The 144,179-nt window shown below is 45.4% G+C and overlaps 1 protein-coding gene across 1 annotated transcript; it reads right to left on the bottom strand.

The window, feature by feature from the left end:
* Nucleotides 1-25,726: 25,726 nt before the first annotated feature.
* NICOL1 (NELL2 interacting cell ontogeny regulator 1) lies at nucleotides 25,727-86,563 on the bottom strand. The gene is made up of 4 exons (XM_078678607.1): nucleotides 86,429-86,563; nucleotides 86,153-86,304; nucleotides 46,690-46,778; nucleotides 25,727-27,171 (listed from the first exon to the last, which is right to left on the bottom strand). The coding sequence occupies exons 2-4, from the start codon at nucleotides 86,274-86,276 to the stop codon at nucleotides 27,106-27,108; spliced, it is 279 nt and encodes a 92-aa protein (XP_078534733.1). The 5' UTR covers nucleotides 86,277-86,304; nucleotides 86,429-86,563; the 3' UTR covers nucleotides 25,727-27,105.
* Between the last annotated feature and the right edge of the window lie 57,616 nt (nucleotides 86,564-144,179).

The following is a 144,179-nucleotide window of genomic DNA, read 5'->3' on the forward strand; positions in this document are numbered from 1 at the left end:
CTCGCAATTTGCGAGCCTATTGGGAATGCCAGCCCTCCTAGGTATGGTGCCTGCTGGGGTCTGCTTTTAAATAAAGCAGTTTTAAAAAAAATGCAGCCCATTTACCATGCATTTCAAAAAAAAAGAAAATGAAACGTTTTCGTTTCATTTTCTAAGGGCAGGCAGAGGTCCCTGGGACCACTGCCTGCCCTTAAATAATAATTTTGCATGCATTTCCCTTGGGACCCCTTCCCATTTGCAAATGCATTACCATCTACTTGAAGTAAGTGGTAATTGCGAGTGTTTTGCGATTGCAAAACATTTGTACATGGTTTTAAGACTCGCTATTTGGAAAGGAATGCCCCTTCCAAATAGCAAGTTGCAAAACCTATTTAGCGAGTTGCAAACAAATTGTGAGTCGCGAAATAGGCAATGTACATGGCCCAATACGTTTTTGCATGTGAAAGCGGGTTCACAAACCCGTTCACGCATATAAAAACGGATCGTACATCTGGCCCTTAGTATTTTATATTGAAGTAATAGCCCCTCTGTCACATGTATTTCATTTGTTTTATAGCATCTCTCATACCATTGTAGGATGTCAGAGCACTTTACATCACACACATATAGAGACATTGAATCGTACATGTAAATCAGTGTGTATATAAAATGTTTAATGAGTGCTTGGTCTGAAAAAGCACAAACTCAGGATTCAGAACATAACACAGTGGCTGGCACTGACTTTAACATTAAAAATGTATATCCACCCAAATAAATCTTTTTAGCAGCATCAGGATAATGAATAACTGGGAAAAACCAAAAGTTACTAACTGGTACCATGCAGTTTGCAAGCAGCTCTTTGATGACAGTTTATAGGTCCCTCTGCTACATTACGATTGTCACTTATGAAGTGCACAGTAACAAAAGAATCTCTGTGACAAAAGCAGTAACCACGAACCTATGCATATAAAATGCTGCTTTTTAAAATGCATGTTACACGTTCTTTGCAGCAGGCACATTAACCCTCTGTGCTACATTAGTTAAGTCAAAGCTGCCACTAAACAAAACTCTCCTCACGCTCCAGCAGGTACATTAATCACTGGCTTTATCTTGACACTTTTATTGCTGCTGGCAATCTGCTAATTATACAAGAAACTTTTCTGTGCTTTTAAAACTGTTGCCTGCGGACCCCCTGGGAATGTGTCACGGACCCCTGGGGGTCCGCGGACCACAGTTTGGGAAACACTGGTGTAGAGGATTGAAAAGGTGGATACATCCAAGTCACACTATTCCAATACCTACACCTGAAAACTCTGATGAGGAGAGCGATACGACAGATGATTCAGATTCTGAAGAGGAGGTAGAAGGAAATCCAGATATTGAAGATCGACAGAGTGGTCGACATCTGGAGAAACCATCTGTGAATGGAGATTTGATTGGGAAAGACTTGAAGATTATTGAAATAGATTCTGGAGATGAAAATAATCTACTAGATAAAGAATCAACAGAAGAAACAGAAAAGGAAACACGTGAAGAGAGAGAACCTGATAAAGAATCAAGAAAAGAAAAAGAAACAACAGAAGAGTCTGATCAAGTTCAGAAGAAAGACCAGGAGGGTATCGAAAGGCAGGTAACGAGCTCTGAAAACAGGAACAAGAAATCCGGATCTGGGAAGTTAAAGGTGATTGAAGAATTGGAGGAAGACGAATTACCGAGTACCAATGATGGGAGAAGGAGTGCTGTTCCTAACGGAGTAAGACTGCCGATTAGAAAAGATCCTGGGATAACGATTGAAATTTCTGACAGTGACTCTGGAGAAAGTGATGCAGAATGTCAGAAAGGAGGAGTGAAGAAAAGATCATGGAAAACAGAATCTAATGAGTCTGAGCCGAAATGAAAAATCTTGAGGAAAGGAGAGACCTGGCCATCTGAAAACGGAGGGTTGAGAGTCAGGATAGTGAAAAGATCGAAGGAGCAGGTGAATGAGATCACTAGTCAGGGGGATCCTGAAAAGAAAGCTGAAAAAGGAAAGAAAATAGAAGTGATTTCTAGAAAGACAAAGAGAGTTTTGAGACCGAATCAGAAATATAAGTCTCCTGAATGGGCTTATATAATAATACCACCTGTAATTGAAATAAATAGCAGTAGTCAGGAAGAAGAAGTGGAGGAAATTAGTGACAATGATTGAAGTACTAACATGTTAGAATTTAGGATTAAATTTAGGTTCCTGTTTTTGGCGTAAGGCTGAAGAAATTGTGTTAGGTGACACGAGGTCGAAGAAATTGTATTTAGTTGGAGAATAACTTGTGACGCAAGGTCGAAGAAAATTTGTCAGAGGGTTTTAAAAAAAAAAAAAACATTTAAAAGGGGGGTGTGAGGTTTTAGAAAAATTTTGAAACATTTTGTTTTTTCTTTTTTGTAAAAAAAAAAAAAAAAAAAGATGCCTTATGTGATGGCGCGAGGTACTTCAAAATGTTCAATTTTCAAGAAGTGCTGTAAGATGACTCTGGTGTGTGTGCTCATATTAATTCTGCTCTGGTTAGTTTTAGCTGTCATCTTTCCTTTCGGGATCGATAAGGAGAGGTACAAAGCCAATATGACAAGCAAAGCTTCAGTTAGTCAAGACAAACATAGTGCAACACACAAAGCTAACAAGGTTATTGATCACAGACCAGATGTTCATCAGGACAGGTCTGTTGGTGATTTTTCTAGCAATACATTTTCGAGGCTTTTGGGAGAGTACGTTAAAGTCATGGGTGTCAAAGATTGCTATATTTGTGTGAAGTTGCCTGCTTCTGTTTCTGAGGGAGTAACATACAATATGCTTCCTCTTACTTATGGCATAACATGCAGTGTGATAGCTAGCTTATTTTACCAGACTGGTCGGTTGGAGTATTATTATTCCAACTATGATGAGATCTTTGCTAACCTGAAGATAGAGAATGCTTTAAATAAACATAAGCAAGCTAAACAGATGAGGGATTTCTTCTTAGTAACTAATGAGCTCACTTATGAGTACGCATACAGAAATAACTTAACTTGCAAATTGAGAGCTGAGGAAAAATCTTTCCTGAATCTTGTTGAGGAGAGAAGAGCAATTTATAAAAGAAATGAGATGGTCAAACAGACCAAATCTAAATTCTGGCAAAAGGAGGATGCTAAGCTTAATGGCAAATCTTTTGACAATGTTGCAATTCACATAGACAAACCAATTAGTGGCAAGCTTTGCATTAGGAGAGATAAAACTCTGTTTGATAATTATTTTGTAGGAGCTAGCAATTGTGAGGACACTTACCAAATCATGGGGGGTTGGGGATTCAAAGGTGGCAAAGATCCAATTTTCCCTGGGATCTATTTTGTTTGTGGAGATAAAGCTTATTATAATCTCCCAGACCATTGGTATGGGACATGTTTTGTTGGTCTTGTGTCCCCCAGATTTTTCATGTTGACAGAAATGCAGAAGGTTCTTTTGAAATCAGTAGCCATGCAAACAGGTATAGGAGAGAAAGTTTCTCAGAAATTGTAGGAGACATCTTTGAGGCAGTGATACCTTCAGTAGGTATAACCCTGAATGCAGGAAGAATCAGAAAATTGTCCACAATTGTTGACAGATTGTCCACTGACACAGCAGGTGGTTTTCAGTTAGTGGATGTGGAGGTCATTGCGGTCAGATCAATGGCGATGCAAAATCGCCTTGCTTTAGACATACTCCTGGCAAAAGAGGGAGGAGTCTGTGGCATTTTACATGTACAGCATTGCTGTACTTACATTCCAGATGAGAGTAAGAATATTGAAATGTACATTAGAAACATCACAGAGATGCATTCAGAAATAGTCCCCTTAGAAGAAGATGATTTTTCAGAACGTCTTTCAAAAAGATTCCAAGCAATCAAAACCTGGTTTCAAGAGATTGGTGGATCAGTTCTTGGCAAGATTCTAACACCTTTGTTTGTGATAATTTTTGTGATAGTTTTGACAAAGATCAGTTGTATGTTACACAAGAGAAAGAAGCACATGAGGGAAAAGAGAAGAATTTACAAAATCAAAAAGGAGCAAGAGAAAGAGATAGAGCTTGAGGAGTTGCGCAGAGCTCAATACGAGAGTTGTAAAGATTTTGCTGAAACTAGTCTTTAGAAAATACTAACAGAATGAAATCGAACCATTTTCTTTGAGATAAAAATTTTACCAAATTTTTGGGTGTGGTGTGGTGATTGGTTAATCACCAGATGAGGGAGTTGATAGAGCGAGATTCAGAAATGTTTTTCATTTCAACTCGTGAAGTCACACTTCCATAAACAAAATAATAAAAATAACAGTTGTGCTGTGTATGTATTAATTCAACCTAGTTTAAGTCGCATCTACACCTGACAAACGCGGGATACTAACATCTGTGCTCATAAATGTGCATTATGTTGCATTTCCTTGTTTGTGGAAAATAATAAATTAATCGTGTCTATTGTCATGTCAAAATTTAACTGCAGCTGTTTAGAATAAATGGCATGTGCTTATTTTGCTTCCCTGTCTATGTGGTGTCATTCTATTCTCTATAGGTGCATAAAGGACATTGGTGGATAATAAGAAGAATGGTAGATATAAAATGCTGCTTTATTTGTTTGCTTCTGCTAGGTAACTTAGACTAATGGGTTAATTATTAGCAATAAAGGGTGGCAACAGAACAAATTATTTTTCTCGCATTAATTATTTTCTTGTGTTTGTTTATGCATTAGTTAATAAAAAGGCTTTGGGCCTAGTGAAAACTTTCCGTGCTTGCAAAAATCTGCTTGGAGCCAGAATGAGTCTATGATGGCTACAGTTTTCTCCGTCTGAAAAGTTTGTTATGCTGAGATGACATTCTCTTAGCCGAACAAGGCCAAGGCCAGGAACCGGCGAAAGGCTTATGACATTCACGCATCCGAGGAAGCTAAAAACTTCATTTTGTTGCAAATGTTGCGAACTGGAGGAAACTGCGTTTTTCGAAAACCAGAGACAATGGTCTCTAAGAATGATGACGGAACTGTAATTCTGAAATCTGGTGACATGTCGCTTGTCACTTTTGGACCAATGAGGGTTTTATTTCAGCAGTGAAAATTACTTTTTCTTAGATTAGCTTAGCGTAGAAAGGTATAAAAACTCTTGCCCCGTGGAAGAGTTATGCTTCTCCTTGCAGACCTTTGCTGTTGGACTTCTCTTGGAACACGTAAGAGCTCTCAAAGACTTTACTCTTTAATTTTCCTTATAGCTAGCATTAGTTAGGGACTTAGGTTTTGAAAAATGCCAAACTGATAATTCTCATTTGCAATAATAATTTTGATTCATAATAAAATTGTCATAACTATTTACAATGATTCAAATAAAAATGCTTTAATAAAATCTCTAATACATTTTCCAAATGAGTAGCTAATAAAAATCTTACTTTGGAAATCAAGCTGGTCTTGTTATTTTCATATGTATAGGTTATTCATAGCTAGATCTTATCGCCACAGTGGCTTAATTAGCTTGTAGGTTTGTGAAATACGATGAATTCATTTACCATGGTTGTATATAAATGTATATAAATTGTGAATAGGTTAATTAGGTCACATGATCCAGTTGGTTATAATATGTCATGTTAGATTTATGGGCCTTATGAGAGTTTATTGATTGATGGTGTATATAGTAGAGTTGGGTAGCGTTGCTTATGACATATTTCCAAAAGCCCGCTGGATCACTACCACACCCTTTTACACCTATTTTCTCTCTACCCTCTTGTTTTTCTCTTTTTTCGCCCCCTTCTTTATCTCAAACACATATTTTCATATGTATATCTACCTCTTACTTTTAGCTCCCTTTCCACTCCAAGGACAAGAATGTTTGCCACCCTTCAATGAGGTGAATTTTCTAGTAGAACCCCTCTAGTAACAGTGCCACACTTGCTAATTGCCTTGGTAATATGATATTCCCTACAGGAGAACCTTTATGAATCCATCTGTTATTCTCTTTCCCGGAAAGTGCCCCCCTTTCCCCTCTAACTCACACATCATCCTGTTTCCCACACCTCCTACCTCTTGAACTTACAAACACACAGCCTCCTTACTCCTCTTACACACAGGTGCATCACACCCTCATCTTGCTCGCTCCCCTCATTCCCTTTGTCTGTCATAAATATCCTACACTAACCACCCTATCCAATGATTTTGTCACACACCCAATCTTCTAACACCTTGACCTCTCTTCCTCCGTCACCCTTTCCACTAGCTCATTGCATACATACACCACTCTCTTCTACACACTCCACATCCTTATAATTTTCTCTTAACCTCCTTTTCCCCATCTCACACCCTTTTGAGAGCCCCTTTTCTGGCGCACATTGGTATTGGAAACCTGCAATCTGTCTCACACACAAACACACGGACATCTACTTTCTCACAACTACAGCTCAATTAAACTTCCCCTGGCTCTCATAAACATTCACTCACAGCCTTCCTTCTTTCAAAACCACCTTTACCCCTAAGCCATCCTTATATAAACCTCTATCTCTTGTCTCACAGGCCATAACCGCCCTCAAATACAACCTTTTCTTTTTCGATGTCATTCTTTTTGACTTTTTCTTTCCTACTGTTTCTCATACACTTTCACTTTCTCTATGAAACGCGCACTTTCCTTAATGGCTCTGTTTCTTATGCTGTCTCCAGTGCTTAATTTGTAAAATATCAAGTGCCAGGGCTCTGACCAGGAGGCCACTGCAGCTTGCACCACCCATCGCCCTTGTCTTCGCTGCCAAAACAACTACTAACCATCTCTCTCGCATGTAAATGCGGCAGTTTAGATTATTCCATGTCCCCAAAGCTGAAGGAATGGCTGGGGAGGCAAGTATTAGCTATTTTAATGTATAATGTGTTCCTAAACTACTACTGTTCTGCTCATCTTTAAATTAGATGAGCAGCGCCACCATGTGGTGGACTGTTCCAAGTATGGTCATGACAATTAGGTGCCGGTGCCGAGCACTGGAAGCCAATTAAGTGCAGGTGCTTAGCACCGGAAAGCCCAGGCTCATTTAAGCACTGTCTATTGAAGGGTTGCATGATCATTTTACAAACAGCAGAGGCGAAAAATCTGTACTTATCAATAGGCTAGTCGATTTAGATGCTTTGATGTTAACGTCAGTTCAGCAAATCTTTTGCAGGGCGTAACACTTAACTTAACGCAGTGATTATTTCAAGGTGAAACAATTAGTTGTAGAAAAAAAAAGAAGCAAAAAAAAATGTTTGCAGCCTTTTTAAAAAAGCTTGACTTCTGTCGCCCATGGGTCAGTGTTATTTGGAGCAGCCCAACCCCCTCTTACTCAATTCCCTAAGTCAGGCAAATACCTGCACATTTCTTCAAAACGGTTTCGAATGCAGTTGTGCTGGAACAATTTTCAGAGTGTGGGTGCTGCTATCTCTGAAGCCAATGGGGTTGTTAAAAATGCAATCATCACAAAAAGAAGAAGTAGAGGAGCCACACACATTCCGCAGGAGTGTGGTATGGGTGTGGTATGTAGCTGGTAGTACATATTGGAGCACGCTGTTGCAAAATATTTCTGAAGCATGGTATGTTTGTTGACTGTCATTTACAGATAGTACATTTTCCATTGAAATGCGCACCAAATTTGCACAGACATGTTGTTTTACTGATAAAACGATACACTAACAAATGATAATGTGTGGAAATTGAGTTTTCATTGAATATTTATCATTTGCGCATCACCAACTAAAGTGTCTAGATTTGTTTTGATCCTATTAAAATGTTTGTTTAAATCCTAATTCAGCATTACAAAAGAAAGTGTTTCATTTGTGCTTTCTCAACTGCTTATATATTTTGAAATATTTCTACAGTTCTGGTTTTCCTTTCCTTTCCCACTCAGCAAGATTGTCACATAGTTCGCATTACAAAATACACCCTCCTTGCAGTCAGAGAAAGGACCTGAAAAGATTGTGACATCACTTCCTGTGGTGTCAGGTGATATAATTGCACTTTGATTATGCTATTTAGTCCCCCCACTATCTTTTTTATGACTTACACTCTGGTGCGGACGCATCTTTCCCCAGAATTGCAAAAAACACAGTTGATGGACAGAATGTAGAACAATGTCATACATTCATCCCAGTACAAGGATCTGGGCCTAAATCCATGGTTTTTTTGCACTCCGCACCACCCTGGGTTAGACACTGCCTATATGCAAATCAGTTCTGACCCTGTGCCTGATAGGAACAGTCCAGTCCGAACTACCAAGCCATGTCTTTCCCAGACCGGAATCAAGCATCCAAGGACCGGTTTCTGGCTATCAGCCTTCATTCAGCCTGGATAGCTTGACTCCAGTGGTGTGGAGAGCCTAGGACTCACGTCTGAGCATACCCAGCCCACTCGGGGTGAAAATTGCAAAAAACACAGTTGATGGACAGAATGTAGAACAATGTCATACATTCACCCCAGTACAAGGATCTGGGCCTAAATCCATCGTTTTTTTGCACTCTACACCACCCTGGGTTAGACACTGCCTATATGCAAATCAGCTCTGACCCTGTGCCTGATGGGAACAGTCCAGTCCGAACTACCAAGCCATGTCTTTCCCAGACCGGAATCAAGCATCCAAGGACCGGTTTCTGGCTATCAGCCTTCATTCAGCCTGGATAGCTTGACTCCAGTGGTGTGGAGAGCCTGGGACTCACGTCTTAGCATACCCAGCCCACTCGGGGTGAAAATTGCAAAAAACACAGTTGATGGACAGAATGTAGAACAATGTCATACATTCACCCCAGTACAAGGATCTGGGCCTAAATCCATCGTTTTTTTGCACTCCACACCACCCTGGGTTAGACACTGGCTATATGCAAATCAGCTCCGACCCTGTGCCTCATGGGAACAGTCCAGTCCGAACTACCAAGCCATGTCTTTCCCAGACCGGAATCAAGCATCTAAGGACCGGTTTCTGGCTATCAGCCTTCATTCATTCATTCATGAACTGGGGTGGCAGAGTGGGCTAAAGAACGGCGATGGATTAAACCCAGATCAGTTGACTGGGGGTGAGTGCTTGTATTGTCAACGCTCCGTCCATCATTTCCTTTGGTTTTTCTTTGTTCGCCCTAAGTTGGCAGGGTATGCTCAGACGTGAGTCCCTTGCTCACTTTGCCACTGGATTCAAGCAAGCCGGGCTGAAGAAGGCTGAAATGCCAGAAACCGGTCCTCTGTAGCTTGTTTCCGGTCCAGGGAAGGCATGGCTTGGTAGTTCGGGCTGGACTGTTCCCATGAGGCACAGGGTCAGACTGATTTGCATATGGCCATGTCTGAACTGGGGTGGCAGAGTGGGCTAAAGAACGGTGATGGATTAAACCCAGATCAGTTGACTGGGGGTGAGTGCTTGTATTCTCAACGCTCCATCCATCATTTCCTTTGGTTTTTCTTTGTTCGCCCTAAGTTGGCAGGGTATGCTCAGACTTGAGTCCCTTGCTCACTTTGCCACTTGATTCAAGCAAGCCGGGCTGAAGAAGGCTGAAATGCCAGAAACCGGTTCTCGGTAGCTTGTTTCCAGTCCAGGGAAGGCATGGCTTGGCAGTTCGGGCTGGACTGTTCCCATGAGGCACAGGGTCAGACTGATTTGCATATGGCCATGTCTGAACTGGGGTGGCAGAGTGGGCTAAAGAACGGTGATGGATTAAACCCAGATCAGTTGACTGGGGGTGAGTGCTTGTATTGTCAACGCTCCGTCCATCATTTCCTTTGGTTTTTCTTTGTTCGCCCTAAGTTGGCAGGGTATGCTCAGACGTGAGTCCCTTGCTCACTTTACCACTTGATTCAAGCAAGCCGGGCTGAAGAAGGCTGAAATGCCAGAAACCGGTCCTCGGTAGCTTGTTTCCGGTCCAGGGAAGGCATGGCTTGGCAGTTCGGGCTGGACTGTTCCCATGAGGCACAGGGTCAGACTGATTTGCATATGGCCATGTCTGAACTGGGGTGGCAGAGTGGGCTAAAGAACGGTGATGGATTAAACCCAGATCAGTTGACTGGGGGTGAGTGCTTGTATTGTCAACGCTCCGTCCATCATTTCCTTTGGTTTTTCTTTGTTCGCCCTAAGTTGGCAGGGTATGCTCAGACGTGAGTCCCTTGCTCACTTTGCCACTGGATTCAAGCAAGCTGGCTGAAGAAGGCTGAAATGCCAGAAACCGGTCCTCGGTAGCTTGTTTCCGGTCCAGGGAAGGCATGGCTTGGCAGTTCGGGCTGGACTGTTCCCATGAGGCACAGGGTCAGACTGATTTGCATATGGCCATGTCTGAACTGGGGTGGCAGAGTGGGCTAAAGAACGGTGATGGATTAAACCCAGATCAGTTGACTGGGGGTGAGTGCTTGTATTGTCAACGCTCCGTCCATCATTTCCTTTAGTTTTTCTTTGTTCTCCCTAAGTTGGCAGGGTAGGCTCAGACGTGAGTCCCTTGCTCACTTTGCCACTGGATTCAAGCAAGCCGGGCTGATGAAGGCTGAAATGCCAGAAACCGGTCCTCGGTAGCTTGTTTCCGGTCCAGGGAAGGCATGGCTTGGCAGTTCGGGCTGGACTGTTCCCATGAGGCACAGGGTCAGACTGATTTGCATATGGCCATGTCTGAACTGGGGTGGCAGAGTGGGCTAAAGAACGGTGATGGATTAAACCCAGATCAGTTGACTGGGGGTGAGTGCTTGTATTGTCAACGCTCCGTCCATCATTTCCTTTGGTTTTTCTTTGTTCGCCCTAAGTTGGCAGGGTATGCTCAGACGTGAGACCCTTGCTCACTTTGCCACTGGATTCAAGCAAGCTGAAGGCTGAAATGCCAGAAACCGGTCCTTGGTAGCTTGTTTCCGGTCCAGGGAAGGCATGGCTTGGCAGTTCGGGCTGGACTGTTCCCATGAGGCACAGGGTCAGGCTGATTTGCATATGGCCATGTCTGAACTGGGGTGGCAGAGTGGGCCAAAGAACGGTGATGGATTAAACCCAGATCAGTTGACTGGGGGTGAGTGCTTGTATTGTCAACGCTCCGTCCATCATTTCCTTTGGCATCTTTCCCCAGAGCAAGGAAAGAATAAGATGCTGTATGTTGATCCTTTTGCTATGGTATTGACCACTGGTCTGCCTACTTTGCCGATGGCAACAGTGTAATATTTTCTGGCGGATTCTCATTTGTAACTAATATGGTAGCATTTTTTTTTTAGTTTAAAAATGCTTTATTGAAAATGTTTCGATGGAAATACAGCTAAGTGTATAGAGAAACTTAATATTACGATATGCCACAGAGAAATTTGTATCAGTAATGGTAGCATTCTTGAACAACGAGTTTTGTAGTTATATGGCACAGATAAGTGCACACATTCTGAAACTGCAGCACCCTTTTCAGTAAAAAATAAAAGTGTGCTTTCTTCTTCAGACTTTGCCATTGGCCCTTTTGCAAAGAAACTTTTGAAAGCGATGAACAAGAGAATGGAGCTCTGTTCTCGAAACACCAGAGTGAAAGGAATGCAGGAAGGCTTTCAAGAAACTAAATGTTCCTTGAGGGTCCTGAAAGTGTTTTGTGCATACAAATGCCAGTGCACATTCAGTATCTGAATCTGTAGCATACTAATGCCAGTATCTGCTGTGGAACCGCTAGTTTTCATTTTAGAGTTTTTAAGCTCCTTCAGAATTTGAAGCACTTTGTGCAGAATCCTTCCAACATGCCTAAGAAGACTGTAATTATACAGCATACAGTACACTGCAATTATACATTGCAGGGGTGATGAATTTACTTAACTGAGAAATAGAATTTTGAGTATCCTGCTTTGAGTTATCCCTTGGCAACTGAGATGCCCACACGAGTGCAGTCAGGGACATCTATTCTGTTCTATTCATTCTTTTAAAGCATCTATTAAATCTAAATAAATGCTTTTCTGGTGAGTGCCCTCTCTTTTTTTTAAATTGATCTTTATTTATTTCCACAGAGAAACCCCTAAGGAAATATACAAGATACAGCAGATTACAACATCATGTATATACCAATGTTTCACAAAAAGGCGTTCCAAAACAAATATTGGATCACAAATCATCAGAAGTACATCATAATCGAGAACTCTTGGTATAGATCAACCATGGCAGCATTAGCAAAGATCTAAACATCATTGAGCAAGAAGGATCCCTACCCTACAAAGGAAAACTACCCACTGTGATCCAGCTGCCACCAAAACACAGACTCAAGTCCATCTGTGCTGGGGTCACTGGTGTATGTTCCCTCGATTGTGCCCATTGGCCTAGACCAAACAAGACCCAACTAGTGTATTACGATTGCCTGCAATGCAGAAAGGATACATCCACTGTCATCTTACATTTTAGGGAGGTCTTTTGGATAAGGAGGCATATTGTCTATTTTGGGGCATATAGTCTGCAGTAATGACTCCCAACGTAATGCCGTCTTTGCTCTTGGCCCCCACTTATCTTGTGAGCAAGTACATTCATCTCCGCTTGGCAAATCTGCCCAGATCTGCTTTCCACCTACCAAGGTTCAGAGGCAGCGAAGATCTCCAGTTCACAGAAATATGTCTCTTTGCAAGGATCAACAGGAGGTCTATAACCTTATAACCTGATTTATCAGGTTTAGGCCGTAAAATGAACCCTAGGAGGTGCTCTTTGGATGTATTTATGTCACCTTTGACAGTCCAATTCATGACCTCTGTCCACCACTGCTTAATAGCTACACAGAACTGCACCATATGCCAAAAGCTTCTCCCTCTGCTGTACATCTGAGGCAGGCGAGAGACATATTCAGGTACATGACCTGTAAACCTGACAGAGTTAAGTATTTCCTGTGAATATAGGTGCATTGCAAAAGCTTCAACTGGGCATTTTGTGAAAGCTGGCACACATACTGCAGGGCACGAGCCCATTCAGTCTGTTAAATCTTCCCACAAGTCCTCATTCCATTTCGTTCAAAGAGCATCTAGGTTTTTTGCCTTGGTTGTCCTAATGGCCTTGAAAACTGCAGTAATAAAATGCCGCCCTCGCCCACATATGAAGAAAATGTGTGTCATTGTGTCTTCTTCTGGCCCATGTGTTTTGATATTTCCTTGGATAATGTTGCATGTATCAAGAACTGCCCTACAGGCACTCCAGAAGCAGCATTTATCTCCTTGAATACCAGGAGGGTGCCTAAGCCATACAGCATGACTATTGAGATCACTGCGGTTCTTGCTCAAGCAGACTGAGCCACAAGCTTTGCAATTGGACTAAAAGTCTGCAGCGCCAAAAGTAAAAATCATGGGGCGTAAAGGGTCCTTCCCACCATACACTTCAGATAGTGGTTTCAGTTATATTTCACTGCCTTATCTCGGGATTCAAAATGCAATCCCAGATGTCAAGGGGATCTATTCCTCATGCACATAGTCGCATTCCAGAGATGATCCAAGATCAAACCAGCCTGGAACACGCTGGAGCTGGTCCACCAGGTAGTACGATCAGGATACCGTGTGCCCCCTCATCTAGGGGAAGATACATTTCCAATGCGACTCATCTCCTATTTTCTCCTCAAATCAGTTCCATCAGAAGAGGAGATAACTCCTGAAAGAAGGGTCTCTTGAGTTGCAGGGGTATAACTGCAAAACAGTAAAGCAATCTGGATAGCATTACTGTTTTAGAAAGAGCCACCCTCCTCATCACCGACAGCGGTAACTTACACTAAAATGCTATTGAGGATCTAGCTGCATATCATCACCTGACCCAGATTACTCTGCAGTGTTGTTCGGATCTCAGTATATTCTAATTCCCAAGTATTTAATTGTGTGGGATGCTAGTAACCCATTAACTGACAAACAAGGTAAATCTATAGTTTTTCCCTCACTTAGTAGAATGAGACATGATTTGGCCATGTTAATTTGAATACCTGATTGCTTGCCAAATCTGTCAAATTCATCCAGCACTAATGGGAGACCCTTCGCACAGTCCTGCATGTGTAACTGGATGTCATTGGCATACACCGAAATGACATGCCTGTATCCATTGATTTGTATGCCTACTTTATGTCTGCCTCACCTCCAATGGCAAGCTAGTGGTTCCATTGCTAGTGCAAAGAGTAGCGGTGACAGGGTATAGACTTACCGTTGTCCCACGCCGCACCAGCAAAGCATTCAGCACACTTCCCATTATGATCCACGACTTGAGCGAAGACGAAAAAAGCTGAATGAATCCATTTGATGACATTGGCTACAAAACCCATGCTCTGGAGGACCTACCACATAAATTCCCAATTTGAGGAGTCAAATGCATTCTCAAGATCATTATAGCCCCTCATGCTCTATTCTATTCAGAGTGGATGCTACTACGTATATGAGTCAATTTGCGCATATTTCGGATCATGCTCCTATTCGGGATGAGCCCAATCTGGTCCTGATGTGCTAAGTGTGTCAAGACTGGTAATAGCCTATTGGCCGGTATCTTCTTCAATATTTTACAATGAAGATTTAGTGACGAGAGACGACATTATGATCCGAAAGCTATGACAGTCTCCCTTGTGGTCAGAGGATGCTCACCACTTTCAAATGCTCGGCTAAATGCGCCAGTGAAAGTCTGTCACTTCAAAGGGTGTTGCCTGTGGATAACTGTCATAGCCAGTTTAGTTTCGTTCAGCGAAATCTCGGCATCTAAGCCCTCCACCTTTCCTGGGGTCATCTGCGACAATGCAGCAATCCATATGTAGTGCTCTGTTATCTCCTTCTATTGCTCTGTACATTGTGTATAGAGTTCCTGACTCAATTCATTCACTCTAGGATTGTGTTACCTGCCCAGAAAAGCTGTAATATCAGAGTGTGGGGTTTCAGCCCTAACTATTCTTGCCAGGAGGCACCCTGTTCTATCACCCTCAGAATGTCTTTGGGCCAGATACTCCTTGTAGTTAGAGAGGCAGAGCTTATCACACAGCTCCCTGTGGGAGCATTGCTTCACAACCAACCCCGACAGAACACCGGCTAGGTAGATATATTATGTTCTAGAACTATTATAACATTCTCGAGCTCCTTGAGCTGATCATGGAGTACTTTCTTATCACATCTAAATTTTTGATGCATATCCCCCTTATGTATGCCTTAAATGTGTCCCATATCACCAGATGTTTATCAATTAGTCGTACATTTGTGATGAAGTGAATGATCTCTTTGAAGGTATGTCTGAATGCACCTTCGTGCATCAACGCTTGCAGCTGCCAGGTGGGTATCTTCACAGGAACACTCCCCCCACTGCATGGTCATTAACAACCTTAAGTATAAAGCCTTTTAATGGCGCTGTGACTAAGAACATGTCATTTAGTGCAGCAGCGCATGCAATGGGGAATAATAAGAGTACTCCTCTCTAATGGAATAAAAGGACCTAGCCCCAAACCAAAGTAACACATTTTTCAGTCATTCTCTTTGCCGTAGCCGACTAGCGCCGTGGATGGTTTTGGTACACATCTGCATCGTGTGAAGATAAAACCACCTCCAGTCACATATGGGTCTTGAGGGGGACAAGCTAACAATTTATTAATATGTTATAAATAAGCCATTTGACTAACATTAGGAGAATACAAATTAACGAAATGTAGGGCTCTTCCAATCCCGGCAACCATACACACATATGCACTGTCCTTCCTTGTCCACTTTGCAAACAGTCACCTAATTCTGCACTCCTTAGCATGTCCATATTAGGACCCCACTTGCATAAGATTGCTACGTGCATCCCCTGCATTTCAAGTAGGCGTCTATCTGCTGTATTGTGGTAGATTTGCCCTATCACTGGACATTCCAGGTAAGTATAGTACATTCATTGCAACCTACCATTAGGTGTCATTACGGCATGGGCACTTATAGCTCCTCTCTGTTCCAACCTTCATGTTTAGGCCCACAACTTCCACAATTTCCTTGGGTGGAAATGCGGTGGACTGCATAGTCCCATACACCTTCCCCCCTTATACCATGCATTGGTAGCTGGATGAATGGTAAAAAAAAAACAATCTCTAAACATGACCCCTTTACAGAGCCAGGCATTAAACTATCCTGTGCCTTGTGAAAACGTGCCTGGACATGGAGAACTAGGCTCCAGGTCAAATCTTATTCTTCCAGCAAAGAATAGAACCATTGTGACAGAGTGCCGGTTAATGGGTGCTACACCAAACCAGTAGTCCATCAAATCCCCTTCAATGTGTGGTGCCTCAACTCCCTTACAAAACTGAGCTGACTAATGCCTGAAGGAGTAAAGATTGTACCTCATAACTGCATCGAAGCGCAGGTTACACACAAGAACCCAGCTACAAGTCATCTGCAAGTCTGGGTGTTACCTGAGGAATTTCATAGTAGGATCCTCCTGCTTCATCCTCCAACATTATGGCTCGTCCATTGGCTGCTTCATTTTCTGTGTCGTGCCTTGAATGCCCAGGCAATTTCCATAAGGCCGCAGCTGTTGCCACAAACTTCTATCGTCCTGCCGATACATGAAGAGGAGTAGTACAGCTCCATGAATTTCTCGCCGATCTGTCTTGTCCTGGGGGACATCACAAGTGTGAATCTGGGCAGGTGGAGGGCCGAAGTACTACCTTTCTAACCTCCGCCCTTGCCCACCACACCTCTTTTGAGTCTTCGAAGTACACTGCTTACGTGTCAACAATGATTTTAATTTTCACTGAGAACAGAAGCATGTGTTGTAGCCACATTTTCCTCAATTTCACCTTTGTATCTCAAAAGGAGCTTTAAATAGTTTGTATAGCGCTAGCTAGACCAGTAGGTATCAGAGCGCTTCACATACACATTGTGAAACGTAGAAGGGCCTTGCATTACCCAGAAGGCTGAGAATCAGTAAGCAAACCACGGATAAAGAATACAGCATGAACAATAAATAACTGTGCAAAAAACAAGATAAAGAATACAGCATGAACAGTAAATAACTGCAAAAAACAAGGTGAATAGCATAGTCCGTTCACCAACAATCCTTGAACGGGAGTCAATTCGGAATATTGAGGTCTATGTTAGTTGACGTTGTTCTGGAAAGTATTGTTAAGGAGTTGGAGTTTGAGGTCCCTTTTGAAACAGGAGAAGGAGGGGTTGCATCTGAGGACTCTAGGGAGAGCGTTCCATATCCTGGGAGCGTTGCCAGAAAACGATCGGAATTGGGTGGTTTTCTTTTTCATTTTTGGTGGAATGAGAAGGAGTGAGTTGGAGCTTCTCAGGGTTCTGGTTTGACCTGCTCTTACCAGTTGTTTGTTCAGGTAGTTGGGGGCCGGAGAGTGGAGGGTTTTGTGTGTGATGCAGGCCAGTTTGTAAATACATCTCCCTTCCATGGGAAGCCATTTGAGGGAGTTGAGAGCTGGAGTGATGTGATCAAATCTTTTTACTCCAGATACAAGCCTAGCGGCCATGTTCAGCACTGCCCTTAGAGGAGCTAGGTGAGCTTTTGGAGTCCCTGTAAGGATGGCGTTACCGTAGTAGATTTTAGAGAGAACCAGGGATTGAACTACTGTCTTAAGGTCCTCATGTGGCAGAAAAGGTTTTAATTTCTTGAGGTGTTTTAGAGAGAAAAGAGCACTTTTTGCAGAGTTTTTGATGTGGGCCTCCATTGATAGGTTCTTGTCAAGGGTGATGTCTAGAGACTTTACTGAGTCGGATAGAACGAGGGGGCAGTTTAGGGCAACCAGATTCTTGAGCCACTCTTGGATAGAACGATGGTTGCTTTTTGGAGAGAATAGGATCAGTTCCGTTTTTTCTGGGTTGAGCTTTAAGTGGTTGACGTTGAATCAAGTTTGGATCTCCGTTAGAGTGGTATTGAGGTGTTGGATGTCATCGGGGGACTTGATTTTGAAACAGATTTGGGTGTCATCCGCGTAAAGGTGGTAACTCACTCCAGATTTTTTCAAGATGATTGTGAGGGGCTCCATGAAGAGATTGAAGAGGGACGGGGAGAGGATCGAGCCTTGTGGTACCCGAAGTGTGACCTTTGTTGGCTTCAAGAGACAGAAGTTGATTTTAATTTGTTGCGAGCGATGCTGGAGGAAAGAGGTGAACCATTTTAGAACAGTGCCATTTATGCCGAAGCGCGTCAACAAGGTCTCCAGAAGAGCTGGATGATTAACCGTGTTGAATGCCGCAGATAGGTCAATAAGGATGAGTCGGCAGGCATCACCATCATTTAAGGCTTTGCGAATGTCGTCCGAGATGTTGAGTATGGCTGTTTCAGTGCTACAACCTTTCCTGAATCCCGATTGAAAGGTGTCGAGGAGGTTGAACTCATCAATGTGTTTATTGAGTTGGTGGAGAACACATGACTCCAATGTTTTTGCCAGGAATGGGAGGTTTGAGATAGGTCTGAGGTTGTTAAGATCCTTTTGGTTGGCTCCTGGTTTCTTGAGAATGGGCGTGATTTGTCCTAGTTTAAGGGAGTCTGGGACACGGGCTGAGGTGAGAGAGGTGTTTATGATTTTTGTCCAGAAAGGGGAAATGGTGTGGTTGAGTTCTTTTATGATTGTGGAAGGGAATGGGTCCATGGTGTGGGAGACAGGTTTAAGCTGAGAAATTATCTTGAAGACCTCTTTTTCCGCCATTAGCTCAAAGTCGGACCAGTGCGCATTGTTTTTTAGCTGGAGGCCGGTCAGATTGTCCTAATACAGCACTCTTTCTGCGTGGTCAGGATGAAGTAGAAGGGCGGCAGGTTATGAGGGAAGGAGTGTTAGCAGCTTGAATGAAGGATTGATCAATTTTAGAGACTTTATTAGTGTAGAAGGAGGCAATTTCTTCACATCGCTCATTTGTGGCTTTGATATCTTGAGAGGGGGTTCCGTTAGTTTGGCTTTTGACAATGCTGAAGAGTTCTCTCGGTCTGTTTTTCGCCAGATCTAGTTGGCTGCGGAAAAAGGACGCCTTTTCACTGAAAATTTGTTTTTTGTATGCCTGTCGAGCAGATATAAGTTGTGTTAGGTGTAAGGTCGAGGGGTTAAGCCTCCAAGCCCTTTCCGTTTGTGTGAGTTGACGCCGTTCATCGTTTAACTCCACGTTAAACAAGGGTTTCGATTTGTTTTGCCTCTGTTGTTTGAGTTTGAGTGGAGCTACTTGGTCTAAAACCTGTCATTTTAGAGTTAAAGTGTGTAGTGAGGTCATCAGCTGTCCATGATGAGGGATGGAGTTGAAGATGGGGATGAATCATAGAATCAGGTTTGGATAAAGGGACTTTTTTGATGTTTCTGGTGAAGAGTTTAGGTTTGACGTCATGAATAGGTTGGTGGCTGACCAGTGTGTCAATCCTGACCAGAATGAGGTGGTGGTCGGACCAGTCAAGGGGAGAAATCGCTCTCAGAGAGACCAGTTCGTTGTTGGTAATGATCGCATCTAGTGTTGCACCTTTGATGTGAGTTGAATTATTGCAGAGTTGTTTGAGGTTATGTATTCCCAGAAGGTTGGATAGGTTCAGGACAGTGGAGTCTTTTGGGTCGTTCCAGTGGATATTGAGGTCAACCAGAAACACGTCTTTAGTATCTGTCAAGGAGAACCTTGTTATTAGGTCTGTTAGTTCTTCGGGAAAAAGAGTACGTTCTCCAGGCAGATGGTAGATGGTGTGGAATTTGATGGATGAGGTGCCCTTAGTGGTGAGTTCGACACCCAGGTATTCAAACGATAGGTATTCTGCAGGTTTGAGATTGGTAATCTGTATTCCAGCTTTGTGGATGATGGCTAGTGTCCCCCCCCCGTTTTGATCGGCCTGTTTTGTCTGATTATGTTGTACCCTGGAGGGTGAGAATGTCAAGGATGGGGGTAGAGTAGACATTGAGCCAGGATTCAGTGAGGAAAGTGATGTCAATTTCTTCAGCGAGAAGAACTTCAGCAATGTCAGAAGCATGTTGTACTGCTGATCTGAAGTTTAGGAGCATACAAGCGAGAGGGCGGGGGCCTAGAAGATGGGGGGAATTAGGTGGATAGAGATGTATTGAGCAGGGGGTCTAGGCGAGTGGACAGTATTAGGGATTCTGTTTGTGCCAGTAATAACAGGGTGTGGAAAGGGGCAGACTTCTGTTTGGAAGTGAGGTAAGAGTCATTGATCTCATCTGGTTTCGGTCCCAAAAAGGGCTGGCTAGCCCAGTTGGGACTAAGTGTCTGACTCGCTGCTGGACTGGGGGGGTCGAGGGCTGCTCTGGGGGGTCAAGAGGGGTGTATTGAGTGGGGCCATGGGAGGTGTATTGAGTGGGGTAGGGGCAGAAGTACCCAGGGGGAGGGAGCACGGTGGCTTGGCTCTGTTGAGGAGGTTTTGCTGTAAGTGAAGGAAATCAGCAGTAAGGGAGTTCATTTTCATCTCCATTCTGTTCAGCTGCTGTGTTATTGAACTGAAAAGGTTTGGCGTTTTAGGCAGGGGTCTAGGCTGACTTGGGTCTAAGGAGGGAGATTTAACAGGGGACAGGGATGGGATGTAGTCCCAGGGATTAGGAGGGGGAGAGGTTGTACACAGGGAGCTGGATTAGTTAAGTTCCCATTTGAGTAGTTCAGAGGAGGAGAAGTGGGACTAGAGTCCAGGTGAGGAGGGAGAGAAATTCTAGGCTGGGCGTATGAGTTCTGGGTCATGTCTGAGAGATTAGCGGTGGAGGTAGGTTGAGTATGAGGGAGTGCAACAGTGGAATGGTTGTGTGCAGAGGAGGGAGGGGGGAGAGAGACCATAGGATTGGAACTGGCGTTAGACCCGGGGGGAGTCAGGGGACATGGACTGTGTAGGGGGTCGGGGAAGATTGTGAGGGAGGGTTCAGATTATCAGGGGTGGGGAGGGGAGTGTCTGAGGGGATTTCAGTCGCAGGAGGGCTTAGGTTAGAGTCCAAACTGTCAAGATCAGCCTTGTGGGGATTGTTAGTTGTGAGTTTGTCATTCCTGGTGTGCTCAGTTGATGTGATCGTGGTGGGTACGGAGAGTAATGATAGGGGCAGTGTGATTGTAGTGAGTGATGGAGGATGTCCATGAGTTGAGGAGAGGGCCTTCAGGGCAGGGAGATTGGATCAGTTCCACGTTATTAGTGAGGGTGGTGAGGGTTTGGGGAGATGGCTCAGTTGAGTTAACAAGGAGAGAAGAGTGAGGAAGTGGTGGTTAAAAGTGGTGAGGTGCGGGTCGGTTGCTTGAATGAGAATGGTTCCAGTTCTGTTGATGGAAATGGTGAGTTCCCCTTTGAAGGTCGGGGATATGGTAGTGGAGATTTTTTCACCATATGGAATGATTACTGACTTTGGGACTTGAAGGTGAAGAGAGAAGGTGTTTTTCCATTTAGCCGGGCGTTGGTCTAAAAAATGAAGTTAGTTTTCGTGCTGCCGTTGGGCGCTGAGTGGTAGTTATCAACAATGAGTGTTTCCGGGTGTTGTTTTAGAGTACTGTGTTTGAAGTTCTTTTTAGCATTACTGGTCATTTTGTTAGGGTAGTTAATGGACCAGGAGTTGGGTCCGTAACGCACGAGCGTAGAGTTTCGGGTGGGGTTAGGCGGGCGCATGATTGAAAGGTAGAAAAGTCGAGACGTAGTAGGTAAAAACCTAATGAGCATAAAAGCACATCTATAAGCATAAATCAAGGTGCATAAAACATACTACAAACATAAAATTTCCTAGCACCTATAAGAAGCACTCTAGGGCCTTGCACCCTACAAATGTAATAGACCCCTGGGTCAACTGGCCATCTCTAAGGGGCTCAAATGCCTAAGACAGGGCACGCAGCCAATGCAGCAACACTCACGGGGGGGCCCTTGGCACAAGCCTAAACGTGGCAGCTGCCCACTACTTGCTGGGCATCTTAAATGAGGGGCCTAAACGTTGCAGCAGGCACTAAGTGCTGCGCAGTTGTGCGGGCCAAGGAAAGGGCGAAGGAGTGCGTCTCACTCCTAGATTAAGTCCATGTCCCCTAAAAGTGAAGAACCTAAACGGTGCAGCTGCCCACTACTTGCTGGACAGCTGTGGAATAGGGGAAAAAATGTGGCATGGGCTCTCAGGGGCCCTTTAAACAAATTGCGTCCAAGGTTGGAGCCATATGGCTCTAAAATTGAACAGGGTGGAGCCAGCCTTAACACCTTCATTGCTTCCTGCTATCATATTTCCTGCTAGATATTTGCTGGTGGCTTAAGTCTGTCCGGTTATTAGAAAGACTGGTATCTTGCACTCGCTAAAATCAGTCGAGCTGAGTCCTAACCAATGAGTTCCTGGTTCCTTTATCTAAACCTGTTTATTTAGCTTACAAGGGCTGATTTCAGATACTAGATTAGTCTCATATCTGAGAGGTGTAAGAAATAAAGATTAACCAATCTAAGATGGCGGCTGTGATAGCTCCGAGCTAGAAAGTAGTCCTATGAACTCTTTCACTGCGTCAGGCTTCTATGGGAGGTAGTTCTCTGTCACTTTCCATGACCTGCAGGGCATAGAGGCCAAGGAAGGGAGGAACCCCTCTTCAGTTTCAGTCGTAAGTGGGCAGCATGGATGCTAAACAACAGCATCAGAGCAAAGCAAACAAAATGGGCGACGTCAGTGATAACAGTTTCAAACTGCCTATCAGTATCACCACTCCAGTCAGGTTACATTGTCAGACTCCACCCGACATTCAGAGCTGGGATCGCAGATGGTTAACATCTTCCACTTCCTTCATTGCGCGAAGGCGATTTCAGCTGGTGATTGGGCTCTGCCACATCAACTGAGGCACCTTCACTTTCTCCTCAGTGCTGTGATATGATTTTTATGCGGCAAAGGCAGCTCGAGTAATATGAATAGCACCATATGTCCCCAATAACGTACGGCACTCTCAGCGCGTGCATTCACTGCCCAGCAGTCACCCGCGGGTGCAGTCCAGACTTCTCACAACTCCCTTGGGGCTCGGGTCACTCTCCGCACATCTGACTTTTCATAGCATCGGGCAGAGGGGGGGGGGGTGCTCTCCCTGTTATGCCTATGGATCACCGCCACCATAAGGGGAGATTCGAGTTGGCCGGCATGAGAGAGACTTACCCTACGGCTGACTCGGTGTCCGCTCCTGCCGAGCTCCAGCTCCAATCCCCTCACAAGTCGTAAGTGGTCCACAGGAGTACCGACATCCCCGACGGTAATCAGGTATATTCTACGACCAAAACTCTTCTTTGTATGAAGATCGTCATGTTGGATAAGTAGTTCTGTATTCAGGTGTGTCGATTCCAAGGAAGGAAGGCGGGCATGCACTGGAATAGTCACAAAAATGTGATCACCTGATCTCGATGTGCTGTATAACTTCAGCGCGTCGCTCAGGCTCCGGAAGACACTCTAGGTCTTTCAGCTAGCTCAGGACTTGCAAGCTGCAGCACAGCGGGACTGCTTCCCCTCCAGGGCGAGGCTCCGGACAATCAGGCACCGCCCTCAACATCCACCAACAGAGCTGTGCTCCCAGGAAGCAATCAAACAATCCCTCCAGGGCTCCGCATCCATAATGTGCTCTGAGAGCAGTGTGGCAGCAACTTAAAGCGGATCGGCCCTAGAGCGCCAAGACGTGTGCGGCGCCTCAGTTTCAATACTACAACCAGAGAGGGGATAGGGAACACTCACACCTTAGAATTATCCACTGACAGTCGACCCAAAGACCTGCCGTTCTCCAAAATTGCATCCCTATCCCAGAAATGTAGCACTTTGGCTATGAGAGATCTGGGAGTCTCCCCGGATTTGAGGGGGTCTGGTGGGGATTCTCTAAACCTTTCACTTGCAAAAACGTTGGTCAGTCTATCTGAACCCAGGGTTGCTTTGATCCATTCCTCCAGGATAGCCTCTGGATGCTTACCTTCCTAGTCTTCAGGAAAACCCACAAACTGTAGTTTGCTGTGACAGACTCTGCCCTCAGCGTCTTGTGCTTTGTACTCGAGGTACTGCACCCTCTCTATCATGTCTGCCAGGCTCGCTTTCAGCTCCAAAACCATTAGAGTGAGCTCTTCAATGAAGTTCTTAGTGCCCTCTTCAGCCAGTGCCCCAGACTCTGCTCTCGGCAAAGCAAGAGTTGATTTTCATTTCTAGAACAATTTTCATGTCAATCTCTGTAACTTTTTGAGTAAACATATGTCTTGCCAACCTAGGCAACCCATGTATTGGAATTCACTTCAAATGTCGAATAGACCCATACAGAGAAGAACTGGACTTCCATCAATGTCAGATGTAGATCATGTATTCTCATTTGGTCATCCACGTAGGAATGGTGTTGTCCCATGATCATTGAGACTAGTCCATACCCTCTATTTATCTGGGTCACATCTCCAGATGTAGTGAAGACCATGCGAGCTGAGATTGTATGGAATCCGGTGCAGTGCAAAAAAATATATGTATGTTCATGTGTGTTCATATGTGTTCACCGTAGAGATCAACAAGGACAGGATTTCCTTTTTGGATCTCTCTATCTATGCCGCCGAGCCAGGGCTACAAAGCGAGCTATTTAGGAAACCAATGGCCAGGAATTCTCTCTTGTTATATCAGAGCCAACATCCCAAAGCCCTCAGAGATAACTTGCCCTTCGGGCAGTTTCTCCGAGTGAGACACAATTGCTCAGAGAGGGATACTTTTTCCGAACACACCACTGAACTTTGTCAGCAATTAACAGACATTCATGTTATATATTTCTGTATTTTTCTTGATTTCTTTGTGAACAGATACAACCGACACTGCTTGATACAGAGGACTAAGAGAAACATGTATGACACAGTTGTATCCTTTGATTGATTTAGTTACGTTTTTCACTTTTTATGCAGTAGCAAACGTTAAGGACTGTGGCCCTGAAGAAAGCCGTGGGATTTGCCCCCCTAGAGGCTGAAACATGTTGGCCGTATATATGCAGTTATATGGTTAGACCGCATCTTTGCACTGTTCCTGTTTTTAGTAAGGGAGCGATCAAGTTATATTAAAGTTTGGTACTGATCTTCTATCCTTTTTTAACCTCACTACACTACATATATTTTTTTGCACTGCACCGGATTCCATCACGATCTCAGCTCGCATGGTCTTCACTACATCCGGAGATGTGACCCAGATAAATAGAGGGTATGGACTAGTCTCAATGATCATGGGACAACACCATTCCTACGTGGATGACCAAATGAGAATACATGATCTACATCTGACGTTGATGGACATCCAGTTCTTCTCTGTATGGGTCTATTCGACATTTGAAGTGAATTCCAATACATGGATTGCCTAGGTTGGCAGTTTATGAGTTAGCTAAATGGTATACAGCCTCAGCAAGACCCACTGACATGGTTAGCGGTGTGTTTTGATTTTTTTGGAGCATGTTAGGCCCAGATATAGACCCCCATTGTGTGTTTTTTGTTAGTGAATTGATTGAATAGGGGATTCCACCCTGGGCAGGTCTTTAAATATTTTTCCCTCCGAACCTTCCTCCTCTGGTTTGTTTATTAAACATATGTCTTGACATCAACAATATGTGCATGGTTTCGTCCATAGCCTCTGGGCAGTGTGGTGTTGTATATTACACTTAGCTGCATCCATTCAAAGATCAATTTACTGGTTGAAAGACCCACATTTACATCTTCAAAGCACTTTGGACCATTAATCTTCATATTTATGTATTAATTTGCATGAATTGCAAATGACGCATTGAAAATGTTGAAAAATATGTTTGAAAGAAATTGGAATTTGATGTAATATAGTGCATCTATTGCTTTGATATATGACAGGACTTGTTTTAATGTATTTATGCTTATATTTGACAGTATACACAGTAATAAATGGCATAAATGCATGCAATAAAGCAACTGATGAGGTACCGTCAGTGTATTTTATTACATCTTATTAATAACATCAAAAAACGAATTAAGGACCAAAAACTGAAAATATTTTGGCAAGGCCAAGTAAACCAAAAAAATGTATGTTGAAACACATTTCGGATGAAAGCAAATGAAATCTATTAGCTATTGATACGTTTTGTGATCGGACACTCTCAGTGTATGTTGTGGTTAGCATTAAAGAAGTCCTTGAAAGGTTTTATTTGAGGGTGTTAAACAATGGTCTTGATGACATTTCTAGCTCACTAGGCTTTAGCAGAATACTTTCCATAGGAGTTTTAAATTCCATATTCAACTTGACGGAAGTAGTTGTTTTTAAATCATAATTGTATGCGCACATCACGATTTCATGCAGGAATATTTGATCCTATAAATGCTATACCTTGAATTCTGGACAACTGAATTAAGGTTTTTTGATCTATTCCTGATAAACAATCCAATGTGAATGTACCGGTAGCCGACAACTTAATTTTAGGAAAAATAAATATGTTTGACTACAACTGATGAATATCAAAGCTTGAGTTAAGTACAAAGGGATGATAAAATCATAAAATCCAGTCCAATGTGCATTACCATCAATCATTAAGTCAGTGGAAACTTGAGATTAGGTGACAGACAATATGTCTACCAAATATGAATGGATTTAAAATCTGAAAAAGGCTATAACTGAACATTTCAAGTCTGAAATACTTAGGGCCTGAGTCACAAAGTGAGATATTTTGTTTAAGCTTAGACCAAACATCTAAGTTTTCGTCTTTGTGAATTCATAAAGGGCATTTAAGAGTAGCATTTTTATGTCCACGCTCGGGCGGATCTTTGCTCTGAGTGCGGACATAAAGATACTACTCGTAAATGCCCTTTGTGAATTCCCAAAATCGTAAACTTAGACGTTTGGTCTAAATTTAGTTCAAACGTCTAAGTTTACCTTTATGAATCGGGCCCTTAATGTTTATTTTCTGTCAATCGATTCTATACAGCACAGCATAATAAATGTAAATGTTGCCCTTCACAATTGAGGGTAAGTATATAATAATGTAACACTTGTTCGGATCTTTCAATAGATATGTAGCGCAGCAGATGAAAATTATGAATAAATTAATGGAATTGAAGATGCAGAAAGTGAAGTCATTGCCACATAGTTGTTTTTTGAGTGTTATTTCCCCGATTCCTACAGATAGTAAAATACAAGCTCACAGAATGGTACATATCTGCAGCTGTGTCGCTGTGGAAACCACAAGTATTCTTTACATTGTGACACATGCATGTTCATGACGAACGCAAGTTGAATCCGATGGTCAGCAAATTGTGGAACAGTCTTAAAAGTGAAGGGCGTCTGCAGACCATTTCTCTAAGTCCTTTCAATTGATTGATGGGAGGCAGTCACACAGGCCTCTCTTCTCTGCTCGCAGGAGAAGTGTCTCTGTCTGTAAAATAGTTTTATCATAGTAATTAGTACAATTAAAACACACAGCAAAGGATAGTTTATGAAAGGGGAGAATAGTTTGAGACTTAAGACATTCTAGATTGTGCATGACAACAAATGCATTAATTTATGTATTTATTCATTTTATTGATCTTTATGCATCAGAGTCCAAATTACACTATACAGGATAATGATTTCTTTTTTCAGTCATAAGTGGGCAGCATGGACCTTAAACAACAGCATCAGAGCAAAGCAAACAAAATGGGCGACGTCAGTGATAACAGTTTCAAACTGCCTATCAGAATCACCACTCCAGTCAGGTTAGATTGTCAGACTCCACCCGACATTCGCCGAATACTCTCATGATCTCCAGGACTCGAGGCCCCGACCTATTCACATCCGTAAGGAAGAACAGGACGTCATCCGCATACAATGCGATTCTGTCCGATGGACCCGCATCCCATTCAAAGCCCCTTAGTTGTGCGTCCACTCGGACCCACGCAGCCAGCGGCTCCATAGCGAGAGCAAACAGGTACGGTGAGAGGGGGCATCCCTGTCGGGTGCCCTGCCCTATGGAGAAGGCCGCAGACGTGGTCCCCGCCACCCTCACCAAGGCCGTCAAATCAGTATACAATAGCTTCATGTAGGACATAAAGTGTGGCCCAAAGTTAAGGTGTGAGAGGAGTGCAAAGAGGTAGACCCAGCTCAGGGAGTCAAAGGCCCTGTCAATATCAGCCAGTAACAGCGCCGCCTGGGCCCCGGTGCCCCCAATCGCCTCTACCGCTACATGCGCGCGTCTGATGTTGTGTCTTGTTGCCCTACGGGGCATGAACCCGGCCTGGTCCGGGTGGATCAGTTCCATTATAAGGGGGAGGAGCCGGTTCGCGAGTGCCTTGGCCAGTATCTTGGCCTCGATATTTAGAAGGGAGATCGGTCGATATAACTCGTGTATGGCCGGGGGTCGTCCGGGCTTGCAGAACACTACAATCTCAGCATGCCTCCAATCTGCCGGCAGGAGTCTGTGCTCTCTCGCCGCCTCTAAGGCTTTCTTATAGTGTAACCCTAATTGGAGATGGTATTTCTTGAAGAACTCGCTCGGAAACCCATTAGGCCCAGGGGCCTTGCCAGTATTAAGTTCCCCTAAGGTCGTGCCCAGTTCCTCGGCCGACAGCGGAAGTTCGAGGCGCTCTCGCACGTCCTCTGGGAGTGCGCGTGGTGGGAGATCTGCAATAAATCTATCTATTTCCAGCGCAGATAGACACTCCTGTGGGGCATACTGGGCCGCAAAATACTGAGCGAAGCTGTCCGCCAGCTTCTTTGGGGCCGAGATCGAGGCCCCAGCTTTATCTCCAAGGCCCGGCAGCACCTGCGCCCGGAATGTGTTTTGGCAGAGTCTATGCAACATTGTACTCGATTTGTCGCCCGATTGATAAATTCTACTCTGTGTCGCCAACCACATTTGCCGGGCCTCGTCGAGCAGCAGGAACTCATAAGACTGCTGTGCCAAGAGTAACTGCCCCACCTCCCTACCGTCCCGGGCCGCACCGCATTGAGTCTCCAGCAACTCCACCGTTGCTGCGGCCTTCACCAACTCTTCCTTACGCTTTCTACGAGCCACCAAGCAATGTCCACTCCACGGAGCGTGGGCTTTAGAGCTTCCCAGAGTGTCACTACATCCATCACTGAGCCTAGATTATCCTCCCAGTAATGAGCTATGGCCTCCCCATACGGTTCTGATAATCCTCCTGCTGTAGGTTCCACGCTGATAGGCGCCATCGAAATGGTTGTCTCACCCTGTCTAGAGTAATGTCCACCGTGACTGGAGAATGGTCAGTCAGCCGAGTCAACTCTCTCTATCACTGCAGTGGGGACAAAGATGTAGTCAAGTCTAGAAAATTATTTATGGACCGCTGAAACATATGTATACTCCGGCTATGTGTGTGCAGATAACGCCACGCGTCTACCCATCCCATTCCCTGCACCATATTTCCCAGTTTAGTGGGTGTGTCTGCAACTTGTCCACCCCCGGGCCTACATCGATCCACTCGACAATGCATAACATCATTCCAATCGCCCCCAACCACAGCCAGTCCTTCCGGAATCTCCGCCCACACTGTAAACAGCTTCTCCACTAGTGACCACTGTAAAGGGGGCGGGCATATACACTCCCGACCACTATGGATTTCGCACCAATCATCCCCCGTATAAACACATGTTGGCCCTGTGGGTCAATCCACTGTGTCGAGTGGACATAGGACAGTCTATGATGGACCAAAATGGCCACCCCTCGAGACCCCCTCACAAACCCAGCATGGTAAACCTGATCATAGCCGTATCTCTTCAGGCTAAGCGTTTTGTTGCCCAACAGATGCGTCTCCTGCAACGAGGGAATGTCCGCTCTCTCCCTTTTCCCCAACCTCAGAACTGCGCCTCTCAATTTTATCTAGCATCCCCCGCACATTCCAGCTCAACACTCGCATAGAGGCCTTAGGTGTCTTCAGTCCGAGACTCTCAACCGCCATCCAATCGCAAGCACATCACAGGGCCTAGCAACGGGCATAGTGGGCAAGTACACCTCAAGAATAAAGATCTCAACGACATTGTGCAGAGCAACCCCATCCCCCCCAACTCCCATCCTGCCCCCCACCCTTTCCCCTCCCCCAAACTCCAAGTCCCATGCAACCCCCCCAAACTCCCCCTCAACCCCCCAGCCTCCCCCCATACCTCAGCAACGGTGAAGTATCTGTCGCGGCATAGGTTATCGCCGACCCCCAACGGGAGGCCGGAGACCATCTACCCCAATGGATCCCCATGAACTTCCCACCCAATCCCCAACCTACCCCCTTAAGGAATGAACAACTCTGAACTCGGGGAATGCGTCCGCCCTCCATTCTGCACCCCCCCACCCTCACACATCCAATGTCAGCAAACCCATAGTCGTCCAAACATGTCTGGCGATGATTCCCGAAGTCTTCGTCAATCCTCAGCTAGGAATCTCGTGACTTCTCACGCTTCTCACATGTATCTGTGCGCCAAAATTCTGATCAGTACAAATCGAGCCTTCACTGATCCGACTACTGAGTGTCAGGAGCATCAACTGTCTCTGCCACCACCTCCTTGGAGGGAGATCGTTTCTGAGGTCGGGATCTCCAGTTGCTCCTGCTCCGTGATCGTCGGGGGGTCCGCGGCGGCGCCGCCGTAGAGGATGAGTTAGAGTCTCAATCTGGCGGAGTGTGCACCCTGATTCGGACAGTTTCATCGGTCCAAGTGAACACCTTCTCTGGAGTGGTAAAGAAGAGGGTACGGGACTGAAATTCCACTCGCAGGCGGGCCGGGTAAAGCAAGGTGTAAGGGATCTTAAGGTCTCGCAAGCGTGCCTTGGCCGCTGTAAAGGATTGCCGTTGTTGCTGCACCAGCTTGGTGTAGTCCGGGAATATCAGGATTTTCTGATTGTCGCACATAAGGGGCTCCTTTGCTCGCGCTTGTCGCAGGATAGTGTCCCGATCATGTTAATTTAGCAGCTTGGCTATCACCGGTCGGGGGCGAGCGCCGACAGGCGGCTTCTTGATAAGCGTTCTATGCGCTCGTTCAATTATGAAGCAGCGTGAGAGGGATTCCGGCGGGAGCCATCCCTCCAGCCACTGAGTCTGGAAGGTCTCCATGTTGCCCTTTTCGCAGCCCTCCAGTAAACCAACAAATCTCAGGTTGTTTCGCCGAGCCCGTCTTTCCGCGTCTTCCGCTCGGAGTGCAAGGCCCTTCTGAATCCCCTCCATGCTAGCCACCTTCTTCTTCAAGATCGCCACATCGTCCTCCACTCTCGATATTCTGGTCTCATCTTCTGTTATACGGGCCACGCCTTTCCGCAGGTCTTGGCGTAGTAGCGTAACGTCCGCCCCAACCGCCCCAATCTTCGCATCCAGCATATCTCTAGATTGTGTAAGTGCCGCCATGAGAGCTGCGTTGTCCGGCCCCGGCGCTTGCTGGCTTCCTGAGGCACTTGCACCCCCACTTGGGCCTGTGAACTTGTCTATGGGCCCCTGCTTCGAGGCTCCTCCACCACTCCCGCCTCTGGTCATAATTGATCGCGGCTGGGGTCCCCACTCCGGGCCCCGCTGTGCGTATCCCCAGGTTCTTGTTACCGTACCGCCGGAGAGGGGCCACTCACCAATGCTTCACTCGGTCTCCAAGGCCCAGTGGACCCGCCAGCCGCACTACCAATGCTGCACTCAGTGTCTCACCACCCCGCTTTACCGCTCTTGTCCTCGGCTGCAATTGCCCACGGTGCCACTCAGGTCCCCTCCCAGCATTTTCCACAGGTTCAGCTCCAACTAAGGATCCGCCCCGGGGACCGTCCAGCGGTCCTATCCGCCCTCAACAGTCCGTGGTCAGGGGCCTACACTTCACTGCCCCTCGTCGCTCCGGGACTCGGGCCCCCTCCACCTGGGCCCCTCTGCAGTCCACCAAGCGACTCCCGGCGTGGGCCCTTGTTCCCTGCAGGCCCCCCTGGCGGGCAGATTCCTCCGGTGCGCACGGGACCAATGGCGAATAGGGCAGATCACCGCCCGGGTCTTGAAGCGTGCTGCACCTCAATAGTCTGTCATAACGGGGTTAGGCCCCAGTCCAAGCACCTCATTTAGCGTAGGCCCACAGCCGCTCCGACCCTCCACACTACGCCCCGCGGCCCGAATTGGCCGCCGAGTAATCTAGCGTCGGCCCGACAGGCCGCCGCACTACCGGGGGACCACACCTCCTCACCTCCGCCCCACAGGGCCAGGCACCGCCAGGCACCGCCAGGGAAGGTCGCTGCAGGGACCGGCGAGCGGATCACCGTAAATTCGGTCCCCGGCTCCGATTCGTCGCGTAGGCCTCACTGCGATGCGTGACCCCAGGGCCGTCAGATGACCATGTCACGAAACTCGAGGTCCCGGCTGCGCGGCGTGATGTAGGCCTCTCCGCCTCGGGACTCGTGCACCGGCCGTCTGAGCACTGCAGCGCCCCAAAACCACCTGCCAGGCTCGCCGCTTGTTTCCGCTGCCAGAGCGCCCCACTGGGTTAGTGCTGGGTGGGAGAGGGATAGGATAAATCAGGGGATCAATAGCCGGCGGGACGGAGCTCGTCCAGGCTGCGTACGCCATGCTGGCTTTCTTGGGCACACCCCAGCATAATGATTTCTCAACACAGACCCTGGTGCTGGACAGTCTGGTGGTCAGTTTTTAATGGAAAGATAATATCTATATTAAGGTGTTTTGAATGCTTTACTGAAGGCGGGCATTTTGAGTCATAACAGAAGGAAGCATTCTGAAGTAGTTGTCTGCAAAGTGTGGGGGAATCCAGCTATTATGACACTCGTGCAATGTAGTTTTGAGTGTCACGATGAATGGTCCAGTAGTTTAGCAATGTATCTTAAGGCTGTAGAGGACTTCAACCAAAAACAGTGGTGAGACATCATGATTGTGCTGATCTGGGCAATGAGGATACTTGCAATACATCGAGTTTATTTGTGGCACTATATTTTAATCATAGACAGAATTCCAGCTACAAAAATATTGTATGTAGGTTTGCACAGTGGTTTATTTGTAAAAGAAAATAAGTGCAGGGGCTCTCATCGGGAGGCTGCTTGCACTAGCACATGTCTCCTGCTCGCGCTGCCTAAAACAGAACCAACTACTAATCATGAAAGTGGGGAGAGGATGTGGCGCAATGGCCAGAGCTGTAAACTTCTGAGCTGGGGAACCAGGTTTGAGTCTCTGCGTCGGCTCAACATCCTGGGATTCAAGGCAAATCACTTATTCTCCACGTAAATAAATGTGTCCTTAACTAGTCTCCAAGAAAAGCGCTATTATTGGCGATTAAGCGCTGGTGCTCAGCACCAGAAGCAACTGGCTCAAATTAAGAACTGGGTCTGCATATATAGATAGCTATAGCTTACCTATATGTATCTTAAAAGTTCCGCTGCTATATGCTTAGCCCGCCCTTGGCCTACATCAGGTATGATGTGGAGTACTGTGCAGCACAGGAGTAGTTACTCTGTGTTGGTTGTATGTGTACCTGGGAAGGGTACTGTGCAAGGATGGAGCAGTATTGTGAAGTGCATGTGTGGTTAATACATTTACTGGGTGCATGTATGTATGAGGAGAGTACATTGAATGAGAGATGTAGTACTGTCTATTGCATGCACAATGAAAGCATGTGCTGGATGTATGTGTGCTTGCAGGAAGTACAATTCATGAAAAGTGAAGTGTTGTGTAGCGCGCATAGTGAGTGTTTGTGCTGGCAGTGTGTGTCTGTAAATAGCATACTCTGGTTAAATATGGAAAAGCTTCAGTGCTGAACAGTGCCCTGAGAGAGTGTGTGTACTGAATTCACAGACAGAGGGTGTGTGTTGAATGCATGTGTACATATAAGGGTACAGTGCATGGAGGGGAGGGACAGTGCTGGTCAGAGAGTGTGCTGTGAATGTGCACTGAGTAAGTGTGCCTGCAATGGTACATTATTTTGAGGACACTGGGTTCCATTTTAGGAAGGCCACGTCCGCCTGGTGAAGACATGAGGAAGAGAGGAATACCCCCACACATATTTGTGTATTGCTGCTTTCCTATGAGCTGGGTATGGACATGCTGTAAGGAAAATTGAAAGACTCCCTTTACACTTCCAGTAACTGCTCTTTGATAAAGTGATAGATCACAAGTGAGGGGCCAGGCCAGTTCTCAGAAAGGGGAGATGGTGTTGATAATGGAATCATAAAGAGCAGTGACAGGGGTCTGGGATCTGCACTTGTCACTGTAACTGACATCCATGTGGGAACTGTGGTCGCTCCAATTAATTGTGTTCACTGAACTGTACCTACAGTCGTCCCCCCCCCCCCCCCCCCCAGGGAGCCTTGACTGCGAGACCACTGCTACCACTGAGAGTCAAGTGCAGAAGGGTTACTTGGCCCAGTTTAGCAGGATACATAGTAGGTCAGGCACGGGTCCTTTAGGAGTGAAAGGCCTCAACCAAGACTGTTGGGCCCAGTAACACTACGTGCCCGGTAGCCATCTGAAAGGAGTTCTGACATGTCTACATTAAAAAAGACAGTTCTGCACTTATATTTTAGCTCCTTAAGAAGCCGGCAAGGACTGGGTGGAAAACACTATATCAGATCGTCTCATTTCTTTTCAGCTTTGGATAGAATTATTGATCAAGAGTTGGTCCAAAGGTGAACTAATATAGCATTTTACTTGCAGGAACAAGAGGAGGAATCGGTAACCAAGTAGTTGGATAAAATTGAGGGTATCCCTTTTCTAAATTGAAGAGAGTCCTGCAGCGAGGCAAACTCTGTGGGACTTTCTTGAGACTGGATTATAGATGACCGCAAACCAGTACATATATCCTTATATATTTAATGTTATCATTTGTAAGACCATATGTACCCAGGAACTTCAGCTGTGAAAGCGGTGCACCTCTCGCAGGGAAATGTATGGTTCCCAAGGATTACGATGCTGAATGCAGTACCCATAAAAAGAGGAAAAAAACTAGGAGACATAAAGATATTTCTCTTCGTTATGCCTTACCTGGGAGGCGTAGCATTTTGACGCCTTGCCAGGTCTACCAGTAATGGTAAATCTGAAAATGCACTAAAATCAATGGGTGGATGCGTGGGAACTTACACGCTCCACCCATGGCACGCCTCCCTGGGGCAGAGAAAAGCAAGGTAGCGATTTGCGCTGCCTTGCATTACTCCAAATTTATCAAGTGATGCAGGGCACAAAAGATGGCCTTGAGTGGCTTGATAAATCTCACTTAGATTTTGCATGGTGCAAGGGCAGCACAAAACCTTGATAAATCTGACCTTTAATTTACATGTATTGTAGCTTCTAAAGTCGAGGACCTACTTACTTGTGTGAAGTGAATCTTTCACTATACCCCCGCAGAGTTTTGAGGACTGCCTCATCCCTGTTCTTTCAGATTGCTAAATAACCCTTGGTTAAAGCTGGAGGTGGTTCCTTCTCTGTGTTGGCGAGCAGGGCTTGAAACAACACCTTGATTGAAATGCCATAAAAGCACTATAGGAGTACCACGTTATTTCTTCACGTGAGCCGCAAAATGGTATGTTATGATCCTAACCTGAATGATTACAATGCACACAAAAAAAAATTAGGTTTAGTCCCTTGTTAGGTTTAAATTGATGTCTCATTCAAGCACGCATTCAAAGTCCTACCCGACTAAAGTCCCGCCCTGATGAAGACCTTCGTCTGAAATTTTACACTGGGTCCTATCAACTGAAGGTCGAAACGCGTTGGCTTGCTAAAAAGAGAGGCTCAGAGCTACCATATTCGAAGACACCGTTCCATACCAGGCAGACATGAGCTGAACTGTAGATGCTCTGTATTATAGTTTGTAAATAAGTCCCTGACCTCTCTAGAACCTGAATAAGGATATAATTGAGGACTGAGTAAAACGAAGTCCCAATTACATGATAATGAAGTAGGACGGATCATTGTTGTTATAGGAAATGTGCAAAAGTATTGTTCTAAATTGAAGCATATATGTTTGTATTTTTTTTGTTTAAGTATTGGGCCATATTAATGTTTATAATACAAACAGTGGCTATGTGTTATGCATGAGTGTTTATGTGTTATACATCTGTGTTAAAATAGTGTTTGTTTCCAAGCAGAAGGGGTTATATGTCATAAAACAGAATGTGTTGGCAACCTCTCTTTTTCATTTAAAATAAATCCGGAAAGAATCCATAAATAAATGGTAGCCCAGGGTTAATTTAGGTAACCATTATGGCAGAATGGATAATTGATTGATGGTGTCAGAGGTATCTTTTCGTGTATATTGATATAAACTTTTAGAAACTTGGCATTTTCATGTTCTAACCATTCGGTGCCTTTAGACTGTGTCCTTGGTCACATAACTGAATAGCTTGGCAGTTTGCTTTTGGGGTTTTTTTTCCAGACAGTGAGACAAAGCGGGACTAGGTGTTGGTAGGCTGGGTGGGTTGGAGCTGACACTAGTCTTTTGTCAAGCAAGACTACTTGAAGTCTTGGCAGAAGAAGGGAAGAACTTTGCAGAACAAGATGTGGGGGTAGCGAGGATGTCACCCCCACTTCAAAGGCTGGCACCAGATATAAATATTGGACCGTCTCATCCACCTCTTCAGTACACACTGGACTAGTGGACATTACAGAGGAAGGACTGTCTTGTTCCACAGAGGACTGCCTTGCTGCTTGAGACCTGCCTTGTTCCTCAGAAGACAGCCCTACTGTTTGGGGCCTGCCTCGCTCTTCAAAAGACTGCCCTGCTGCTTGTGAAGGTAGACTGGACCAGCTCCCTTCATCCCAGGCTCCCTGAGTGACTCCAAGGGTCAGTTGACTGAAGCAACAAGGTCCAGAAGCATTCCTGCAACTACCCAGTTGCAACTGGACCTGCCTGAGCCCTGCTCACCTCTGGTAGAATGAGTACCTGAACCCCAAGAGGAACCTCCCGATGTCCTGGACTCTTGGCTGGCATCCGAGTGCACTCATCTGCAAGAAAAAGAGAAATCCTGAAATTTCGGCTCTTCCTGGCTGTGAACAGGCCTGTTTTCGCCAAGGCTCTGCCACCTGTGTCAACCATCAGTGCGAAGCTCTGGTTAGCCAACTTTTCATGTTAGAGAGAGCACCAATGACGACCGGCAACGCAAGATGTACACTTCACGCTACAGCAAGGACAGCCTGCGGTGACTGCAAAGCAATGCTCCAGCAACAACCATCCGCAATGCCCAGCTGGATCTTCGTGCTACAGCAACAACCGTTAGTGACGCCAGGCCTGGTCTTCATGCTACAGCTAGGACCCAACTGAATGCATTCATTGCTCTTCCCTGCTCTGAGAGGTCTCCTGCTGCACAGCTACAACCATCTGCGATGATCTCCCTGCTTCTCGCTGCCACCTTCACCCCAAACTCGATTCTTCACGTTTGACATTCAGAAGGTGAAAAAGGTCCCTGTATCTGGCCCATGCTCCACCGCGGTTGGCCTGAATTTGTGACTTTACCCTGGTCTAGCAGGACCAGATGACCACATGAAGCTTTAAAACTGCACATCTCCGATTCTACTTTTTGGATTTTTGTTGTTTGAGTCTCATTTTATTTATTAAAATGTACTCTATTTTTCTGAATTCATTTGAAATTTTTCTTGCGTTGTGTTTTCACGTTTCTGTGCTGCATACACATTGCCCCTAAGTTGAGCCTGACTGCTTTTGTGGTTAGTTTAGTGACTTTTGTGGTTCACTCTGACAACAATTGCAGCTGTTGCCAGAGCGGGGATTATACCCCTCCAACCAATACCCCAGTTTCTTACATAATTGATCTGTGAAAAATTGATAGACGTTATACTGCTTTTGTCCTTTCAGACAAGACTCCCGTGACCAACACCTGTATGACTGCAGTAGCCTCGTAGATTAGGTCTAACTGCCTCAAGCTCAACATGGACAAAACCAAAGTGATGATCTCCTGAAGCAAAACGTCTTTGTGGGACTCCACGTGGTGGCCAATGAACCTCAGACCCCTGCCACCCCGTACCACTCACTCCATAAACCTGGAATCATCCTGGATGAAAAGTGGACATGACAGCATAAATCACAACAGTTACCTCCACTTCCTTCCACCTGCTTAAGATGCTACAAAATATCTTCAAGGGGCTACCAGAAAACACCAGGAAAACAGTCACACAAGTCCTCAAAATAAGCAGACTGGACTATGTCAATGCACTCTACCCCGAATTGCGCTACTTCAAGACCATCATCTGGCACAATTCTGCCCGGCCACCCGCGCGCCGTCTCTCTCAACTGCGCCCATGATATCACCACCTCATCACTTCCCAGCGCGGCACAATTGTAAATAAGTATCCCCCGTCTTCTGATCAGCTGTTAATTTGCCATTGTAATTCAGGATACGAACACAGATGATATTTGCATGTGTTGTATCCTTTATTTTAACTACAAAATATATGAATAAAGAAATTTTAAAAGGCGGGCATGCTCTGTTTCTCGAAGGAGAGAGTTGGTCTCCTGAGAACTAGGCAATTACGTTGTAAACCCGGTGCCCGCTCATAAGCATGGCATCCTAAAACACACACAAGTTCCCTCCTCACAGCTTTCTATTGAGGACCAAAAGACATGATTCCTGCAGTGGGGTACTCTTACGACGCACACTTAAGCCACCAACACAAAATAACTTCCCACAGAAGCCACAGCAACCACTTCTTCCACTCAATGGTGTTAGTGGCGGTATTTTGGCAAGAACACACAATGCTTTATCCCTTACAAATTATGCAGGATATGTTTAATATGTTGTTCACTTCAAAGAACTTTGGAACTGCTTTGCCATCAATTCTTTCTGTAGGACCAACAACGCTGTCCCTGCTCGAGTGTTGAAGAAGTCCGCCCGCTGGCCTGGGAGAACCGTACTCAGCAAAAGCAGTATGCCCCATTAGAGCAGCAGCGGTGCGTCCATTGGGGCGTAGGGGCGTAGCCCCACCAGCCCATGGACCCGCCGCGGCTGCAAGTATATTAATAATTGTCAAAACAGAAAGAACTGAACTCAGTCGTGTATTTTTTTAATTATTTTACAGCGATTATCCGGCCCGGGCAGCACCCGACTGAAACGGGATGCGCAGGGGGCTGGGCCGGGCGGCGGGGCTGGTCTGTGAGTGACAGTCCAGACCAGGTCTACGTCAGAGTCAGGGCTTGCAGGCATACCTAATGCGCATATGCTGCGGTAGGGCTGAAACTTGCCCGCGCATGCGCAATGATAGTTCCCCCATGAAATTAGTGACAGGGGGGTGCTGGTTAAACCAGGCAGGAGCCCCGGCGTTTACGCTGGCGACAGGGCGAGCAGCTAGTGTGCCCCCCCGAGCCAATCCTGGCGAATCCTGGCGCCAGGATTGGCTGGTCACCGTGCAGCAGGGCAGGGCAATCCATTATTGGATGCCGCGCTGCTGACGTAGAATCCGGTTCTGGGCCCTCCTCGTGGTGGTGTGTGGAGTCACCTGAGTCAGTGGTCGTGTGAGCATCACCAGCCTCTCTGTGCGAGCAGTCGTCCCTGGCCTGGAGGGGCTGCGAGAGGAGCAGCAGGAGCCGCTGGCAGACGTCGTGGGAAAAGTTTCCAAGATGCCGATTCCTGATTGCCGAAGAAAGACGGTGAGCATAGCTGCCAAGGTTTCAGATTGCCATGTGTGAGGTTTTCATAATTTCAGTGTAATGAGTGCCCCATTAGGCCGAATACGGCACCCCGTCAACAAGAGGTGAGTGATGACCTCTTCCACCTGGGTTTGTTCACAGTCCGGGCTGCCCCAAAGTTGCCCTGAGAGGCCAACAGCCTGCCCTACGGAAACTGCGCAATGCAGGCGAATGTGTCCCAGTTGGGCTGGCACGCTGTCACCAGCCCCTGCTTGGCCTAAACCGCCCTCCCTTCCTTGTTGTTGGAGCCAGGCTGCAGGGGCGGAGTTTCCGCTTTCTGAGTAAAGTGAGGCTCCCTCGCTTCACTGCCTTGTGGTACCGGGCCCTGCCAGTGAGGGTCACGGCAGAGCCGGCTGCCTTTTCCGTCTGCTAGTCTGGTTGCTCCAAATCGTCACATTTAAAAAGAAAAAAATAACTGCAGCAAAGCACAGCAGTGCAGCATGGCCACAAGAAACGGCAATCTTCGCCTATAATGAACAGATTATTATCTGGAAGCAGGTGCGTGGTGTGCCTATAATGATCAGCTGTGAAACTGTCAGGTGCGTAATTTAAAGAGGAATATATTGTGCCACACAAGCTTGCGTGCTCACACATTCGACGGTAAAATTCTAAAATCTTGTACCTGGGCTATGCTGGCCACTTCCTGCGTCGAGGGCCGGCCTCCAGCAACCCAACTCAGACCCGCTCGCAGAATTGAACAAGGCCGGCCGCGGGGGGGGGCATGAGGTTGCGGCTCAGTGCCCTCGGCCTGATATGCATTACTCAAAATCAAAATATTGCCCACAGCCCTGCTCGCTGCCAGCACACACAGTCATGATACCGCCCTAGGACACGAAAGTGTGGAAAAAAAGGTTATGCTCTTCTTGGGGTACGTATGTGTGAAGGGGAAGCAGGAACCTGCAACTACTGAAAGGAGAATAATTGCCAACAACGAAAAATTAACCCTTATGTACTAAAAACGTTGCACATCCCTATACATAGTCGCCCCGTAGCTCCATACATTTTCCTCAAGAACCTAACACAAGTGTGCGACAATTGACTAGGCCACACACCAATCGAGCCTTTTTAGCATGAATTGCACCACATAATTGATTTTGAATTATTAATTACTTGCGCTTCAGTCATGATTTTGCATAATTCCCTCTTTGCTACAGTACGGATTCCCCAAGGTTTACAAAAAACAAAAAAACAGGTGGCATTATTGGTACTTTAAAGGACAAAATACATTTTAAGCAGTTCTTTGATCAGCTGTGGTACAGTTTAATTAACTTCCAGCTTCTTTGTGTGTGTTTTTTTCTTTCTCTGCTGCTTGTTCTGCGTTGCAATTTATTGTATGGAAAGCTGGGCCGCCTCGGTCACGTTATTTAGTGAGGGACGGGCGTTTGTGGGAGCGGCGGCTACAGTTTAATCTCTGCTCGGGCAGCATTTCTTGACATAAATCTATTTTCAATATAACATCGAGCATGCATGCAGAAGCATTAATGGACATATAAATACTCCAAGCAGACCTTGGATGGGAGGTGGTGCATGAATCCTGTAAATCCATGCGCAGAGGCTGGCATTCAAAGCGTACTGTAATGTGGTGCAAAGGGCACAGAAGTCTAGGCATCACTTCTGTATTCCTAGTGGATACATATGACTCTATTCCAGGGCCCAGGCTGCTGTTTTATGTGATAGTACCACTCCCAATGAATACCAATACTGCATGTTGTGGTACTTACCAAGTGCATCTATGATTGCCCGTTCCAAGTTCTTCTCTGTACTTTATCATGATTGATGTGAAACCGTTTGTTCGTTTTTCTCTAGTTTTGGAAAGAAACTGTATATTTGGTTGGCATAGTGCCTGAAGTGTGCAGTTTGCTGCAGACCTCACAATTGTATGAATCAGCTTGGAATCTGATCGTCTGTCCAGAGATGTACATTTTGCATGCCTGACATCTTTTATGCTGCAAAGTTTGCAAACATCGATCTGTGAATAATGCTCATGGAGGAAAGGAGGGGCACCGAAGCATGGCATGAAGCTGACAGGTTTGGTCTTTCAAATACATGGGCATCAGAACCTGCATCTCTCCATATCTGGCAGAGAAATTAATTACCTCAAGTGGACAGTACCACAGCAGAATCCAAGACATCACTAGACATGCCTTTTCACTTATGCTCCCAGGACCTGGAAAAACAACCCCATCAGCATCAGAACTGTTCCAGCTCTTATGCAATTCAGAAACGAGAAGACGACCCTCCCTACAGAGATTATTGCGTCTTCACATAATTCAATTCAACATCCACAAACTTCCTGGGGTTGATTGTAAGCACTGCTTTGCATTACTTAGCACCAAGGGGGAATTCCCTTGCAACCATGCATGCCTTTAGATGCAATACATGGGCATCAGAACCTGCATCTCTCCATATCTGGCAGAGAAATTAATTACCTCAAGACATCACTAGACATGCCTTTTCACTTATGCTCCCAGGACCTGGAAAAACAACCCCATCAGCATCAGAACTGCTCCAGCTCTTATGCAATTCAGAAACGAGAAGACGACCCTCCCTACAGAGATTATTGCACCTTCACATAATTCAATTCAACATCCACAAACTTCCTGGGGTTGATTGTAAGCACTGCTTTGCATTACTTGGCACCAAGGGGTTATTACGTGGGTGGGACATGGGAATTCCCTTGCAACCTTTAGATGCAAAACCCTATAACAAAGAATTGTAGACAGGGACTATGTTGGACATATCCCCTTTGAAATCATGGCAGTGTAAAACTGAATGTTTCCCCACACTTTTATGAGGTCGACAGAAAGTGCACACTTTGTAGCTTGTCAGCGTTACAAAGCATTGCATCAAGCATTCTTTGCAGAACAATTTTCCCACAAAAGCTTTTTTGCAAGCAACTTTTTCCACTAAATGTGAGACTTTGTGGGAGTTGTTTCCCATGAACCTACTTTCTGTAAAACATATCTTTACAGTCTTCTTCAAAGTCAGACAACTAGCAAAGCTTTAATAAAACGTAATGACAGTTGTGGAGAAATACCTTGCAGCTTTGTTTATCTGTGACGTGGAATCTTTCATATGTTTTTCTCTTTTTTAAGCTCTTGTTAAACAGTCTATAGTTTGGGACCAGTCCAACATCACCTTTTTCTTTTAATAAATCGGATGTAAAATTGATCATCGCCATAATACAGGGACTGTTTGAGTTTCAAATGCACTGCTATAGAGTGTGAGAGGGTAGGAACCCATTAATCAACATTAGACTTGAAGAGGGCGGTGGGGAGGCCATTGGGGCCTGGTGAACTGTCTGGTCTTGAAGTTTTTAGAATATAATGTGAACCATGGCTACAAGATAATTCAGCATCTACCAGAGGTAGCTGTTCGCGCTCTATAAGCATCTGTAATATTATTATTATTTATCTGTGGGGAAGCCTAATCTCCTGGTGATGCGGGCAATCCAGTTTATACCAGAGATTGAGTTACCTGGTTCCTTTTAATGCTGGCAATTAAGGTTATTTATAAATTGCCAGAATGCCTTTGAGCACCCCTGGCGGCACATTTGAATTTGACGTACTTGCATTCAATAGTGACTTCTTCGTGTGGCCCAAGAACCTGTTTAGCTCTATTTTCTGCTGTTCCAATTTTTGCATGTACCATATTTTACTGGTAAGAGGTCTACGCATAGGTACATTTCAGGCTATGTTGGGGCCTAGTGTTAACATGAACTTTGTAAGATCAGGACAAACAGTGTCACAAGTTGTTTGCGGAAGCCACTCTTCTAGAAGATGTGTAATTTCAAATGAATCAACAATCTCAAAGAACCCTGCTGGGAGAAAAGTATAGTCAAACACCGCATTTCGATAATGTGCCAAAAAATGTGTCTGTTTCAGCGGCCTGTTGCCAGGGAACCTTCCATTCAGAGAAGGAAAATTTAATGAAGGTAATGTCTTGAGAAGTCTAAGACCCCTGGGTTCATGCCTTTGAGGTGCAACTATTGTCCTGGGAATACCCCAGAAATTGTCAGTGCATGTAAGACATGGATGATCCATCAAATTGTATTTCAAGTTAAGGTTAAAATCCCCTGTTAGGACTGGTCAGTCATCTCTCTCCCTGTTGAGTAGTGAGCGAAGTGTTCTTTCAAGGCGCGCTGTAGTATGTGCTTTAATAGTACTGTCAGACTGGAGATAAATACTTATCGGTAGGAGTCTGGAGAGAATAGACTGCTTTCCCTGTGATATGCCCAAATAGGCCTGTGATATTGCATGGCCTTTGTTAGATAGATATTCAGATCCCCACTGGCTCTACCCTTACTTAAAGGTTTAATAGCATTAACACAGAAACTCGGGAAGCACAAGGCAGAAGTGGGGTCACAGCACCATGGTTCAATTGATGTTAGCAATGCCAGATGTATGATGTTAAAATACCTTAATTTAGTTAGGTGTCATAAAAGGCATGAGAGAAAAGACGCCTCTTAAACGCACCCCATTGTGATTTTCTGTGTAATCTGTAATGACTTCTATTCAAAATCGAAACAGCTGTGTGGGCTGTGTGGGCTGAGAGAGCTGTGTGGGCTGAGAGCTGTGTGGGCTGAGAGAGCTGTGTGGGCTGAGAGAGCTGTGTGGGCTGAGAGAGCTGTGTGGGCTGTGAGGGCTGTGTGGGCTGAGAGAGCGGTGTGGGCTGAGAGAGCTGTGTGGGCTGAGAGAGCTGTGTGGGCTGTGTGGGCTGAGAGAGCTGTGTGGGCTGAGAGAGCTGTGTGGGCTGAGAGAGCTGTGTGGGCTGAGAGAGCTGTGTGGGCTGAGAGAGCTGTGTGGGCTGAGAGCTGTGTGGGCTGAGAGAGCTGGGTGGGCTGAGAGAGCTGGGTGGGCTGTGAGAGCAGTGTGGGCTGTGAGAGCAGTGTGGGCTGTGAGAGCAGTGTGGGCTGAGAGAGCTGTGTGGGCTGAGAGAGCTGTGTGGGCTGAGAGAGCTGTGTGGGCTGAGAGAGCTGTGTGGGCTGAGAGAGCTGTGTGGGCTGTGAGAGCTGTGTGGGCTGTGTGGGCTGTGGGCTGTGAGAGCTGTGAGAGCTGTGTGGGCTGAGAGAGCTGTGTGGGCTGAGAGAGCTGTGTGGGCTGAGAGAGCTGTGTGGGCTGAGAGAGCTGTGTGGGCTGAGAGAGCTGTGTGGGCTGAGAGAGCTGTGTGGGCTGTGAGAGCTGTGTGGGCTGTGAGAGCTGTGTGGGCTGTGAGAGCTGTGCGGGCTGTGAGAGCTGTGTGGGCTGTGGTTCCCAATGCTTTGTGAAGGCTGTTTCCCAACTGCTGTGCAACTTCTTCTACTCTTAGAGCTGAGATTTTCATGAAAGTCTTATAGTCTGAATTGAGCACCTGAGCGTAATAGGACGAAATGTATGAAGCTCTGTGGTTATACTGAATAAGCAGCTACCTATGTTATGCCATCTATTAATGTAATAACTGCACTTTCACAATTGCTTTATTAACCTTCCTGCTTTCTCAAATTTGCTTGAAAATGCACGATTTTTCTTCTTTTTTTCCAAAGTTTTCTTGGGGGGGGTTATCCCCCCAAACCCCCCAATAGGGGTTCGGGCTCGCTCGCTCCGCTCGCTCGCTCAAGGTGCTGTATGCAAATCACTTTGCGGCCCACCACTTTTAAATGTCACCCACCGCCCCTGCATTAGAGATCCACTTACTGAAGCGGTACTTCTTTCTCGTCCGAGTACCGATCATATCAAGCGGCATAAAATTAGTGGAACCCTTCTGTTGCCTTCTTCTGTAAGTGTATCATGTGCCCTTTAATTACTCCTGTACAAGTGTGACGAACACGATAATATTAAGCCATGCTATTTACAGTTCATACAAGCAGCAAAACTGTGTTCGAACTGTATTTGCTTTATATGTAAAAAACAACAAGCACTCATATACAAGAGGGGGTGCTGCACTATGCGTGCAATATGCAGCACTTTGGTCCTCACGTAGTGTTTCAGTACAGAGCTGCCGACATATGGTTTAAGTACAGAGCTGCCGACTTTGGGACACGGGAACCGGGTTGGAGTCTTTGCATGGTGTGACAAAAAATGTCGATCTGAACTAATAAAATTCAATAAACAACGGTGTGCAGATTGAAATTAATAAAATAAATAAACAATGCAAATTATAATGAAATTAAAAATGAGGATGGATACAAAGAAACAACCACATTAATGAATGAGCAGTAGGAAATAAAAGAAGTAGTCTCCCAGAGTAATGAAACTGTAGTTGGCCGGTGCTCCTGAAGGAAAAATGTAAGTGAGGTATCGGGAGCACCAACCAATAAGGAGCCACCAAAGAAGACCAACGCAGAATAGAACCAATGGTATGCAGCTGGCAGAATTTCCCTATGTAGAGTGATTACAGCAGGTCTTGCACACAAAGCATGCACGCTGTCAAGGCTCAACCTAAAAATGGGAGTGATCAGAACAAAAAGGATGCCTTTCACACTCAGCATATGTTTAACTATTGCAAACCGCTGCAATAACATGCCCAAAACCTTCACATTTCTCTAAAATATTCTCAAACGCACCTGCATGTTTCTGAAAGTCATGGTCAGCAGTTACCCTGCTATTAATCATATCAGATTCCAATTATAAATGTCCCAGAGTGCATAGGAGACAGTAGCAAAGATTAAATGGTACACATGTGAATGATACATAATACTTTTAGGTAAAGTAATGAGGAACTGGGGTATCAATGAGACATATCACCATTGGAAATCTGTGGAAAGCTGGTGAGGGTAGGCACAAAAATATGATGTGAAAGAGAGAAGAGATTCTCAGCAATAAGATGATTTAATTCTGGAGCCTCTCTGCATAGACAGAAAGTAAATGTTTACTTGGTCATTCATTCTAGAATTTCTGTAACTCCAGCCCTCTAATGTATATGTTGTGTGCGGTATGTATTCCATAGAGATGTGGGGCTTCCTTTGACATAATGTCAACAATTTAATGGTAGCTTTGTAGCAGGCTCTTCGGGGAGTGTATGGAGCTCTCTTAAAGAGGCGGTGATGTGGTGGAATGTCCATTGACTGGCTATCAAGATAGCGTGGCATGGAGCCTAGATGGTGTTCTCTATAATGTCCTGGAGACTAAGCATTGCCACCACTGATGTAGAACTGGGCATTGGGCTTGGACAATAGAGAGAAAGTAGCCCAAAGTTTGACTCTACAGACACATTTCAGGCATGTGTTCTGGGCTTTCTAATTCAAAATGTCCTTGTAAGAAACGGTATCTCTGTACTGGTTTATGTAATGTATTAATCCAGTATGTGAAGCCTATAATTTTCACAAAGTACTACTTACCCGTGCATCAAGGTTATATGCCGTCTTTTTCAAATCCTGCAAAGCCCTCTGCATGAACTCAAACGCATGGCAGTCAACACAGGGGCGACCTAAAGGGAGAAGATAAAAAAATGCAATCTTATACACGAATCATATCTGCCTTACAGCTATAACTAACACTTTAGACAGGGAAATTGAAACTCTGCGTACAAGTTCACGAGGAGGAAGGTATAATTCTAATGATTGTGTTATGTTCATATTTGCTTCATGTGTACAAACATACATCAGGATAATATACTCAACATCTGTACAAGATCGGTGTAAAATGTAATGTAAATGTAAATCCAGTACTTGTATAGCGCACGTATCACCGCTGAAGGGGTATCTCGGCACTGGGGGCTGTTGGGAAGATTAAGCGGGCTATTGCCCAGAGTCGCATGGTGTTAGGCAGACCCCTCCATCCGTAGCCGGGGTTCGAACCATGATCCGCAGCGTCCAGCGTCAGTCGCCCTGGCCGCGGCGCCACACCTCTAAGTGGTTACCAATGTGTCATATTAGCCATTGCATTGCTCAACATAACAACGTGGTTTTAGATCACCCATTGTAAACAGTCTTTGGTTTTACCATGTCTGCCTCTCTCACTAATCACCCAGTGGGTACCGATATCGTCATCATATGATAAGAACACGTTTGCGTTTTCAGGGCTAGTTTTAAATGCTAGCCTGTGGGCATTCACATTTCCGGGACCCTCTGCATTACTATATGCAAATATTGTTGGTATTAATTGTATGTTCAAATCCACAGACCACCCATGGAAAGAGAACAGTAGCAGCAGGCTCTCCCCCGCACTCTTGGCCAATGTATATTGAGCACATTGAAGAGGGGAATATTTGCATGCACATCCTGAGTCTCTTGGGTGAAGTAGCCAGAGAGAATGTGGCAATCACTAACAAAACATGATGGCCTATTTTGTGTATAGGTTACACTGATCACCTGCCCACCAGAACAGCCAAGGTTGCCTTTTAAGATGTGTGCTAATGAAGCCCAAAACAAAGAACACATCACCAAGGTGGTATCTGGAAAAGATATTGCGATGTTAAATAAGAGAAACAAAGTAGTTTGTCCCCCATGGCGTTCCATTATATAGTTGCTTCCAGGGCTTGAGTTGGGGGCACACGAGGGTGGACGGCGTCCCCCTACTCTTTTCACAGGGTGGACGCCGTCCCCCCTGCCAAGAAGCTGGGCGTCACAGAAATAATCTGAACGTGTCCCAGTGTAAATTTTAGACACCGGGACACGTTCAGCACGTGACGTCATAAGGTCATTTGCATATTGACAGTCCCCCCACTTCTTTTTATAGGACTTGTGCCCTGATGGTTTCATTCCCAATACACACTTTTGGTGCAATGTGTCTGTAATGGTGCTTATTATGTTGGTTCTACACAGATCATTTCGTTTTTATACTTTCACATACATGTCATTTTTGAAAGTAGTGTTAAGACAGATTCACAATGAAGTATACCGAATTGTGAATAATGATGTATAATATTGTCTTGTAGTGCCCGAAAACGGAACTGAAGCGCGAATCACCTGAATACAGATTGCATATTAAAGATTTGTTGTGTTATAAAAGTTATAAAAGTTACAGTCCCCTGAAGAAGGGTCGTACATGACCCGAAATGCATTGGGAAATGATATTTTTTTCATTTGTATATTTATGTTGAATTTGAAAATGTCTATACATGAACAGAGTATAATGTATTAGGACTAATCATTCATCTTTTGACTGAATTGTGCAATGTATAAAATGTTTGGAGTGAACCAGTAAACACTGTGAGCATTTCTCATATTAGGAGTATCATTGTTTATTTGAATTCTAAAACTGGGACTATAGCGTAACAATATTTGAATATTAATGTGAAACCCGAGGGACATGGGGAGAGCTCCCAGACAGACCTGGTTGGTTCCAGGTCTCTACAGGGTTCATTCCCACTAACCCATGGAGTCTTAATGCTAAACGATAGGTACAATTCCGACAGGGTCTGATGATTAGTCTTTCAATATCGACAGTATTTATGCATTTTGAAAATTTAAATAAATCTCCATGATCTAGGATGGATCGATGTACCAGGCCACTCCTGGTAAACATCTCAAATACTGTGCGCAGCATATGGTGGTTATTATTTACTCCACCCATGGCAAGGACTGTCCAGCCATGCAAATGGTTTGTTCACCACTTCTTTTGTCAGTGCTCAGGCATTATTTGACTACTCTTGTGAGCTTTGACGATTGGGAATAACCAAATAGATGATTCAACAGGCTAAATGCCACTTTGCACATCTGAACCACTACTTCAGTCAGTTCTCCTCTGATACTCAATATTATATGTTTAACTATTGCAAACCCCGTCTTTGACTCGAATAACATACCGAAAATCTTTACGTTCCTCTAATATGTTCTGAAAGACACAGGAATGTTTCTGAAAGACATGGTCATTAGTTACTCTGCTATGAATCCTATCAGGTACCAATTATTATTATATGAGAGTGGAAAGTAGACTGTTGCATATCACAAATAGTACACATATGAAAAAACAATACTTTCAGGAAGGAAGATAAGGGACTGGGGGACTCAAGGCGACATGTCGCATTGGAACTCAGTGGAAGGCTGGTGGAGCAGGCACATAGATTCATTCTGTTTGTGGCAAACATATGATGTGAAAGAGGGAAGACAAGAGTCTCAGGGAGAGGATGATTTCATTCCAGGGCCTCTCTGCACAGACAAAAAGAAAGTGTTTACCTGGTCAATCATTCTAGAATTTCTCTAACTCTAGCCCTGAAAGGTATTTGTTGCATGTTGTATGTACTCCATAGGGATGGGGGGCTTGCTTTTCTGTGACATATTGTCAACAATTTAACTGGGAGCTTTGTATATCATACAGTATGACGTTTATTTGATGCAGACTCTTTGGGGAGTGCATGGAGCTGTCTTAAAGGAGGAGTTCAGGTTCAGTTCTCCCTTCTATGCAATGGGTTGCCACCGTGTGGGTGCTGATGTCCCTCCTTTTGGTAAATTCAAGTTTTAGAAAAAGAAAAGAACCATATGGACTCTGCCGGACAACGGAGAAACCGCGGCCCTCATCCTCCTGGACCTTTCGGCCACCTTCAACACTGTCTGCCACTACACTCTACGCACACGCCTCCACAACGCAGGGATCTGCGACAAAGCTCTGAACTGGACCACCTCCTTCCTCACCTGCAGAACTCAGAGTGTCCGCCTCCCTCCATTCCGATCTAAAGACACCAAGATCATCTGCGGCGTACCACAAGGATCATCCCTCAGCCCGACACTCTTCAACGTCTACATGGCACCGCTCGTCCACAAAGCCCAATCGCACAACCTCAACATCATCTCATACACTGACAACATCCAGCTGATCCTCTCACTCACCAAGTCCCCCACCACCTCCAACACCAACCTCCACAAAGGGATGAAGGCCGTCGCCGAATGGATGAAGAACAGCGACCTGAAACTGAACTCAGACAAGACAGAGGTCCTTATCCTCGGCTCCAGCCCCTCCGCCTGGGACGATTCCTGGTGGCCCGCCACACTGGGAGCAGCACCAACGCCCACCGACCACGCACGGAATCTGGGGTTCATACTGGACTCAACCCTGTCAATGACCCAGCAAGTCAACGCCGTCTCCTCCTCCTGCTTCAACACCCTCCGCATGCTCCGCAAGATCTACAGATGGATCCCCACCAGAACCAAAAGAACTGTCACCTAGGCCCTCGTCAGCAGCAGACTGGACTACAGCAACGCCCTCTACGCGGGAACCTCGGCCAAACTCCAGAAACGACTACAATGCATACAGAACGCCTCTGCCCGCCTCATCCTCGACATCCCCTGCCACAGCCACATCTCATCCCACCTGAGAGACCAGCACTGGCTCACCGTCAACAAGAGGATCACCTTCAAGCTCCTCACCCACGCTCACAAAGCACTCCACAACACCGAACCAGCATACCTCAACAAACGACTCACCTTCTACACCCTGAACCGCCAGCTCTGCTCTGCTGACCTCGCCACCTTCCCCACATCCGAAGAGCGACCGCCGACGGCAGATCATTGTCCCACCTCGCCACCAAGACATGGAACACCCTCCCCATCCACCTGCGGCAGACCCAGGACCTGCTGACCTTCAGAAGACTTCTCAAGACCTGGCTGTTCGAGCAGTAGCAGCACCCCCTCCCCACCCCCACCCCCACAGCACCGTGAGACCCTCAGGGGGGAGTAGTGTGCTTTACAAATGATTGATTGAATGATATGTTCACTTGTTTAATAGGAGCAGAGTCAAATTGGTCTAAGGAAAATAGCAAATAGTTCCTTCCCCTACCCCCTTGTCAACTTTCAGTGATCAAAATGACAGTCCCTTTTGGGCACACTGATCCCATGTTCGATTTCCTGGGAAGGGGAACCTATTCGGCCGATCCACAAAAAATGTATGAGTACATGAAGTAGTACTCTTACAGGCCTTTGGGAATTAGCTCCGAAGGTCCAACTGCAAAGAGGACACAGGGCCAGTGAACATGCAGTGATTTGTGGAGGATGCTGCACGAGGCGGCGATGTAGTGATTTTGTAGCCAATTATTAATGCCAGGAAGCAACCTACATGAGGAGATGAAGAGGACACAATCAGTGAAGGCTGCTTCATGAAAGAGCTGGCCCACAAAACAGATGAAAAATCATCAAGTGCTGTTCATGTCCAGTGACTAAGGTCTTCTAAGAGCACGTATGTGTAATTACTTTTTTCGTTCCAGAACATAGAAAAATATGTTTATCTGTTTTTTATGCTCTCGTTGTGAGGTCTGCTGGTATTTTTGGCTTGGAATATTTGACTGGGTAGCATATACGGAGCATAGGCTGATGTTTAGTACCGCATCTCTGCGTGCGCATGTTATGGTTTCTTTTGCATATTGTTTATTTATGTTTGTCTTTAGCAGTGCAGAATAAAGGGAAATATTGCTTACAATAGGATATTAGAGAAGAAACAGCGATGTTTAATGTAGGATGAGTTCATTAATTGGGAACTTTCATTGACACTGATTCGTGGCAGGAATGACCACTCAAGGGATGACCATGCATAAGGCTTAAAGAATAACCACTCTAGGGCTGACCATGCATAAGGCTTAAGCAATGACCACTCAAGGGCTGGCCATGCATAAGGCTTAAAGAATTACAAGTCAAGTCAAGTCAAAAAGGCTTTATTTCGATAAAAATTATCATAAAAGCTTCACATAAAATTCAATGGAACATTCAAAAAGGCAAAATAAACAAAGTACAAAGAATTTATGTGCAAACAGTTTTAAAAAAGATTTCAATATTTTAAAAAAGATCATTTCATAGGTTATTTAAGAAAGAATTAAACAATTGATTTAAGCCTTTTAGATCTAATGGACCAAGCCCATGATAAAAATTTAGCGAGAGCACAAGCATAAGTAGTGCGACTATCAGACATTAGTATGCGTATTGCCTCCGCATAACGCCTAGTGCCCAGCTGGCGGCATAAATGTTTGAGCCATATCTTCCTGGGTAAGGTATACTCTCCACATTCAAACATGAAATGCGCCACTGTCTCTGGTCTATCTAAGCATACTGGGCAGAACTCTGTAGTTTGTGCAGGCAGTTTCCACCCTGATGAAAAAGCACACAAAGGGAGAGTTCCTGCTCTGAATGTAAAATAAAGGGCCCTGTCAAAAGGTTTTTCAATAACATCTAAGTATAGTTCCCGTATTGGTAGGTCCTTAAACTTCAGAAAATCTTCAGTGAGTCTGCCCAAGGAAACATTAGTATTCCGTTGTAGCGCAATCCAATTCCAGTAAAGTTTCTTGAGGGTTGCCTTTGGGGGAGAAGATCTGTTTGTCCACGCTTCGTTTAGACCCAAGTTGAGTAGCAAGGTTTTCATGTCGCTCAGCCATTTAATTTTATGCCACCCTGGTAGTGACATAATTTCTGAGAGACCTTGCGCATATTTGCCAAGTTCCTGCACTCGCCACAGGCGTGCCCACAATAAAAGTGGCCGAAGTTTTGCTAAATCGTCAATAGGGCGACATCCTAGATCCAACATTAGTGGGACCATAGGAGTGCCCTGTGGGAGTGACATGATCGCCCTACAAAACTTCCTCTCAGATCTTGGCAAGTCGTTAGTGACAGATGAACCCCATAGCTCCGCCCCATAAAGAGCAGAACTAACCCCTTTGGCTGTGTAAATTTCGAGGACAGCAGCTATCGGTCTAATTATACAGGAGCGCTGTTCTTTCAAAAGGGCTCCTGTTATCCTCTTGTGGGTTAATAGCATTTTATCAAGATGTGGGGTCCATTGCATTTTGTGGGATAAACGAATGCCAAGGTAGTCAAATACTTCTACCCTCTCCAATGGTTCTGCATTCAAAGTAGGGGAGCGTACTGGCTTTTTTGGGGGGTTCAAAACAAGATATTTCGTCTTACCCGTATTAATTACCAGGGCCCCGTTCAGAACAAAAAGATTGGAAACTGTTCAGGAGCCTTTGAAGGCCTATTGGGGTTTTCGATATTAAGAGCGTATCATCCGCGAAGAGAAGGGTAGGTGTTCTCCAGTTCTCCAGCCAGGGATGGTTCGTCTGAAGGATGTTCCCGAAGGTGCTCAACCACCCCGTTGATATAAAGGGAAAAAAGGGTGGGAGCTAGCACACATCCCTGGCGGACCCCTCTCTCGACCGGGATACTGCTAGTTTTTTCCCCTCCTGAACCCCACCTTATCTGAGCAAAACTGTTTTCATGAAGCCTGACAAGTAATGAAAGTATATAATGTGGCAAACCCATGTCGGCCAAAACTCTCCACAGGGTCTCCCTTGGTACAAGGTCAAAGGCAGTCTTTAAATCGATAAACGAGAGATAAAGACTGCTTTTGCCTATAACCACGACCTTCCAATACACCATCATCAGCCTAAAAGCTTGTTCAATTGTGCCAGTACCCACTCTAAAACCTGCCTGGTAGTCCGAAAGGATTTTATTTTCGTCTATCCAGTTCAGTATTCTGACCAGTAGAACCTTGCCGACTACTTTTTGACTAATGTCTAGCAGACTAATAGGTCTATAGTTGGACGGGTCTTCTCTGGCATAAAGAATTACCACTCAAGGGCTGACCATGCATAAGGCTTAAGGAATGACCACTCAAGGGCTGACCATGCCTAAGGCTTAAAGAATGACCACTCAAGGGCTGACCATGCATAAGGCTTAAGGAATGACCACTCAAGGGCTGACCATGCATAAGGCTTAAAGAATGACTACTCAAGGGCTGACCATGCATAAGGCTTAAGGAATGACCACTCAAGGGCTGACCATGCATAAGGCTTAAAGAATGACCACTCAAGGGCTGACCATGCCTAAGGCTTAAAGACTGACCACTCAAGGGCTGACCATGCATAAGGCTTAAAGAATGACCACTCAAGGGCTGACCATGCCTAAGGCTTAAAGTCTTCACTACGCATGCACTGGCAGTTCACCCTTCTCCTCTGAGGATTTTGTAACACGTTTCGGAGATAAATGCTCTATGTCTGGGGTCTGCTGCTTTTTTGGCCTTGTCAGAGTTGCATATTTCAAACATAGGCTAATGATTGTGCTAATGAGCTCTTTCTATTGCCCTACTGGTGCATTTACTCCTGTGGTTACCATGAGTAAAAGGAAATAGTAAAAGAAACGTGTTGTCAATGATCCTGCATCGATTAGTTCCTTTTTTGGAATGACTGAATTATATTCTACATGAAAAGTGAGCAGTGAGTATTTGCAGACAAGTGCAATTGCATCGGAGGGGTTGGTTTTCATTCAGACTGATCAAACACCAGTGAGCAGGTAAGTGCTGCACTGGAGAGCATGCTTACATTAGCAAGCTTCTTTTTCAGCAGTAAAGTCGTGTTTATTTTTGTTTCTTCATAGGTCCCTTTTGGAGCTGGTATAGCCAGAGATTTGGCCATAAAACCTCATGAACAAAGTTACACACTGGCAAAGCCTCTAGGTCATGCCTTCTAAAAGTGAAAGTGCTTGGTAAGCGATGGGCAGGTTTATCTTTGCTTGCGTGGGCTATTACAAATGGGTGAAAACTCAATTCGGAGTTTATGTGAATGGGTGAATGAATGTGTGGGTATATGAATGGTAGAGTGACTGGGTTCAAGTATAAATGAATGAGTGAGCACATGGGTGAGTACACAGCAGAAGCAGGGGTGGAGAACATCCTACAGCCACCCACATGATTGTAGGCATCCATTCACTCATGCATCGACTTGCTCATTCATCCACCGTTGCACTCATCCATTTATCCTTCCATAAATTCATCTGCTCATCAGTCATATATTCACTGACCCATTTATCTATCCATGCACTCACCCATTCATATGTACACTTAGTTGCACATCCATGCCCCATTACTCAGCCATCCATTCTTCTACCCGTACATATGTTTTCATTCACACACTCTAGAATTCTTAATAACCACACAAACAATACCGCCAATCGATAAAAAAAACACTTCATTAATATAAAAGCCAGATCTATTGTTGTTGCGAGTGCTTGCAGTAGAGTGGTACAATATTTTTCCGGAAATTAGGAAAGTAGACTTTTTGCTCAAGCATTGTGGGTTTACACTAGAGTTTTTAACAATCACTGCCTGCCCTGCAACATTCTGGAGCCAGGACATTAGGCACGGGAGCCGTGTTGTTTAGTGAAAGGATGGCTTCCCTTAGGGTTTGTATAGTAAACCAGTCAGCCGTTCCTTTATTCACTATGGGCTCATCATGTGTGTCACTATCGCTAAAGGCGGTTGCACAATGCTTACCAAAACAGGAAGAGATCTATATACCTGCCCCATAGTCTAGCTTCCTATCAGGCGCAAATACTGAACAGGGTATAAGCGAACACATAATCATCCTTTATAGCAAATATATTGTCCAACATATTAACATGTGTGGTATCTATTCAATGTTTATCTTGTGTTTGTGACATCAGCCACATTTAGGATTGTAAGATCAGCCCACACGTGTTTTGCTCTGGATAGCTTAGCCCTAAAGCTTTTTGTATTATGTTATATTTATTTATACTGCACATGAATCTTTGCCTTCTTGCCACTGGCAAAACACATAAGGATTAAACTTGGTAGAAGAGAGAGAGAGTGAGTGTCATACATTTTTAAAAAGCTAGATATGTGAACCACCTGAAGGAAATCACATTTGGCTTGGCGCAGAGGTTAAAAGGCAAGAGGTACCAAAGTTTTGCTGCTGCTAAGGAAAAGGAATATTCCTTGAAAGGGGTCATTCTTACTCTAGGACCTATCAGTAAAATGAGGCTGGCAGAACGTAGAGATTAGGTGGAGCAGAAGGGAGTGGATCTGGAAGCCAGAAAGGCTGGAGATTTCTCATATGGCTTTGTCGAGTTTAGTAAATACTTTTCAAACAACTCTGGACCGATGGACAATCTATGAAGACATTTTTGCACAGGATTATGTGCTCTCCTTAAGGTGCCAGTGACAACGCGAGCAGCTATGTTTTGAAGAATCTGTAGTGAATTAAGGAGGTTTTCTGGAAAAGCCAGGTGAAAGGAACTAGCATAATTGAGTTTAGATTGGATTATGGTATTTGTCACCATAATGTAAAAGTTGGAAATACTGAAAAGATATTTTTAGGAATGTGCAGTTGGGTGAAAAACGTGCAGGTAACTCTTCTATCGTGGGCATTGAAGGTCAGGTTTTTGGCCTAGCAAAACCTGTAGGATACTCTCCGCCTCAGAGGGCATAGGTTGTGGGCCCTTGATATCTTAGCACATGGACTTGTCCCACTCTACATTGTATGAAGATGTAAGCAAGATCTCTGTAGTTGCTGGGTTTAGCCTTAAGAGGTTAGTGACCATCCACCACCAGGCGATGGATAGAACTTCAGACAAGGTGCCTGTGCCTTGTTGGGCAATTTTGACATGGGTGCTGCAGACCAAACTAAGCACTGTCATCTGTATACATTTAAAAGCAACCCCTCTGCTTACTGGAGTAGTAGAGAAATGTAGAAGGAGCTACAGACTATGTGTTTCAAGATAAAGTATTTTATCCAGTCAAAAACTGGGCCGAGAATCCAAACTCCACCAAAGTATTAGATAGGATGTTATAATCAACGGTATCAAAAGCAGACAGAAATTCTAATAAAAGCATCAGTCCAAAAACACTGTCATTTCCAATAAGCTACCGAAGGTTGTCAAGGAATCATTAGACCCATCAGGCTGGTGCTATGTCCACGACAGAACTTAGCTTGGTGACCAGCATTGAGCTGCAATTTTTTTCAATTGTGTCACCGCCAATTTTTCCAGCGGCTTGTCCAGATTAAGGGACGTCTTCTGTAACAGTGGCCTACGCACCGTAGATTTCCAGAGATCTGAGAAAATACCATGCCTGGCTGAGATGTTGAAGAGAGAGACCACCTCTCTGCTGGTCAAGATATGTGGCTTCAACAATTGAGCAGGTAAGAGATCTCTGGCAAAGTCAGACGAGCGACTGCAGTTGATGTGGTAGTGGCAAGTGCTGCGGTCAGAGCATCACTGAGATAATTTCGGAAATCACTGGAGTTACTGTCTGTGGAGGTGATCAGAATGTGCCATGAAGTCCGCTAATGCTGAAGTCACATTTCCTGTTTCTTTTTTTTTCCAGTTACGCTCAAGGGAGGTTGATGGAAATCTTTGAGCCTATGGATGATTTGGTACTTTGACATTAAATGGAAGCTAATATTGGTTGGTCCAAACACATTAAATGGGATTATTAACAGACATGAAGTAACTTAAGAATACAATAGGGTAACACATGACCCACTATGAGTGTTGGCTGATGGGCCATCAATTTCAGGTTTAATACAGTCAGATCATTTAAGACCATTCAGCAAAGAGCCCTTGGGTGTCTCCAACTAGAGGTTATCCACTAATCCACCGCAGCGCGCACGCTCGCACACTTTGCTTATTAAGCTTTTAATACTGTACTTTGTACCATCGCGCTGCTGTTTTATCTTACAGGCGCTCACTTTTTATTTTAGCCTACTTGGGGGTGATAATTAGTTCCAGCTCTTACCTCGCACTATAATGGTTGCTCACCCCGCATTTGGCGGGATTTAGGGCGATTTAGGTCCCGATTTTCACCGCGTCGCGGCGTTTGAGGCCGCCATCTTGGGTGGGGGTAATCAGGTGTTGCCGATTTGGGGGCGACATCTTTGTTGTGGGCCTAGTGGTTTCCCTTGCAGGACTCCAGCATCTGGAGGAGCCTTCATAAGCTGAATCTCTCATCGCTGGCAGGTAGACTTATCCACCGCAGCGCGCACGCTCGCACACTTTGCTTATTAAGCTTTTAATACTGTACTTTGTACCATCGCGCTGCTGTTTTATCTTACAGGCGCTCGCTTTTTATTTTAGCCTACTTGGGGGTGATAATTAGTTCCAGCTCTTACCTCGCACTATAATCGTTGCTCACCCCGCATTTGGCGGGATTTAGGGCGATTTAGGTCCCGATTTTCACCGCGTCGAGGCGTTTGAGGCCGCCATCTTGGGTGGGGGTAATCAGGTGTTGCCGATTTTGGGGCGACATCTTTGTTGTGGGCCTAGTGGTTTCCCTCGCAGGACTCCCGCGCTCACGGCTTTTTAGATTACCAGCAGTCAAGCGCGCAGCGCCGGCGCGCAGCGGAAGCGCGCTGGAGGTGCGCCAGAGGTAAGCCCGTTTGCGCCCGTTCGCGCTAAGGTCGCGCCGGGCGCGGAAAATGCTGCCTCTTTGACTCCTACCCCTTTAGTTTATTCTAGAGAGGAGCTTTCAAGTCTGAATCCTCGCTTCAATGCGAGTCGTCCGACGTATACCATCGCCAGTCAGTTACAGACGTTGTCCTGTGGTTTGCTTAACGTTAGATCTCTTAGTAAGCACCATGTGGAAATTGCACTCCTCATTGAGTCGTTCAAACTAGATGTGCTTTTCCTGACTGAGACGTGGACTTGAGCTGATAGTATGGTGGAACTGGACTTAGCCTGTCCCTCGGGCTATAAAATCAGGCACAACCCTCGTATAGGGAATAGAGGAGGCGGCATAGGCTTCATTTTTAGGGAAGAATTGGACATTTCTCAGTTGAAGATTAAGGAAGTCCCAGGCTGTGAACTAATGGGCTTTTCCTTAAAAGGACAGGGAGGTGTTCTGCATTCCGGATTGCTGTGCTACAGACCCCCGGCTAACGCATTGTCTGCCATACCTGAGTTGGTGGATCTTATCTACGACCTTTCTAATTCTCACACCAGGTTCATGGTCCTGGGAGACTTTAACTCATGGCCGAATGGGCCTGCAGATACAGCTTATACAGACTTGGTCCAGGCCTGCTGCAATATCCATCTGCAGCAGTTGGTGCTCTCTCAGACTCACTCAAAGGGCCATGTCTTAGACCTGATTTTTGCGGATGGTAACCAGGTCGCGATCCGGAATATCATCCCCCAATGCTGGACGGATCATGCTCTCGTCCTCTTCTCACTCTTTCTCCCTGCTGACATCTCGAGGAGTGGCAGCGTACGAGCTACTACCAAACTCAGCAGGCAATGGTCCAGGCTCTTGAAACACTCGAGCCTGCCTACTCTGCTTTCAGAGGGATTCACCTTAGGGGGAAGCGTAGAAGAGAGCTATGAGATCCTTAGTCGGAAAATCATAGATTCTTTGGATCAAATGGCCCCTTTGCGAAAATCTAGGGATAGGTCCAAAACTGCCATGCCTTGGTACTCGAAAGATCTTCTCCAGTTGAAACTCCGGTGTAATCAGGCGGAACGAGTCTGGAGGAAAAAGTACCTTGAGTCAGACAAAGTCCTTTTTAAACAGACCTTGCTGGATTATAAAACACAGATTAAGCGTACAAAAGCCAGGTTTCTCGAGGAGACGCTGCTACAAGCAGCGAACAAATCTCACACCCTGTTTAAAAACATTAAGGATCTCTCCCGTCCTGCCTGTGCTACCAATGACATCCTAGCCTCTCAATCTTTATGCGACTCTCTGGCAAAGGCCTTTGAGGACAAGATTGCCACTATTATGAGCAACCTTTGTGCTCCGGCCACCCCTTGTCTACAGAGTCTGCCCGAACCAGCACCTGTATCCATCTCCGAGACTTCTGGGGAAACTGGAAGGCAGGCACGGCTGGATAACTTCCCCCTTCCGTCCTTCATTGAGTTTTGCTCTTTGGCCAACGGTGTGTCGTCTGGCTCTCCCCTGGACCCGCTACCTCATAAAATTTGGAAAATGTTTCAGGAAGAGCTTTTTCCCCCTCTCTACACTATCTGCTGCCAGTCCCTCAGCACCGCCAGAGTCCCTGAATGATGGAAACTGGCTGTGGTTTCTCCTCTTTTAAAGAAGGCAACGCTGGATTCCACCTGTGCGGCGAATTATAGGCCTATTTCGTTGCTTCCTTTTCCTATTAAAATCTTGGAGAAACTGGTCACTAAACATCTGTCCAGCTTCATGGAAACTAATACCTGCTTAGATGTGGCTCAGTTTGGCTTTAGGCCAGCCCATGGCACTGAGTCTGCGTTGGTGGTTGCTTTGGACGACCTACGTTCGCGTGTCTGGCTCGGGACTGGCTGGTCTCCTACCTTGGTGACAGACATCAGGTGGTAGCCTTGCCGCCCTACAGATCCGCCGTCAAGAAAGTAGGGCAGGGTGTACCCCAAGGGTCGTCCATCAGCCCTTTCCTATTTAATCTTTATCTTCGTCCTTTGGTTAGGCTGATTAAGTCCTTTGGTATTGCAGTCATCAATTATGCTGATGACACGCAGCTTATCTTCTCTTTGGAGGGTAGTGATGCTGTGTCTCTGGAGACCTTCCACTGCTGCATGACGGCTACTGCAGAATGGCTGCGTCAGAACTCCTTGCAATTCAATAGCTCAAAAACCGAGGTATTGCACTGTTCCATGGACCGCACCCCACGGCCCCTGCCGACGGACTTCTGGCCTACCTCCTCCCAGGGTACTGCCGTGACGGCAGATTCTGTTCGGAATCTGGGGGTCATGTTCGGATCAAACCTACAACTGGATGCGTTCGTGAATAAAACAGTGGTTTCTTGTATGATGCTGCTTCACATGTTACGCAAGATCCTTCCTATGCTTCCGGCCCTTGCCCGACCAGAGGTAGTGGGTAGTATCATCCTAAGCAGGCTTGATTACTGCAGCGCACTACTTCTGGGTGCACCAGATACCCTGATTGGTAAGCTGCAGCGAATTCAGAATATGGCTGCTAAGCTAGCTCTGTCTCTGCAACGATCTGACTCCTCCTCCTTGGCGCTCATGGACCTTCATTGGTTGCCGATCCACCAGCGCATCCACTTCAAAGCACTGTGCCTAGTTTTTAAGGCCCTCCATGGTCAGGGGCCTGTTCCGTTGCAGGAGTTGTTCTCCTGGTATACGCCAGCCAGGCCTCTGCGCTCCTCGTAGGCATACCTGGTGGTAGTTCCTAAAATTCTGAGGATCCGGATGGGTGGACGCTCCTTTGGATTCACTGCAGCCAAACAGTGGAATTCTTTACCTTTGTTTCTTAGAAGTGCTAGGGAATTTCCCTCTTTTAAAAAAGGATTAAAAACGTATCTTTTTCCTAGGAAAATGTAAACACTGTGGCAGCGTAACATCGCGTATGGTTTTTTAAAGAGTCTCCGCGCCAGGATACCCTTCGGGTGACAGTTTAGAGCTATACAAATACGCGATACAATACAATACAATACAGGTTACCTAGAAGAACAAGGTCATGTTTGGTGAAGACTAATGCTGTAGCCTCTTCAGGCTGGATGTATGCCAGAATGAATGTAACGGTCAACGGAACAAATAATTACGGTTTCAGCTTCATCATCAAACTGTGTCTGTATTGTCTGAACTGTGGCAGATGGATGTGGGATGACCGTGATGACCGATAACCCACCCACTATCCTGTCTGCATTGTCCTACCTGTAGAACATATACATTTCAGGTGTTGGTGTCCAATAGTTATCCTTTAGTATTTCAGCTGCTGCTGCAGTGAAACAAACCTCTTGGCCTTGCTACCCATGCTGTGAATTGAACCTAAAAAAAGTTCAGGAAGACTTTGAAAGTCTGGCTGTTTTCACAAGCACCTTAGCAGTTTGGTGCTGGTTATCGATAGGTCCTATTGCAGATAGATGCATGAATGGTTATCAGCTACAGCCAAGATACCCTTCTTGGGTGAACGTTTGTGCTCTATAAATCTCATAATATAACCTTACCTGGATGTCGGGAGAAAGTAGCTCTACACAGAAAGCATAGGCTTTCTGTGTAGAGCTACTTTCTCCCGACATCCAGGCTTCAGCCTTAAACAGCAGGTGAATATCATGTAGGAAGAATAGGTTTATTATACGAAATCTATGTTATAATAGTTCAGGCCGGACATTACACAACATGGCTTTGAGACAGAATTCATTTGGCCTATTCCAGTACATGGAGGAGAATTATTTCTTAAAATTAATTGTGTGATAAAGTTTGTTAGATTTAAGGGCACAAGCAGTCACAGGCTGAAGTTTAGTCTTAGTGGGAAACAGAAAAAACTGTTTGGGGTCAAACGTTTTCCTCCTGGGTTTACCTGAGCTTGAGAAGGGAGCTGATGTAATTTGGACAGGAAGGCTGGCACCTAAAAGTGACCTGGGACCCACAAGCTTGCCTAAGGAGTTTTTTCTGTGTTTGTGTTGTGATATGAAGCCGCAGTCACGAGGTAGATTGTAATAGTAATGCATCAAGTGTCTGTGGGGCCAAAGAGGACCAGACATATTCGAGGGCGTTCCCAATGCATTTCGTGCACATTGTGCACTTCATCAGGGGAATATCTGCCGTCATAAAGTGAACTGGTAGTAATGATTTCTTCTGCGTGGTCCTGTCGGGAACGCCCTTGAAAATGAAAGTTGATACGAGTATAATGTTCAACAGTTTATACAGAAGACGAGAGATATAAGAAGTTCATGAATATAATTGCTTCTGAATAAAAAGAAAATACTCAATCCAAAGAAATCTTTCACTTGATGATTTTATTTGAAGAATTTAACGCTATACAGCGATTTCTGAGCTGTGCCCAGAGGGTCATCCCCTAACCAGGGGATGCTACAGTTTTTCTAGTTTTCAATACTCTAAGAAGTAGAGAGTGAAAACTCAAGAGCACGCCACAAAAGCACAACCGTTACACACCGGAGCCTGTGCGCCACCTACATGATTTTGTTCGCAATATAAAGTTGGCTAAAGGGTAATCCGGAACTCTAACTTTGCAAACCATTCATCAATTAGGGTGACCAACTGGCATGGGTGCAAATTCAGGATGGTAAGCGTAAAAATTCAGGACAAAAGGCCATAATTCAGGACAGAAGGTCAAAATTCAGGACAAAAATTAAGGACAAAAGGTAAGTTTTACATCAGAGAAGGTCACGCAATAGTATTTAAGTAAGTAAATAGACAACCAACATTAGTACAAATCTAAATAAGTTTCTATTGGGTTGAAACAATCGTGCACTTCACAGTTTTTCAGTATGCGCACAGCTTTGAGCAACTGTGCAGATCTTTTTGCGGTATTTCACGTGATCATAATCTATTTGTATGTTTACTGCACTGGGTTGTCCAGTCTGATATTTTGTTTACAGTTTATGGTCCTGGGCAGGCATGTTTGGTGAGAGAAGTGGTCAGAAAGATCTGCTTGGATGGACTTTGTTACGAGCATCTCATATCTGAGTGCCATTGCAAGATGTAAAGTAGCTTATATAGAATGTACCAATAAGAACCTGCAGTGCTGGACTAGAGTGCAGTCCTTTGCGTGGCCAGCTTTATGTGTCAGATTGCTTCAGGTATTCCATGTCTGTTCAGCTCGTATTTGTGACTGGTTTAGGGTACAGTCCTGAGTGATGGATACGACCCATACCAGACAGGTCTTGTGTTAGGGTAAGAGCATTAAGCAGGAAAAGGGAGTAATAAAACCAGTCTGCATGAGCTATAATTGGCTGCACGCTGCTGAGTGTTATGGTATTATTGTAGGTCAGAGCGGTTAGATAGGAGTTGGCATTACTATTTAATGCCCTGGCTAGCCATATATCAGCCCTCCCTATTTTACCTGTATATTGGAAATAATATACTGATTGGGCTGTTTCATTTTTGTGAGCTGTAAACTGCAGATTCTCATTGATGCACAGAAGTGTGCTACAGACTAGAAACTGTATATGCTGTTGAGGCGTTGTTGTAGGTCAGAAGCAGGCAGTGTCTTTTACATACACAAAGTTTTCCATTGAAATGGCAGCAAAATACTAACATGCAGACTTACTGAACAAGTGGCAAGAAGGCTACCAAAGGTTCTGAAACAATCTAAACCATGGGGATGAGGCTACCGCTAATATAAAATGCCCATTCACAATTTTAAATGGGGTATACACAGTGTCTAGAAGTGAGCCTATATGCTCAGATTTCCAACACTAGATTAAAACATTTCGCAGTGCATACAGTGAGATATTCCTTTTACTTCATTTTCTCTTGCTGGAAATGGAGTTCATTGTATTTTAATTTGTGTAACAACTACTGGCAAAGGTATAGCAGAGGAATTCAGTCTCTTTAGAATCCGGTCAACATCCCTGTATCCTTGAGGACAGTAGGATCTTTACAAAAGAACAAGGACGTCGAGAAGTTTAATTATGTATTTATTTGCAATTTTATATAGCATGAGCAAGACACACCAGAACAGCTGAGGAAATCCACATGTAGGTGGTACAAAGCAGCACCCTCAGATGTTGAGAGGATAGAAAGGCACTTAGCTCTTGCAGATTGTGATTAACATTGTGGCAGAACACTTTCTTCATTTTATGTACAGTGTTAAAGAGAAATAGAAAGGTGGGTGAGCCCCTCTGTCATGGACGTCAGTAAGGGGTCGCAGTTGCGGCCCTGGCATGCTCTCTGCTACCCCTGGCACTGCCTTTGCGACCCCTGACCTCAGAGGTGGCAAAGTCAGTGCTAGGAACACAGGGGCAGCTCGTCCTATTGGATGTTGGTTGAGGCAGTACTTTCCATATTTTCAGTCTGTTTTTTTATTACACTAATAGTGAATAATGTATTATCCGTCGTGAGACAGGTTAGTTTTACCCTTCTATTGATGATGTTTTGTTGCAATAGTGAATAATGTATTATTCACTATTAGTGTAGTAAAAACATGGAGTACAATTAGGTGGAATATGATCCTATTTTGCAACTGTGTTAAGATAAAAATGCTTTTGAATGTATGTTGTGTGCGTGCTTGCGGGTGAGGAGTCCATATGTAAGAGAGAGTGTATGTATGAGTGAATGTGTGTGCATGAGTAAGCATGTGTTTGAGTGAAAGTACAGGGCAAATGGCATGTGCTCTGACTTCCGCTAATCCTGACATTTTAATGAATTGACGTCCTTGCCCTCTGTGTATTTATATTATGTGTGAGTGCTTTAAAAAACAACAGTCTGACGAGACAGCTATCTCAACGGATAGATCTTAAAACAAAAAGAGTTGAAACAGCAACAAATTTCAAGGGACATGCAAAAAAGAAGTTGGTGTATGTATAATGAAGCAGATCGAGCAGGTTTCTTTGCCTGTCTGCACCCAAGCGTAACTCAATTTGGCCTTGTCTAAAATAATTGTCAGAGGCACGTGCAGATCTCAACCATCAAGCTTTTGAGTCCATTTTCGATGGAATTCATTTCAACTCAACAATGTGCTTCCAAAGAAATATCGACGCGTTTAATGTACCTACCAAGAAAACCGTGCATGTCTTCCGTGTGTGTGGGCCGCACAGGAACATTGCCCGGGCAGCGCGTCACAGGACGGCGCATACCGCAGAATTACCTTGCACTGTGCATCATCCCACCGCTCTGAAGCAAGCGAGAACCGGATGAGGGCGCTTGCACATATTAAAGAGCGCGTGGCACTACCTCAGATGCGCATCTGTCAGGCATGTATGCGCGGTTCAGATTATATAGAACCAACGTACAGTGTGTGCAATTCAAGGACACCATCGAATTACAATGGGGGTTTGCCATGAAGTACTATAAACAGACGATGAAAGCACTGTACAACTAATATGATTCCATGACTTGTAATTTAAATAATGCATGTTTTTACTTAAACACCTGGCTTGGGTTTTCTTCTTCCAAAAGAAAAGGCTTGCAGTAATCTTATAGCAGTGTTTTTTGCTGAACGTGCTTATTACCCAAGCCTTTCCTGCAATGATGCTTGCAGGGTTAGAGTAAGGTTAAAGGCAGCCAGACTACATTAACTGGGCACCTGCCAGAGACACAGGGAAAGATACGGTCCAGGCCACGAGACCTCATTTCTGCAGCCTCGAGCCAGTAAACTTAAGGCGCAAGGAGTGTTTCTTGTGATTTATGGTCCAATGTAAATTTTTATCTCTCGGCGCTACTACCGTCACCAGCCTACGTACCCAAGCCTACAACCACACTCGGATATACAACACACGCTGTTACTCTGCCCCACATAATGCACAGATAAGAGCAAATCGACCACCGGGAAGTAAAGGAGAAGGCTTAGTGACAGCCTGCTTTTCACAGGTAATTAAAGAAGTTTGTATGTCGCTCTATACACAGTGTCTTTGTGGGAAGCAGGTTTGTTTTTATTGACTGCTGCCTGCATACAAACTCAGTCTGGGCTGCCGAACCAGCCTCCTCACGCAGTTTACAGTTTGTTGTTCACTAAAGCATGGTGACGTCACTAGTGACCTGTAATAATTTATTACCAGCAACTATGAATTAGGGGGTCAATGGCAATACAGATGGAGGATGACAGAGAGGAGAGTCAAAGAAAAGACAAACGAAGGGTGAGAGGGAGGTGGTGGAAACACGGTAGAACGGTGGTAGGAACAAAGGACAACACGGAAAAGTGAAAGGGAGCAGGCAGCACCATGGATGGTGAAAGGTGGCAAACTACACGAGGAACGGGGTCGGGGAGGGCAAGCAACAATACAGAGAGGGAGGGGGGAGAAGGACATGCAAGCATATGCATTCTTATGGAGTGCTGGAGCTGGGCCGCAAAAAAAAATAAAAATGTTTAAACCGCGATTAGTGCGCACGCGCGCGTGCGTTGAAAAAGGTGCTGTGCACGTCGCACGCATGCTTGTAGGACATAGACGTGTGCGTGTGTGGCTACACGGGGCTGGAAAGGCGAAATTCGACGGGGAAAGGGGAGACACATGGGTGAACAAGTATTGGCGGCCGCACAGTGAAATAAAAAAAAGCGAGTGGTGACGCGCGTGGTTCGCACGCGCGTCACCGCAAAGTGCTACTTTGCTGGCAATCAGCTTGCTGTGACGCGCATTCGCGCGCGCACTCTTGTGCAGCAAAGTAGCATTTCCAGAGCACCTACTGAATGTCTCGGCCGATACCAGCGCATGTGCTGGGCTCGGCCGAGACCTAAAAAACAATATAGCACACAAACAATAATGTGTGGAAATGGGGTTTCATCAAATATGTAGAATTTAAACATCACCAAGCAGAGTGTCTTGACTGTTTTAATCCTATTAAAACTCTGTTTCCAATACACTTCTCAATTAGAAACAAGGGGTCCATTTGTGGTTCCTAACTTCTGATATGTTTCCCACCATTTGCCCAGTTCATTTACAGGTATTTAAAAGTTGTTGTGTGTTACAAAAAAAAACTGACGACTTACAGTCTTTGTTTTCACACACTCTTTACCACCACAACAAGACTGTCAACTAGTCTACTTTACTGTTCTGTCTTTGACTGCAAATTAGAAAACAGTCAGGTAGGCATTACATGGGTGGTGCATGGGCGTTCCCATGTCAATTTAAACCCATATTTACAAAGACTAGTTAACAAGGTTTATGCCAAAATGGTGTGCCTATCTGTGGTAGTGTAATGAGAAGAAATCTTTTTTTCCTCCTTGTTATTTCCTCTTTGCATGTGTGCAGCATTCTGCAGTGTGCATGCAAAGAGGAAATAGCCACAAAGGATAGGTTTTCCTTCCTGCCGAAAAAACGGACTTGACCACAATGTTTTGTCACTAGGCATCCACAAGTTCCCCAGTACTAGGAGAGAGCAGAACTACACCATATCTTTAAAAATACAAAGCTGTTATGCTGCTTCCGTTTCAGGCAACAGCGCAGAACTTTACTTGCTGTGTTGTGTTGTATGAAATGCTAGTAAATATACCCATTATAAACTTGACACAGGTTTACAGATTAAAATGTTGTCTTGGGCATTGTACAGCGCTCCGCTGCCTTTTTGGCTAGGGTCACACTATAGAAATAACGTATACATACATACAGATAGAAAAACAAGGTTTGTTAGGAAAATAGGCTAGCTTTCAAAGAATGAGGGAGAAATGTATCTATGGCTTCAGCTCTGAGCATTTGTCTGGAAGGTACAGTGTGGCACTAAACAATTTTGGGATTAGTGCACACCAGTTTTGGTAGGTTAGACATTTCTAATTGTGCTCTTCATTCTCCAGTCACTGGAAATGGTGAAATAAAAACCGTACAGAAACACAGGATATATAATAAAATCCCTCCGTTCATAGGCTAAGCCTTCCTATTGGTCCGTCCTACATCCAACTCCTGAAGTGCTTTTGCCGCAGGGTCTAAGGCTGCAGAAATTATAGCTGTGCCCCTGGCAGGGCCGGCTTTAGTGCTGGTGGCACCCGGTGCGACAATCATTGTTGGTGCGCTCTGGCATAACACAAAACTATGGGGGCCCACTGCAGAATGAGATGAGGGGCCCCTGAGTCTCCCATATCTTACAGATGTAGTTTGGCCTTGAGATGTATGTGGGCCTCCTGTGGGTTTGTGATACCCTTGAAGGCTTGCATCCCCTCACTTCAGGGGATGCAGAGGCCTTCATAACACCCCTTCACCAAAGACCTCTCTCTGCACAGATTCCCTCACTATCAACCCGCAATGGTGCACCTCATCCCTAAATAGACCCTCTCTCATGTGTATTTCATTTCTTTTATAGTGCTAATCAAGGTGTTGAGCGCTTTAGCTCACTCACATATTGTTCAGAGACAATGACTCATAAGTGTGTAAATCAATGTATAGGAAATGTTACTTAAGACAATGAGGGCTGCAAGGTGTAGGAGTCACATGTCATCCATACTGGTAGGTACTATATGATGGGCCACTGGAATTATGCAGCAGGGGAGGACCAGGTTATGCTGCAGAGTTGACTAAATTATTTTGCAAGAAAAGGGAACTTATGCAGCATACTGCGGCGAATTATGCAATAGTATTATGACATTATTTTCTTATTTGTACACTTTTTCACACTTTCTGGGCATATGCTGCACCTCATTAGAACCAGCTTAACACCCAAAAATGCAAAAGAAAGTTGACCAGTTAACCTTTATAAAGGGCCTTTGAAACACGTGCCACTGCATTTTTAGTTATTTTTTTAACCATTTGAGCTAGAAATGGTTTTTAAATTAGAATCTTCATATTATGCAGCTGATGATGGATAATGTGGCAAATGTGGCAATTCAGTAATCATGCAGAAAATGTTGCAACCGCACAATTGCTTAATTCCAGAGGCCCTGACTACATGTTAAGAGTGATTTGCCCTGAGAAATACAAACTCAGGATTTAAAACATAACATAGTGATTGGGGTTGACCCTACTAAAAAGTATTTATCAGTATCCAAAATAATTATTTGATGTGCACGTTACACTTTGTGCTTTGAAAGAGGTACATTATCTCTCTGTGCTTCTTTATGAAGAGTCAAAACTGGGATTAGTTTAAAATTAATCATGAGAGTTAAATAGATATTTTTTGTTATGGCCTGAATATTGCAGGCACGCCACTCAAAAGTCATGGGGCCTCGTTTATGAAAAGTGACGCATCGCTGCGTGAAAACAGCGAAGCATCACTTTTCACTGCGCTCTCCCTGCGACATGATTGATGCATCATATTTATAATATGACGCATCATGTCGCAAGGAGTTACAGATACGTCAGTATTTCTGACGTATCTGTAGGCGCAAAAGTGACGCATTGCTGGAGTGTGTCACAAAAGTGACGCAACTCCAGCAATGCTTCCTTTCACATGGGGAAAGCCCCATGTGAAAGGGCTTGCGTCAGTCTTACGCCTGCTGTGAGGCAGGCGCAAGATTTTGACGCAACAGCGTCCTAAAAGGGACGCAGTGCAATTTCATAGATTTCACTGCGTCACTATTACGAGGCTTTTTGCGGGTGAACGCCCCCTCTGCATACATTATACCTGACGCAGGTATAATGTAGCGCTGGGGTTTACAAAGTGACGCATCTGCTTAGATGCGTCACTTTGTAAATAGTGCGCATCAGGAGGCATGTTTTACGCCGCCGATGCATCACAAAAGGTGACGCATCGGAAGCGCAAAACTCACGCAAGGCCTCATAAATGAGGCCCATGGCCTTTCATCCTCCAGTATGGCTCCTCGACAGTAGCGGCTGGTGACTTTTAGAAGTGGTAAGGCGTAAAACTTTGATGTGAGTTAGACCAAGTGAGTGTGCAAACAAGCAAGCTGAACTGAAATAGGGGTGGTTAGAAGGGCTTCTCCCCCAATGAAAAGTTTGAAAAAGTAAGGGGAAATAATTCATTTTAAAGCAAATTTCACAAAAGAATGTTGTGAAAAAGCAATAAGGTTTATAAATTAATAGTGTGGGCTCCATGTGGAATAGTGTGGGATACAAACCTATTGCCTTAATGGGACACACTGCACTCAAATAGCACCATGGATCCAGAACAAATTAAGCCACAAATGCGTTAAACTACCATCATCGTATCATTAAACTGGGTACCAGTTCTCTACCCAAAAATAAAACTGATGGAAACATATAACACCTGTGCTGCTAGTTAAAGAAACTAACACATTCTGGCCCAGCCTCCTATATGGCATCAGCAACGCAGTTTTAATACTCTCCATGAAAAACAACCTTTACATGTGCCAGTCTCGCATATAATTAAACATCCTGCATGCAAGCTTGTATTGTAAATCTGGATTCCCTGCAAATATCAATAGAAGGTAACAGTGCTTTAAAAAGGTACAGTGCAGATTTGGATCAGCGCCATTAGAAAACAGAGCACTCCAAGCAACCCAAATGTAGTTGATTTACAAACGTAGTTTTGAAATGTCAGTGCCATTCACAGCCTCCTTGGGAAACAGCTGTATGCCAGCATGATGAGGAACAACAAAACGTGGAACACAAGGAGTCCCAGACAGCACATCACCCAAACTCCCACGGTGTGAAGCAGGCATGTTTCTCCCATCCTAGGGCATGTGTGATCCACAGCACAAAAAGTCAAACTAATTACGTGTGCACATATTATGCAGCCAGTCCTGTACTATACACTTGGAACCAAAGACAGCTCTGTCCCATTTTGCTACAGCACCCCATACTAAAAGGAATGAGTTAGTGAGTGAGTGCAGAGAGCCAACGTAACAACTTCAAGGAGAGTTTGGAAGAGTTCTATCCCCTAATGAATAAATAAATAATACAGGTTTTGACCTTGTGGCCTTTTTCTCATCTTCTTCCCCTCTTTCATCTGCTTTTTGCTCACTAATCTTTTCCTTGGCTCCCAATTATTCTTTCCTAACCATAATTATTGCAATGTCTTCCTCATCGCACCTTTATATTGCTCCGTTCTCCTTCACTCCTCAGTCTTACTCCATTATCCTCCTTCCCCTCCCTCTTCTCTACCCATCTTGTTTTCCTTGCTCCTCCTATTTCTACTCATTTCCTTCTCCATCCTCCCCTCCCCAGCTCATCTTTTTTCCTCCTTCTTAAATAAATGAAGTGCTAGGACCCACTGTAAATAATAGTTTACCACTATCTCTAACCCCTGCCATTGAGGTAACTGATCACTGTCATTTTCTCCATAATCACACTCACAAGCACTTCTGACTATACCAGTTATAGCACATTCTTTTATCTGTTCATCTTTTCTGTCACTTTGTGGCTTTGCCCGTCAATCCATTCTCCCCCACTTCACACACAAAAGGACGCACTGTTTTGAAATATGGCATGGGTAGGAAATCCATAATAAAACATTATTGCGGTGTGTATAAATGTCCTATTACATATGGTAATCTTCATTACTCCGGGTCCCGTAGTCCTCGACACCTTCATAATAAACAAGTGGAGATGTCCATCTCCCGACAGAAAAAAACAACAAGAGGCATGCTGGGACACTAATACTGCCCCTCCCCCCGGGAGTACATAAGCAGTACTTACCCAGCAGACCTCCTGTACTAACAAGCCCAGACAGGAAGGCCGGCCGCCCGGGAGGGAGGGAGGGGCGTATGAAGGTGTCGAGGACTACGGGACCCGGAGTAATGAAGATTACCATATGTAATAGGACATTACCCCCAGGTCCCTCCGTCCTCGACACCTTCATAATAAACAAGTGGAGAATACCAAAGCAGAAACCCGGCCTTCCGCACGCAGAAGCACACCCAGGAAACCACAACAAAGCAGTCACCCAAGGGAGCACCGAGAAGGAGGAAAGGAAGACCGCAGGCAACATCCGGCCCGCAACCCGAACAAGACAGCAGGTACAAGGACCGGGGAGAAAGAAACAAGGCCAGGGCTCCAAAGAAAAGGAGGCCGCCAACCCGAAAAACAGGCAACCGGTACCGGGACCAGGACCAGGACACCAAGACCAGCCAAAACAACCCACCGGAGAAGACCGCCCAGGCCAGAACCAGCAGGAAGGACACACAGGGCCAGGCAGAGCCACCAGGAAGACGAGACAACCCGGAAGAAGCCAAAGAAGGAACGGCCAACAGAGCGCAGGCACAAGCACCCAGCCCAAAAAGGAAGGAGAAGCACAGGCCAGAAACACGGCCAAACTCGCAAAAGAAAGGACACGAGCCCAAGAGAACCGAGGAGGAAACCCCCCCCCCGAGAAGGCCCAGGAGGCAACAAGCACCCAGGAGCCGAACAGGACCGAAAACCCGACCCAAAAGACAGGGACAGGACGGAACCCCAGAACCCAGCCGAAAGCCCACCAAACAAGGAGAGGCCAACAAGACCGGAAACCAGCAACAAAGACACAACCAGGTCGGGAACAGAGAAACCGACCACAAGCCCTGAAAACCCCAACCCCAAAGGGATGGAACACAAGGCAGGAGGGGAGCACAGAGCAACCGGGAAACCCCAGCAGCCGACCAACGAGGCACAGAGGGCAGCACAAAGAAGGCGCCCAAAAGACAAAGGACCGACCAGGAACCCCACACCCAGGCCAGCAGCAAGGGCAGGAGCAGCGGGAAAAAGAAAGCCCAGGGAGCACAGCACCCAGACCAACACCACAAGGCCCCAACCCAGCAACGCCGGAGAGGAGCCAAGCAAACCGCAAAAAATGAGGACAACAAACGCCAACAGAACCGGGAAGCCAGGACCAGAGTCAAGCCACCCGACCACGCAGGAGGAACAGCAGGCCCAAGCAAACCCCCGAAGGAGAGCAGAGGACCAAGCAGCAGGAAACCACAGACAACCCGCAGCCAGGAGGGAGGGACTCGCAGAGGCACGAGCACCACAGAACCGCACCCCAACCAAGGAGGGAGGGGCACCCAAACAGACCCATACCGGGAACAAAGCCCGTGAAACAGGGGAGGAAGAAGCGAGCCAGGACCACAGAACCAGGAAACAACCCGGAAAAGGGCGGCAAAAAACCCCCCGAGCAGGCCAAAAAGGGACAGCACATCCAGAAACCCAGGAGGCACAGCCCGAGGCCACACACAACCAGCAAGAATCCGGCAGAACCGGAGCCACAGAACCCCACACAGGCCCACAACACCGGGAAAACAAACCCGGGAAGAGAACCAACAGCAGGAGAAGGCCCAGAAGGAACCCCAAGGAAGCGGCCCCAACGCAGAACACCCCGCCAGGACCCAAAGGGAGACCAGCAAGGAGGCAGAGCCCAAAAAGGAGCCCAACAGGCCGGAGCGGAACGCCCCAGCAAAAAACCACATCCAGGCACCCACCAAGGGGACCAGACGAGAATAGAAAAATCCAGGGAGCAAACACCCCCGCGAGCAGAAGGACCAAGAAGCCAACAGTACCCAGCAGCCCCAGGAGGCCATGCAGGTACCAACCCGGCCCGACCAGGCACACCCACCGAGCAGACAGCGGAGCATGGGGACAGCACACCACACTGGAGAACAGGTGACACGACAGGACACGGCAGCAGCCAGGAACAAACCAGGCAGGCACCAACGTCCGAAACAGGAGGGGCGGCCAGGAAACACCAGAAGCAAACCAAAGGTAAGCACGGGGAGAGCCAGAGCAGAAGCAACCAGGCCAGGCACACAGTAGGCCCCAGGACAAACACCGAAAGCCCCAGGCCGGAGCAAAGGGAAGCCCAGAGCACCAGGAAGACCCAGACGGGCGCCCAAGCAGCCAGCAACCAGGCCAGACCCAGCAAAACTGCAGGGAACAGAGGAGGACAGGCGCAGGCAAGGCGGAACAGAACAGAACAGCCGAACCCAAGGCAGCACAAGCCAACCAAGCACAGGTAGAGGGGACAAAGCACCCCAGAGGGCCCCTGGCACCACACCGGCAAGCAACCAAGGACAGGAACCAGGAGCAGCCCAAAAGCCGACCAACCCCAAAGAAGCCAGGAAGGGAAGGCGAAGAACCAGGGCACCACTGGAGCAAGGCCACCACAGTCAGCCCGCCGAGGAGACAAAGCCCCCCACAGAGAAGGCAGATGTCGAAGAAGCGACCAAAACAGACGAGCAGCAGAGGGCAAGGCACAAGCAAGCAAGCAGGGAGCACCCAACAAACAGAGAAAACCCCAGGAGCAAGCAAAAAAAAAGGCAGATCAAGCAAAAGGAACCAGCCCCCACAGAGGCGACAGGAACCCCCGCCAACCCCGGAGGGGAAAAAACCCTCAAGCGCACAGTGGTCAAGAGCAGGGGCACCCCCAAACGAGAAGCCCCGTGACACACCCGCCCCCGAGAACAGACCAGAGCCGGGGAGGGCAGGTGGCAAGTCAGCAGGCCAGGAACAGAACGTGACCCCGCAGACAAAAAAAGAGGAGCACAGGAACCACAGCGCCCGACCGACCAGCACCCACCAGACACCCAAGCACCGCGGGAGGAGGGGGGGAGCACCAGAGAACACCAGCGCGACTGAGCATCACAAGCACACAGAAGCACCAGCCACTGAGAACACACAGGAAGCAAGCAGCGCGGGCACCGGTGGCAGCAGCATGACAACCCAAAAACGAAGAGGGGACGAAGCACAGCGCCAAACACAAGCCCCCCAAGCAGGAGGCCCTGGTACAAACCACGGTACCTCCAGGAGACAATGACGCCAGAATACGGCACACCCAGAAGGATAGCCAGCCACCACCTCCAGGACCAGCCCACGAGACTCACAGAAGAAGAAAAGGGGGCGAGTCAGCCAGAGCGGGGGCCAACAGCACAAGGCCGGCATCCGCACAGGGTCAAACATCACAGACCCAGAGAAGGGCGCAGGCAAAGCCAAAGCCCAGCACGAGCAGCCCAAGAGACCCCCGAACACCGACAGGCGAGGGACAGGGAAAGCAACTCAGCGCCCGAGACCCCCAGCCATAAGGCCATCCAGCAGCACGCAAAAAGAAAGCAACCCAGGGACGCCAACCCTCGAAACCCAACCGGCCAAGCACGGAAAGGCCAGGGCCAAACGGATGAGCCCCACAGGGACCCCAGCCAGGCATTCCCAGCGTAGTGGAGAATAAGCAAACCCTAGCTCAGAGTTGCAGAGAGGGACACCATCAAAGAAATAGGCACCGAGGCGAGAAGGACCAGGTCCGGTGAAGTATGAGCCCAAGACCGACCTAGGAGGGGAAGTGAACCCCGGCTAGACCTCTGCAACAGGGTCCGCCGCTCCAACCAGCGAGCCACACATCTCCACGAAGAAGAAAGAACTACCACGTGGGCGTCCGGAAGAGACATCGCATCGGTACCAGCACAAGAACGAACCGAGAAGGAGAAGAGGCCGAGAGGACCCGCAGGAACCCGAAAAGACCCACAGCCACCGAGACAGAAGCCCGGACTCCAAACAAACAGCCTCAGAAGAACGGGACATCCCAGCACACAGAAGAGAAAGCCACCAAAGCACCGGGCGCGCCACAGACAGAGGGGCAAACCGGAACCCAGCAGAAATAGCCACAGCCGAGGGGCAGCGCCAGCCCCGCACCCGAGACAGCCCGGGGGCAGTGCGGGGGCCGCAGAGGCACAGAGCCGGGCCGGCGACCGGAATGAACCCAAACTGGAAAGCGGCAGGAAGCAAAAATTAAAACTCGCAGTGCAGCAGCAGAAAGCACACGAGTGCGAGGAATGGAGAAATGCGGACAGGCAGCAGAAGGGAACAACGTGACACAGCACACGCCCCCCCAAGAGCAGCTGAAAGGACTCCACATGCCCACCATCAGCAAGCCCCCCACAGTGCAAGCACAGTGCGCGGCATCAACGCAAAGCACAGGGAGAAAGGTAGCCGTCCAAACAAAGCAGGCTCCCACATGCTAGAAGGAAAGAAAACCCCGCAAGCGGGACTCACCCAGAGCGGGGGGCCAACCCCAGGAACAAGGCCCCCACCCCACCTTCTCCACAGCCAGGAACAGCAGGAGCCCATCGAGAGAGGCACGTCTCCCCGGCCAAGCTCGGGAAGACGAGCCCGCGACCCGGAAGCAACTTCCCTGGAACTCCAGCCCCAGCCGCAAAGGACCGGTAGGTGCACGAAGAGCACAGCAGAACACCGGCACCAAGACAGACTGACTCCCAGCAAGCCCGGCAGGCCAGGAGGCAGTCCAGGGAACCCCGCGCCCAAACAGCCAGGCAGCAGGGCGGGGGGGAAGAAGAGAAGCCACTCAAGCCCAGCAGGAGCAGCACCAGCACACCATCCATTCTGTCGACAGACAGAAAAAAAGAACAGGAGGTCTGCTGGGTAAGTACTGCTTATGTACTCCCGGGGGGAGGGGCAGTATTAGTGTCCCAGCATGCCTCTTGTTGTTTTTTTCTGTCGGGAGATGGACATCTCCACTTGTTTATTATGAAGGTGTCGAGGACGGAGGGACCTGGGGGTAATGCACATGCTGTATACATGTGTGCAACCTGCAGACCACAAATTCAAATAGAAAGCAATTTCAGTTCCAGAGGTTAAAGGTCAGTGCTATATAATAATAACATGTTCCGCCCCTTTTTTCGGGAACTCCGTGCCCTGCTTTGCTCCCTCATCTGGGGCAACGGTCATCGAAGAGTCGCCCTTACCAAGATGCAACTGCTGATTGACCAGGGAGGACTAGGGGTCTAGTCTTTTGAAGCGTATTTTCTTGTGCCACAGCTTCAGTGGCTATCACGTTGGACGGTGGGGCGTTGTCTGGGCGAAGCCAGCTCAGATACAGAACCTCTGTCGATGCCGGTGCTTCGCCGCCTGCTCCTGCCAGGCACCCGATCTGTCTCAACAAACCCAATTCAGGTAGCGGTGGCTAGGTCGTGCATGCTACGGGTCCACCGACTTTCCCCTAGAACCCAGCTGTACACCCCCTGTTACCAATGGCCGGCCTACCCCGGGGTTGAAGTAATTATACTGCCAATGCCTTGCAGACCAGGACGGACCACTCATTTCTCGAGGTAGAGTCCCTTTTCGCTGATGGTCAACTTCTCACATTTGATCTACTGGCATAGGAGAGTGGACTCCCAAGTGGACAGTTCCTTCTCCACCGACAAATCGTCTTGGACTGTCGCCAGCTCTGGGGCCTGTCCGAGGGGGAACCTGCGACGCACCTGGTACTCCATACAGTATTACCCATGGGCACTGGACATCACTTAATTACCTGGATATACAAGGCCATTCGAGAACTCACGGCGGCGCCACTTACCCAACTGAGACACATGTGGGAGGAGGTAATCAAGAGCCCACTACACGATGAGGAATAGGAACATGCCCTGGAGCACCCAAAGGAAGTATCTTGAAACTCCTGATTTAAAAACATACAATTCTACATTCTACACCGTGCATACCTAACACTGGAGCGACTCCAATGATTCTACTCAGTCACAGTTTTCCTGTCCCTGCTCAGGCCCCTAGCACAACATTCCAGCATATGTTCTGAAATTGCCCCACCCTACAGCTCTATTGGGACGCCATCCACAGTACACTACAGAAGATCATGGGTATCACCAGCATAACCACATGGGAGGCCTGTGCGCTAGGAATATTCTGGCACCGGAAACAGTGCAAAGTACAGATGCGGTTTGCAGGGCGGACCCTCCTTGTGGTGAAACGGGGAATCACAACTTGCTGGCGAGCACCTGCAGGGAACCCCCAGGCGGCCTGGACAGGAGCATTTAGCAAATGGGGTGCAGCAGAGGAGGACGCAATCAGGTAGGAGGAGGTGTGGGGAGTGTGCTGGTGTCGCATCTCCACGGACTGGGCCACACTCCACCAGTGCTTCCAACAAAAGTTGGAGCAAGCCCAACCACCCCGTTGTCTTCAATCCCAACCGAGGTCCCGGCCAGAAGCTCCTCATCGAAGCCTCAAGCAGGCTCCGTCATCTCAGAGTTCCCCACATGATATGCACACATGCACACCAATGACAGCCTCCTCAGTGACAGGAACATCTCGCCTGTACCTGTATTCCCCATAGCATAGCCGCAAGCAACAAGCACCCACCCACCCGCCCGCTGACATCTCCACCACCAACCACCTTCCCGTGATTTGACCTCGAGTTCACAGTTAGGTAGCTTTTCCCATTTTTCCACCATCGGACATACAGAAGGAAGGATAACACCCCACCACCCTCCCCACCCCCCACCCCTGGGTGGGAAAAGCAAGTTCCACTGAAACATTATTTGACCTCCATCTCATTGTCAGCCTCTATTCTTACCCGCCTGTAATCATGATTCAATACATGAGATGTCCTCCAGTTCTAAGCATGTAACCTTGGTTAACAACAATGTATAATGATCATACAATGTGGAAAACCCAATAAAAGGTTTCCCCTTCCATGCTGGTAACGGAACCGCTCCGTCACCAGCCTCAGTCGTGCTGTGCTGGTGACGGAGCGGTTCCGTCATGGCCCGCTCGGCGTGTCTGCGCGGCACTGATTTCGCACCTGCGCGGCGCGTTCTATTGAGTGGGCAGGGCCGTGACGGAACCGCTCCGTCACAAGCACAGTGCGCCCGAGGCTCGTGATGGAGCGGTTCCGTCGCGAGCATGGGAGCGCCGCGCTCCCCCCTAGCGCTGCAGCGGAATTGCCGCCGCAGCGAAGGTGTTAAAAATATAATACTTAACATGTTACACAAAGCGTTCACAACAACACTCCTGTAGCAAGCGCGGTATTCAAAAACAAAATAGCTACAGAACATGCTGGGTCTGCCAGATGTACCCATGCTGGGGAGAGGAGCACAATGTCAGCAAGCAGGTAGATTAGAGTATAAACTGTATTACAGCCTCTTATCATTCTAGCGCCCAAGAGGTTTTTCCAGGGCCCGTTGTATAGTCAATATGGGGAAGCAAATGCAATACAAAAATTATTGCATCTTCAAATGTACACACACATATTCTACTTCGAATTTAGAGATGGAAAAAGAAACGTCATATACATAAAGGACATGAGGGGAAGTCTTAAGACACCCTGTCAGGCCCAATGAAGCATGACGAACACACAGCCCCATTAAGTGTATTTTTTACCAGTATGAGGTTCCGAACCAAAGTATATCTCTGTGACTGCTCAGACAGGAGAACAGGGCTGGACTGTCTCTCAGGCAGGACTTGCGAGCACTTGTTCTGCTGGCTGCAGCAGGTAGTATGATCCTTCTTTTTCCCCTGTGTGGCTTCAGAATAAAGCCAAACAGTCATCGGCCATGCTTCGTAATCGCCATAATGCTGCTTTTTGAGTGCGGACCAACAGGAGCAGGCCATCCGAGGACAACTAAAACAAATCCATGCATTGCTCTCATGCTTTTTATAGTGGTGAACAGCATGAGAGCAATATGAGGATTGGATGGAGCAGGTGAACGGAGTGCTCCAAAGGAGAACAGGGGGCTGCGCTGTTTTCCTCGTGCCTCCTTAACATAGCGTGGGTTTGAGAGGACTGAAGTGCGCATGTGGGGCTGTTCGCAGGAAGAGACCTACAAAACCCAGCATGCGCACTTCATCCCTGCTGCCTGCTAATGCCAATCAACAGTATTGGCTCCACCCACAATGCCCTTAGGCTAGATACCACAGATCAACACAGCATGGTGGCAGGAGGAAAGCATTAGAAGGAAAATAGCTGCCACTTATAAATGATACATGTGGCGGCTCATGATGGCTTGCATTGGGGAGTGGGGCAACCCCCCTTATGCTCCAAATGGAGAAATCGCCTCTGCTCCTTGACAAAGACAAAAGCAGAATGCCTTATCCTAGGCAGATGTAGAAGGCAAACCCCCTTCTGTCACTACCCAAGGGCCCATTGTCATTCTGTACGTGATAATCAGCTGAAATTAGAATGACAGAGTGCCAATCCTCAGTCTGTGCGAGGGGCTGCTGCTGCATCCACAGTTTAACAGAGAAGTGCGAGCTGGCCCTGGAAGCGAGAACATTTAAACTCTTGGGACTTCTCACAGGGGAACAGTACAATATGCTGCAATCCCCGAAATTATGGCCAAAAAGTGTCCGTAAAAGGAATGATTATGGACAATGGACATCATACCAAAATAACGGACGGTCCGTGAAATTACGGACGGTTGGTCAGGCTATCATCAATCGGTCCAACAAGTTGCTAAGGCATCTCAACCTCCCTGGAGATCACTCAACCACGACTATGAGCCAGAATCTGGCACGTGTGAGCTTTCTCTTAGGAATTCCTGCAATGCCTAGTTATCAGTACTTCTGGTCCCCCATGAGTGAGTCCGTAAGAAATGGGGAATAACGAGTAAATCTGTTTCCGTAACAACTCTCTCAAGACATCCCCCTATACCGGCTGTTTTTTACCATCACATTTCGTCTGCCTCGAGTTGGCAAAATGTCTAATGGAAGAACTCGATACCTCAGTATTCCTGTGTTCCTTGTAATTCCCATTTCGGTTGCTAACAGGTTTACCTGGAATTACTCAGCTCTCGAATTTAGGGCCTATGAAGGATGCCTTCTTTTAGCCTTCTCAGTGCCTTGGCTGCAAATCAACACACCAACTAACTAATCAAATTACACAGTAGGCACCATTTTCAAACTAATTTTCAATTTTATGCAGCCCCTTCAAAAGCCACCTGAACAATGCCACTAATTTGATCAGCCAACACTGCTAAGCCCATCATCATGTACACAAACATTCCACCATACAACACTGCTGCTTCCTCATGCATTTCAACATTTAATATTTCAGAAAGACTTTCACACACTGGCAACCACAACCCACATAAACAACCCACATAAACCCAACAACACAACCCACATAAACCTGAAGGCCAATGTAAATAAACACGACCCTCAAATGTAACTCGATAACCCATAGCCTTCTACGCCCTGTTACACCCTATACCTCACAGTCTGCAAACACAGTCTACACCCTATACCTCACAGTCTGCAAACGAGCTATTTCCAACCAAAAAATAAAATAGCACAAAATGCATTTTGAAATGACCTTATAGGTCTGTAGTCTCTCCAATGCCAATAAACACTATGCTATTCAAAACCCTGACACCAAATACACCCACTCAACAAACAGGAAGTCGTGGACACTTGACAGACATAGTCAATTGGCTGAAAACAAACTCCCTTAAATTCAACGAGGATAAAACTGAGTTTCTCTGCTGTTCTGAGAGCAAAATCCCCATGACACGACACTTTAATTTCTGGCCTCTTTCGAACGGTGAAGAGCTGCAACTTTCTGACACGGTCCACAATTGTGAGGTCACATTTGACAGCAAACTGTCTTTCGAGAGACATGTCAACTAAGTTGCGGGCACCTGCTTCGCACTTCTCCATGGTCTAAGGAATCTTCTACCACTGCTGCCAGCCCAAGCAAAATTTCAAATTGTGCAAAGCATAATTCTAAGCATGCTAGACTACTGCAACACTCTACTACTAGGACCACCAGACTATCTGATTAACAGATTATACAGAGTTCAAGTGCCAGCGGCCAAATTGGCACTAAACAGAATTCGAAGATCATCTGCAGCCAATGCAATGAAGGGCCTTCATGGCCTTCCTCTGAAACAGAGGATAGCCTTCAAATCTATGTGCATTGTCTTCAAGGTCGCCCAGGGCAAGTGTCTTGTGCCCCTGCAACACAGGTTAAAGAGATACCCCCTTGGGAGATATCTCCGATTGGCATCAGCGAACCTCCTCTGTGTAACAAAATTCCGAAAAACAAGAAAAGGCAGACGAGCCTTAGCAGTCAAGGTGGCCCAGCTATGGAACAAGCTGCCAGCTACTCTTAAGTCGTCAACTGAACTGTGGTACTTTAGGAAAGCCTTGAAGAACGGGCTCTTCCTCCATGTAACCTTGTTTTGCCTCACCGTGTTCTTACACTAGCAGCTGCTCGGTCTAGATACAAGCCCTCAGTGCCAGGATACCTGTATGGTGACAGTTGCACTCTACAAATGTTACAAATAAATAAATAAATAAACAAATAAGTGCAACAATCATTTCTCAGCTTAGAAATAGACAACATTAAGTACCACGTTGAAAGCACTGAGCAACTGACTGCATCCCTCCCATCCCAACATGCTAGAGGCCCCTTTTAATGCTCACATGCATATTTTGTTGCATCCTCTCCTTTGTCAAAAAAATATGAAGACAGAACCCCCTCATCCACCATTGTGCAATCTCCACCTGAAGAAGCATTCATTCAGCCCTATTCAGCATGCCCTTCCACATACGATGCATTATCCATAACACGGACAAAGCTGAACAAAAGTTTACATTAGTGGAAGAAAACTCAACTGCAGTGACCTTGCCAACTAATGATCGACTACACACATACCTTTCTTCAAACAGATGATCGAGAAAGCAGTTACCAACCAAATACAAGATTAACTCAATATAGCAACTTCTGCACAAGTGCTGAGGAATCACATAGGCAGTGAATATCTGGGGTTATAATTAATGCCCTCGTGACAGATAACCGATTGCCAGTCTTAGAAGTTCAACTTGATCTCTCATTACTCAACATGACGCCACTGAATATTGATCTTCATGCGGGAGCTTGATATACCAAAGAGCTACACATGTTTGACCACATCATACGCATCCTGATAAACCTGCACCAGCTACCCTTGCAAGTCAGCATCATATTCTCGATCAGATGCATCACGTTGACTGCAATAATTATCTGGAATACAGGCCGGCCCCGTGTGGCGCTGGTGAAGTTGTATGTGCCCACCGAATTGGGACGCCTGGCGGTCCCTAACATGGAGCTGTACTATCTGGCGGCACAGCTGCAATGGGTGTCGGGATGGTTGAGCGGCAGGAACCTGGGAGATACTGCCACGGACGCTATTGCCTGGACTCAAACACAGGTCTGCACTTTATTCCATCCTCTGACCCGGACCCCCCCCTCCCCCATCCCAGTTACATCTGGCAGTGGCGCGCAGATGCTTCCTAAGCTGCCTGCGGCTCACGCGTGCGACAACGCCGTACGTCCCGACACTCCCCCTGCTGGGCACTCCCAGGGACGCTGGGGTGTTGACTGAATCACTGCTGGAGAGTTGGATACGGGCGGGTGTGGAGACGCTGGGAGACCTTTACGCGGACGGTGCTCTGCTGACCTTCGCAGACCTCACCGCGAGCACGGGCCTACCGGCTGGGCAATTCCTATTGCATGCGTCCCTTATACACATACTGACGGCTGCCTGGGGCGACATGTACGAAGAGCTGCCAATGCACCACTTCATGCAATACTTGCATGTCATGGGCAATGGCGCCCACATAGTGCACTGGTTGGCGCAGGCCCTTCTGACCAATACGCAACACTCCACCGTACAACTGAGAGACAGGTGGGCGACGGATAGGGGAAGGGATTGGTCCGACAATGAATGGGCAATGGTGCTGGCTGGCCCGACTAATGTCCCGCGCAACCCCCGTTTAAAGATCATACAATTTTAAATATTGCACCGCGCTTATCTGTCACCCGATAAAATCAACAGATATTTCTCAGTCACCGACACTGCCTGTCAACGCTGTTCCCTAGTTGGCGCTGACTTTTTACATATGCTCTGGCTTTGCCCCAACATCCAGTCATACTGGGACGCGATCACAGCCCTGGTAACGAAACCGTACCGCATGCGTGGGAAGCCTGCATCTTGGGGATCGAAATTCCCCATTGCGCAGCTCTGGGATGAAATCCTGAAATCCTTTCAACAGGCGAGTCTGGAACAGGGAATCACCTGAGGTGGCTTCCACCCGAACCATCCTACTGACACAAGAAACAGCGATGCCTTTGTGTCCCCCTCCTGTGACAAAGCCTGTGCTACGACTTACGCAACTGCCTTGCAGCCATGACACATACATGCGCATCATGCCACACATGTCGCTCCTTATACTCGAGCTTATTAGCTTCTCATTTCCCACCTGACACAATTGTGCGGCCTTTCCCCTCTCTCGCTTCCCCCGAGGCGGGAACCCCGTCGCGTGCCCTACATGCAGCTGGCGTCATCGCCACACCATAGTGACACCGCACATGCACTCTTGCATTGGCCCTCCTCGCGCCTCCCATACGCTCTAAACTTGTCTCGATCTCATATTATCAGACCTTCCCTCTTATTGCAACTCCCCTCCCCTATTTCCACGCAACCGGGCCCCTCAGCCCCTTATTAGTTCCTTTCCTCCCACCTCTCCCTGGTACAGTTCACGACTTTGTTTATACGCTGGTTATGTTTCAAAACCAGGACATTGTTTGTCGTTGGTCAGACACAGTACACTCCGCCTGGGCGATATGGGTATTCCTACCCCCACCGACACTTACTGTTTCCTTTGAGCTCACATGTCGCACGGCACGTTACACGCTGACTGTGGGGTATGACCGAGGAAAGCGTTACCCTGGGGCACGCAGGCTGTCCTAAGTTGCAACTACTAACCCTGACCTCCCTAGTAACATCACCAACACGGGAGGGTGATGCACATGCCAAGACACCTGGCACACCAGCTGCGGCTATAACGGTCTCTTCCTGGTAACATTAATACATGCACCTACTCCTTTGTCTTGGTGCAACTCACCATTAACCCAACTATTCGCTATAACACTGTGTCAAATACGACTGATGTATGATTTTCACTTTTCCGTTTTTGTTGTTTAATGTTGCCATGGTTATTACCCATAGATGTCTATGATTAAGGACTGCTGACCACATTTATGCGATACCTAAGCAACACCAACACATAAAAACATAAAAGCCATAGACCTGTGTATTTTATGTGATATGCTATGCATGATGTGCACAAGTTTTACTCTATCCTGCCGCCGGACCCCAGGGTTGTCGGCTAAATGGCTGTGTTATCCCGATACCATTATACAAACACCATTCTCAACGCAGCTGGCCCAAAGGGGTTGTAGGCTATATGCTGTGTCATTTACAAACTGTACAATAAAGGTCTTTAAAAAAAATCACGTTGACTGCAATAATAAAATAAAAAAACACCCTACCTGGCAAGAAAACTATCGCAGGAAACTAACATAGCTATTATAGAGTCAGATCCAAAGCCAAGAGATGCAATCAGGAAATGACCAGAAAACAAGCCTTCTTACACTGGGTACCCAGCAGCCGGACTAGCATCTCACTGCAGATCTGGCTGACTCCTTAACACTTTTTTTTTTTTAAAGGGGCTGATGGCTCAGAAATGTACATACTGTCCTGTTTTGCACATTCATTAATTTACTTGCATTTCTCTCTTTAGAACAGAAAAAAACAGACACACCCCAAAATGCAAAGAAACCAAGGACTATACTATACCTACAGCTGACAACTTGATTTCTGAAGTACTTGTATTTTTAACACACCGCGTGCTGGCAGAGTTTTGTAAGTGTAAACAAAGGGTTGCACGATCAACCACCTCGGCAGCACTCCTAAGAGAGCCATATCCAAGGGCGACAATGCCCCAATGTAAGCAAGCGACCCTCCCCGCCCCCCCATATCTTTGGTGGTTAGGTATCAAAAGAATGCCTCGCAGCGCAGTGTCTCTCTAACAGCCCTAGGCTTCGGTGCGAACTGCACCTGCTGCACTATTGCTCGTAACACGCATGGCTATAGTTCTTGCGCTTACATATGTAGAGCAACACACTGCTTACACTGGGCTTGCCAGCAGTTTTATATCATGTCAGTCTGGGAGATGAATGGGTGTGCGGTGTGCGCCATTTCGCTGGAGGTTAAACAACGCATCTCGCTGCAGGCTCCCGCGAGGAAGCGACTGCAAACACCCCCACCCCTGCCGCAGTGAACATAAAGCCCCATAGTACATACTTTCTGCAGGAATGACGCTCCCCGCCTCTGGATTGGCTCCGGCGAACCTCACAGTCAGCAAAGCCAGCACCGAGATTATCAGCACCATTAAACACATCAATCTCGAGACGGGAGACGACGCCATCCTTTCAATCGATAATTACAGCTTCGTCCTGGGTCAGAAAGGGAAAGAGACAGAGGGACACTGGTGCCTTTTTTTCTTAAAAAACATTTCAATTGACAGCTAAGATTGTAAAAACAATACATGAGCCCACTGGCGGCCAGAAAGGCACTCACCTTCCTCGGGAGTCTGGTGCACGAAGCACCCTTTTTCATGACAGTCCCTTCAGAACGGCAAAGATTTGTTGCTGAAACACAGAGAGCAGTATTGCGCATGCTCAGTCCCAGCCTGTGGTACCCACTGCATCCCGCTCGCCCGCCCCGAACAGGGTCATTGCTATGGAGATTCACCATAGCAACAGCAGGGAAAAGAGTAGTCTTGCGAAACCAGGCTTTAAAGTAACTGATGTGTAAGGCATGCCTGGGCGCTGATTTGCTTTGCTTCATGAGGATTGTATCTGTTTTCGACGTCTTTCTTGACACAATCTAAATGTCCACTTTACCTACAGCGCTACAGACTACCTACGCCCCGTATTTAGCAGCCCGCACTCTCCCCTCATGTTTATTAATATAATAATGTCCAAGGAAAGGTTTATCTTTAATCATTTACGAATTTGGATTATCCTGAAAACAGATAAGTATTATGTTTTGTTTTTGAATTATGGAATCTCTCGGCAATTATGTATCCTCATTCTATTAATGTTGTGTTTGCTCCATTCAGACTGTGAAGCCAATAGCCAATATCTATAAATCAATATCCCACTGACGACATCATTGTTCAGCATGTCGTCATTTTTAACCTAAAAACCAAACAAGATGTAATATTATATGATGTATGTTTTATCTATGCACGTAAGATTCTTTTAATGTGTTGCACTTTTCACTTGCTGTGCTTTTATGCCACAGAAATGTGGCGAAATAAAGATCTTTTGACTTGAACTGACTAAAGCTCTAAATAAGATCCCTTCATAGAAGATCAAAGTCCAAATGCACATTTACACATAGAGCTCTGGTACAGACCTGATAATGTGACAGAAAATACCCGGACCTTAAGCGTGGTACTTGTAAAAATCAATGAAGAATGCCTGCAGTGAGACTACGATGCAAGGTGTGAGACTCATTCATGGTAAGTGAAACCCAAAGCGCCTCGAATGGAGAAAGTAACGATTGGTATGTGGTGTTGCACAGGTTTGCAGAGCACAGCATTCATCAACACTTTTACAGTACAGTAGGTTTGCTTTACTCTGCCAGAAAGGGAAAGGCAGAAAAAAACTGAAAGGAGGAGGAAGGAAATGATTGGAAAAAATGACAAATGGAGAAAGCAAGGATGAAAAAGAAACTACAAGCGTGAGGTGAAGGGATTCTGGGGCGGTCGGGGAATCAAGGCTACGCAGCCTTGGTGTTTGCCAACCCGACTTTCAGTAGTCCCACTAGCGGGCTCCTAAGAAACGCTTTGGTCTAAGCATTGTATGTTTTTTAGCTCATAAATTGAGCATGGAGTGCCTGTTATATAAAAAAAATGACAGCAACACATGGGATTAAGGGCTAGATGTAGGTAAATGGTATTTACCGATTCATAAATACCGAATTTTACCGATTCGGTATTTATGAATCGGTAAATATGAAGGGGGGAGATGTAGGTATTTCTAGAAATTGAAATACCGAATCGTTAATATTCGGTATTTACCGATTCGGTGAATACCGAATCGGTATTTCCTATTGATTCCCAGGGGCTGTGAAGCCCATAGGAATCAATGGGAAATACAGATTCGGTAATTACCGAATCAGTAAATACCGAATCCTGCAAGGGTGCAGGGGGTGTCACTTTGACACCCTCTTGCACCCCAAATACAGGCATGTGTGCCATGTGGCACACAGACATGCCCTAAGGGCATGTCTGTCTGTCACATAGCATAGGTGTGCATGCACACATGTGCATACACACCTGGATTCGGTATTTTACCACCCAATTGAATTGGGTGGTAAAATACCGAATCTGAAAGGCCTTTAGGACTCGGAAGAGTCCCACCTACATTTGGATTTACCGAATCGGTAAAATTACCGATTCAGTATTTTACAGAATCGGTAAATTTACCGAATCGGTAAATTTACCGATTCTGTAAAATAAATGCCCCTACATGCCAATTTCTAAATACCGGTCGGTAACGGCCGAAATCGGCCGTTACCGACCGGTATTTGGGCTCCTACATCTGGCCCTAAATTCTGAATTATTTTACTTACCTACAAATGCCTGGCCAACTCCCCCACGTATTTCTGCAGCACAAATTCTCCACAGATGCGCCTCTTTGCAAATTTCGCTCCTCGCACTGCCAGCTCCTTATGCTTCCTAAACTCAGAATATGAAATAGTGACCAAACTCCTCAGTAGTGGCTCTGATACGGTGGCATAAGGTTCCCTTTCACATCAGAACAATGTCATTCCTCAGTTTTCAGAAAAGCCCTGAAAACATTTCTGTTTTTAGCGTGTTCAATCTGTAAGCACTTATAAATGTTTCCCTTCTTTGGGGCCAATTCACAAAGGCAGTGGTGGCTGGTGACATTTGAAAGTGATGAGGCATAAAATGATTGGCATACTGCACTGCAGCAAGTGAGCCCAAACAACCTAAGAGGGGCTCGGGGGTTACTCCCCCGAGAAAATCTTGAAAAAAGAATGGACAAATGGTGCATTTTCAAGCACATTTGAGAAATCAGGAAGGTTAATAAAGCAATTGTGAAAGTGCAGTTATTACATTAATAAAGAGATGCCATATAACATAGGTAGCTGCTTATTCAAGCTTTCTTTCACCCCATAGTCCAGCAGGGTCTTGATACAAGACAGATAAGAGAAAAAGCAGTGTGGTCCTCAACCAGGAAGACACTCATATTTCATTGGTAAGAAGTCAAAAGATTCTTCAAATTGAAAACCTGAAATGCAATACGCAATCCAACAATTTGCAAGTACATCTCATCTATGTTCAACAAGCCATGTTTTACCCATGATTGGAATTGTGAATCACCAAATAAACTGAGCCACTGCATTCAAAATCAACCAAAACTGTGGCTCAAGGTTACATATTGGCAGAAACAGTATACAACAGAAACACAGTCTAAATACCTGTGAAAGTGACACATAAATATTGACCATGCAACTCAAACTCAGAAATTCCAGATCCAATTCACTGCCAAAGCAGCCCTCCCATGTGTCATTTCATGTGGATTAAGTGCAGTCTACAATGCATGACTTGCCAGAGCAAATTAACATTCTCTCATATTTAAAAATTCATTTAGCAGACAAAATTTTAAGTTACCCGAAAGCGGGACAAGATTTTACATTCCAACATTCAATGGTCTGTTTCAGTGTCTGATTATAGTAGAGATACCTGTGTACGTATGCTCATACCTATATCTATCTTATTTCCTATGTCCCTCTTTTTCTCTCTCTAGCTCAACATACTCGTTGTACGCCTCTCTCTTTCTGCCACACTCTCTCATTCTGGTTCTGCTTAGCTCCATCTCTATCTGTTTCTCTCTTTGTAAAAAGTGCAAAATAAAGTGACAAAGGAAAAGCAAAGCCATTGTGATCATGAAGTCAAGCTTTGTCCCCACGCAGAAGGTAAAAGAAAGTAGAGTAGCCAGCAAATCACTCCCCCTTGCATAGAAATTGATGGTGGTCATTTGGCATCAATTCATTTTCCTAGCCGAGTATTAATGCTTTCGTCTCATATAAGAAATCAAATCATAGATGCACCTGACATTAATGGGATGAGCACATTTTCAGGCAGTGATGTTGGGGTTTATTACGCTAGATTAAAAAAAAATAACCGGAAGCACCATCGAGTTTATGCATATTTCAAGAATACCCCTTAAAAGTCGCTGCCACTAATTGTATGTGCTTTACATTGAAGCATCTTGGAGTGCGTGAGTTGTGTTGGGGGAGGGGCTGCTCTGTTTTCTTTCCTATGACCTAAACCTCACATCCTTAACATGGCTCCAGCCTGCCATGCTCTCTAAAGGAACCTACTTTGCTTTTCATCAGATAATTTGCTTTTGTTTTCTTAGTATAAACAAGCACTATATACCGGTAGCTTGGTGTCTTCGAATTGGATAATTCTGGCTCTTGACCCCCTGGTCAGGTCTCACCGGGAGCAGCTTCTCATCCAGTCTGAGTCAGGGACAGGCAAGAGCACGGCCTGGCACCCACTCATTGCCCGCAGCACCAGGGGAGAGCAGACAGAGGTCCCCGGCCTACCACAAACCCTCCTGTCCTGACCAAAGTGGACAGAAAACGTCAACAGATTTGTCTCTGGATTCAGGGGAAAAACCACTGGAAAACCACCCAGTATTCTTGGATCCCACTGGTTATTCCAAACATTATTACATTTTGATCCAGAGATGCCAGCTGAATCAGAGGTTCCAGCATTCATATCCTTGCATCCAAATCCAGGAAATTAACAATGAAGGACTAAATTGGATCTATAAGGTGACAGCAGGCAAGAAGAAGGGAAATCTAATTAGGTTTGCACAGCCTTATCTGACCTTGAATAGCTGTTTAGCGATGCCTCTTTATATAAGTCATTATAACACAAGAGCAAAGACAGAGCTGGTTTTGCAAATAGTGGTGTAAAGAATAGAAAAAGGAGAGAGAGAAAGAGAGAGTGGGAGAGAAAAGAGAGAGAGTGGGAGAGAGAGGGGGAAAGACCGAGAGAGGGAGAGGTACACACGTGCGCGCGGGCACACACACACATACACACACACGTATATAAGGTGTATTCATATTGAGAGGGCAAAGCCAGGGCTTGCAATTGCAGATAGTGTTGTGTAAGGCAGGAAGAAAATTTGGCTAAGTAGGCAGCTACATGCACAATCACAGATAGACAAGCGCACACTGTTCTGTATATACAGTATCATTGTAGTGCTAGAGCAAACAACGTCTAAACAAAGAGTAAAGTATATGGAGTCATAAGAAAATGGGTAAAAAAGGTGTTCCAGTGACTCCCTATTTTTGACTAATACATATATATTTAGCTTGTTCCTTTCCCTATATCACCAACACACAAGCACAAAACAGATTCGAACATGCCAGACCTACTGGCAATACCAGGAGCAAAGAGAGAGACTGTGACTATGTAAGGATTTGTGGTCAAACAAGGTGGGAAGATGGACGGATCTGATGAGGCCAACAGTCCTCCCGTCTCATCAATCTACATGTACAACACTGTGTAATAAAATATTAGCATTCACAGAGACAGTGGAAAGCTAACGTGGGTATCTAATTAATATGCACATGCCCATCATGAATACGGTGCTAAATGTGTGGAGGTAGCCAATGAACAAGGACATATACGATACACCTACGATCACGGATAATTTTGGGACCAGCCATTCTACAAAAGCTTCACTAATGTGGGAAGGGAGCGGGAAATTAATTGGAAAGACATTCCAAGCAGGGGCGGCCTTAGGCATGTGCAAGCTGTGCACCTGCACAGGGCCACCAAACCCCAGGGGCCACCACACCAATATATATCCTTAATATAATAATCCTCTGAGGATGGATACATATTTGCGTGGCGGCCCCTGGCAAGGATTTGGCGGCCTCCGGCTCTGTTCCATTTCCAAACACCCTGACCCCCCCCCCCCCCCCCCCCATCCCCTCTTTACTGTTCTCCGCGCTCCACCCCGCCCGGACCCCCTCTTCCGGGGCCCCCTACCTATGCTCCCTGCCTAGGGCCGCCATGAGCCTAGAGCCGCCCATGTTCCAAGTTAAAAGAAAACACGTAAGATCGGTCGCATGTTTATGATGCCAGAAGAAAGCAGCAGTTTGTCACTTAACGCTACTTACAGTCAATAATCTTGATGATAGCTTCACATTTAGATTAGATCGTAAAGCACAAGCCCTGCAGGAAAAAAAGCGTGCCACACAGTTTCTCGGAAAAGAAATTCAGAAGTCCGAACGAACCCCTTTGAATATTGTATTCACAAGATAATTAAATGCCATGTCATCTTGAATAATGTTTGTTTAATTATTCCCCGCAGTTGCTCACTGTTCAGAGTATTTACAATCGAACAGTGTGGGCTTATTGATTTCAGGCGTTAAGCGGTGCACAGGACATTTTCTGAACCCAGTGCACAGAAAACAAGTAGCAGCCAACACGATAATAAAAGTTAAACATCAAGCCCGGCAGAAGGCATGGCTGCCATACTTACAGAGAAAGCGCTGCGTCGCACGAGAGTGAAAGTAAAACATCATTTGATTCATAGCATAGCTGCCAAGGTTTCAGATTGCTACGTGTGACATTGTCATGTTTTCAGTGTAAGTATGAGTGACATTTCAACGACTATGAGTGACACTTTCTTGTGAGCAGAAAATCAAGCAATGAAGATGAGGAAACGTATAAATATCAGAAGTTAGACTCATTTGAGATACGAGAAACTAAGAAGATTATGCCACTGCTGTAAATGTCTGAGGTGGCTGGCTCATAATTACAACGAAGTTATCAAAATGTCACACACAGCAGTCTGAAACCTTGGCAACTATGAAAGAGGGCAGGCATCTCTTCACATGACATAGCATTTAAGACCGTGCCCATACTCCTGTTCTTGACACCGAGCCTTCTTTTCGCACTTATTTCCTAAACGTGATAGGAAGACTGTGTGTATTTAATCCTATTACTGTTTAAATGCTTGTCTTGTACAATGCTGATCATATAATCAACTTATGAATTTTGAATGGCATATTGTATTGACTAATAAGAATAAAAAAGCAGAAGCATTGCCAAATGGGCAAAAATAAAAGATGAGCAGCATGCCATGGTGAAATAAGGAGAATGAAACAAACCACTTTTACCAGGTGGTGTTTGCTGTCCAAGACGAGGTCACGCAAAAAAGTAATGTAATGGGAAAAGGTTTATCACTTGCTGGGGGCAGGTCAATTTCTATATCCAGTGCAGAGAAAACAATTAACACGATGTGAAAGGTAAGCATACAGCATGGCTAAAGGGACGACTGCCATATTAACAAATAAAGCGCGTGTGACACTAGAACCAAAGTAAAACATCGCACACCGGACATTTTCCATATCTAGTGCCGACAAAACAAGAATGAACGTTAACGATCAAGCGTTGCGAAAGGTGCGGCCTCCATAATTACAGTTAGAAAGTCACATGGCACATGGCGCACAGGACATTTTTCATATTCAGTACAGATAAAACAAGGAACTTAACAGAAGAATAAAAGTTTGTTTGTCCGCATACCCCTTAAGGTGCAAAGACTTGCCGTACGCCTTGTCACAGCCCTGGGCTTGGCTCGGGAGACTGGGATCAAAGCCACTCTTTATATGTGAGCAAACCCTAACAGCAGAGCTGCTTCTCTGACTGTAAACAAGCACCAATGGTCTGTGAACGGAGCACTTCCGTTGTTGGAACCCTCTGTAGCCACTTGCTCAACCCACTCAGCTAACCTGGTGAAACCCCCATGATTATAAAGTACGCCCAAGCAGAAATGTATGCTTTGAACGCAACCTCTTTCCCCATCTCCCTGGCTTTCATTAAGGCATCTATTTGAATGCAGCAATATTAAGAGTGACCATGCTGTTTATTTGCCTTATGCTATTTGTCATGCTAACTTTTTAGGCTGTATAAATTGGATCACTGACATAACCTCGACAGACCGATTATCGACTGCACAAAATATCGATGACAAATTATCGATAACAAAATTATCGATTGCCTATACTTAAACAACAAACCACAAACATATCGAAACCACAATATCGACTACAAAAAACAACGACTACAACAATATCGACTAACAACAATATCGATTTCTAAAACATCGATAATCACATATTTAAATGAAAAACAGTCAAAATATCGAATACAAAAATATAGATAGCAAATGTATCGAATTTTTAAAATATCGACATTACTACATCCTTGAATAAATCACTTTATTATTTAAAATTGAGTCATACTAATCATAATTATTCAAATATTGTTCATATAAATGTATAAAATATATTATATATTTTCCTAACATTTATAACACACAATAAATACAAACATACATTTTATAATACATAAAAAAAGTTTCAAACGACTAAACATTTCTTACTGGAAATTATATATATTTCTCCACTTTACAAATATACAAATAACATCACCTATACTAAATAAGGCCTTACACATTAAAAAAACGTTAATTGGCGTCACCCATATAAGGAAAGCAATTAGCATAACAGAAAAAATAATTCAAATCCACAAATAACAACAGACTATCAATTTAAACAACCAATCCTATTTTTGAAACAATTAGACGAATACTATATAAACAAGATTACAGCAAACTAAAAATGCAGGCTACATCTCCTAACTAAAGGAAGACGAAACTCTGCAGGATTTCTGAAAGAAAACTGATTGACTTCAACATAAAGACAGCTACACCTATGTAAAGTAAGTACTACTACATTATTAGCCATCGAAAATGTAACTCTCAAACCTCACACCTATGTTTAAAAGCCAAATACCTAAAATATGTTTTCTTTTTTTACTACTTATCCTACAGACAAAAAGAAAATACAGAAGACCTACACAACACCTGGACATCAAAAGTTAATTATAAATAAGTAAGTATATAATTGAAATGTAAATTCGACATTTAATAGATAGGTAACTAAATAGAAACTAGCTAAAACACCTCTATCAAAATATCATAAATAGTAATAAAATATTTGTACACATTTTCTCAACTTCCACAGATACAAAAAGATATACACAGAAAATAACAGTTTGAAGAACATCAACACCTGAAAAGAAGTACTTGAATTCATCAAAAGAATTACAGGTAAATTAAAAATGTATTAAACTGTATTATTAGAATACAACATTATTTTTTATAAAATTGTAATGACATTCTCTTTTAATTACCTCCTAGAAGTACAATACTATCATGACTGAAGGAGCTAAATTCATTTATTCACAAAAAGGGAAAATGCTTCTTTGTTACATGGGATATGTCTACACTCAAGAGAAACAAAAAGATTTGAAAGTGTTTTGGAAGTGTACGAAATATTATGCCAACAAATGTTATGGTAGAGCTATAACTCAGGAAACTACTGTTACTTATACTAAAGAACATAATCACCCACCCAATGTAACAGAAATAGAGATTAGACAAATGCTAGATTCCCTTAAAGAAGCTAGTACTAGAACTGATCAACCAACAACTGCTATTCTGAAACACCATTTAAGTGTACTTCCCCAACATGCTTATAGCCAATTACCATCTATCGAATCCCTTAAAAGAACTGTAGCTAGACAAAAAAGAGCAACATGCACTACTCCTCCCACACCAAAAACTTTTGAAGAAGTGCAAATTCCCCCTGAACTCTCTGTAACTCACAATAAAGATAATGTTATACTCTATGACAACAAATCTAAAGATAAAAGAATTATAGTGTTTGCCACAGCAAACAACATGACTAAACTTACCCAATGCCAAACTTGGATGATGGACGGTACTTTTTCTGTATGCCCCAAACCTTTTTATCAATTATACACCATCCATGGTCATTTCCAAAATGCTAATATTCCATTCCTTTATGCCCTTCTACCAAAAAAACAGCAAGCTACCTATCAAGAAATACTAACTGAAGTCATTCAACATACTAACAACTATTTTCCACAAAAAATTATCATTGACTTTGAAAAAGCAATGATAAACAGCATCCTTAAAACATACCCACACACAGCAATACAAGGTTGTTATTACCATTTTAATCAATGTATCTGGCGACATCTACAAAAATCAACCTTGAGTATCCAATACGCCACTGATAGCACTTTTGCTTATCAAATAAAAAAACTCATCGCCCTAGCCTATGTTCCACTAACAGATGTAACTGAGCACTATAACTTATTAATAGACAGCCCCTACTATAAAAGAAACGAAGAAAGACTAAGCCCTATGCTTGACTACTTCGAAGACACATGGGTAGGAAGGCTACACAGATCAGGCCATAGAAGACAACCCAAATACCAAATAGCTTGGTGGAATGTCTACCTTAGCACACTAAATAAGGAAGCTAAAACAAACAATGCAGTTGAAGGATGGCACAATGCCTTCCAAGCAACTACAGGCCGAGGAACGCCTACCCTTCACAAATTAATACAATCCTTACAAAAAGAACAGAGTTACCAGGAGCTCCGAATGGAGCAATCAGTAACTTTGATCGGACCTAAACTCACCAAAGAAACTAAAAAAATGTATAACACACTCCAAAGTCAAGTTACCCTCTATCCAACTAACAAAGGACTAGAATATCTATCAATGATTGCCAAAACTATTCTTTAAAAAACTACATAACTATACAGATTAAAAGAAGCATTTTTTTTTAAATCCTTGATTTTAACATGTAACAATTTGCAATTAAATTATCAAATACATAATATTAACATATATAAAATGTATTTACAAAATGTTACATACAACGTAACTAAAGCAAAATTTAAAACAGTTTCCCCACCCATAAAATTATTAGAAAATACTTACATTTCTGTTGCAGCTTCAAACGTAATCCAATTCCAAAGAATCCATACGACACCATTGCAAAAACCCATACAATCCATGAAAGCCCAAAAAAAATGCAAAAATACAAGCAAATCCATAGCGACTCCTTTCCAATGTAATAGACACGAGATACGATAGAAAACCCGAAAAATAGTAATGTTGAAAAAAAAACGCTCCAGGAAAACTTGAAATCCAAAAAAATAGTGTGCAAAAATAACAGTATATAATACTCGTCACACAACTATGATTGAAAATGAAGGACCTCCTGAAAAACAGTAAAACGCGACGATAACCTGGAAAAAATAAAATACATACCCACCCACACAAAAACACCCATACATATATAAATACACATATTTGTACACCAAACATATTATCTTAGTAACATTTAAACATATTACCTCACCTCACACACCTACAACTAAAACGCGGTAAAAATCAAATATCGTACACTCTACCTAACACCGAACACACAATCTTCTCTTAATAACCCTATCTACATAAACCTAAACACACCACACATACACTAACAATAACTTCATTAACTTGTAAAATACAATTAAAACAAACTTACCCTCTCTAACGCGAAGCAGCATCCAACCGCGATCTGTTGAAGCACCAAATAAGCCTAAGTAACATTACGCGGTTAAAAAGTAGTCCCTGTATACAGCAAAATCCTCTTTAATTTCTATATTGCAACACTTAAAAAAATACAGTGAGTATTATATTAAGTATAAATAATTATTTAAATAGTAGAAAAATTTTTCTTAAATATTCATTCCTTTCAAATAATTATTCAACTGTTATCTGATACTTTAAATAATATTTGATGTTTTATATATACATTTGGAAATTAATGTATATGTTAAAAAAAATTGCATCTCTAATTTTGTTACAAATAAGTTGTTTATAAAAATAGCAAATATTAGTTGAAACATTATGTATGTATATAAAAATGTATTTTTGTGTTTATCTATGTAAAAATTAATATTATAAATATTTTCAATATTCATAATATTAATTTAAAAAAAATATGATTTCTTTGTAAAAAACAAAAATGTAACTGTTACAAAAGAAATGTACATATTTATCTATGACAATATATTCAATGTGTATGTGAATAAAATAATTGTTATTAAATGAAAAGTACATATTACCAAATTGTTTATTTAACTATTTAAATTACAATATATGTTAATAAACATAAAATTATGTTAATATCATTTATGTGTTAAAAACATATATATGCACTTCATATATATTTTTTGATGTTAAAAACTGTTTATTTAAAAATTTCAATTGAAATAAAAAATAAATCTCTACTTACAATTTATTTTGTAAATGTTAATAAACTGGTTATCATTTATTGCATTTAACCCTGTGTATGTTTCCTTCTTTATTATTGTATATAAATATAAATTGCATATGAAATATTCTATATAAAAATGCATTTTAAATTTTAATATTTGTAAAAATGTATTAATCTTTTCAGTACTACAATAACAATAATTATAATTAAAACAAAATTGTTCTATGTAATGTAAAAACTTTATTATAGTATCCTACCAATAATAATTTTTTATATAAAAAATATTTTCTTATTTCCGCTGCACCAATTATAAATTTACAAAACCATAATACACATTAAAACTATACAAATTACAATTCCCATTTCACCAATTGTAAAGTCATGGAAGATGCTGGACACTGAACCCATACTAATTACTATTCCCACTCCAATGGGTGCAACAGTAGGGAAAGTAAATACTTCATATATTAATAAATAAATAACAAAATATTATCAATATAATTTTGTTAACAACTGATTAACTATTTAATTTAACATAATAATTAATATATCAAAATTACTAAATAACTATCAATATTTCTATTACTTACCTATTAATACTAAATTACAACTAATGACCAATAATTATTTTGATAATTATAAATTAAAATGTAATTTTTTTCAATAAAATACAATAAAATCAAAGATGTATGACGTTTGAACACATACTTTTACAACGCATACCTTTACAACAAAACTTTAACAACGCAAATACCATTACAGCGCATTTATTTACAACGAATGTTTTTACAAAGCAAATACCTTTACAACGCATAGCATTACAACATAAGTTTTTATAATTATATAATATATTATTTAATGTAAATTAAAACAAAATAATTTAATAAAATATATTAAAATTTAAATAATTTAATGAAAATTTAAATTGACCTTATTTTTACCCTGTACCCCTCTACCCTAAAACCCCAAACTGACCCTGAACCCTAAAAACACCCCTTTACCCACAAACTGAAAACTGACCCTGAACCCAAAAAATACCCCTTTACCCACAAACTGAAAACTGACCCTGAACCCTATAAATACCCCTTTACGCACAAACTGAAAACTGACCCTGAACCCTAAAAATACCCCTTTAGCTGAAAACTAAAAACTGACCCTCACCCCTTAAAAGACCCCTTTACCCACAAACTGAAAACTGACCCTGAACCCTAAAAATACCCCTTTACCCAAAAACTGAAAACTGACCCTGAACCCTAAAAATACCCCTTTAGCAACAAACAGAAAACTGACCCTCACCCCTAAAAATACCCCTTTACCCACAAACTGAAAACTGACCCTGAACCGTAAAAATAGCCCTTTACCCAAATACTGAAAATTGACCCTGAACCCTAAAAATACCCCTTTACCCACAAACTGAAAACTGACCCTGAACCCTAAAAATACCCCTTTACCCACAAACTGAAAACTGACCCTGAACCCTAAAAATACCCCTTTAACGACAAACTGAAAACTGACCCTGACACCTAAAAATACCCCTTTGCCCAAAAACTGAAAACTGACCCTGAACCCTAAAAATACCCCTTTAGCAAGAAACAGAAAACTGACCCTCACCCCTAAAAATACCCCTTTACCCACAAACTGAAAACTGACCCTGAACCCTAAAAATACCCCTTTACCCAAATACTGAAAACTGACCCTGAACCCTAAAAATACCCCTTTACCCACAAACTGAAAACTGACCCTGAACCCTAAAAATACCCCTTTACCCACAAACTGAAAACTGACCCTGAGCCCTAAAAATACCCCTTTAACGACAAACTGAAAACTGACCCTGACACCTAAAAATACCCCTTTGCCCACAAACAGAAAACTGACCCTAAACCCTAAAAATACCCCTTTAGCAAGAAACAGAAAACTGACCCTCACCCCTAAAAATACCCCTTTACCCACAAACTTAAAACTGACCCTGAACCCAAAAAATACCCCATTACCCAACTATCCAAAGCTATAAGATTTAAAATATAATTATATACTTACCAACACTTAAGTTTTAATGGTATGCGTTGTAAAAATACCTGCATACTAAAAACATTAGATCAAAATACATGCGTTGCTATGGTTTTAGCGTAGTAAAAGTTTCATTGTAAAGGTATTGCATTTGAAACGTTGTGTGCTAAACGTTGTATACCTTAAGTAAATAAATTTTTTTCCTTATTTATTATCATATTACTTCCCACTCTATTCCCATATAAACAGACAACCCACTACAGAAAAGTAAAAAAAATTTAACATAATTAGCTATTAATCAATTAGATTAAAGAATTAACCAATTATATTTTAATTAATGAACATTAATTATTTAATTAACATTTAATTAAATATTACTACCAATAAATAATTTTACATATTTAATTGATTAAAATTAAATTACTTCCCACCCTATTCCCCTATAAACCCACAACCCGCTAAATGACATAAAAGATTTACTTTAACATTAATAGCAATAATTCAATTAAATTAATAATAATTACCAATTAATTTATATATAATGAACATATTTTAAATATTTAACAATTAATGTAATATTAAAACCAATTAATGAATATACATATTTAATGATTAATACATTTAATTAATTACCAATTAAATTTTAATTGATTTAAAGATATGATTTAAGTAACAATAATTTAAATTTTACTACCAATTAACAAATTTACATATTTAATTATTTAAAATTAAATTACTTCCCACCCTATTCCCCCATAAACCCACAACCCGCTACATGACATAAAATATTTACTTTTACATTATTAGCAATTATTCAATTAAATTAAATAAATTACCAAATAAATTATATATAATGTAAATATTTTAATTAATTAACAATTAATTTTATTATAATACCAATTAATTAATTTACATATTTAATTATTTATAATTAAATTACTTCCCACCCTATTCCCCTATAAACCCAAAACCCGCTACATAACATAAATTATTTAAATGAGGATAATTAACAATTAAGGTATTAAATTTAATTAATTGCCAATTAACTATTATATATTTACAATAAATCTAATGAACACATTTTTAAATATTAATACCAATTAATAAATTTACATATTTAAATAATTATATTTAAAATAAATTTAATAAACAATTAATTAAATATGAATACCAATTAATAAATTTACATATTTAATTAATGATATTTAAAACACTTCCCACCCTATTCCCCTAAAAACCCACTACCCGCTCCTAGAAATGATTATAGTATTTGAATTATTTTTTAAATTTGTTAATTATTTTTTAAATTATTTCTATATAAATAAATAAATAAATAACATATATTTTAACAATAAATGTATTTATAAAACATAAAAACAGTGTACATTTAACTAATAGATATTATTTATATCCATATTATTAGTCGATATCATGACAATCGATATCATGACTGTCGATAACACAACTTTCGATATTTTTTAACTACTCAAAAAATCGATATTTTTTACTAACGATATTACTTACTCGATATTTTAGCTATCGATATTTTTTAACATACATCAAAATCGATAAAAATAATTTCGATATTACTTACCTCGATATTAATGCCATGTCGATATTCTGGAGTCGATATTATGTCCATTCGAAATAAAAAACTCGATATTTAGACTGCACACCGTATAAATTGGGCACTGTGGTGTGGTCTTGCTGGGCCACAGCAGGGGTAGCAGGTGCGCAGGGGCTGGAGCAGGAGCGCGCAAATAACCCAGGCCACACTGTGCTGCTGGTCCGGAAGTGCCGCACCCGAGCGGGCGCCCCCAGGCGGGCCCCGCAGGCCACACCTGGTCTGCGGTGGTGCAGTCTCGCAGAGATTAGACTGCTAAATGTCACATCCCTATCCAACTCAGTCCTTGAAAACTAAACAGTTCAAACAGGTTAACTGACAGGCACCAAGTTCTTGATACTTGCATGAACCCCAGATGCGGAGGCCGGTCGTCTTCAGCAGGCAAAGTCTCGTAGGCGGTGGCTAGGGTGGGGATTCGGTCTCAGGCTGTATCCCTGGGGACAGCCACGCAGCTGCGTGCTGTCAGGAGTTGGATCCCCTGGGCTCAGACTGGACTGAAGCAGAGTGTTGGTTTCCGGAGCTTCTCGGCTTCCACCGCTCCTCGCCCTTGCTGGGCCACAGCAGGGGTAGCAGGTGCGCAAGGGCTGGAGCAGGAGCGCACAAATAACCCAGGCCACACTGTGCTGCTGGTCTGGAAGTGCCACCCGAGCGGGCTCTTCCTTTTATTTCGCCCTGAAGGCCACGCCTGGCCTGTGGTGCTGCAGTCTCGCAGAGACTAGACTGCTAAATGTCACATCCCTGTCCAACTCAGTCCTTGAAAACTAAACATTTCAAACAGTTCAAACAGGTTAACTGACAGGCACCAAGTTCTTGATACTTACGTGAACCCCAGATGCGGAGGCCGCGCGTCTTCAGCAGGCAAAGTCTCGTAGGCGCTGATTAGGGCGGGGATTTGGTCTCAGGCTGTATCCCTGGGGACCGCCACGCAGCTGCGTGCTGTCAGGAGTTGGATCCCCTGGGCTCGGACTGGACTGGAGCAGAGTGTTGGTTTCCGGAGCTTCTCGGCTTCCGCCGCTCCTCTGCCTTCCTTTGGGAGTTTCTTGTGCTTGTGTAGTGGTATCATCTGGTTGATCATTGGACGGTCTGGCCTGGAGTTCTGCCAGGACTTCTTTGAACCATGAGACATTTCGGGACACCTCTTCTCCTCCTCTTTGGGCGGTTACCATGGTTCCACGGTTGGCGGTGACTGTCCATGTCCCGGGTTCATAGTTTGTTTGGAACTTCCCTCCGGGACGACGGTCTCGCAGGAGGACGGTGGCCCCTGTGTGGAGCGTTCTTGGCGTGGCCCGGTGGCGGATGCTTGCTTGTTGGTTCCGGCAAACTCTCCGATCTTGCGTGTTCTCCACCTCTAGAGGGGTGGCGACCATCCCAGACAGGTGGAGAGCAAGTCTATTCTTGGGCCATGGAGCATCAGTGCCCACGGGCTCCTCTGGGTGGTGCAGTGGGGGGGTGCTTCGGTATTCTCTCAAGAATTTGTGGAGTCTCTTCTCTGGGTCTGCTTGTTCGACTACCGCTATGCGAAACAATTTGTTTAGCGTCGGGTGCTGAATTCCTCTATGTCTCAGGAAGGTGCAAACTCGGTGCCTTGGAATGGGGGCCCATTGTCGCTGCAGATCTCGTGAGGAAAACCGAACATCGCAAACACTTTTTCCAGGATGGGGCTCACGTGGTTGAAAGCAGTGGATATGACAGGTTCCACTATGGGGTACTTTGAAAATGCGTCCACGATCACTAGCGTGTGTTTCCCTCCAGAAAAACTCCCGAAGTCGATGCTCACTTTGGACCACGTGGCGGTGCACACTTCTTCTGTGATCACGGGGATCAGCCTCTCTGGGGCACTTGTCAGTTGACACTGCGGGCAGCGACGAACATACTCCTCCACCACCTCCTCTAGCTCTGGGAACCAGACCTTTTCCCAGCATCCGTGCCTTCATTTTTTGTTACCCCTTGATGTCCTCCGTGGGCCAGTTGGGTTGCCCTGTGGTTTAGGGTCTGTGGTATTACGAGCCTGGGTCCTCTTAGCAGGATTCCGTCGCTTGTAGCGCTCAGTTCGTTCCGTATCCGCCACATTTACGTCAAGTTTTCGCAGTCTTCCGATGTCCAGGAGTTGGCTTGACGAAGATACTTCATCCAGGACCCTTCTTGGATGGCTCGCAGGATGCGGACATACACCGTGTCGGTGGCCGCTGCCTCCTTGACGTCGTCCTTGGTCATGCTCTGGGGGCATGCCGTGACAGACACCATGTGGACATAGTGATCTGCATGTTCATCGTCGTCTTGTGCTCTTGGCGGGATTGGGTGTCTTGACAGGAAGTCCGCAGGGTTTTTGGCTCCTGGTCTTTAGACCACCTCCATTTCGTACAGCTGCAGCTGGACTGCCCATCGCTCGATACGTGGGGGGGTGAGGCGCAGTCCCTTTGAAGAGAGAAATGAGGGGCTGGTGGTAGGTGAACATGGTAAACGGTTGCTCTTTCAGGTATAGATGGAAGTGGCTGCAGGCCCATTTGATGGCTAATGCCTCCAGCTTAATTTGAGTGTATGTCGTTTCTGTGGGTGTTAGGGACTTGCTGGCAAATGCTAGAGCTGCCTAGTGGCCTGGTTTGTGTTCCTGGGTCAGCACTGCTCGGAGTCCCACCGGGCTGGCATCGACCAGTACCTCCGTTCTTTTCGTTGGGTCAAAGTATGCTAGCGTCGCCTCTCCCAGAAGGGCCTCTTTTATGACTTGAAACGCTACTTCCTCTCTTTGACCCCATCGTCACATGGCGTCCGCCCTTGTAAGGGCCCTCAGTGGTTCTGCTTGGGTGGCAAGTCCCGGGATGTACCATCTGCAGTACGTGGCCATGCCCAAAAAGCTGCATTGGTGTTGTCGGCACGGGGGCGTCCTTGATAGCCTGCGATTTCCTCGGGTCCACTTGGAGGTCCTCCTGGTTAAACACGTACCCGAAGAATTCGAGTGACGGCTGGAAGAACTGACATTTGTCTTTATGCAGGATCGCCCAATGCTCGCTGAGGCGTTGTAGTGTATTGCAGGGGTGCTTGTGATGATCTGCGACCGTCGCCGAGTGTATTAGAATATCGTCACTCACGTTTAGTACTCCGGGGAGACCGGATAGCATCTCTCGGATTGTGTTCTGGAATACTTCAGCAGCTGAGGATATTCCGAAATTCAGTCTTTTGTATCTCCTTAGTCCTAGATGGGTACTAAAGGTGGTAATGTAACGACTTTCTTCTGATAATGGGAGTTGGTGATACCCTGCGTTCAGGTCGATTTTTTAAAATCATTTGGAGCCATTGACGTCTGCGATGATGTCGTCCATCATTGGCGTGATGTGGCGATCTCTTCAAATGGCCTTATTTGGAAGCCTCATGTCAATGAAAAGGCGTATTGCTCCTGGCTGCTTCGGCTTTTCCGCGATGCCCATTGGGGACACCCAGGGCGTGGGCCCTGATACTTTTTCGATGACGCCTTGTTTTTCCAGGGTCTCTAGCTCCTTTTCTACCATTGGCCGCAGGTGGAACGGGACTCTCCTGTGTCGCAGAGCGACTGGGGTGACTGTCTTATCGATGTGTAGTTTGATGGGCTCGCATTTGATGCGCCCCAGCCCTTGGAACAGCTCGTGGAACTGACTGAGCATCTCGTCCACCTGGTGGGTCTGGATTCACCTCGCAAAGGAGATAAGTCCGAGGTCTTCTGCTGTATGGCTGCTCAGTAGGGTGTCTGCTTCTTTGTCGATGACATGGACCATCGCTATTACCTCGAAGTCGTCCGCCTTGATAGGAACTGAAATCTTTACTTTTAGCGGAATAGGTGTGTCCGCTCCGTACACGTAGATTTTGGTCTTGGATGGCATTACTGGCAGGCGAGGCCGTAGACGGCGATATTGTTGTAGGCCCATGACATTTACGGTGGCTCTGGTGTCAATGACCGCTTTTATCTCTGTTCCCGCCATGTGGATCATGCACATTGGTTGAGGCCTACGGCATCGCTTGAGTTCCCGCTCAAAAGGGATTAGGTACACCTCTTCGTCGTCATCTCCTGAGGAGTCTTCAGCCTGCTCCTGGTATCTTTTGCCCCTCCTCTGTTAGTCTTCGGGCGGCGTTGATTCTGTCACTGACAGTTGTCGCACTGCCCGTGACGGAGCCCTTTGATTTAGAAAGTCACGTCCTCTGTAGCGTCTTCGCAATACAGTGGTTAAGTGGTTGGGTATTTCGCAGTTGGTGCAGGCCTTTCCTTGTGCAGGGCAATCTTTCGCGGTGTGAGGTTCGTGTCCACAGTATCCACACCTTGGCTTAGATGTCTCTGGCTTCGGTCTTCTAAATTAGTCCCCCTTTGTCTTGGCTCAGAGAGCATCTGCTCGCTCTGTCTTGATGGTGACGGACCGTCCCTGGGGCTTGATGAGTGCTTGGTCCATCTCGTTTGATCTGGCTGTGGACAGGTCGTGTGATCTCGCCAGTATCAGCATGTCTTCGAGTGCGATCTTCGTTTGGCGCAGGATGAGGCCTCTCAACGTCTTGTCGCGGCATCCTTGAATGAGCTGTGCCCTAATTTCTTTTGGTTGGTCATCTTCGGTGCACATGCTGGCGAGTTCGCGAAGTTGGGCGTAGAAAGTGTTCATGGACTCTCCCTCTCTTTGGCGTGCTTGTCGGAGCTTGAATCGTTCGAAATCAGGGTTCAACTGTGGGTCAAAATGGGCGTTTAGCGCAGTTACCGCCGTGTTATAGTCAGCCGCCGCTCCTGTGTTGGGCAAGTGCTTGAATAGCTTGTAGATTTCATCCCCGGCATAGTGCAGCAGCAGGGACCTCTTTACTGCATCGTCTGTCTCCCGGGTTGCGACAAAATAGTTGTTGAGGCGATCAATCCAGATCTTCCATCGGGGACATGCTGTCGCGGGATCTTCCAGTTCGCTGAATGGGGGTAGGACCCCTGAAACCGCATGTTGGAACGTGTGGGGGCTGGTGCTGCTGCTTGGTCGTTGTCCCCCATGGCGTCTGGTTGCAGGGGACCCTGGGTGTGTTGGAGCGTGTAGTATGTTTCACGCTTCCAGCGCAGGCCCAGTAGGGATGATGGCGCAAGGTGGCCCACGTGAGGTTGTGCATTAGGGCCTGTCTCCCCTCTGCGCAGATGCGGTCTCTTTGCTGGCCTTTAGTGGTGGGGTTGTGCTGGCTCGGTAGGGTGTTGCCCCTGAGCCTGAATGTCTCTTAGCAGCCCCCCTGTGGGCTATGTGGGTTGCTGATGCCTCGTGCGGGGGCGTGGCTTCACAGCGCACAGCCAAATTGGTCTTTGGGCAGGGTGAGCGCGTGTGTCCTTGTGCCGGGTGAGCACATGTGAGCTCACTCACCTTTCCTTCCTTTCACCGCTGTGGGCGTAGCGTGGCAGGCCGCTGAGGTTGTGGGTGCACCGTGGTGTGCTCCGTCGGGCCGAGCGCTCTCCCGCCTTTGAAGTACCGAGGCTCTCCGCGTGTGCACAACATGGCGTGCTGTCGATGGTGAGCGAGGGTGCCGATCCCTCCACTCATTGGCAGTGTGGTGTGGCCTTGCTGGGCCACAGCAGGGGTAGCAGGTGTGCAGGGGCTGGAGCAGGAGCATGCAAATAACCCAGGCCACATTGTGCTGCTGGTCCGGATGTGCCGCCTCCGAGAGGTTGCTTCCTTTTGTTTCGCCCCGCAGGCCACGCCTGGCCTGCGGATGTGGTGCTGCAGTCTCGCAGAGAGTAGACTGCTAAATGTCACAGGCACCATACATCTATAAGTGCATACATGTTTGTTCTCTAACTGGTAGCAAGGCTACAAAGAATATTCCTTAACTCGGAAAAAAGAAAATAGAACATTTACATGTTATTTAGTTATTAATAAGATAGAATGATTATATAACCTTATTTCTTCCATCCATTCGTGTAACTGTCGGAAGTGTGCACCAAACATGCTGATGGCAATATTTTAAGGACAAAAGGAACACTACTTCACATGTCAAATATTCTGAGGAATAGTCGGGGGTTGGGCCTTATCAAGTGGATCACCACGTACAGAAAGTGCTCAGCCTCACACAAAAAACACTTCTCAATAGACTTTCAGAGAAAGACATGAAACCAGTTATGAAGAGCTTTGAGAGCCCTGGTGATCCCTGCATTAAGGGGCTGATTAAGATCGCGGACGTACTTGAGTCCGTCCGCGACCCCTAAGGAGGAGGGAACGTCCACAAGGGCTGCGGCGTTCCCTACGAGCATATTAGGATGTGACCGCCAGGGTGGCGGTCACATCCTCTATCTTTAACATTGCGGCGGGTGCAGCTTCAAGCTGCACCCGCCGCAAGGTTAAAAATGCATGCATTGCATTTGCATGCACAAAGCGGCAGGCACCGTGTAGTGCCTGCTGCTTTGTGCACGCAAATGCATGGGGGGTACCTCCCACCCCGCCTTCACCCAGGGGGCCCGCAACGGGCCCCTGAAGTAAAAGTCCGTATGCTTTTCCACGGCGGAAAAGCATGTCAGTCACACCATCCTAATATGGCTGGCGGTGTCTGATAGACACCGCTAGCCATGTTAGAGCTTTTCCGCCGCGGTCGGAAGGCGACCGCGGCGGAAAAGATGCGGACGGAGTGCCAGACCCACCAGCCATCCTAATATGGCGGTGGGTCTTTCGAGGCTCCACAGCGGTTTTCCCGCATCCTCCGGGCCGGCGGTGGCTTCCGCCGGCCAGGAGGATGCGGGAAAACCGCGATCATAATCGGCCCCTAAGTACGTAAATAAACAAATATTCGAGGCGCTGGCTGTCTAGAGGAGCTTCTCTGGGTCTCATGCGATGACTTCAGCAGGGAGATGTGGCAAAGTCTTTCCCACAATGAACACTACAGTAACTACAGTATGACGTAACCTCATTCACCACGATGCGCTGTTAACTTTTGCTGTATCTTTAGTCCTGTAACCGAGACTTAACGAACCATCTATCTCCCCTTCTTACAGCACTCCCAGTCCCTCTCATTAAAAACATACATTACAACTAGTTGCTAGTGACAGCCAGGACAGGCATAAAACTTTGCTACACATTTGCGGCTCGCGGGGGGGAGGGGGATTGGTGGGGGGGGGTCGTGCAGCATATTCGGGGGGAGGGGGCCTGAGGAGTTATAAAATAAAATAAAAATACTACCTGACCAGGTCCCCGCCGCCTTGGGTCCGTTGGCACCTACAGGAACAGCTGCATCACTGCTGGCAAGTGGCAACCCCTCTCGGCCAAGCAGCGCCAGGATTGACTTAGAGCAGGGTTACCAGCCGCCCGCCTGCACATTAGGAGACCAAGGTTTGAGCCTTTGCTCAACCCTAGCTCTCCTAATGGGCGTGCGCCAGCCTGAGAAGACACTAGTGCGCATGACTGGGCACGGCGGAAACATTTGCTGACCTTCACAAGTCATGCACACTTGTGCTGCTGCCTGCCCCATGTCTGACAATGCCTGTCAGTCAACATGACGCCGGACCGCCCACCCCCTTCAGACTCTGAAGAGGGTGGGCAGTCCGGCGTCATGCTGACTAACATGATTGTCAGTTCTCCCACGACGTCTAGTTTACTTAAGTTCAGAGACGCCGAAGGAGCTGCGGGCACGGGCACCTTGTGGGGCAACGCCTCAGAACCCTAATGGATGCACCGCCACTGCACAAAGGGCCCTTGCACTCGTGGCGTAGGCCGCACGGCCGGTCATGGGCCTGCTCTCGTTGCATAGGCCCCGCCATCTGGTGTTGGCCCGCTCTTGTGGCGTAGGCCCCACAGTCTAGAGTGGGCCTGCTCTCATGGCATAGGCCCTGCAGTCTGGCGTGGGCCCGCTCTCGAGGCATAGGCCCCGCAGTCTGGCGTGGGCCAGCTCTCGTGGCATAGGCCACGCAGCCTGGCGTGGGCCTGCGTCTCGAGGCATAGGTCCAGCCGACCGGCATGGGCTCGCTCTCGTGGCGTAGGCCTCGCAGTCTGGATTGGGCCGGAACTCGTGGCAGGACCTTCGTAATGGGTAACTGCAGTACGGACAGCTGCGGCCCCTGCAGGTAAAAGCAGTGGTGCTGGGTTGTGGGGGATTCGACAACCACGAGGGAAAATTAAATAATGAATTAATTTCCCCTCATCATCGTCTGTCGAAAATTCCCCCTCCCACCCCGACCCACTGCTCTTACTTGCACGGGCCATGGCAGAGTACGGAGGTCCCGCCACAACTGCAGGTGAGAATCGGGCCCTTCGTGTGTTCATGATGGCATATATAATATAAAGTACACCCAAAGGTACATTCATTGTATGATTACTTTAACTTGAAAATACAGTGCACAGCATAGTATATTGCAAGCTATGAGGAGTTCATTGACCATATAGAGGCAGGAGGCAACTTGGAACACTAAGAAGATTTTAAATATCCACCTGCACATTGGGGGGTATTTTATTCCATATACAATTTGGCTATTCAAATAATGTATGCACAGGTGTAAAGAAAAATTGGAATATAAATATTTTATTTCTCCATGGAAAACCACTAAAATATTTAGTTTGTGAACAACATTAGACATAACAAGTAATGAAAACAAGCATTGGCAAAGCCCATAGGTTCCACCTATGCTAGATTAATTGGCTTTGTCAATGTTTTTTGAAGTACAGGAGGGTGTTTAAAACAACAGGGGAGGGGTCATTAACACAACTAATGCATGTCAAAGTTAGAGCTGCTGACCTTGGAACTGGGGAACCGGGTTCGAGTCTCGGCGTCAGTACAACATCCTGTGGCTCCGAGCCAACCACTTAATGCCCCCATGTGTAACTGGCAAACCACTTATTGCCCCCATGTGTAATAGAAAAAAAATTAATGTGTCCTTGTAGGATGTAACTGATGCTCATGTAACAAGCACCAATTCCTTTCGGGTCGAGTTCGTGCTATATAAAACTGTAAAAAGAAAAACAACATTTCAAATAGTTGTGATCAGTGGCACTGCATCTTATTTAAAGGTACAGTTCATAAAATATTTACTCTCCCTGAACAAGGTCTAAATTATTGCTGAGTTGAAAACACGTCAGTGGAGGTTTTCAAGTTATCTAATCATTTGTTTCAGCACATCATTACATGGATTTCCTTTTTAAAACTCAAGGCTGCTACTATTCATGGTATCCATTCTTGGCCATTCAAACTGACACCACTGGCTGATCACTCAGCTGGGGCAAGGTCGTGTAATCACCCCTTGCTTAGGTGAAGTATTCCTATACCTACCATTATATATAGACACATATGCACCTATAAGTCACTCCTATGACAGGCCTTAACAATCCTGGAGGCAGAGTGCTTGGTTTTATGGGAGATGGAGCTCTAGCATGAGCTGAGCTTGTCTGCAGATTTCGGAACCATGTCCTTATAGCTGTTCTATGATATAGCCATACCATATACTCTTAAGTGCATTATGAACCTGGCGGTTAAATGCTATCTTTGGTTTGGCTTTATCAAAACATGTCGTGTAAGGTTCATACGCTTTGGAATACTACCCCCTCGCCAGTTCTGATGACGGGGGTAGCATTCCACCCTTCTAGAGGGAGAAGACATGCTACTTCCATAATCCCGGTTAAAGTTAACCAGAGCCTCAGCATCACAAAATGGATGCTGCTGCCACAGACACAAGTCTGACCTCCTGCTGCTGGGAGTCCTTCCAGCGAGGGAGGCTTGGACAATAGGTTTCCTGTCACAGGGAGGTGCTAGCACCACCCCAGACAGGCTATAGTGTATTGGGACAGGGAGGGCTGAATGAAATGAGACACTGCCTGGGGCACACTAGGTGTCCCATGCATAGTCCAGTTCAAACCGGTGCTGGGGCACTCCAGCCCCAGCTCTGGCGCGAAACTGGACAAAGGGAAAGTGGTGTAACCACCCCCTTCCTGGGTCCCACCCATAGGAGGGACCTAGCAGGTAATCCAGCCCCTAGATTTGGTATATAGGTAGGAGCTGAGTCCCAAGACTTTAGATTTTTCCTGACTGAAACTCTGATACGAAACTCTGGACCTTTGGCATCCTACTCGATGTAGAAGACTGAAGAATCTCCCTTGTGGTCAAGGAGTGACCACCCTGCACAAGCAGGCACCATCAAGCGATCAGCGGTTTGCTTTGTCGACGCTCCTGCCGGAGTCCGAGCACAGAGCCTGACAAGACCTGGACTTCCAGACTTCCTTCAGCCCGATCCACAGCCACAGCAAAGCTGAGACCCGTGGAGGCGGCGCGAGACGTGGGACTGGCCATCTTAGAAAGCCAGCGACTTGCTTTCCGTGCAACTTCTGAGGCACCCTCGAAGTTGTGCCCCAGCCCCGAGCACCAACTCCACCGAAGATCAGCCCTCCACACTCCACGAGTTCTGCTTGGGGCCCTTCTGCATTTTCCTGCTCGACGCGTCTGTCCGGTCACTTGCCCATTGGCTAGTGGCCTCTGTGACGACGAACCTTTGAATTTCCAACACTGGTCTGGTTGCTCCAGACTGGCCCTTGCTCCCCTGAAAAGGAGCAGCCCATCAGACCTTGCTGGTCTGATTAAGAAGTCATCTTCCTTTTCTACGTGGGTTGCCTTTGCCAAGGCTTGTTGACTCCAATCCGGAAGCCGACACCGCCGACAGCGAGATCCTTTGTGGGACAGTCCGTATCCAGCTCCTGGTCGTCGTTGACACCTCCTGGTCCACGTGGCTGCAGAGACAAGCTTCACAACATCACCTTTTTACTTCGCGACATCGCCTGGTTCCTTCCTGGTTCCATCCTGGTCACTGGCTAGTGACCCAGACTCTGTCCCCTCTGCTTTCAGGTACTCTTCATCCTCGATCCGCCCTTGGATCCACCCGGACACTTCTCTCCTGGTCGCCTGCAGCATCTTTCTCCAAGGCTCCATAGGAATCTGCGACAAAACCCGACAACCTTTGACACCGATGCACCCGCTTCCTGTGGGTGAGGTAACGCGAGTATTTCGGTACTCCTGTGGGTATTGACTATCCTAGTGTCCTAGTTTCAAGTAGCTTTTCCCTAGTCCATCCGGAAGTGTCCTAAAAGAACTAGTTTCCATTTCTTTCGTTCCCATTCAAACTCTATGGTAACTTGTGTGCGTGTAAAGACACTGCACGTGCATCCCGTGGGCCTCCTGCTCTCCATCCTTTGGTAGTACAGTGTAGCCCCAGCGATTCTCCAGGCCCTAGGCCTTTCCTTTGTTCGTGACGTGGTCCTTATACCACTATTTTAGTATATCGTTCGAATTGCCCCTAGGGCATTACTGTATTTTGTGCAACTTATTGTATTTTAATTAAGTATCTTGTACTGTGCTGGTGCCTCTGACCTCATAAAGAGTTCAGAGGATTGTGTTAGAAATAAATACATATATATTTTGATAATACAACCTGTGTGGTGTCCTTTCACTTGGTATTAAAGGGATTGCATATGGTAAAACAGCTGGCTTCACATGCCCTCTTGAGTTTAGCCTAAGACTGCTTTGTCCATGCTACCACTAGGATAGCTGGTCTATGAGGTTGACTTTACAACCATCACCATAAGGGTTGTTTGGACTGGTGCAAGGTGCTCACTAGAATAGTGAACATCATATACCATGCCAACTTCTCACATTGGTGTGCAGCAGTTGGGATTTGAGCTTGCTGTTGTTTTACCAATTGTATTATTTGCAATATCATTTGAAAGATCATACAGGTAACTATAGGTACATATAAAACAAGACTTAGAATACTTAAGTTCTACTGAACTCAGTTGTTGTAGACCAAAGGGCCTAGCACACCCTGACTACAACTCCTGTTATGTTATGTTATGTTAACTGTTTTGTAAAGCGCAAACAGCTGCCCCAGCAACGGGGCGTCCCGGCGCTAGACCCATAACACAGCCAGCTGAAACGAGAGACGAGACCTACAAAGCGGGAAAGAGATGGGTTTTGGTCGCTCTGCGGAAGGCTAACATATTGTCGATGCATCGGATGTGGAAGGGAAGGGAGTTCCATAACTTGGCCCCCAGTAGTTTGAAGGAACGCCCTCCGATGCGGCAGAACTTTATGTGGGGTACCATGGCTAGGTGTTGCCCCTTGGACCGGAGATTCCGTTTGGGAATATAGGGGGTCAACAGTGGACGGAGGAGCTCTGGACCTTCGTTCTTCAGGATTTTAAAGGCGAATATGAGGGCCTTGAATTGGATGCGGGTTTCGATGGGTAGCCAATGAAGTCTGTGAATGGTCGCTCTCGCTGAGCACCTTCTAGGAAGACCTACTATAGCCCTTGCAGCCGAATTCTGGATCCGTTGGAATCTCTTTATTTCAGCTTTGTTTGCTCCTAACAGCAGGACACTCGCGTAGTCCAGCCTGGACAAGATGGTAGATTGTACGATAAGTTGTCGCGTTTTGGAGTCAAAGTATCCTAAGATGGAGTTGAGACTTCTCAGTAATCCAATGCAAGTTGCGGCAACTTTTTTGGTGTGCGACTGGAAGCTAAGAGTAGAGTCCAGCCATACTCCTAGATTTTTTGCTAGAGTTTTCGGGAGGGGTGCTGGGCCCAATGATTGGGGCCACCAGAGGTCATTCCAGTTGTCACTGTTTTTCCTCATAATCAGCACCTCGGTTTTGCCACCGTTAAGTTGGAGGCAGTTTGCTGTCATCCACTTCGCGACGGCAGTCAGTCCATCCCTGAATCTAGTGGCCTCGGGAGAGGGGGCCTCATTGAGGCTGATGACCAACTGAGTGTCATCGGCGTACGACACCATTGTGAGGCCCCATGTCTTGGCAACCTCCGCCAAAGGTTGCATATATAGGTTAAACAAGGAGGGACTGAGGGCAGAGCCCTGTGGGACTCCTTGTCCTATGTCTTGGGGTTGGGAGATAAACGGAGGGGCAGATACCCTGAATGATCTGTTGGTTAGAAATGATCGGAACCATTGAAGCGCCGAATCTACGATCCCGATGTTTTCAAGGCGTTTAAGAAGGATGGCATGGGAGACCGTATCAAAGGCCGCGCTGAGATCGAGCAGTATCAGCGCGGCGCTTTTACCGGTGTCCATAATTTCCCGTAAATTTTCCGTAGAGATGAGGAGCGCGGATTCCGTGCTATGGCCCGGCCTGAACCCGTGTTGGGAGGGGTCCAGGATGTTGTTTTTTGCCATGTGATCACTGAGAATTTTGTTCGCGTGGGCTTCCGCTAATTTTGCGACCCATGGGAGCAGTGAAACGGGCCGGTAGTTCTCCGGTTTAGAGGGGTCAAGGGAAGGTTTTTTTATAATCGGCGTAACCCAGGCCTGTTTCCAGCAAGTGGGTACCGTGGCAGTGGAAAATGAGAGATTAAGAAGTGAGGTCAGCGATGGGAGGAAGAATTCCAAAGCTCCCAGGAAGTGAATTGGCCTCATCGGGTCTGTGGGGGCACCAGATTTCACCTTCTTACAGAGTTTGGTAAGTTCTTCACCGGAGATAGCGGGTAGGCAAGTGAGCCTGGAGTCTCCAAAGGTGGCGTTAGGGGGGCTGGTGTCCTCAGGACTATCCTGGGTGAAGGCGTTGTAAATTTTCTTCACTTTTTCCGTGAAGAAGGTGGCTAGGTCTTCACATTGCTGCTTGGAGGTGATGTGAGAAGCCGGCTTATCTCCATTTTGCAATTTTTGCATGATTTGGAAGATAGTTTTCGTGGGGTTGGGGCTAGCTTTTATCTCAGTAGTGTAGAAGGCAGCACGGGCTACCCGGATTGCCTTGTGGTATGTTCTGAGAGTGGCCAAGTATGCGTTTTTGTCCTCCTGCTTGTATTCCTTCCTCCATTGCCGTTCCGCTTTTTTACAAGTCTTCCTCATCATTTTGAGGTTCTCATCGTACCAGGGGTTGGAAGGGTTGTTTCGCCCTTTTGTCCACTTGGCTGGTATAATGGCGTCCAGTCCCTTGGTGATCCAGTCCTGGAAGGACGCATATGAGGTTTCAATGTCGTTTGTATCCTCCAAGTTAGGTTCCCCTAGGTTGACCGCTAAATCACATTGTTGGAGTTTGTGCCAAGGTCGTTTTAGGCACGAGGTGGGTGACTTTTTTACGGGAGTGGAGTTGTTCGGGATTGAGAGGGTAACTAACGAGTGGTCTGTCCAGGCCATGGGTTTGGGGTCGTCAGCTTTGGCCTCTGGTATGTTAGTAAATACCGGGTCAAGCAAATGGCCCGCGACATGTGTGGGGGTTCGGACGAGCTGAATTAGCTGCAGGGCAGCTAGGTCTGCAATGAAGTTGCTGATTTTAGCATCCGACAAATCGTCTAGGTGGAGATTGAGATCTCCTAAGATCGTGAAGTTGGCCGAGCCAGTGATCATAGCGTGTGCTGTTTCAGTAAGCTCTTCAGTGAATTTCGTAGAAGGCCCCGGGGGTCTGTAAATAAAAAGGCCAGAAAGAGTGCAATGGGGACTTGTGGAAATTTTGAAGCGAGCGCATTCGCTGTCCGCAATACTTTCCTTTTGAAAGGAGCAGGTAAAGGAGGATCTATGGATGGCGGCAATGCCACCTCCTCTTGAATCTCTATTGATGCAAGTCATAGAGAACCCATCCGGTATTGCTAGATTAGGGATGCTAGTTAGGTCGTCTTTAAGCCAGGTTTCACACAGAAACATAATATCTGGGTTCTCGTCCATTAGAAGAGTTCTTACCTCCGCATGGTGTTTGGCCAGAGATCTGACATTCAGCTGCATGATGGTAAGTGACGTTTCCTTTCTTTTGTTCTCTTTGTGGCTGATAGGGCGTGGTTCAGGTATGACCAGATTACAATTTTTACAGTGAAGGGCGGTTCGACCAATGCATCCCTCCATATTATTACATCTAGTGCCAAGGTTGAGCGACCATAGTATATTGCTGTCATATACATATGATTTTTGGGCAGGGGGTCTGGCGAGAGGCGAGGACTTGGCGAGGACGGGCGCAGACGGGCTTGCCTTAGGCGCGCCTTCGGCGCGCAAACGGCGCTCCCGCTGCGCTCGTCCGCTGCGCTTCCTCTGTAAGCACATTTGAAGGTCAGGGAAAGGGGGCGTGGCCTCCAGTGGGCGTGGTCACCGCGCACGCCGCAGGTGATGGCGGCTGTGAGCGAGGAGCTGGGGGCAGCGAGCAGCTATCAAGTCAGCTGAGCGCTGAAGCGCTAAAAGGTGAGAGCGAGTGAGCGCTGGATTTAGGGCTTCGTAGTGAAATTAAAAATACAATTTTTCAATAAGTGACACCACACAACAGCGAGCGTGGTGCAAGAACAGTTATTAAAATCAAATGAGTACCTCCAGCCCCGGCTTTCCGCCTCAGGACTGGGTTAAGGGTTGCTACCTGACCGCTAGTCGTCAGCGGCTTAAGTAGTACAAAGAAGCGGGCGTGGCCTCCAGTGGGCGTGGTCACCGCGCACGCCGCAGGTGATGGCGGCTGTGAGCGAGGAGCTGGGGGCAGCGAGCAGCTATCAAGTCAGCTGAGCGCTGAAGCGCTAAAAGGTGAGAGCGAGTGAGCGCTGGATTTAGGGCTTTGTAGTGAAATTAAAAATACAATTTTTCATTCGGTGCTGGGCCGGTTTCTGTGGGCTGGCGGTGCCGCCAGGGTGGCGCTGCGCACATGCTTCCTCTCTACCTACTGCGGCGGCTTGGCGGCCGCGGATATTTTATCTTACTATCAGGCCTCCCATCTCCTTGTACTCAACGAGTGGTGGTATGGCGACCGTAGTGACCCGGCTTATGCCCTTGAGCATTCCCTGATGGGTGGCGCCTCCCTTCACACCCTGTTGTACTCGGCTAGGCGGAGGCGACTGCTTCCGCAAGTCACCCAAGTGGTCTTCACTGTCTGGCGGCGGGCCTTGCATCGGGTGGGCTGGTGGGGTCGGCTTACAGCCGAAACCCCGTTGTGGCGAAATGGTCTGTTACCGGCGCTGGCGTCTCTGTCCGGATTTGACGGCTGGGATGCGATTGGGATCTCGTCCCTAGGTCATGTCCTCTCTGGTACTACCCTGAAGTCCTTTCGGGAGCTTAGCTCCGAATTTAGCATGCCCAAGACCCAGTTTTTCCGCTACCTTCAATTCCGCCACGCACTTACCCCAAGTCTGGTGGGCCTGGAACAGCTCCCTGATTTTAGTCCTATCGAAGCTAAACTGTTTATGGGAGACCTGGGTGACAAGAAGGTCTCGCAGATATATCGCTCTCTGGTCACTCACTGTTCCCCTTCACTCGCAGCACTGCGGGCCTCTTGGGAGGCTGATGTAGGTCCACTGGATGATGACGACTGGCGTGAGGCCTTGGAATCTCCCCGAGGTGCTGCTATAGCCATCCGCCTTCGCTTCATCCAGTTCAAATACCTCCACCGGGCGTATTATACTAGACACCGTCTATGGCGGGCAGGCCTTGTCGCGTCTCCCGAATGTCTGCGGTGTGGTTCTGAAGAGGGCACCCTGTTTCATACAGTATGGTCCTGTGAGAGACTGACTCGATTCTGGGCTGGGGTGTGGGACTGCCTATCAGAGGTGTTGGGTTGGGACCTGCCCCGTACCCCCAGGCTGGGCCTTCTTCATGTTCTAGAGAATGTCGGAGGCAATATTTACAAGCGCCATCTGCTGTTGCTGGGGCTGGTGGTGACGAAGAGAGACCTGGCGCAGGCCTGGAAGAGCGAGCGCGCCCCCCCCCTCGGGGCTTGGAGGGCGGGACTGGATTTCCTCATGGGTCTAGAACAGCCTGTTTTTGAAGCCCGGGGATGTCCCCGCAAACATTACAAAATCTGGAAACGGTGGGCGGATTACCGGGGCCTGCTCCTTGACCCCCCTGTGGACATTGATGATGCATTACAGCTGGATGTGGATCCCGCACTCTAGGCCGCTGGCCGGCTCCACCTTTGTAGATTGTCCCAAGTTGCTGGACTGTGATCGCGTGCACTGGGTTAGGGTGGGATAAGGGGTGGGTAGCTGTGGGCGGGGCTGGTTGGTGTTTTTGGGATTGGGTGGGTGGGGTAGTTCAATGCCATTTACTGTATAACGATGGGTTCGATGCTGTACTAATGATATGTCTCTTTTTTTATCTGTCTTTGACAGTCTCCTCCTGACTGTGGAGGGCTGTGTTGAGCTATGCTTGAACTCATAATAAAATTGGTTATGAAAAAAAAAAATACAATTTTTCAATAAGTGACACCACACAACAGCGAGCGTGGTGCAAGAACAGTTATTAAAATCAAATGAGTACCTCCAGCCCCGGCTTTCCGCCTCAGGACTGGGTTAAGGGTTGCTACCTGACCGCTAGTCGTCAGCGGCTTAAGTAGTACAAAGAAGGGGGCGTGGCCTCCAGTGGGCGTGGTCACCGCGCACGCCGCAGGTGATGGCGGCTGTGAGCGAGGAGCTGGGGGCAGCGAGCAGCTATCAAGTCAGCTGAGCGCTGAAGCGCTAAAAGGTGAGAGCGAGTGAGCGCTGGATTTAGGGCTTCGTAGTGAAATTAAAAATACAATTTTTCAATAAGTGACACCACACAACAGCGAGCGTGGTGCAAGAACAGTTATTAAAATCAAATGAGTACCTCCAGCCCCGGCTTTCCGCCTCAGGACTGGGTTAAGGGTTGCTCCTAGGGATGTTTAGTAGGAAAACACTTAGTGTAAGTAGGTGCACACACCACACCTCACTAGATCATGTCTGGCACAGGTGAACCATCTGGATCTCTACCTGTGGTGAGTGACCCTCCCAGGGCACCCTCCAGATATGACATGCTCAACTTCCAAGAGATGAGACACTTGTGTACCTCAAGGAGATTGAAACAGGGTTCCAACCCTACCATCCCACACCTGATAGAACTCCTAGAGAGAGCTGATCTTGAGAAGGCCTCTAAGCCAGGCCCCCCAGATAATACAGGTGAGGGTGTACCCTCCACAGAAGATGACTCCCCAACCCCAGAAGAGGAGGAAGAGGAGGCTGAAGAAGATTCTGAGGGAGAGGTAGACAACCAGACTATAGTCAGGAGACTTAGCCAGGCTAACTTAAGCCAACTTGGGGGGCTGAGAATGGGCCAGCCCCATTCAGGCCTTCAAGTGGGTTTAACCAGAGGTATAGGAGGGACAGATCTCACTCAGGTGACTCTCTCCACTCCAGTGGCTCTAGAGGTTCTCTTTTTTTTTTTTTATTTCTTAGTCATTTTTTCCCCATTTATGGGTATAGAGCACAGCACATCATACATTCAATCAAATAACACATTACATACAAAACAAGCAAAACAATATACGTTACATCCCGTGCTGTCTTAGCATTTTCTATTATAGTACAGGTACATATTCTTGCACCTTAGCAATAGAAGGTGAATCAATAAAAATATAAGTAATAAAACTAAACATCAGTATTCTCATCCTTCCATCTTGTTATCGGTTCCCAGATTTTTAGTCCCAGCTTCCTCCCTTTCTTTCTTTTCCTAGCATATATTGCCTTTTCCAGACTATATATCCTGAGTACTCTGGCTAACCACTGCTGATATACCGGTGCCAATGGATCTAGCCAGGCTGTGGCAATACATAATCTTAAGATTGCCATAGCCACAAAAACAAAGAACCCGCCTTCCCTCTGGATACCATCCGCATTCACACCCAGCATTATTATTGACGGTGTTAGAGCAATCTGTATTTCTAATGCCCTCTGTAAAAATGTCTCTACGCTCTTCAAAAGCATAGAAAGGTGGGGACATGTTGCAAAGATGTGAATACTATCAGCCTGCATGCTCCCACATCTTGGGCAGTTGGTACCCGTCAAGCCCCCCCCATTGTGCTATTTTTGCCGGTGTATGGTATAGCCGGTACAATGTTTTATAGTGCTGAGCCTGAAGCGCAGCACAGCACACAATATTCTGACCCATCTCTAATGACATTTTAAAACATTCTTTTCCAATCTCTAGTTTATTTGCCCAGGTGTCCCCCCATTTCTCCAAATCCTCTTGCTTGAATTCCATTAATTCATGATAAAACCTCTTGATTGTGCAGTCTATCCCTCCCTGTGCCACCTCCAGTATAGAATTTTTAACAAAGCCCACGGGTCCACCTGTTTTGTTAACCAAAAAACTTCTTACTTGTAAGTATTTAAAAAACTGTCTTGTATCCACTCCATATTTTGATTGAATCTCAGAAAATTGCATCATACCCTGAGTATCCATAATATCACCAACCTTTATGATTCCCTTTCTGCCCCATTCTTTGAAAACTGTGTCTGCAAAGAAATCTTGTGGAAAATCTGGGTTACTTATTCTCGTATATCTATTATATTTCCCTGACCCATATCATTTACAAAAAGCCTTCTAAATGTTATATGCTGAAATAATCGTTTTAAATCTCGTTCTCTTGAAGTAACTCCCGTCAATTTGTTTCAGTAACACATTTTCAGCCTCTTCTCCCAACGCCAGGGCATAAATTGCTAAGGTTCCTAGGTCATTCTCCCCATCCACCTCTGCGCCCCCTATCAGTCCTGTCATATACTGGAGAGCAGCCGCCCAATAGTATAACTTTAAATCTGGTAGTGCCCAACCCCCTCTATCTCTTGGGAGTACCATAAATCGAAGTGCCCTTCTAGTTTTACCTTTAGACCAAATAAATCTGTTAATCATAGACTCTAAATTCTTAAACCAAATATTCTTAAAAAACAACGGAATTGCCCTAAATATATACAAGAATTTTGGGAGTGCCAACATCTTTATGATATTAGTTCGTCCTACTATGGATAAATGCAAATTATGTATCCTGTCTAAGTCCCTTTTCACTTTAACAATTATAGGGGTTATATTTAATTCTACCAAGTTATCTAGGTCTGATGTAACTGTAATCCCTAAATATGTGCCCGCTTGTACTACCCTGTAGTCCTGGCATACCACATTTTTATTCTTAATAATTTGTGTCTTGGAGGTGTTTAAAGAGTATCCTGACACATTGCCAAATTCCTGAGCCTCTAATTCCACATATGGAATAGCCTCTGTGGGATTAGGTGTAAGGACCGCCACATCATCGGCATATGCAAGTATCTTACACTCCCCCCTGTGTGTAATTAATGGAGTGATGTTCTCATTTGTTGCCATTCTGCGAATCAAAGGATCCAAATACATGGCGAAGAGCAAGGGGGAGCACGGGCATCCTTGCCTTGTTCCCCGCTTAATTTGGACTGGGACAGTTACTCCTGCGTTTACCCTGATGACTGCTACTGGGTCTCTATAAAGTGCTCTAATTGCCTTGATAAAGCCCTCCCCAAACCCTGCCCTTGTTAAAACACACCACAGATAATCCCAGGAGACCTGATCAAACGCTTTCTCAGCATCTAAAAGCATTGCCGCCATCGGGCCCCCTGTGACCTCCATGGTGTCAAATAAGGTGATCAACTTCCGCGTATGATGAGTGGTGCCTCTCCCTGGTATAAAACCATGTTGGTTGCTACTAACTAACGTAGCTATAACCCTTGCGAAATCTTATTGCCAGTGCCTTTGAATAGACCTTTGTATCGGCATTCATTAACGTTATTGGTCTGTAGGATCCGGGCTCATTCGAAGGCTTCCCTTTTTTTAGTATAATAACTATCTCTGCCCTGGCCCAGGAGCCAGGAATAGATACCCCCATCTGTGCTTGCTGTATTGTATTGATCAGATCTTTACCCAATACCTTCCAAAACACCTTAAAAAATTCTAACGGAATTTGATGTGGCCTTGCTGCCTTTCCAGAAGGGAGGCTCATCATGGCCTCTTTCATCTCCTCTGGCTCTAATAGAGAATCTAACGACTGTCGTTCTATCTCATCTAGAACCACAATGGGAATATTATGCAAGTATGCCGCAATTGCCCCAATATCCTTCCCTTGCTGCTCATCACATAAATCTGAGTAAAATTGCCTAAATACCTCCCTGACCCCCTGAGTGTCCGTAATTAAATTCCCTGACCTATCCCTGATTTCCCTTACCTCCCCTATCGCGGCCTTTTGCCTTGCCCTTACTGCTAATGTACGCCCCACCATTTCACTAACCTCGTGACATTTTTCCCTATTTGCCGCACATATCCTTGCGGCTTTTACTGCTATATCCTGCTCAGCATCCATTTTTGCTTTTGCTACTTTATTAAGAGCCTCTTCCAGTGATCTACCTGCGGCAGCACATTCGCTCAGTTCCCCCTCCGCTTGTAGCAGCGCATGGCTTAGTGCAAGGTTTCTCAGCTGCTCCTGCTTTCATTTATTACAATTATAACTCAGAGTTTCCCCTCTTACTCCCGCCTTAAGACTATCCCAAACCATGCCAGCTGCTGCACTCTCCCTATTTATCTCTAAAAATCCTTCAATCCATTGAGTCATATGTTGAATGTAACTCTCATCTTCTAAAAGTCCTCTCTCAAAAGTCCATACTCTTGCCCCACTCTAGAGGTTCTCAGAGGGGAATGACTTCCTCTCAAAGGAGATAACACGAGGCTAGGATGAGGGAAGTCCAACTCAGAATAGAGAAGGAAAAACGTGTCCTAGCCCAAGCAAAACTTGCTTTGGCAAGGGAGCAAAAGTTAAGTGGATTAGATTCCACTGGTGGCAGCAATATCCCTAGGGATAGAGACAGGTCCTATGACAATAGACACCTGAGTAAGATTGTGCCCCCCTACAAAGATGGGGATGACATCCACAAATGGATAACTGCTTTGGAGAGGGCTTGCAAAGTACAGCGGGTACCCCAAAGTCAGTGGGCAGCAATCCTGTGGCTCTCCTTTTCAGAAAAAGGTAGAGATAAACTCCTCACAGTTAATTATGAGGATGCTAACAATTACACTGTCCTGAAGAGTGCTCTGATTGATGGGTTTGGCTTAACCACTGAACAGTACAGGTTGATGTTCAGGGATACCCAGAAGACACAGACTCAGGACTGGATTGATTTTGTAGATTGTGCTACTAAGGCTCTGGAGGGCTGGTTATTGGGCAGCAAAGCACAGGACTTTACAGGATTGTATAATTTGATTATGAGGGAGCAGATCCTTAGTAATTGTCAAAACCAGCTTCTACACCAGCACCTGGTGGACTCTGATCTGACCTCTCCACAAGAATTGGGTAAGAGGGCAGACAAATGGGTCAGAACCAGGATTAGGCCTAAAAATCAGGGTGGTGACCAGAAGAAAGATTCTACCAAGCCTCAAGAGAAAGGTGGGGATAAATCAAAAGACAAGTCCTCCACAGGGCCCCAAAACTCCACTGGTGGGGGTGGGTCCCAAAACACTTCCTCTAACCAAAAACACCTTATTGCCATGTCTGTAAACAGCCTGCCCCCTGGAAAACTGACAGCAGTTGCCCAAGGGCCAACAATAAGGAAAACATTCCCCCAAGTAATACTCCCAGACCTCCTGTTACTGTTTGTAGTAATCCCCCAGGTGGTGGGAGGCCCCCCAAGAATTTGGCTGGGTTTACTTTGGGAACTCATGTGGACTCCGGCCTAACCAGGTCCCCTAGCATAGCTACTCTTGTCTGTGAAGATGGCATGGGGTTTGCCAACATCACTGCTTGTCCCAACACTTTGGGCAAGTACAGACAGGAGCCCCACATCAATGGCCAGAAAGTTGAAGCCTACCGAGACACAGGGGCTAGCATCACTATCGTGACTGAAAGTCTAGTCCCCTCAGGACAACTTTTACCTGGGTTCACCCATCAGGTGACCAACATTGATGGAGTGCAGAAAGATCATCCCATGGCAGTAGTAAATCTCAGCTGGGGAGGTGTGACTGGCCCAAAAAGAGTGGCAGTGTCTACAAACTTGCCTGTAGATTGTCTACTGGGAAATGATCTAGAGATCTTAACCTGGGCTGGGATAAAACAATAAACCCATTCCCATTCCCATTCCAAAATGGTAGGCTTCACAGAAAAAGTTAGTGGGGCTGTGATGGCCACAGCCCCAGCTCAAGCAGAATTCCTTTCTAAAGAGGTTGGAAGGGCTGTGATGTTCACAGCCCAAGCTCAGGCACACTTCCCTGAAAAGGTTGGCACACCCAAACAGAGTTCCTTCCTGAAAAGGTTGTTAGGGCTGTAATGGTTACAGCCCAAACTCAGATTTTAGTGTTGTGAAGCCTGAAACTATGGATCACTCCACTCAGACAGAGAGTATTGGGGAGGAAGAAAAGTCTCCCTCCCAACAGACATTAGGTGAGTCAGCCTCCTCAGGGAACTGACCCTACCCCTTGTGAAGAAACTGCCCAGAGGTAGCCAGGCCTGGCCTGACAGAGCCTCTGATGTCAGTGGACCCTTCCAAGGTGGGACCCAGTCTGGTAACCTGCCCCTCGCTACCCTGCCTCAGTCAGCCCAGGCCTGTAGAGGTCAGGGAGGCCAGTGGACACCTAAGGGCCCCCTGTCCACAAGAACACCCCCATCAGCAGATTAGGGGCACCAAAGCTAGCAGCCCTAGCAAGGTGAACATTTCAAAAACTCCTGAGGGATCTCCCTTATATCTAGTTAGGAACCTCCCCCAGATGCACACTGTTGGGCACAGTTAAACATGGGACCCAAAGGCCCCAAACCTGACCTGTCCCTCCAGTAAGCCAACAAAAGGGACCCAGACTCCAGCTGTAGGCAGCCAGAGGTTGACCCTGAGAGCACAGTGCAACTCAGTCATGGAAAGAAAGGCACCCATGGTGGATAGTGATTGGAGGAATCTGAGCCTTACATTAGTGGAGCCTCACTTCAGTGCTCCATCTCAACACCAGCCTTTTACATTGCCAAAACACCCCACAGGTAGAGATTCCCTATGGTGGAGACCCTCTGATACCCCTAGGGTGAGGGATTGCTTAGTGGACCATGAGACAGGGGGTAACCATGCTAGTGCAGGTACTTCCTTATATGGCCACTTAGGCAATATAGGCTTACCTGGTCAAGGATAGCCTAATCTTCTTTCGTTTGGGGGGGTAGGAAGGTGGATACCTGACTATGGTTACCCCAGATTTTTTACCTTGTGTTTAGCTGGTTTTTGACTTAGTTGGCCTGGGATCCTGCTAATCAGGGCCCCAGGCCATCTGCTCTCTCTATAAAATGGACTCCATGTACCTTAGGTACATAGCTAATTGGATATTGGGTCACCTTATGAGCCCCTGTATAGTGTACTATAGGTACCCAGGGCATAGGTGCATCCAAGGCCTACCAGGGGCTGCAGCATATCTTTTGCCACCCCTAGCTGGCCATCCAAACTGACACCACTGGCTGATCACTCAGCTGGGGCAAGCTTGTGTAATCACCCCTTGCTTAGGTGTAGTATTCCTATACCTACCATTATATATAGACACATATGCACCTATAAGTTGTAGTGTAGTTCCTATATTCCCAATAGGCTCTGCGCATTGGAATAATATAAACAGCAGTGCAGACGTAGGACTGAGGTCGACTAGGTCTCTACTGACTATATTAGACTTAATTAGTTTTGCCAGCTAGCTCAGAGGTCACTAGAAACTTTCTCGAATAAACAAGGAGGAGTTTAACTTCCCTGGATAGACAAGAAGGGATTAGCTTCTGACAACCATAAACATGACAACTTTGCTCCCTCAGAATAAGAGTATATCTCTAGAGTCGTGTGAAAACAATAGACAGCTATTTTACTCAGTCAATCGTGCATACTTAGTTTCACCAGAGTGCAGAGAAATAGAGAGACGGGCGTTTTCAATAAAAGGTGTTATTTATTGAGCAGTCTTCTTTCTCATGCAAGAGAAATTAATTGCCACAATTGCAATACTTAACATAAAGTAAAATGCCTACAGTAAAAGGAGTATTATGAAATAATACTGTAAAAGCATTGATATGGTTTCTTAGCCAAATGATACTTTAAAATGGATAAAATATATACATACATAAATACATTGACTAACGCACTCAACTGGTGCTTCTAATCTACGCCTACCCCGGTGTACCTGACCTAAGCCTAATACGTGGGAAGGAGTAAGTAAGTAGCAGTTTAAGTTAAGTTGGTTTTTGCCAAGGAATCTGAATCAAGAATTCTCTTAAGGGTTTAGTCAGCTCCGTACCTGGGTAATAGAAAGCAGGAGGTCTGGTATCTCTCTCACAGGACTCGATATCCCAGCAACCCGCAAGGGTGACTGGAAACACCGGAGATGGATTTTCTCGACTGGAGAAAAAGACAGCGTCTTTCTCAGTGCGTCAAAAGGGAGGGGCGGCGTCCGTGGGCTCTCACATCAGCTGGGCTCTCGGGCAAGTAGATAGCCGCTCTGCTCCAAACCACCGTGTGTTTGCTTAAGGCAACTGTTGGTATATTTATACCTGAAAGGTGCCGGGTTTGACATAAGGTTGGACATAAGACGTCAATAAAAGATGTCACTAAGAACTGGCCGTTCTTTCAGTGCTCGCAGGAGTTCTAGGACAAATCAAAACAGAAGCATGGGGATTTCCCAGGTTACTGGAGGTTTGGTTTGTTTAAAGAACGCGTTGTACTTTCTAGGAGTCTAGGGAAGTAGCCTTGCCTCATCTGGACTGCATGGGCTATTACTAAATATGGATATAATTCTTATGCCTTTATAAGGATATTATTTATTATAGCCATATAAGGGCATAAATCGGGAATATCGAATTAGGGTCCTAGATAGAAACACAACACCCACTCCACGAATTGATGTCCATCATTTCTAAAAAACTAAGCAATATTAAACATATCGATGCATGTGTGTTTTCCAACCCACCCCAAAATACATAAATCGCATTTGAAATGGTATATGGTAAATACACGAAAATGAGTATTGGTACTGTACGCTTATAAAGCAGTGTTATCATTCAGTTAATTGCATATATATATCAGCTGAATGAATTGCGAAAATTACACATGAAATGGCTCTGAATACAGAAAAGAAGGTCGAGACCACTTCATCACATATTAATACAAATGCTGTACATGTGCTAGAGGCCGAGGTAAAATATTGTCTCTAGAGTTCCTAAAATAGAAGCTCTGTTCTCTAAGAATAGTTCTACTTTAAGCAGAGTACTTTGTGCCAGAAAAAGGGTCAATATTTTGGAAGTGAAAAAAAAATAATTTCGCTTTCAAGGGGAAAAATAGTTCTAATTGTTTTTAGTAGCTTTTGTTTTTCAAAGCTGAAGGACGAATTTCAGAGTTCAGGGAACGCTGTGTGCTTGTTGCTTTAAAAGTTATTCTTTCTGTTCAGGGGAGAACATCATATCAGACAGACTTGCAAATAATTGGTCTACGACATCAGGTGAAAGTTCGACCAAGTTTGAAAATGCTGTAACAGTGCATGTGTGAGATTGATTGCTATCATCGATGTCAGGATCAGCAATGCTCACAGAAGGTTGTACCTGTGTGGTGCTGCTTTCATCTCGTACCCCACCGCCACATACTCGTAGTGGTGAAGTCTCAACGAATGCCGTCATCAGAATTGGTAGCCGCTGGGGACAACATGATGCATGAGTCGTTACCGGACCTAGCAAGGTATCTGTATCCATTGGTACTGCTGATGGCAGTGTAAGACAGACGTCCAACACGGATTCTTCTCCACCAGGCATACATCGAAGCACAGGTAAGATGCAATCTTGCCAGATTGGTCTGAATGAAAGAAACCAAGTTGTACCTAGATCTCTTAGCCGGGCAAATCCGAGGACTTTAGTGATGCGGTCCCGGTAGTGTATAGCTAGGATCGTTCCTCCCATCGTTGCTGGAGTCTTGTCTGTGGCTTGGCTTGCCATATCGGAGCAGAAGAATCAAAAATAAAATTCCTGCTACGAGTCCCAAAAGAAGAGGCAGACCGCCAAAAATGGAATGCACAAAATTCGGGATAAAGCCCAGAACTGTTTCAAAGGGTGCTAACAGTCCCGAAAAAATTGTCTTAAATACATGTGCGATGCCACTGGTATCAGACATTTTTAAGATTTGGCTTAACATTTCTACGAAATGCACGGGGCAATTTGTTGATAATAGGGAATGTATCTCTGCTGTTGTCCTTGCAACTTGCAGATCATACGTTTCTTTGGACGAGGTCAAAGGCACAGTTTTTTGTAAAAGAATGGATTTCATTCTGCTTAAAGTATCAATTCGAATAGAAGAGATATTCAAATAAGGCCATATTGCCGCCTCCATGTCTGGATTGCTGTTTGGATACAATACTTGCATACAGCAAGTGACCATGGAACTAACGCTCACGAGATAGGCTTTTCCTGGCACCATGCCACAACAGCTGTGGTCACTTATTAGAACATAACTGCCGTTGGAAAGCTGTCTGAAAAATGGCTCTATCTGAGTCGTAGGAGTGCCGTGCAGGTGACATGAAAGGTTATTAGAAGACCCTTCGCAGGCTCCATGCAAGTTAATACCTTGACACAGAAGTGTACCACGTAGTGATTTTTTACAATTATTCCCACTAAGAAATACCTCCTTTTTCTTTTCACTATAACATTTGTGTGTATAAGGTAATTTCCATGTTGACTTGATGTATCCTTTACCCAACCTTTCATACTGGCCCGCTGGTATATACTCTTGGCAATATTTAAACTGGAAAGTTGTTATCGGAATTGTAATAATTCCGTGTATTATCCATTCAATGACAGGTCTTTCTGACATTGTCAATGGTAATCTCTCAAGTTTTTCAATGCTCAGAATCGTATAGTCTGCTCCTTTTTGTGCCAAACTGATTTGTTTATCAGTAAGGTTAAAGATAGACAATAATGACGTTACGTTGATTAAACGCCATGGCACGTAGCCTGAACGCAGATTTTGCAACGTCCAGCCAAGCTGTACAATAGAACGTAATTGGGACTGACCATGTTGTAACATTAGTAAGTCCTGCTCTATTATATCAATAGCAGATGATACAATGCTGTCCAGTGAATATATTCTGGAGGACAGAGTCGTTAACCCATTGTCCACTACAGAAAGTGATCTTTCCAAATTAATACGATCAATTTCTCATATTTTTTCAGCTGTTTCAATTTGTGTTACTTTCCAAGCCTCGTTGTAAGCAGCGTATATACCGGCCGCTATGAAACGTTTTTGACGCTGTTTGCGTGGTCCCAGTATGAAATCACGCAAGTCAGCACCGTCTTTAAGTAAAGTCAAGTGTTGCTTAATTTCAGCCAGTGTGGATTTCTGTAGCCATTCGAGGCATAGTTTCCCTACACTGTATGTTGTAACTATCCCTTGATGTTGTCTCTGGGAGTATCTTGGGTCTGGCCTGTTCAGTTTTAACCCCTGTATTTTGTTCAGGAATCTATCTTGACAGTTATTTGTGTCTGTGGGCCAGATCAACCATTTTTTCCAATCAGGATGTGTTCTGTTTTGGTGAAAAATATGGGATACGTCTATCTCCACATCTGTAGTGCTATTACTATCAGGTATGGGCTTCGGAATAGACGGTTTGTTTAAGTCTTTAATCTTGGCTAGGCCAAGACAGGTTGTCTGTTGAATGGTGTCATTCAAGAATATTATTTGTTCTGGGATCATGCAGGCTCTAAATAATGCGTGGACCTTGGACCTGCCATTCTTTTGTACCCCAGATGGTTTTTGTTTCAATGCTATTTTTCCAAAATTCAAAACCAAATGTAGTCATTTTTTCATAAAATGTTTCAGAGTAAATCAATTTAGTATTTGTCAACATTGTTTTCATTCCTGTCTTTTTTAACATTTTAAAATAAAACGTTTCTGCATCACTTGTGTTAAACCCTGAGAAGTATGGGAATTTTTCATAAAATGTTTTCGAGCTGCCTTTAGGCGGTGTTGCACAATGTTCCCATTGATTATAATTATAAACATTTCTAGGCTGTGCAGATTTATGCAAATAGTGATGACCAAAGTGATTATAGCAGTACATTTCTTCATAATTTGATGAACCCTGTAAATAATCATGTTCTGTAAATTTTGCTGACATTACTAAATCTGACATCATATTATTTATATTTTCAAAGTCCCAATCATCAGAGAAAGTACTTGGTTTTACAAAGTCACTTAATGAAACTTTAAACTGGTGTGGATATTTCAAGAGCTCAATCGGGCCATAAATTTCATAATCCGTTTTGTTCCATGCTACCCCACCGGGTATTGGATTGACTGTGATGTTCACTGATGATAGTTCTCTTTTCTCGATGTGAGATGACTTGTGAGGCTTTAGGACCAAGTTGATGTTCTGACTTGCTGTGTCCATTGTACTGTATTTTCCTTCAATGAATTTTCCCAAACAAAGAACCATGATGATCCAAAGCAGGAGGAAAAGTACACCTAAGACAATCCAAAATTCAATCCATGGAGAAATCAGATAAGTTTCTTTGAGCTGATCAAAGAGTTCAGTTACTTTGTCTTTGAAAGTTTTTGTTGCTGGTGTTTCTTCATGTTCACTTGGATCATCAGAAAAGTCATCGAAATTGATGAAGTAGCCAGATGCATTTCTGTCAATTGTTGGAATTGCTTCCGGATTTTCATTTGCTTTTGGATTTTTCTTTGTTTCACTAGCATAGTCTGAGGCTACATCGTTGTAGACTTGTGTTTCTTGACGAACTGTTGCAATTTGGGTTAAAAGAGGCACAAATTCCATGGCTTTCTTGCATAGTCCTTTTTTATTCACTGCAGGTTTATCAAATGTGATTAGTCTCTCAGTTTGAACCTCTTCGATTGTAGCAAATTTTGGTATTCTGCTATTTCTTGGGAGTCCACTGGGCCTACTACTTATTATTGGCCACATGATTGTGGTTTTACCAGGTCGATGGATACAACTAGGTTCTCCTTTTTACCAGCAAGGGGCGGTAGTACTACTGATCTTGTTCCGCTGACAGCTAAGACAGGTACTGCTTTTCTGTAAGAAGGCCCAAATTCCTTCTTCACCGCGATCTTCTCTCTGACCAGATCCCCAATCTTTGGAATCCAGACAGGTCTTGCTGGGACAGGTGGTTTTTCTTCAGTGGCTGTTGGCTGTTGTTTTAACTTTATGTTACTCAGGTTTCTTCTTGTTTCATTTAAGTCCTGTAAAACAGCCAAACGGTCTTTGATGTCAAACCATTTTTCTTCTACCACTGAAGTGTGACTATCAAGATCCTGAATATACATTCTAGTACCGAACAATAGTTCGTACGGAGTGAGACCTTTTAGAGAATTTCTTGGCAGATTATTAAGACTACGTTGGACACTTGTTAAATGTTTGACCCACCCATTACCTGAACCTAATACCCTCGCCGTTATAGATTGCTTTATGTCACGTTTTTTTCTTTCCACTACCGCATTTCCCTCTGGGTCGAATGGAGAAGAGTACCGCAATGCAATGCCCATGCTGTTCATGGCCTCTTTGTAAGCTCGAGAGCTAAACGCAGGACCCTGATCAGAATGTAGCATGCCAATTGCGTATATGCCGATAAAGACTCGCAAATCTTTGTATAACAGTTCTGGCGTCAGCCAAGTGCTGGTGTCTGCATTTTAAGTAAATCTAGTCTTAATGTTTATGGGATCGCGTATAGATAGCCTTATGCTTTCTAACAAAGGGGTCCTGGCAATACTCCGGTCGGTTCACGACTGCGATCTCTGTTGCAGTTTGGACAGCTCTTTGCAAATTTGTAATGTTGCAAGCTCATCCCTGGCCACCAGTATTCTGATTGTAATTCTTTTAGAGATTCCACGATCTCTTGGTGCCTTAGACCCAATTCCATATGTGCCGCTTCAATCAAGAAGACTCTCCTGTTTGTGTTTGGAATTACTCTATCCCCCACTCCAGGGATTTGAGCAAAAGGAACGGAGTTTGCATCAATTATGTATGTATTACTGAGTGGATAGTTCAGAGGTAATGCTGCATAGTCGCCTTTTAAAGACGCTTTTACCGCCAGCATGGTTTCTCCGTCTATGTATTTTTTAGTACGCTTTTTTGTGGCTACGAAAGCCGGTTGAACCGCTTCCGCTGTGGCTCTGAGAGCCAATGAATTCCCTGCAACGTGAACGCCATCACGTTGATGACTCAGTGTATGTATCACGTGAGTCTTTTGTAGTTCTTTCTGTAAAAGAACTGCTTGTTCACAAAGCGTGTTATGCTTGATTGTGCCACCTTTTGCATCTTTGAAGCCGTTTGGAACCCAGTTCTGCAAGTATTCATTATAAGACTGGATGCAATAATATGAATCGCACACTATTAGTATGGGGAATTCGCGATCTGTATTTTCAAGCGCCATCTTTAAAGATCTTATTTCAGCTCGCTGAGTTGAGCAGTTTCTGAGTGATTCAGTTTTGGTAATTAATGGTCTGAATTTACCAAAGCGGCAGCGACCTTTAACAATCGCGCACGCTGCGTTGTAGGATTTTTTCTCTACATCGTAATGTTGTGCAAATCTGTCCATGTAGATTACACATGTGTACTGTTCGAGAGGCAGAATTTCGATTGGCAGAGGATATTCTTCTTCATATTCTAGATTTTCTAGTTTTTTCATTTTCGGGTCAAAATAGTATTTCACGTCTTCTGCAGCAAGAGAATTTTCCCATTGTATCCATTTTGGATCTAATGCCACAGCAGTCAAATTGCGTGGGCTTGTTAATGCCTCAAATGCTGATTCTACTGTTAAAACAGTTATTCTTCTGCCTTGGGCTTGGGCTCGTTCTTTTGCTACAGCAGTTTGAACCGCTATTAGAAGTTTTTCAGTAGAACTGAATTCATTTCAGCTTGTGTGTACAAGTGTGATTTGTAAGCTATTGGTACCGTTTCTCCCTCATTAGAGGTTAGGTAAGTGAATCCGCATCTTCCTGGGATGACTCGGATTACAAGGTTGCGTATGTTTTCGCGAGTTTGCAATTTAGTTTTAGCTAACATGTCTGTTTGCAATGATCTTAAAATTTCTGTGTGTTTCTGAGTCCAATTGATAGGTTTAAAATCAGGTTTTATTAATTCATAGAGAGGTTTAACCCTCTCTGCATAATTTAGAATGTATGTTCTTCCGAAATTCAGGAAACCTAGTATTGATTGTAAGTTCTTCAGCGTTTTTGGTGCTTGGAGTACAGCACACTTCTCTAAGAAGTTGTCTGCTAGGCTTTTGCCTTCACTTGATCATTCATATCCTAAAAATAGGACAGTTAGATGGGCAATTCTTGCCTTTTTAAAGTTGAATTTGTAACCCTCAGCTGCAAATACAAGTATTATGGTGCTCACTCTTTTCAAGTGTGTCTCCAGGTCATCATCTGTTAGATAGATGTCATCGACATAAGATAATGCCTCATCATCATATATTTGTAGTAACTCTGTTACTCTCGCTGAGAATAATCCTGGGCTATTCTTGAATCCCTGTGGGAGTCGACAGAAGTGTTTTTGCGACCCCATTATTGAGAAAGCGGTCAAATACCTGCTTTCAGGTACAATGTTTAGACAAAAGAAACCATTTGAGATATCTAATGTTGTTTTATATTTTTTGCGCACAATGTTATTCATTAGTGCTGCACTGTGTGAGTTTTGTACTGCAAATGTTTTGCAACAGGAGTTTAGGTGTCTGTAGTCCATAACTAGACGTTATGAATCGTCTGGCTTTGAGACAGGAAACAAAGGATTGTTCATTTGTGAGGTGCATGTTTCAATCACCCCCTCATATTCAAGTTGATCTAAGATCTCCCTGACTTGTTTTTTAGCTTCTTGTTTAGCTGGGTACTGCCTTTGTGCAGTGGGTTGATTTTTTAACTGGATTTTATGGTGAGGAGAATCCTCATCCCATCCTACATGATTTTTATATAATGCAGGAGCTTGGGCCACAGCCCATTTTCTTGCTAATGTATTTTTTTTAATGAATTGCAATATGATTTGAGAAGGCAGGCATAATCATTTCTTCGCCATGAGGGCACTCCCTGACAAACTATGGTGGCCAGTCTTTCTCAGCTAACAGGATGTCATAGCCTTTCGAAAGGTTATCCCAAAAGAGACCCCTTACTTTCCTAGTCTTGTCCCCCTCTATACGTAATGTTATTTTGTATATTTTATGAGGTTTGCTAACTCTGGTATCTGCAGTTTCCACCTGAATGTATTCATTCGTGTCCACTGTCTCCAGAAGATTCATCAAGATCTTGCGAGCTATTGTCACTTCTGCTGCGCTGTCTAGCATTGTCTGGGCCCACTCTCCGTTTTTCAGTTGTGTCCTCAGTATCCTCAGCATGTTTTATTATTTTAATACTAGCTCCCTTCTTTCTTGGAAATTGTAATTTTGTACTTTGATGAGCAGGTTCTTTGTCTTTGGACTTGACGTGCTCTTCCTTGTGTTCTGACCGTCCTCTTCTTTCCGATTTCTGTGAGGAAGTCTGAAAAGATCGAGAGGGACTTGTATCAATATTTTGATATCTGTCAGGTTTTCTCAATTTTTCCCTATATCTAAGGTTGTATCTTTTCTCAGAGGGCTCCCTCTGGGGAGACTTGTGTCCTTGGTCCGGAGATCTATCTCTCCGTTGAGGAGACCTTCCTCTGGACTGGAATCGTTTTTCTTTGGGAGTGGATTGTTTATTTCCATCCCAACTCTTTTTTGGAGTGTTTAGATTATTTTTAATAAATGTTTTTTCAGGATTTTCAGTTAGTTGGGGTTTTACGGGTTTCCCACCCAAACTATCTCTACCTAGTTCTTCATGGATCGCCACAGATGCTGCTTCTCCTTTTATGTTGGCTAATAATATAGCCGAGACCTGCTTGAAGTCTTTCAGTAATTTCATACCCAGAGTTAAAGCAGGTTCTGGACCGTATTCATTTTGAATCTGTCTTAGCACATCTGGTATTACCGCCATGGACGGAACACCATGTGTTTTTGTGTAAATGGAAGCAAAGACTGTGCCCCAAGTGTCACAGTCCTCCACATGTGGTGCGATCCCCATTGGAAGACAGATAGTAGGTGTAGTATCAGGAAATACTGCCTCTATTTGAGTGATTTTTTGTGCTAACCAGAATGGAATTTGTTCCCGTTTTGAGGGTATTTTACCAAGACATGATTGTATGTTCTGTGGTGTTATTTTGTTTGTGTTCCCCTGATGAGGGGTCAGCTGTGGAATGTTAATTGCTGGTTGGACTGTTGAACTCCGCATTACATATTGGACCAATTGTCTATGTATTTTAATTATTAGTTTTAGCTGAGCTAAAAGTTCCCGGTCTGATATTTTAACAATGTCTGGATGTGGTGTGTAGCTGGCTAGAACCGGCCACATTGCTCCTGGTCTACCTAGTGTACCGAGCCTGGTGATGTGATTTTTATGTTTTAGGGCACCTTTAAACCAGAGCAGGTGCTCTTGGTAATTTAGTGGGATTTCAACCTCCTCAAAAGGAGTGTATTCACCCGGAGGTTCCTCTATTTTGTAATAGTGGAATTCTTTTGTTACAGCGTTTGCTGATGGAAAGTGTATCCATGAATAGAATACCTCTGTCTGCCGTTATTCATGGGCCTCTACCATGAATATGACTGTACCACCTCGTGATGATAGTCCATTTTCTATAAGTTTAATAGTTATAGTTCTTCTTATATTTGCCGGGATGATAATTGCATCCGAGTCATTCTGTTGGATAGTTGTGTCATCTAAGAACAGTTGAGACGCTGTAGCATCTCTTTCTTCGTCACCTTCCGGCATTTTACAGACAGAAAGTTTTTTGTTGCAGAGCAAGTTTCAAGGGAAACAAAGATTAGGTGCACACTATTTTGGAACACTGTATCCTTCAACGTTGACTAAACCAAAAACTATACATAGGAATCTCTTCCTACTAAGTTCCGGCGGATTTTAACCTTTTACCCACTCCAGACGTCTATTGGAGTTTTTACGGGAAAAAGGGTTCTGTGTGAAAAAGCACGACTGAGTTACTCTAGTGTCTTGCGTTAGAATATCGCCTTACCAAACGTTGGGCGCCATGTAGTGTAGTTCCTATATTCCCAATAGGCTCTGCGCATTGGAATAATATAAACAGCAGTGTAGACGTAGGACTGAGGTCGACTAGGTCTCTACTGACTATATTAGACTTAATTAGTCTTCCCTGGATAGACAAGAAGGGATTAGCTTCTGACAACCATAAACATGACAACTTTGCTCCCTCAGAATAAGAGTTTATCTCTAGAATCATGTGAAAACAATAGACAGCTATTTTACTCAGTCAATCGTGCATACTTAGTTTCACCAGAGTGCAGAGAAATAGAGAGACGGGCGTTTTCAATAAAAGGTGTTATTTATTGAGCAGTCTTCTTTCTCATGCAAGAGAAATGAATTCCCACAATTGCAATACTTAACATAAAGTAAAGTGCGTACAGTAAAAGGAGTATTATGAAATAATACTGTAAAAGCATTGATATGGTTTCTTAGCCATATCATACTTTAAAATGGATAAAATATATACATACATAAATACATTGACTAACGTACTCAACTGGTGCTTCTAATCTACGCCTACCCCGGTGTACCTGACCTAAGCCTAATACGTGGGAAGGAGTAAGTAAGTAGCAGTTTAAGTTAAGTTGGTTTTTGCCAAGGAATCTGAATCAAGAATTCTCTTAAGGGTTTAGTCAGCTCCGTACCTGGGTAATAGAAAGCAGGAGGTCTGGTATATCTCTCTCAGGACTCGATATCCCAGCAACCCGCAAGGGTGACTGGAAACACCGAAGCTGAATTTTCTCGGCTGGAGAAAAAGACAGCGTCTTTCTCAGTGCGTCAAAAGGGAGGGGCGGCGTCCGTGGGCTCTCGCATCAGCTGGGCTCTCGGGCAAGTAGATGCCCCTCTGCTCCAAACCACCGTGTGTTTGCTTAAGGCAACTGTTGGTATATTTATACCTGAAAGGTGCCGGGTTTGACGTAAGGTTGGATATAAGACGTCAATAAAAGATGTCACTAGGAACTGGCCGTTCTTTCAGTGTTCGCAGGAGTTCTAGGACAAATCAAAACAGAAGCATGGGGATTTCCCAGGTTGCTGGAGGTTTGGTTTGTTTAAAGAACGCGTTGTACTTTCTAGGAGTCTAGGGAAGTAGCCTTGTCGTGTTTGGACTGCATGGGCTATTACTAAATATGGATATGATTCTTATGCCTTTATAAGGATATTATTTATTATAGCCATATAAGGGCATAAATCGGGAATATCGAATTAGGGTCCTAGATAGAAACACAACAAAGTCACTCCTATGGCAGGCCTTAACAATCCTGGAGGCAGAGTGCTTGGTTTTATGTGAGATGGAGCTCTAGCATGAGCTGAGCCTGTCTGCAGCTTTCGGAACCATGTCCTTATAGCTGTTCTATGATATAGCCATGCCATATACTCTTAAGTGCATTATGAACCTCGCGGTTAAATGCTATCTTTGGTTTGACTTAATCAAAACATGTCGTGTAAGATGTCATACGCTTTGGAATTCTACCCCCTCGCCAGTTTTGGCGACGGGGGTAGCATTCCACCCTTCTAGAGGGAGAAGACATGTTACTTCCATTAATCCCGGTTAAAGTTAACCAGAGCCTCAGCATCACAAAATGGATGCTACTGCCACAGACACAAGTCTGACCTCCTTCTGCTGGGAGTCCTTCCAGCGAGGGAGGCTTGGACAATAGGTTTCCTGTCACAGGGAGGTGCTAGCACCACCCCAGGCAGGCTATTGTGTATTGGGGCAGGGAGGGCTGAATGAAATGAGACACTGCCTGGGGCACACAAGGTGTCCCATGCATAGTCCAGTTCAAACCGGTGCTGGGGCACTCCAGCCCCAGCTCTGGCACAAAACTGGACAAAGTGAAAGGGGTGTAACCACCCCCTTCCTGGGTCCCACCCACAGGAGGGACCTAGCAGGTAATCCAGTGCCTAGATTTGGTATATAGGTAGGAGCTGAGTCCCAAGACTTTAGATTTCTCCTGACTGAAACTCTGATACGAAACTCTGGACCTTCGACATCCTACTCGACGTAGAAGACTGAAGAATCTCCCTTGCGGTCAAGGAGTGACCATCCTGCACAAGCAGGCACCATCAAGCGATCAACGGTTTGCTTTGTCGACGCTCTTGCCGGACCCCGAGCACAGAGCCTGACAAGACCTAAACTTCCAGACTTCCTTCAGCCCAAACCACTGCCACAGCAAAGCTGAGACCCGTGGAGGCGACGCGAGACGTGGGACCGGCCATCTTGGAAAGCCAGCGACTTGCTTTCGGTGCAACATCTGAGGCACCCTCGAAGTTGTGCATTGGGGATTGAGAAACCCCAGCCCCGAGCACCAACTGCACCGAAGATCAGCCCTCCACACTCCACGAGTTCTGCGTGGGGCCCTATTGCATGTTCCTGCTCGACGCGTCTGTCCGGTCACTTGCGGTTGGCTAGTGGCCTCTGTGACGACAAACCTTTGAATTTCCAACACTGGTCTGGTTGCTCCAGACTGGCCCTTGCTCCCCTGAAAAGCAGCAGCCCATCAGACCTTGCTGGTCTGATTAAGAAGCCATCTTCCTTTTCTATGTGGGTTGCCTTTGCCAAGGCTTGTTGACTCCAATCCGGAAGCCGTCACCGCCGACAGCGAGATCCTTTGTGGGACAGTCCGTATCCAGCTCCTGGTTGTCGTCGACACCTCCTGGTCCACGTGGCTGCAGAGACAAGCTCCACAACATCACCTGATTGCTTCGCGACATCGTCTGGTTCCTTCCTGGTTCCATCCTGGTCACTGGCTAGTGACCCAGACTCTGTCCCTCTGCTTTCAGGTACTCTTCATCCTCGATCCGCCCTTGGATCCACTCGGACACTTCTCTCCTGGTCGCCTGCAGCATCTTTCTCCAAGACTCCATAGAAATCAGCGACGAAACCCGACACACTTTGACACCTATGCACCCGCTTCCTGTGGGTGAGGTAACGCGAGTATTTCGGTACTCCTGTGGGTATTGACTATCCTAGTGTCCTAGTTTCAAGTAGCTTTTCCCTAGTCCATCCGGAAGTGTCCTAAAAGAACTAGTTTCCATTTCTTTCGTTCCCATTCTAACTCTGTGGTAACTTGCGTGAGTGTAAAGACACTGCACGCACATCCCATGGGCCTCCTGCTCTCCATCCTTTGGTAGTACAGTGTAGCCCCAGCGATTCTCCAGGCCCTAGGCCTTTCCTTTGTTCGTGATGTGGTCCTTATTCCACTATTTTTGTATGTGGTTCGAAGTGCCCCTAGGGCATTACTGTATTTTGTGCAACTTATTGTATTTTAATTAAGTATCTTGTACTGTGCTGGTGCCTCTGACCTCATAAAGAGTTCAGAGGATTGTGTTAGAAATAAATACATATATATTTTGATAATACAACCTGTGTGGTGTCCTTTCACTTGGTATTAATGGGGTTGCATATGGTAAAACAGCTGGCTTCACATGCCCTCTTGAGTTTAGCCTAAGACTGCTTTGTCCATGCTACCACTAGAATAGCTGGTCTATAAGGTTGACTTTACAACCATCACCATAAGGGTTGTTTAGACTGGTGCAAGGTGCTCACTGGAATAGTGAACATCATATACCAGGCCAACTTCTCACACTGTTAATAAAATCAATAAAGCTGGCTATAAAAAGAAAAGTTTACATTGACAATGAATGTTCTAACCATCATCGGAATAGCTTACCTGCACTATATGTAGTGCCTAATACAGGTGTTCCCAGAAAAACTCAAAAAGTCATACATACGCCCTTTACTGAAGAAAACAATCTTGGGCCTGCTGAACCCTGACAACTACCGACCCATTACAAATGGACCTTCCTTGGGCAAAGTGATAGAAAGAGCAATGTTCGCCATATGTCACAATTCATTGAAGAGAATGCCATACTGTCAGACTTCCAAACAGGATTCCGTCCGGTAAGAGGCACAGAATCTGCCATCCTTGCCATCTGGGATGTCCTGAAGAACACAGTTGACCACAACAGGGTTGCTGCGCTACTCCTATTGGACCTCTTGGCTGCCTTTGACACTGTTGACCATGACACTCTGATACAAGGGCATAAAAGGGACTGCTCTAACAGGATTGCATCCTACCTTCGAAACAGAACTATCCATACTCCATATTTCTCATCCAAACCATACTCCATGTTAGATTTGGGGGTCTCTGGTTGGCACAGGTAGGTACTTGTGACAAGCAGGGGCCCTCTCCTCTAGTCAGGACAAGGGGATTACCCTCTCAAAATAACCCCTGCTCACCCTCTAGGTAGCTTGGCGCGAGCAGTCAAGGCTTATTTCAGAGGTTTTGTAGTTTAAGCATTCGTGACCACATACAGTAACTTAGTGACAACACCACAAATGGACACCACACTAGTTGTATATCAAAAATAGTTAGCTTTTATATAGGACTTAGCACAAGACCAATAATGACAAAATGAGCCACCATACTATTAGCAATAAAGAGTTTTTGTTCAAATGCTTATTCTGAAAGTTCTGTGTGATTTGTACCCCGTTGTTTGGCCCTTACGGTGATGAAAACGAACCCAAAGAGTCTAATACGCGCAGCGGATGCTTCTGTCCGATGCGCTCAGAATGGTGCGCGAGTCGTACACAGTACCTTAGCTTGATGTGTCCGGCACCAACAGGGCGATGTAAAAGAAAGCGTTGTACGCGGCAGTGTCCTCCTGTCACGGTGCGAGCTATGGCTCGTTGACGGCGCCTGTGCGGGTCGTTGAACTCAGAGTCGCGTTGATTGAGGGGACGGTGCTTGGTGCGGTGCGATCCGTTTATGTTGCGGCGTACGAGCCGTACCTTGGGAGCTGACGCCTTTCAGTCTTTAGGCGCGGTGCGAGGCGGGCCGTACGAAGCAGATGTGTGAAGCATACCCCACCTCTAGGCACGATTGTAGATTTGACATCAGCGGCTGGGTGTGCATTGATCAGTGCGGCTCGAAGGGGTGAAGCGATGTGCGGTGCGTGGTCCCCCTGTCACAGTGTGGGCTTCGGCGCGTCGACTTCGTTGCTATTAGTCGTTGTGCGCAGAGCCGCATTGATTGAGGCGGACGGCTTGGCACGGGATTTCACAGAGTACGAGTTGAACCTACGACGTGCAAACAGCTCCCTGCCTCGGCCCTACGGGAAAAACAGCGTTTCCAGCAGCTCTCCTCAAGGCAGGTGAAGTCCACTGGTCCTGGGACTTCATTCAGGGGGTAAGCTCACTCACAAGCCCTTGGAGATCTTTTCACAAGTGGAAAATAAAGTCTTTCAGTCTCTCTCCTCTCCTTTAGCAGCAAGGCAACCACTGCAGGCCAACCCCCAGGTCAGGGACAGTATTCCTCCTTCAGCTTTCCCAGTTCCTTCTCTTCAGGCAGAGGTTTCTTCTTGTCAAATCTGGATCTAATTTCTTGGGAGCAGGTTCCCAATACTTATACCCCTAAATCCTTTGTTCCTCTGGGGCAGAGGGGCCTTTGCCCAGCCAAAACCAGTTCTTGAGCACTTTATGGACATGACTCTGACTTTCCATTCAGGGAGCAGGCTAGTGACATCAGGCAATCCACGGGAGATGGAGCCAGCATTGTGATGGAGAGGCACAGTCCTATTCAGAGCCCAGGTGCACTCTTCCCACCCATCTGGATGTAAATCTCTCTATTCACCACCAGGCTACCTAGCCATGCCCTCTGGAATTCCCCAGCCCTGTCACTCACAGAAACCAGACAGCCGATACACATCCTAGCAGAGGCGGGCTGAAATGGTTAGGCAAGCAAATACCTACTTTCTAAAAGTGGTATTTGCAAACACAGAATATTAAAATAAACTTTACTAAAAGATGTACTTTATTATTCTGAGTTCAGGCGTACTAAACTCAAATTTCTACCATGTTCCCTGAGTCTTTTAGGATTATAGCATGTAACAAGTCTAACAGCCCATACTGGCCTATGAGAACAGGTAGCCTTGCAATAGTGAAAAACGAAAATGGCTGTAATTCACTATTAGGACATGCCACACACATCAAGGCTTGTCCTACCTTATACTTACAATGCACCCTGCCCTTGGGCCTACCATAGGGGTGACTAATATGAAGTTACGGGAAGGTTTAGGGACTGGCAAGTGGGTGCACTTGCCCAGTCAGCATGACAGTACCGGACTGCACGCAGGCTCTGCAATGGCAGACCTTAGACACATGTTACAAGGCCGCTTCTGTGGGTGGTACAACCAGTGCTGCAAGCCCACTAGCAGCATTTGGAGTTACAAGGCCTGGGCATTCCTTGTGCACTGTACTAGGGTCTGATAGTAAACCAAATAAGCCAATCATGGAATCCAATCAATATAGCAATTTACACAGGGAGCACTTGCACTGTGGCACTGGTTGGCAGTGGCACAGTGCTCTGAGCCTCTAACACCAGTCGACAGAAGTGTTTTTGCGACCCCATTATTGAGAAAGCGGTCAAATACCTGCTTTCAGGTACAATGTTTAGACAAAAGAAACCATTTGAGATATCTAATGTTGTTTTATATTTTTTGCGCACAATGTTATTCATTAGTGCTGCACTGTGTGAGTTTTGTACTGCAAATGTTTTGCAACAGGAGTTTAGGTGTCTGTAGTCCATAACTAGACGTTATGAATCGTCTGGCTTTGAGACAGGAAACAAAGGATTGTTCATTTGTGAGGTGCATGTTTCAATCACCCACTCATATTCAAGTTGATCTAAGATCTCCCTGACTTGTTTTTTTAGCTTCTTGTTTAACTGGGTACTGCCTTTGTGCAGTGGGTTGATTTTTTAACTGGATTTTATGGTGAGGAGAATCCTCATCCCATCCTACATGATTTTTATATAATGCAGGAGCTTGGGCCACTGCCCATTTTCTTGCTAATGTATTTTTTTAATGAATTGGAATATGATTTGAGAAGGCAGGCATAATCATTTCTTCGCCATGAGGGCACTCCCTGACAAACTATGGTGGCCAGTCTTTCTCAGCTAACAGGATGTCATAGCCTTTCGAAAGGTTATCCCAAAAGAGACCCCTTACTTTCCTAGTCTTGTCCCCCTCTATACGTAATGTTATTTTGTATATTTTATGAGGTTTGCTAACTCTGGTATCTGCAGTTTCCACCTGAATGTATTCATTCGTGTCCACTGTCTCCAGAAGATTCATCAAGATCTTGCGAGCTATTGTCACTTCTGCTGCGCTGTCTAGCATTGTCTGGGCCCACTCTCCGTTTTTCAGTTGTGTCCTCAGTATCCTCAGCATGTTTTAATTTTTTAATACTAGCTACCTTCTTTCTTGGAAATTGTAATTTTGTACTTTGATGAGCAGGTTCTTTGTCTTTGGACTTGACGTGCTCTTCCTTGTGTTCTGACCGTCCTCTTCTTTCCAATTTCTGTGAGGAAGTCTGAAAAGATCGAGAGGGACTTGTATCAATATCTTGATATCTGTCAGGTTTTCTCAATTTTTCCCTATATCTAAGGTTGTATCTTTTCTCAGAGGGCTCCCTCTGGGGAGACTTGTGTCCTTGGTCCGGAGATCTATCTCTCCGTTGAGGAGACCTTCCTCTGGACTGGAATCGTTTTTCTTTGGGAGTGGATTGTTTATTTCCATCCCAACTCTTTTTTGGAGTGTTTAGATTATTTTTAATAAATGTTTTTTCAGGATTTTCAGTTAGTTGGGGTTTTACTGGT

The sequence above is a fragment of the Lissotriton helveticus genome, chromosome 2_2, assembly GCF_964261635.1.
Source record: "Lissotriton helveticus chromosome 2_2, aLisHel1.1, whole genome shotgun sequence".
Classification (NCBI taxonomy): domain Eukaryota; kingdom Metazoa; phylum Chordata; class Amphibia; order Caudata; family Salamandridae; genus Lissotriton; species Lissotriton helveticus.

Excerpts from the sequence above, each read along its gene's own strand:
- NICOL1 (XM_078678607.1), bottom strand. The coding sequence starts at position 86,276 with ATGGCGTCGTCTCCCGTCTCGAGATTGATGTGTTTAATGGTGCTGATA. Across the intron at positions 46,779-86,152 it reads GAGCGTCATTCCTGCAGAAA|GTCGCCCCTGTGTTGACTGC; the intron begins GTATGTACTATG and ends TTCTCCCTTTAG. Across the intron at positions 27,172-46,689 it reads CATATAACCTTGATGCACGG|ACAGAGACACTTCTCCTGCG; the intron begins GTAAGTAGTACT and ends ACTATTTTACAG.